Consider the following 144,179-nt stretch of genomic DNA (forward strand, 5'->3'; position numbering starts at 1 on the left):
CAACACTCAGACAGAGGTGGGGCAAAGATTTTTCTGCCAGTTACTAGGTGGAGAAATTACGTGGATGAGAGTCAACCTATGCTGCACTAGAACCTGTCTCTTGTTTTAACACCTCTTCTAGACCCAGATTGGCCACCATTTCTGTCACATGATTGCTATAGTTTTCCCCTCCCTGATCCTAGTTACCTTTGCTTGAAGGGCCTCTTGTTGGTGGTGATTCTTTGATTTCTTGCCATCAGGGAACAAGATTAACTCATAGCAAAGAAAAATACATATTACAATCTAGAGCAGGACATTCATAGACACGGTGCCATATTTTCTGAACCAAACAATTGAACACATGATCCAAAAATATGGTTTTTTTTCCTATTCTGGGTATAGATGACAATCAAGGAATGTGACTTGGGGGGTGCCTGGGTGGCTCAGGGGTTGAACCCCTGCCTTTGGCTCAGGTCATGATCCCAGCGTCCTAGGATCAAGTTCCACATCAGGCTCCCCATGGAGAGCCTGCTTCTCCCTCTGCGTATGTCTCTGCCTCTTTCTTTGTGTCTCTCATGAATAAATAAATAAATTCTTAAAAAAAGAAATGTAACTTGGGTGCTGAAAGATTGGCATCCTGGGATATTTTGGTAATTGATAGGAACAATAGGACAAGGTGTTTAATTGGAACTGATCCGAGAAACCTAAGACATGCTATTGTATTGACAATCCAATCTTCCTCCCATCTCTTTTCATGGTACAGTGATACTAATCAGATTCAGAGAAATGTTGATAAATGAAAACACAACTTACCAGAATCATCAGTGCATGAAAAACATACAAGCCAAACAGAATGCTTTGACTCAATGCAGATGTTTATTGGAACAAATGTGTAGTTACTCACAAGAACAATAGCTTCTGTTGCTAATGAAATTGGCATGATCATTATTGCTAATAACAACATTCATGTTATGGAATCACAGCTTTAGATATACAAACTATATTCCAGGCAGGTGGATTTTTATTTCATAGAATAGGCGATCTAAGAGGCAGCACATTTTGAAGTTGGGATGAGCTGCATTTGGAGGTAATGAGTTTCCTGCCTCTAGATAAGACGGTCCTAATAGACACTCCAAGCCTCTGTGATTCTATGACTCTGAGAAATCTGGGTTTCTTGAACCTTTGCAGAACTGCAAGGGCTGATATATCTAATAAATGCTTGCTGACAAGGGTGAGCTGAAGTTCCACAATGCATTTAGCCATTTCCTCAGAATAAGGATAAAATTGTAGATGAGCACTGGGTGTTATGCTATATGTTGGCAAATTGAACTCCAATAAAAAAAAATAAAAAAATTGTAGTTGGGAAAATAAACAAGATGAATTGGGTGCAACCAGAAGTCAGGATTTTTACACAAATTGAAGTCCTGTAGTTGTCTGATTTTCAGATATTGGGTCTGATCCCAGAATCAGAATAGTGGACTAGTAAACATGTCATTTTTGTGAGAGAAACTAGTGTAATCTGAGGAAAACCTGAGTGGACATTTACTCTTGTCCTCCTTCCACCTGTCTTACCTGTGGAAATGCCCACCCTTCTCAATGGTTAGCGCCAACACCATCTCCCCTGGGATATCTTCCCGATGACCCCTATTCCAATGTTTCCACACCAGAGTGGCCATTCTTTTGGCTCCATGTTGCTCCCAAGGATAGCACTTAGCAGAGTTCATTCTGTTCATGGTAGTCACTTGCATATGTGTCAGTTCTTCCTGTAGGAGATCCTGGAAGGCATGAACCATGCTTCCCTCATCTTGGTATTCTCCATATTAGTCAGCCCAGCCTATCACATGGGAGTACCTAGGCAGTGCTGTGAAATGGGGTTTTGGAGTGTCTTAGAGCAACCCCAAAATTTTGCATTGCAATTCTTTGGTGTCTGAGATAGAGCTCCAGCTTGCTTGACATATATCTGATAAAGTTGGGTACCTACTATCATCTTTACACCACAGACTGTAGGGCACCAAGAGGTTCGATGTCTTGCTCATGGAACCAGAAGCAGGATGTCAATAGCTATCCCTGAGCATTTAGACTATGCCTTAGTCCATGAGTTCTTACCCCTCAGCATTCAGACTAGGGCTTAGTCCATGAGTTCTCACCCCTCACCCCTCTTCCTCCAGCAAGAGATCCTGAATGATTCCCCTAGCTGTAGTGCAGGTAAAGGACTGAACTGTCCCATGAAGACTGATTTTGACAGAACAGAGGACAGGAACTTGGGGCTTCTGATCTCTTGAAGGGTCTAAATCTTAGAGCTCTGGAAGGGATGAGGTCTCTGGAAGCTTCTTGAGAGAGGAGGTGGCTCTAGGAGGGAAGAGGCACTCTGCCTGGGAAATGCTTATGACCCTGCAGGGCTGTGGCATTAAGGGTGAGGGACAGAAGTGAAGAATCAGTGGAGTCAGCTGTGGACATAAGGAGGAGAGTGCAGGGGCCTGGTTCCCAGGTTCCCAGAAAGGGAAGGAGCAGATGCTCTGCTAGGAATGAGGGAAGTTGCCTTGACTAACACTTTGCTGGGCTAAACTCTTGGGAACCAGGGCCTGGTGGACAGAGTGGGTGTGGGGTGAGCATTGCAGCAGATGTAGTATTGGGTCTGCAGCAAAGCCCTATCGAACCTTAAGGTAATTTTTGTCTTTTGGTTACTCATACTTTACTCATCTCATCAGGACAAAATGTCTTCGTTGGATTCTAGACTGTCTTGCATAGAGTCACATGGGAGCTGAGAGCAGAGCTAGTTCTAGAACCTGGCATCTGACTTCCTAGCCACTGTTCCTGATCCCTCCCTCATTCTCATCCTGCTTCTCTCAGGCACTCTCACAGTTTGGTGTCCAGCTCACATTCATAAGCATGTTGCTATGGCACATGCTCTAGGACAAAGAATTTTGTCTCTGCTTTTTTATGAGAACGGGGATTGGGACAGGAAAAAAAAAGTGCATCATAGCAAAGAAGCATAGGATATTTGCAGGCAGATGAAGGAGATGGTCAAGGTTGAGGGGAAGGGTGCATACTGATCAGCCCTAAGACCCAGTGGAATTTGTAAGAACTTCGTCTGCCTTGTAAACACAATGACTTTTTGTTAAGTCATGTTTATTGAGCATTAGGTTATGTCTATACTGTAAGTTCCATGTATATATTAATTAATTTGATCCTCATCAGACGTTTACGAGGTAGGTAAGATATGCCATTTCCATAATATGGAGGAAGAAAGGGGTTCAGAGGTAAAGTCACTTGCCCAGTGATGCAAAGCTAGTTAGTCACTGGGCCTGGATTCAGCCTTACGTGCTGATCACTCAACTACTGGGTGGGCTGAGATGCCCCCTTTATTGGCAGTGAAGATGGGCTAAATGAAGTGGGTCAGGGTGAGGGACGTCCTGCATCAGAGAATTATCCTGTGCTGCTGATTGACCATGGATGATGGTGGGAGGGGTGGGGAATTGAATTCAGTTCCTCATCCTGGTGACCCTCTGGATCCAGTCCTTATTGTGGTAGATGTAGGAATATACCCCGTAGCGGTCCTTCTTTCCACAGTCCTCGCCCCAGGACACTGTGCCCACCAGGTACCACTGGCCTCTCTCCTTGTCCAGGGTCACCATGGGGCCTCCAGAGTCACCGGCACAGGCGTCCTTCCCCCCTAGACGAAGAGGAGATGCGGGTTAAATTGTCCCCTTTCTTAGCCCCAAATCCAAAAGAACCTCCCTTTCCCTACACCTGACTTGTAGTTCAGAGAATCGGACGCGAGGGGGAGCAATAGACCATGTGTCCCAAACCTGGGCTGAGAGTGGTTCGGTCCAGCCTCCTCAGAGCTCAGCAATTTCAGAAAGTGCGGGAAGGTTCGGGACTTTTCTTTTAGAGGGAAAAACTCGGGCTTGGAGAAGGGAATGATGGGAATTCCTTAGCGCTCCTTTCTCTGATGCAGGGGAATTCCCGGTGGAATCCTTCCTCTCTGACCTTCCTCCTTCCTCTCCTCTGACTCCTCCTTCATTCAGACTTCCAGACTGGAGGGTCTCCAGCCCTTCCAGTGCTTGCTGGTGGTGCCCTGTTGTACGCCTTTCTCTCTCTTTTTAAAAAAATTTTATTTACTTATTTATCCATGAGAGACAGAGGGCGGGGGGTGGGAGTGGGGGGAGACACAGGCAGAGTGAGAAGCAAGCTCCCTGCATGGAGCGTGATGTGGGACTCGATCCTAGGACCCCGGGATCATGCCCTGAGCCAAAGGCAGATGCTCAACCATTGAGCCACCCAGGTACCTTCCTTCTTGACTTACCTTCCTTCTCTCCAGCACAGATCATGTCCCTGGTCACTTTCTTCCTCAGAGGGGCATAGGCCTCTTGGCAGGTGTGGTGGTCCACAATTGGGATTTCGATCTGGAAAATAAGGTTACCACTTATCTCCACCCCTGGCTGAGGAGTCCCTCTGCTCTGACACCCCTAGAACTGGCTCCTTAGACCTGGTCTCAGAAAGTACCCTATGGTGCAGGTGAAGAAACACTAAAGAGCCAGGAGATTCATGGTGGGCTACAGTCTCAGTTATGAACTTGCGGTGTGACCTTGAGCAGGTTTTTTGCCTTTTCTGGGCCTCAGTGTTCTCATTTGTAGAATGGAGGTAGTATTTGCCAAGCACATTCATGATTTCAAATGTGGGAATGTATACAAAACCTATGGTCAGTCTTCTTTCCCCACATTCCTACAAATGCTGGCTGCGGGACCTGTGGCACTTAGTGTAATTACTGCCTTTTAGACCTCTGAGACTGCTTCCTCATCTGAAGAATGGAAGTCACAATATTTGACACACTAAACACATGCAATGGTACAGAGGAGATGACTGAGAGATGCCTTGTAAACTACAAGCGCTGTAGAAATGTTAAGTACCGTAGGGGTTACTCTGCTCACCTTACAGCAGGCATTTACTTACTTTCTCCCTCACTATAGTATGAGCTTTTAGACACTTCTACTTACATAGCTTGGAATATAGTCAATACTCAGGGAAAAAGATATATTTTTTATATATAAAGACATCGTGATTATTATCGCTCTTGGGGCCTGGGGGTAAATGTCGGAGTAGAAGTCTGGAACAAAATGGGGAAACACGTGAGTCTCATTTACCCAAACCAAGAACTGAATGAATCACATGCCCCAAAAGTTTAGCTTCTGTTGAACCTCACTCTTTAGGTCCCTCCTGGGCCACGGCCTTCCCAGATAGGTGGGAGGAGAGAGTCAGGGCAGGGTGGTCATGAGCACATATTCTCAGCAAACCACCAAGTGCCGGCTTCACCTCTGTTTATCGTTCAGGAACTGATCAAGTGTCATTTCCTTTGGGGAGTCCTTCTGGACCCGAAAACGAGGTTGGATTTCCTGTTATATATTTTGGAGCTTCCCGCACTTCTTCCTCATCACATTTATCATGTTGCTGACTCCTTTTGTCCTTCTCACTTGACTATCAGCACAAGGAGGCGGGGGACCCAATGTGTCACCCCCTCTCCCAGCATACCTAGATACCTAGTGGCTAGCACAAGGTCTGGTACATGGGAGGCACCGAATAAATACCTGGGAGCTAATGAAGGGAGGGGTGAATGGTTGTCACAAATCCCAAATTTTAAAGTATGTGAAAATAACATGTTGAAGGATGCAGAAATTAGCTGTGATAGTTACCAACCCCAGTCATGTCAGAGCCAGGCAGCTCTTGGGGGACACCTAGCTAGCATCACCCTTAACTTTGCAGCTTGAGATACTATACAAGGCTCTAGAGAGACAAAGGACCTAAGATCACCCAGCAAGTTTGTAGGAGCCAGTACTTGGAGCCACGGCTCCTTACTTCCAGTGCAGTATTCCTTTATGAAATGATGTAAATGTGAACTTGTAAATGCAACCATCAAGTTCGTTACTGCGAGAACTGTAGCTCTCAGGAGGCCATTCTTTAGCTCATTCTTGGTTACTCCAGTATGTGAATCCTTATGGTATACAGATGGATCACCTTCTGGGGCAGCCAAGCCTGCTGTTTTTTGGAAGAATTTCCATCACCTGAGCCTTTAATATACTATAGAAACATTGAACAATGTTTAGAGATAGAGCCCCACGTTGAGCAGACCAAGCTTGTTGGGATTCAAAGTCCCAGTGATCTTTGGAGGTGAGTTGGGGCCCCTGGTGTCTCTCTTTCACCCACCCCCGTGCCCAAGACTCTGAATCCCTGAGAAGCAGCATGGAGCAAGAGGGTGGATGCAGGGCAGACACATCGCTCTCTATAGGACATAAATTGAACTTCACCTCCATCAGGGTCTCTGGGAACCTTTGCAAGAACTGCTTCCCCCAGCCACTGACGATGACAATGGCCCCTGGAGGAAAGAAGACAGAGTGAGAGAAGAGTGGCCATCTGTGGGGTTTTCAGAGGGTTGCATCTTGCTCCATCACTCTCTGCCTGTGAAGGAAGGACGAAATCTCACCCCCCTCCACTGAGAGAAAGGCAGCATGGTGGGAGGAGGACCGCTGGGCTGGACCTTACCTGCAACAGAGGTTTGGACTTTTGTTTCTAGGTTGATTTGTTGTCCATTACCTCGCACTCCGCTCCAGCACAGAACCTAGGCTCCACGAAGGGAGGAGTCTCAGCTATCTCACCACTGCTGTATCCCCGCGCCTACTGGTAGTGCTGGCACATAGGAGGTGCTCAGTCAGTAATTGTGAAAAATGTAAAGGTTCAGCTTAGTTCACAATGTGCTGTGCTGCTTTGGTGAGGCCCCACTCCTCCCTCCTCTGCTGAGCCTCTGCTTCCCTGTCCATAAAACAGAAAAGAAGAGGCTCGATTTGATATTCTCTAAAACCTTCTTCCAGCTAAAGAAGATATCCTTTTAGATATCCTAGAAGTCTGTGAAGTTGGCAGCTGTTGGGACAAATGTGGAATTGGGCTGAGCACTGATGGAGCAATCATTTCTTCATTTGAAAAAGAGTCTGGCTATTGAAAACAGCATTGAATGTTAAAGTAGGTAAACCTGGCTTCTAGCCCCAGCTATGCTTCTTCCAAGTTGTATCTTGGGTAAGTCACTTCATGTTGCTAGGCCTCAGTTTTCTCATCTGGAAAATGGGACTACAGTATCGTTTTTCACAAGGCTTTTATACATAGTAAATAAATTAATGAAAGCAGAGCAACAACTGGCATATGGTGGGCACATAGCACCTGATAAATTAGAACCATACCTTTGCCTTTCTTATTGGCTTGGTTCTATTGAGCCATTTTCTGTAACTTGTTTGAACACAAGAAGGTTAGCTCCAACACAGCACCACTGAATTTAGAACAAGATGAAAAGGAAGCTGATATATTTGAGTGTATTATTTTACTTAAATATCACAGCCACCCTATGGGGTGTTATCCTCAGTGTACAGGTAAAGGACTTGAGGTTTGAACACTGCCTCCACATCACCCAATTGGGAAGTGACAGTTCATGGGGTTTTGAACCTGTGCTGGTGATTTAGCTATTGTCCCTCATCTCCAGACTTACTCTTTTGCTCTGCTTTGTGATGCTGCAGATGAGACTCTGCAGTAGCAGTTCTGCTTCATCGGGGAGGGTGAGGGTTCCCCAAAATAGGAGGCGTTTCCAGGAAGGTTTGCTGTTCCTTTTGGCATTGCCGTAGCCCTGGGGCCGAGTCCCAGCTATTCCCCCAGCATATTAGCACGGGGCCCCTCTGCAGGCTTCTGAGTCCCTTTTCTAATTTCTAGATTCTGTGACTCCACCCTCTTCCCCTGTGTCCCCCTAGCTCCAGGAAAGGTGGTTCTTTCCTGCAGGTGCTATGCATTATGTTAGCATCCCCTTTATTGCCCTAGTCCTCCAATGCCCTGTATTAAATTCTCTCTCTTGCAATAACTAGTCTGGTCTCTGTTTTCTCATCTGGACCCTGACTCATTCAGTATTGACAGCACTGACCAAGCCTCGTCTCTACTGTGCACTGCCCTTAACCAGTTCTGACCTAGCTCTTTGAGGGGAGGCAGCTGGGGGATCACGCAGACACTGTCAGCTGGCTCGGTTGGCACCAGAGCCTCACCAGTGCTGGAGAAGTCCCTGTGGAGGCACCTGCTGCTCTGCAGACATGGGATGAGGGTGGTTGGGGCAGAGTACCTTCCTCTGGGGGCTCCTCAGGCAGACAGATGGGCATCACAAAGTCATTCAGCACCGGGCTCTCCAACAGCTCCACCAGAGCCACGTCATTCTCAAATGTGTTGGGGTCATACAGAGGATGGAGGAAGATGCGTTTGACCCTGAGATGCTGTTCATTCCCATCTGACCGGCGCCTCCAATGCTTGCCTGGGTAAGAGAAGGCGTATGAGGCGTGGGGATAATGCAGGCACGGAAGGTGAGATCACCCCTTGTTCCCTATTGCCCCTTGTCCCATCCAGGCTGTTTTCAGCCTTGTCCCTTTGCTGCCCCTCGCTCCCCTTTTCCTAACCATCCCACCCTACGTGCCCTTCCCCAAGTATTCTCATGGGTTCCCACCTCTGTCTTTCTTCTTAAGCTGTTCCCATTGCCTTATAATACTCATTCTGATGCTCATTGCCATGTGTTCAAACCATATCATCACATTTCAGTGCCTGGGTCATGTGTTCCCTCCTCCATGAAGTCTTTATGATTCCTGAGTCAGATTCTTCAGTTAGAAGTCTCTTTCTTGTGAATTCCCAATGGCACCTTATCTGTTCCTCTCCTATAGAACTTACTGCTTCCTATCTGATAATACTAGAGGTCTCTGTGATCATATTTTATTCCTTTATTAAGCTGTAAGTTCCTTGGGGGCAGGGACTAGGTCTTAATTATAGTATGTTCTTAGATCCTGGCCTAGTGTCAGTAGGCCGAACCAAAGGTACATGCTGAATCAAACTGAATCAGCTGATGGTCTAGAATTCATAAAAGAGAAGGTAAGCTTGGATTGTCTGGAGATGACTTACTTGAAACCATGGATTCATAGAGGCCTGATGTGTTTTTAGAATTATCTAGACTGGGCTTTTATTTTACTATTATAGAAACGGAGGCCTAGACTTCAGTGACTTGCTCGTGGTCTTGCCGCCTGAAAATCATAGCCTTGGGCTTGGACTCAGGCCCCTCAACTCCGGTTCATTCTTCATCCCAAGGGTCCTGCCCTGATAAATGAGTGAGTGGACACACCTCATGCCCAGAATCACTACTGACTTCAGGCTGCCCCTCTCTCACCCATGATGACTTTGAGGTCAGAAGGTCTGAGCAGGTCTGAGTCATGTAGGGCTGGGTATTCTGAATCGAGTGACTGGTGGAGGCAGTGAGCTGCAGTCACGATCCAGCTAGAGCCTGAGAACAGAATTAAACATATGAACTGCTGTGCATTGCCCTGTCCTGCCTCCCATTGCTTCAGACTACTGCACAGTATTCCTTTCCATTGCATTTCAGAGCCCCACATCAGACACTCATATGACCCTAATCTGAAGGTGAGGAGTTAAATCTGTGATTTCATCTGCCTATTCTAACCAAGAGGCCAAGACTGAACATCTTAAACAGGGTTTTAGGGCTCCCTTAAACCTATGGGCTTGGTGAGCTCCAGATAGCCCAAGGTGGGTCCACAGAAAACCTTGGGCTTACTTGCCACCATTCAGGACTTGTGATCCTGGACCAGCAGGAGCAGCCTCATTTGGGAACTTTTTAGAAATCCAGAGTCTCAGGCTCTACCTCAGATCTACCAAAATAGAATCTGTATTCAGTAGTAAAATCTGACGATTTTAACAAGACCCTCAAGTAATCCCTATTCACATTAAAGTTTGAAAAACACTGATCTAGCTTGGGGCTGTCCTCACCTGACTCCACTGCTGGGGAGGGCAGTCAGTGAGAGGTGAGGCTGGCAGTATGGGGGCTGCCCAGGCAGATGTGGATGCATGTGGCCTTCTTCCTCAGTGATGAAATGAGACCAAGAACTGTCCAGGGGCTCTAGGTTGCTATTAATTTTTCCTATGATGTCAGAACTGGGATGGCCCTTTGATCATCAGGGCCAAACTGTGGCAGGAAGAGCCATCAGCCATTTCTTTCCCACCCTCGCTCCCACTCCCACCCACACTCTCTCCATTGCAAAATCCTGACAATCTTATTTCCTAATGCTTTTGAATCTGCCTTACTGCCATCCCTTGTCCCCTGTCCTTATTCTGAGGTTAATGACTTCCCTCTCCACAATTGCAATAGCCACCTCACTGAAATCCTGGCTTTAGGATTTACTCTCTTTGGAACCTGTTGTTCCCCCTGGGGAGAACAGCCTTATAGATCTGCAGCAGCCTTCAGGATAGATTTAAATTCCTTAGATGGTATTCAGGGCTTTTGTAAGTGTCTCTTCCCTGACTTCTCCAGGGTGAGTTTTCTGGTTCTCTCTGGTCCCACAGCCCTGGTACACCTTGACTTTGAGCCTCATGTAAGTGCCTTGTGATCAATGTTTCAGGGTCTAATTCCTCAACTTAGTCCTTCCCAGTGCCTGAGACTGACCAGGATTTCACACATGTTTGTTGATGAAGGAGCAACTAGAGCAGAAACACATGTCTTCTAGCTCCATGTAAGGGCTCTTCCTACCACACTGTCCTTCTGGGTCTCACTACTAGTGTGGAGAGTGATTCTGGATGAAGAAATCTTGGTCAGTCTCAAAGAAGATGGTTGTATTCTTTGGGTTTCACCCTGCCCACTAATCCTGGGTTCCCCATCCTTTCCATATCTCCTTACCTAGAAGGGACCCCCCACAGAAGGGCTGCTCATTTGGGTATGACAGCATGGCAATCCAGGGGGTGATTCCTTTCTGGGCTGGGCGTCCATTGACGATCCTGGCCATCAGCTTCCGGGAGAACTTGGGGACCCCACACACTGCAGTCAAAGGACGGAGGGACAGATCACACTCTGGTTTGTCTTGCTCTTTGCCAGAGCTACCAGCTCAGTACCCTCCCTTAGGAACATCTATTATTTTTGATTTCTTCTCAGCATTCATTGCTCTTTTAAGTAACAGCACCCCAGTTTTTCTCTGGGATCCACTCTTCCTCCATTCTTAGTCCTTATGTCCTGAGGTGGAATAATCTTACCTCTGATTCTAGAGGTAGGAAAGTGACTGAGACCTGATAAATTAAATCCTCATCCTCTGGGGACAACAATTGCTCAGAGATGGGAATGTAATCCCAGGCAGCCCCTGAAGGTCTGCCTTGGGAATTTTGCTAAACATATTAGAAAAGAGAAGGTGTTTCTCTGTTGGGGTTGCTAAACTGGTGACGATAAGCCAAGATCTGTCAATGATCACTTCATGGGGAGTCTTCTGAGAATGATGCTAGTAGTGGAAAAAAGTAGGTCTCGATGATGAAGAGTGAAGCAAGAGGGAGATTGTATCCTGATATTTGAACTCCTTGATCTAACCATCCTGAAGCCTTGTGATATGGGCTTTTCAGCTATGTGAGCCTATAATCCTATAATCCTCTCTCTCTCTCTCTCTCTCCCTTCCGTAAGCTGTTTGTATTGGGTTTCTTTCACACGAATGAAAAAGTTCTAATAAAGACTTTTCATGCTCTACCCACAGAGAAGTCCTTCTTCAGGGTCTTGGGGGGTTGAAGACCCCTACAAGTGTCTTCCTGCTCCATCTTGTTTCCACTGACGCACAGCACCTTACAGCTGAACAGCCTTTGGAGACCATCTAGTTCATCCCTCTCATTGTACAGCTAAGGAAACTGAGGCCCTACGAAAGGATAAACTTGCCAAAAGTTACCCTATGAGTTAGTGGTGAAGCTCTAATTCTAGGCCTCCTGACTTCTGAGCTTTTCCTACCCTGGCCAGGACCACTAACTCTTACCTATGTGACTTCCCAGAGCACTCATACCCTAAGCTGGATCCAGGTAGCCATCTGCTTTCTTTGTAGCTATCACCAAGCTGCTGGGTAGGGCAAGGATGCATCTTTAGCATCTCCTAGTAGCTTCATTCTACATGCCCTTGGCTACTGCCTGCTAGTGTCCTGTACCCATTCTCAGTAGAATCTCAGAGCCCACTGGACTGGAACTCCCTCAAGCATCCTCTCTCCATCTGCCCCCCTGTAAACTTTTTTCTCTTCAGAAGTAATTCTGGACTCTGGTTCTCCTCAGTTTCACACTCCTGGGGACCTGGCTTGGGGGATTCTCACCCCTCTGCAGTATCTTGAATCTCTCCTTTGCCTACACCTTTAAAACATAGCCAAGTCTTCTTACCCTAAATACCATGCTTCCACTTTCCTGGCTTCTCATCCATTTTGTAGTCTTTCCCTCTCCTCCTTTCCATGTCCAAGCTTCTGGAAAGAGGAGTTGACACTCAATCTCCACATCCTTCCCTCTCCTTTGGAAGTGGATTTGGAAGAAGGAAGTGCCGGCTCTGCACACACTTGGAAATAAAGTAGCTATTTGGATATTTAATAGATCCACAATCATAGATGGAGGTAGAATGGCTCTGGGCCCATACGTGGGACATCAACAGTGATATTTACATGTGTAGGAAGATACTATTTGAATTTTTCTCTCATGTATTCTTCATCTCCAGGAATTCCCCCTTGCCCTCTGGCTCCCTATTATTAAAGCTGGAGTATCCATTGTTTTAGGTGAGGCTGGATGCAACTTTAAATTTTGAAAGAGCAAAGCAGAAACCAAAGTTGGAAGTGCACATTTTTTTTTTGAAGAGTCAGGGATTGTGGTAAAAGATTTGTATGTTTCAAGGAGCCAAAACCCAGAGAACTAAGCACATAATCACATGATTTTTATATTAAGTCATAGAGAAAAGAGGATGTAAGGATAGTTTCCTGCTTCAGGAGAGAGATAAAACCTAGGAGAAGTCTGGAGACAAAGTGGGGAAAGGAGAGAGGGAGGGAGAGAGGGAAGAGAGAGAAGAAAGTGGGAGAAGGAGTGAGAGGAGGAGAAGGAGGAGGGGAGAAGAAAGAAGAAGGGGGGAGGAGGAGGGGGAAGAAAGGGAAGAGAAGGGGAAGGGGGGAAGAAGAGGAGGGAAGAAGAAAGAAGGAGGAGGAGGGAGAGGAGGAGGAGGAGGAGAGAGGGAGGGAGAGCTGGAGACTTTAAACACAGCAGGCGGCCTGCTTCCTGGATCCTCTCAGAGTTGACAATAGAGGCTGGATTCTTGTCCCTGGGGAATGTCCTGACAGAGGACTGTTCTTCAGAGTGTCCTGGCATTGGCACTCTTGACTACTTAAGCCCTCCTGATGCTCCCTCCTTGGCTTCTGAAGCACTTCTCTTCCTGTATTTCTGACCTTTCTTTTTGGTGTCCTTCCTGGGGTTTCTCTTCTCTCCACGCCTTCCATGCTGAAATACCCTTGAGCAGTACTTGGCCCTCTCTTCTGCACACTTTTGGTAGATACTACCAGTCTCCTCCTGTGCCACCCTACCACCTCTGTATATCCTGATTTCAAATCCATGTCTCTGAACTTCCCTGTCCTCTGAGCGATTCCTTTCTTGCTTATTCCTTCCTTACATCTCCCCCTGGATTGCTCATGATCTTCTCCCCTCTGACATTCCAGATGTCTGAGAATGCCCACATAGACTGCACTCCTTTTGCCTCTGTTTTTTTTAACCTCCATATTCAATCAGCCCCTAAGCTGGTAAAAAATCACCAGAGAAGCAGAGAGTAATATATTTCCTCCATCCCATGTCATAGGGTGCTTTCCATGTAGCCATGTAGCCTCATGATACCTCAGTGTCTCCATACATCTTTACACAAAATCCTAATATCTAGAAAGGAAAAATCTGAAACATAGTAGAACTCAAGACATAAGACAGGCTAATCCTCAAGACCAGCTACATATAAAACGTCAAGCATAATTTGGGATTCTTTTAGTTTTCAATAGTGTAAAAAACATGATGTTTCAATGATAATATGAACCCCAAACAAAGGTAAACCACGAGGACATCCATGGAGAGGCCTCACTAACAGGTTAGCTGTGCACCACCAGCTCCCCTCGCCTCCCCACACCTGCACCCTTTCATATGATGTCTATACACCAAGCTCTGCTGAATGCACTACTTGGATGTTTTAAACTCCCCCTGTGCCCACTCCCCCTTAGCCCTAAGTCTGGTGGGTTCTCATCGTCTCTCTCCAGAGTGCCTGCAGCAGCTTTCCCCCACTTCTCACATCCTGCTGCCCATCTTCAGGTCTGCCCATTCAGAATTCCCTGTGGATGAGACCCAGGAATCTGCATTTCTAATGAGCATTCCAGGGGATTGTGATATACTCCCAATTAGAGAATCACTGGTTACAGGACAGAGCGTGAACATAGTATGGCCTTCAAGACTCTTTCCATTCGCCCCGATTCTCCACCGCTCCTGCTCCACTTATACACGCTTCCCTGCTTGATCTTCATCCACCCTGGCTTCTCTCCTGTCTCCTGGTACATTCTCTGCAGCCTCTCTGCAAAGCTCTTGAGATCCCCTTCAGTCCTGTGCCTCTCTCTCACCTTTAAGCCCCTGCGGTGCCACAACCTCTACTCCTCTTATGACACTTCTCTGCTTTCACCTGTGTGAGACCTAAATGCATGGGACCCTGCCTTGCATGCTTGTTTGGGCTCTTTGAAGTCAAGGTCTTGGCTGAAATGGCAGGCACTTCAGTAAGGCACGTGTAGCCTGGGGGGACACATGTCCATAATAAACTCCATTCCTCATTACCCTTTCTTGGATGATGCCCAGATGACAAAATTTGTGACTTTTCTGTAATGGGAGAGATAGTAGCTTAACAAGGGGCAGTTTCTCTTCAAAAAGTCAAAATAGGGATCCCTGGGTGGTTCAGCGGTTTGGCACCTGCCTTCGGCCCAGGGCATGGTCCTGGAGTCCCGGGATCGAGTCCCACATTGGGCTCCCTGCATGGAACCTGCTTCTCCTCTGTCTGTGTCTCTGCCTCTCTGTGTCTTTCATGAATGAATAAATAAAAATTTTTTTAAAAAAAAGTCAAAATAAACAAACACCAACAACAATCAAACCCCAGAATGAAGGCTATTGGCTATCCACAGAGAGTTTATTTCCACTTAAATCCCTGACAAGAGAAACAGAGCATAGACGCGCCTTGCAGAGTAGTGAAGCTTATGTTATAAAGTATGCAAAATACAGTATCCTCTACATGCACTGTTCATAGACAAAGGAGTGTGCTTTCATGAACCGAAAAGTGGACACCTTCCAATCATTCTCTTGGAATCCCTCTCAGGGGCTGCCTTTCTCTGATGGAGAGTCCCCAGAAGAGCAAGCTCTGGGGAGGAGGAACACAATCAGCCTGTGAGGGCTAGAGAGAGGCTGCTGGCAATCAGAAGACTGAATGCTAGAGATAGAAGGACCCTGAAGGAGATCTAATGTCTTCTTTTTAGAGATGGGGAAACAGGCCTACACAAAGGGAGTGTGATTTGTGAGAGGTTATACAGCCAGCTCGGGGCATTGCTGAGGCTAGAACCCAGCACTCTGGGCTGTGTCTCTTTTCATTGCCTTTCATGGGCAAGTCTCTGTTTCCCTTGTCTCGCTTCTGGAAACATGAGGAGTGGGTCACTCTGAACATCCATGCCAGGTGGGTTCTCTGAAGAGCTCAGACTACAAGTATGCTGGGCAGTCTGGTGGGGTCAGGTTACTTCCAATGTCTTGAACCCACTCCTTCTTCCATTTTCCTGCCTAGAAACACAGTGGGGCATGGTGTGGGCCTTCTCTTTTTCCAAGGATCCAGTTGAGTCTCTGTGTCTGAGGCTGGGGTTCAGGTTGTCTTTTCAGATGATACACTTCAAAGTTGGAAGCTTGCTTCCTATTGTCTGGAGTGGCAGCTGTAGACACCCATGTTGTCAGCTGGTATTGGAGAGTGACATATGAGTCTAAATGATGTGTTCAGAATTGACAATAGGAATTTATCAGGGATGAGGAACCTCCCACTGATAGTCTCTTCCCCCTAGTCACCATAAACCTTCCCAGCTTTCTCTTTTTCCTTTAATAGAGAGATTTCCTTTACTAGAGAACACAGGGATGAGGCTTGGACTACAAGAAGCTTTTGGGAGAGAAATCCAAGGGACAAAAGTATCCCAAGACATTCCGCTGGGAAACTAGATCCCAGGCTTTGGGGGGTCTGATCCCTGTCTCCTAAAGCCTAAGCACTTTCCCCCAAGAAGGGACTAGACTTGTCTGTGCCAAGGGCCAATCTGGGAAAATATATGGACTTAGCTTTCAGCTCAACATAAGGAAAGATTGTCTAACAATCAGGTCCATGTACGGCACACTAACAGTGGGACGGAAAGGTTTGATAAGTGAGTAGGAGTGCATAAGGCCACCAAGGTCAAGCACTCCTGGAGAGGAGTGCTGGGATTGGCCAGAGGTCTAGCCCCCTCATTGTACTGTTGGGGAGAGTGAGGCCTATAGAGGGGAAGGGGCTTGCTCAGGGCCATGGACTTAGGCCTCTTGCGTGCAGCCTTTCCCTGTACCACACCGCTGCCTCTCAGAGCCCTAGGGGCTGTCTAGTGAGGATGGGAACAGTGTGTTCCATTCCATTTGGTCTGGTAAGTAACATGGAGTGTGCCATCGGAAGTGTGTGTATAGCCTCACTCAGGCTAGGGGAGGGCAGGTAGGCCCTGAGGAAGTCAGTCGGCTCACCGTTCCACTTGGAGGTCCCCCAGACCTTGTGGGGAGCCCATCTGTTCCCACAGCCAGTCCACATAGTTGGAGACCTTCGTGTAGACCCCATAGACCTGCTTGCTGCCACATTCTTCAGGGCCCCCCCAGGACACCAGGCCTTGGGCCACCCAGCGCTGGCTCAAGTCATCCAGAATGACAAAGGCCCCGCCACTGTCTCCGAGGCACGTGTCCTTGCCGCCCTCGTAGTAGCCAGCACAGAACATGTTCTCTGTGACGCTGTAGTTCCCTGACCGGGACTCGTAGCTGGTTTTACATTCAGCATATGGTACCACAGGTAACTTGACATACTGCAGGACATCTGACAAGGTCCGTGTGCCACTGCTGATGATCTCGTCCACTGTCACATTGGGATTGGAGATACCCCAGCCAGCTACCAAGCCCAGCATATGGGGCTCTGGGCCTTCAGGCTCAGGACTTGGCAGGCAAATGGGCATGACGTGGGGTCCGAGGGGCACAGGCTCCCGTAGCTGCACCAGAGCTATGTCATGGTTGTAGTTCTGGATATTGAAGTCCGGGTGGAGCACCACTTGTGCAGCTGAGCTGTTGACAGCCCCCGATTTGTCCCGCACATCATGCAGGCCCAGGTAGACGGTGACATGCTCCTTGGAGACCGGTGTCACTGTGTTGTCTCTTCGCTGGGAGCGCAGCACGTGGGCTGCTGTGAGGATCCAGGACTCAGAGAGCAGGGCCCCACTCCCAAACCACTTGTCATTTGGCACCCTCGAGGTGTCCTCCACCACTATCAGGGCCTGCCATGGAAAGAGGCCGGGCTCAGCATTCCGGCCCCCGATGATTCTCTTGACCAGGTTTGGCAGAGAGCGGGAGGGCTGACCGCACACTAAGGAGGAGGGAATGGGAAGAAGAGACAGAGACTGGTCAGATCAGCCACATGAAAAGAGCCACTGAAAGAAATTCACATATCAGCCACTGTAGATTATGCCACCATGAGACCCTACCCTACATCACAATGCCATGGAAGCCCGGGAGAGTTCCACACAGGTGTTACCTTTGACCTAAGTCTTTCTGGTTGGCTTATGTGTGGTCTGGCCCTTCTGTAGCCAGTGCCATCTATGGACCAGACCACTTCATGCATGGGCCGTCACCATCCTGCATCATTTCCAGTCAAGGACACTTTGGCCTGGATGATCTCATATTCCAGAATTGGCTCATGCAGGGGATACTTAGAAAAACCATAGATCATGGGCTTTGGGAGATGGAAGGAAACTAAAAGACTATCTAACATGTCACAGCAAACACTGGACTGGGCGGGGAGATACCTGGGACCTTGATCTGGCTTTTCTCTCCTAGGTCCCATATGACTCTGGGTAAGTAAATTTGGACTTAAATTTTTGATCTGCTAAATGAGACAGTTGGTCAGTATGATCTCTGTGGATCTTTCAAATTCCAAATTCCCTCAATTTTTATTTCATTTCCCCTGGCCACCTCCATTTTATGGTGAGTAAAACTTTCCATAGGTTAAATAATTAGCCCAAGGTCACGTGGTTATGAAGTTAACAGGGGCATTAGAAGAGGGCTTAACTAGATTCTAAGATCAATGTCTTATCCTGTATCTCACAGTTCCTCATTACATATACAAATCATGGTCATGGACTCTGTAACTTTTTCTTCTTTGGCCTAAAGGACTCATGCTGTGAGTGCATGCCCAGGCCATCCAGGTTTAGGAAAAGGTGGCATGATCTACAAGCAATGATGCAAAGGCCCAGCTCTGAGGCACCCATCATTGCACCCAGGAACCCTGTAGTACCTTCAGGGGAAGAAGAAAGGTCTGATCAAGCTTCATTCCACTGAGTTGCACCCCGAGCATGCACATGCATCACCAGCCTCCTGCAGCCAAATGCCTTTGGCCCATGAGCAGGGGGTCTTCAGTACCACTCCTCTGCTGGCTAAGAACAAGCTTACATGAGCCTTCCCAGCAAGGTTCTTAGGCCTAGGAGGTAAGCGTGGTGTGAGTGTGGGCTTCCTTTTGGTTGCAAGTGGCCAGGCTATAATCTTTGGTCCCGGACACTTTCAGTGATCCTTTAAAGACTAAGGAACATTTGACTTTTCTTGGCAACTTTGAGAGGTCAGGCTTTCAGCAACCTAATGCTTTTCAGATGCTCTTCTTCCTGATGCCAAAGGCTTCTTACATGATTCTTAAGCACTCTGTCATTCACACCAGGCCAGATGTGAGCTGGCCTTTGCTAACTTTTTGGGGCCTGGTCTTTCAGAGTTGAAGGCCAGACTCTCAGCTACAAGCCACAGACTATGGAGTGACATCTCAAAGTGATCTGTGACTGGCCCTGCACAATAGTTCATTTAGTGCTGAAAGGCCCTCATCTGGTTAAAGCCGGGCCTGTGGCTGAGTCCATGCTTACAACAAAGCCAGCGCTGAGAGGTGTTTTTCTCCACTGTCAGAGCTGGGGAAGCTTGGAGAACCACTAATTTACAGATGCAGAAATCGAGGTTCAGAGAAGGCAAGTGACATACTCAAAGACATTAGTGACAGAGCCAGAAGTAGAGCCCATTTCTTCTAGCTCTTGCTGCATTTTCTCCACTAAAGTCTGTTTTTCTTCTTGATATGCTTTTGTCCTTTCAAGAGGTTGAATGATGCAACAGGCCTTGAGAGAGCTCATCGAAATGAGGCCATTCTTTTTTGGCTGCTACCATTCTCCATCCAGTCTTTCCTGGAACAAAGGAATCTTCTTGAAAGAAGCCAGATTTGGCCTCTTGAGCACTGGAGGTACTAAGAAGGGCCCTTAAAACAAAATGTGATATTCTAGAATTCTGGGTCCATGAGGATGGCATGAAACATAATCAGAGTCAGGAATGGCTTAGCTTGTGTTGATTAAAAAAAAAAAAAAAGTCTTGGCTTCAGCTTCCAGCTCTGCCCCTAACTTTGTGGATAATCTTTGACAAATCATTACACCTCACTGAGCCTCTGTTTTTCTCACATGTAAAATGAAGGGCAAATATGGCTAATAAGGTTCCTTGGAAGGTGTATATTATGATGCTAGATAAAATCGCTTTCTCCATTCCAGCTTGCTTCTGTGTTCAATTTTGGTGTTTTAGGAGGAAAGAATTTAGAAATCTCTGGCATGGTCCAATGGTAAACCATGGTTCTTTCCAATACCAGGTATTAAAAGAATTTCATGACTCCCTGTATCTAAGATGCTTTGTATAAATATAGAGGGTAATGACCACCATGGGTCATAGAACGTTATGGATCACCTGGTCCTGCTCTGTCACTTCTGAGGTATGGGATCCTAGCCTCAGAGAGGTGAGATTACTTGCTAAAGATCACAGTAAGAAAATGGACTAGGACCCAAGCCCCTGACTCCCAGCTCAATACCTCTTCCCCTTCCAGAGGTTGTAGCATGGCTGCCTAGGATGGAATCCAGCTGAAATGCTGTTTCCTTTGGCCCACATGGTACCTAACTCTTCTTATCTTAACTCCCTAAGTGGGAGTTAGGTTTTTCAGTTCACCGCATTCCATCTTCTCTGAGGGTTCACCAACTATGCTCTAGGGTGTGCTCTGGGCTAAGAGTAAATGAGATGATGGGGATCAGCAGAGTTTGAGTGGGCTGACCTTTCTTCTGCTCCACCTCCTTCAAGTTCTTTATTAGGCTTCATAAAGCCCTCCCAAGTGAAGTCTTCCTAACCAGTCCTCACCCCTCCATTCCCAGATTATCACACACAGTAAATGCCTCCTTCTCTAGGATCTCATAGCAATTGTGATGGCCAACATGGAATGCTAACATTTTCTTTGGTTCTTAAGGGTAATGGTAGACAACACCACAGTCTTTCCATTTTGACATCTAAATCTAACCTCTAGAAGCTTACTGAGGGGATATTGAGGGTTACTAAAATGTACCATTCAAATAATACACTATCTTAGTTTACCCAACACTCTAATTCAGTAAAATACAAATGCCACCCAACATAGAACTACACTGCAGAGCTCCTGCTGTTCTGCTGAATGTGCAGACAGGACCTACATCACTCCTCAGTGCTGTCCTAAATGGTTATATCTTTCAGTGAATTCTGTTTGATTAATTAAATCAATTCCACTATTCTTGCTTTTATTAAAAGTGTAAATTACTATGCCATGACTCTTAAATTTTTTGGTGTGGATTATTTGTTTCATCCTACAGTGTGCATTTGAGGCTATAATTTTCTAGTTAAGTTGATTTGAATGTAAGTGTGTACTATGATTGCAATACAAATCACCCATGCTTTTAATGCTAAAGCAAATATCCACAAAATGTCTCCCAAATCTCTACTCACAGTGACACTTTCTATTCACAGAATTCTTTTTTCATTTTAAAGTAGGGTCAGTAGGTGAACCATGGGGTTGTAGCAGTCAGTAAGACTTGAACACGTTGCTCTTTGGAAGAACTTCTTACTCTGTCCTATAGTTATTTGTTGTCTTAAGTTGCTCATCTCCCCTACAGCACAGTGAGTGTTTGAGGACGAGGTGCCCACTTTCCTGATTTCCCTGGTGCACAGCAGGTGTACACACAAACTGTTGGAGGGAAAACCTGGTGGGAAGGGAGCAGAACTGCAGAGACAGGAGACAGGAAGGCTCTTGATGTGATAGCACAGGCTGAGTGTAGAGGCTGGTTGGTTTGCAAAGGCTAGAGGCTGGGCTTCTCTATTTTTGGCTCTCTGAGGTATCTCTTAACAAAGAACCAAAGCATCATGCTCCCCATCCCCACCCCATCAACAGCCAGAGAACCTTGGGTGGGAGACTAGGAGGCAGAGGACTGGAGGGTCAGGTACCTGGCAGGCAGGTGGGCTGGCTTCTCCCCAGTACTTCATTCATCCAGACTCCTTGGGCAGAACAGGTATATATGCCTGGGAGAGTGAAAAAAGGTGGGAGAAGAGGGAGAAAAGTGTTGATTTGTAGCACATGGAATATAGATCTGGGTTCTTAATTCTTCTATGGACTGCTGCAAGACTTCCACATCGTCTCTCTGATGCCATTCTCTTTAAGCCAGTTCTCCCTGCAACCTGAAGAATCTTTCCAAAATGGGAATCTATGCTTCCCTTCTGCTCAGAATCATCAGTGGCTCCCCATTGCCCTCAAAAACAAACAGCATGCTCTTCAGCATGGTGCCTGCAGGTCTGCATAATTGGACTCCTGCCTACCTGGGGGCTGCTTCCTCCCCTGGGCCGGCCCAGCCCCTGGCAGGCACTTCCTCCCTCTCAGGCACCAGGCTCCCACAGTTCTCTGTGGCACACTTACCTTCCTTCCTTTCCCCACTTCATAAACTCTTTAATAAACCATGCTTATGTCCACTATCTCATCTGAGTCTTATATTAGCCCTGTGAATTATATTGCTGTTGCTCTTGTGAAAAGCAAGGACTTGGAAACTTAGAGAAATTGGAAGAATTTTCTTAGGAGCAGTCTGTGGCAGACGCAGAACTGATGGGCCTTACCATCTCCCTGAGGGCTCCTTCTCTGCCAGGGGCTCTGGGTGTACATGTGAAGGTGCTGGGATGCCATGTGGCTTAATCCCTGGGATGGCAGCCTGAGGCAGGGGGAGGTGAGGTATGGCCCCAAATGTTTCTCCTCCCAGTTTCTCTCAAACTTCAGCCAGTGGCCTGACTGCTGCAGCCCCCAGTCCAACCCTGAGACCCAAATGGTGTGAGGTGGGAGAGGGCTCACCTGTGATATTGTGGAGCATCTTATAGTAGGGCTGCTGGCAGGAGTATTGGATCTCAGATTTATATGTGGTAAGGTTGTTGCTGGTGGAGAAGGTGATCAGCCCATGTTTCAGCTCTGCTGGGGCTCCACAGTCCGCAACTGAGAGAAGAGAGTTAACACCTCTCAATTAACCTTTGGTCTTCTTCTTGGGGCCATATGGTAGGTCTGTCTCATACAGATGTGCAGGTTGTGTATTGTGCACAACTGCAGAGAGCAATGCTATAGTTCATGAGAGTGGTACCCTAGAGATTGTGTAGGGCCTGTGTAGCCATGGGTGGCACTGCTTTGGGGGTCTCTTCCATCTACTGTGGCACTACCGTGTGGCCAACTAACTGGACCTGGTATCGATTCCAGGGCAGGGGCAGGGTTACTGAGATTGAAGCAGACCCTGGTCTTTTCCCCACGTAGCCCTCTTCTTGACTTCCAGTTCTATTGTGCAACCCTGTTAGTCTCTCCTGCTTAAGCATGAATCTCTAGCTCAGCAAAAAAACTCTGGCTGACACAAACTGAAGAATCTTCAGTCCTTCCTGACTCAATCACATGCTGAGTAAGAGCAGTTAATGTGCTCACATTAGTGCTTCACATAAAAAACACAAAAGCAAACAAATAGAAAGCAGCTCCTGCATGAGTACACGACCCCATCCTTCTGTCTCTCTCTGTAAGCATCTTGCTTGATCACAGAAGGTGGGAGGTGGGGTCTGGGGTAGACTAAGTTTTAATCATTCATCTGCTTATGTTCTCCAATTGTTGGGGCCTGGATGTTGGGCTTGGCTATAGGATGGCTGCTCCTCAGAGGTGATCTCAGGGCCGTTGCCAGCACAGAGTCCAGCATGAGTCTGTCAGAAGCCAAGTCACAGGCTGAGGACCCAATTTGTTTGGGTCTCTTCAGGGGCTTCCTTCAGGGGGGTGGTGCTCATTTCTAAGGAAATCTTCATCTTAGGTCTAACAGCCTATGCCAGAGTTGAAGAATCATACAAAAATCATAGAACTTTGTGGCTGACAAGGAACCCGAAGGCAGACAATCTAGAGTATCTACTTTACAAACTGAGCCCATAGAGGAGACCTGACTGGCCTAAGGTCACACAGCGAGTTATAATCAGAAAAGTAGACCCGACTTTAAACTCAGTGTTCTTTTAAGAAAACCATCTGACAGTTCTTACGGATCTGCTTTCTAATTAAAATGGTTTAAAATCAATATTAACCAGGTAATGATGGACATTAGCTATTAATCTTCTGATAATTTCAGAGGACAACATTCCAAAACCAAGAATTTCCAGTTTCCCCTCACCTTGGGAAACAGAGAGAGGGCAATTTACCCCTGAGATGCTACCCTGAACTTGTAGCTTTTGAGTTTAGAACTCTAAATTCATCATTTTGATTGAATAAAGAGTTATCTAATATAAAGCATGGATGACACCAAGGCCCTCCATTGTGGAGGAGAGGGATGAAGGCTGAGAGTAAAAGCAGGTGCCTTCTAGCCACAAGGAAGGCAAAAACCAAGAGGACTGGATAATGTTTTGTCTTGTCCTCTAATCCCCTTAGAGAAATTGTTCCCATTCGTTTTGATGACCCAAAAGTAGAAACATGCATCCACTCTGTGAGTGAGGGTCAGCACTAGGATCACAAGAGGCAAAAATGTCTATTATTTAAAGTCACAAAATAGTTTTAAATGTATTTTCCTGCTGAGTCTCAAAGCAGAATTTTCTTCCTTTTCCCAGAAATGGCATTGACTGATGCCTGAATCTTGACTTTGGTCTAGCAGTTCATTTTGCCTAAAGTAGTCTCTGGACCTAATACCTAGTTCCAAGGGGAGGAATGGCAGGGTTGGCCTTGGACATGGCTAGACGGTCAGGCTGTTGAAAGCCTGTTACTTGGCCAGCAATAGTAGGGAGCTATTTCCTGAGTAGAGGGCCTGCTTTCATATCACTCCAGAGAAGTAGCTTTGCTGGCCCTACAGCCAAATAGAGGTGATAAGTAGTATAAAATAGAGGGTTGCTTCAGCTTGGGTATGGTAAGTGGGGTGGTATGCTTCTACTCCCAAGTCTACAGTGGCAGATGAAGGGCCATGTGTCTCTGGGACCTGGAGATGACTTCCTTTTCTGAGGAGCCTGGAGCTCTGTTCGTTCTGCTACACCCAGAACCTGCTTCCTCAGCTGGTCTAGCTTCTTCGCTTTAGGAAGGGTCTCATCCTTTCTCTAATGCTCTCTCTGGCTACTTCCACACCCTGAAACCAAAATGCCCTTCCTTTTTCCATTCCATTGGCCTCACTTTCTCATCATCCTCTGGGATGGGACGCACCACCCCACCCTCTGTCTCTGCTGTCACCTCTGGCTGCCATGTATTTTCCTTCAGATATGTCTTTCTTGACTTGCTGACCTGAGTGTGCTTTGCCACAATCTGGGGCTTCCTGGAGAACTATGCACCACGGACTCCCCCTGGCACTCAGGCCTCAGGGGTGGCTCCTACCCCAGCATCCCTTCATCTCTGCCCTCCATGCACCTATGCTCCAGCATCACAGACGCTGCTCCCTTGCCAGCTTTCCCCACACAGGAACCACTGTGGTCCATGCTCTGGCCACCCTCGAGGCCTTGATCAAATACTGCTTCTTCTTGAAAGTCTTTTCTCAGTATTCTAATTGGACAGGGCACCTCCTCCTTTCTCCTTACAGAGGCCTCTATTCATCTCTCTGGTGCATTTGTCTTCTGTTGCTCCGTATTGCCATTATTGGGGTCCATATCGAATCTTCTGCCTAAATTAGGATTCCTTTCATCTCACTGAGTACAATATCTGTTACACTTTGTGGGCTCAGGCATATTGATTGAACCGGTGCTCATCTTTACTGCCCACCTCATCTATGCTCTCGGAGGCACCCCTGCCCTAGGCTGGCACCACAATCTATGCACCTGCCACTGTCCACCCTTGCAGGAATCTGCCTCATTAAAGCCCATTTAATCACCACATGGACTGAGTAGACACAGTGTAATGCAGGGATTCTCTGATACTAATTCAGGGATTCTCTGATACATCGATTCTGGTTTTGTTCAAGCCGAAGCAGAGGTTCCTGTTGCCACTACAGAGCCCTTTATCGCATTACCCACTGATGTCCCATGGCACCAAAGCAGAAGACTGCTGCTTTCATGTGTGATATCTATCTTTCAAAATCTTTAATCAGGGAATTTTCAGAAATGCAAAATTTATAAGTCCCAGCCCAGAGGAAAGAACCTCTGATAGTGGATTTTCAGCCCCGAGTTAGGTATAGGTGGAATAGAAACTTTTGTGGTTGAGGATATGCCTATATTTCCTAAAAACCCATGCTCTCGGAGTTATCGTTAGTTTCACCTACTCATGGTTATTAGAAAGTAACAACAGATAAAAATATTACAGTCATAAAGTCACAGGCCTTCTGGCCCATTTTATCTTGAAGTGTGGAGTGGATTAGGAACCAGAGGCCACTTTGACCTTGTCAGCCTGGGGCCATGTGGTTTTATATGATATCTTGGGTCTCTAGGACCAAAGTGATTTTTTTCTTCGAGAAGAGTACCAGTCTACTTGGAGTTGCTAAAAAAAAAAAAAAAAAAAAAAAAAAGAATGCCTCTTGTCTTTACATTATTTTCCAGAGTACTGTTTGAATGATGGATGAGCCCTCCAGTGGAGAAATGTTCTCTTTTACGCAGCAGTTTCAACTGCTCGACACTGTGTTGCTTTGTTCAGCATCCACACTAATCCGCAAAGAAATTGGAAATGGAGCGTTGGCGGGGTGGGGAGGGGTGCAGTAGCTCTGGGGCCCCAGGGTCTTGTGAGTGGTCCATTCCTAGACGTCTGCACTTTTGTGGGGTCCCGTCATTCATTCTGTCTCTTGCTCTGACCCGGGTTCGTTCTCCTCATCCATTTCAGTTTCTGCCACCAGGGTGAAGATCAAAGAAGGGTCAGGAGGTGCAGAGAAAGGAAGCAGAGAGAGGAAGGGAGAGAGAAAAAGAAGAGAAAGAGAAAAATTAGCAAGCAAAGCAGAAACAGTTTAGGCAGGAAATACAGAAATCGCTCCACCAGATTGATTAAGAATGCGGTGTAGGTACAGCTGGTGTGGATGACAGTTGGGGATGGTGGAATTTGTACCATTCTGAGAATCTGCACAGTCATAAATCCTGGCTCACGAGGATTACAGCACTCTGCCCCTGGAGCAAGCTTTGTATTCATCTGGTCCAAACCTTCGTTTGACATACAGCATTTAGGGTGGAGCAGTACTTGTCTCGGGTCACCATGGCAAGGTGGAGGCGGTACAACAATGCATAATTTCCACTTCCTGTTCCAATACAAGTTTCTTCACTACACGTGTACACTTCCTGTCTGTTCCTAACCTCTTTTCTCACAATCCCTAGGGACTTGAATTTCTCAGTCTTGCTCATCTTTGCACATCCTGAGGACCCAGCACATGCCTGGGGCAGAGAGATGCTTAGTTAAAAACCTGCTCAGTGAATGAGCAGAGACACCAGGAATGTCTGAATGAGGATCCTAATAATTCAAATCTGGGCTATCCTGGGAGAACCAGGTCATATTCAGGAGGGAAACAAAACAAAACAGAACAAAAAAATTCCTCTTTTCTTTAGTACAAAATGGCAGGCGTTCTTTTGTATACTAACAAAAGTCACATAAAATGCTACCATCAAATACAGCTGTGCGTGACACTTATCAGCGCTTCTGTTACAATAAAAAGTGTGCATGCTTTATTAGGGAAAATATTACTATTAAAATTTTCTACCTTCCAAAAGCATGAACGAGAGAAACGAAACCTCTGCCTAGTGAGGAGGTTTGGTGTAGGTGGGGGGGGAGGGAAGAAATAAGCTTTTATTAGACTCTCACTTATTCCTGGTGGCCCACAGGTATAATTCAGTTAATTGATCCTTAGAAGAATCAGGAATGCAGGAAGCTGAGGCCAAAAATCTGAGTAAATTGCTTACAGACATTTGACTGGATGAGTCTGGATTTGATCTAGAACTTCCTGCTATTAAATATCCTGTCCTCTCTACACCAAATTCTCTTTTCCTTCCTCCTGCAGAATGTCCCCTTGCTTTGTCCCACACAGTGCTTCCCACAGAACTCAGTGACAGCACTACTGAGTCGGAGAAGGTGGTGGCTGCGTTTACTGACACTTGAATTCCTCAATTTCTCAACCTGTGTTTTCTATCTAAACTCCCTAGAGGCATCCAGTCAATGTTTGTTGAAACCAGTACTTGCCCCCTCTCTTCCCACAATGGGTTCTGGCTCCAGCCACATCATTATATTAAAAAAGAAAAATTAAAAAGCAAGAATATTCTCTAAAATTCTGTCTGGGATTTGCCATAAGAGAGTTCACCCTGAAAGTGTTCTCCTGGGACTGAGGGAGTGGATCTGCCTGCCTAAAGAATCTGAACCATTTAGAAGAAGGGATGAGGACACCACTTCACAGTTTACACGCAGTCATGAAATGAGGATGGACGGGATCAACCCTAGTGCTTGACTTCTTACCTCTCCATCCTAAAGCCAACCCTCCCCTTGCTCCTTCTCTTCTTTCTCTTCTCATCATCATCACACTTTCCTTCCTCACTGCTACCATTATGAGTTTCCTAAAAATGCGGTCTTTACAAGTCTTGACCTAGAACTACCTGGATAGGGGGACAGGGTGGTGACTGGTAGTCTATATTTTTACAGTGTTCACTAAGTGATTTATATGGATTACATTATTTGGAAAACACCCCAATATATTCTAGAGTATTAAAGCTAGTTCAACTTTTTATTTTAAATTTAAGGTGAAGGATCTTATCCATGGTCGCAGGGTGGATTAGGAGCAGAGCCAATGTAAGAACTCTGCGCTGACCTCACAGCCTTTCCTGACAGGTCCTAAATCATGACCTGTTCCAGAAACCTTAGTGGGTATGGCTGATGACCACATAGAGACTGGCAAGGTCATTGAGCTCTGGGCGCTGGTGCTGAAATAGTTTCCTGAATTAGCAATTGCCAGAGCTAGTTTCAAACCTGGGGACAAACTACTCCTTTAGCAAATTTGGCAACCTGTCTATAGGCAGAGGTAAAATTAGTATTTAGGAAGTAAACTGGAACCGACAAGAAGTTTCTCTTGGAATTCTAATGTCTTAATGCCAAAAGAAAAATTAATAGCCTTTTGGTCCAGCCCTCCTGTGCTTGCTGCATTCCTGCCCCCACCCCTCTTTGAGCCCATCTGTCAGGTTTTCACCCTTGTATGGTCTCTGGTTGGAACCAACCAGTGCTGGGGAGCTCACTATCCTTGTCACAGACCAATATGGCTTTCTTACTTTTACAAGTGGGAATCCTGTTACTCCATGTCCCATCCTTCAGACACTCGATCTGGAATGTATCCATCTCCACATTATCCTAGGAAGAAACATGAAGAAGATGCAGCAAGAAGGAGGAGGGGTAGGGTCGGTGGTTGTTTCCCACTACAATCAGCTCAAATTCCAAACCCGGTTGTCCTTGACTGAGATTTTCCAACCATGGGCCTCCAAGGGCAAGCTTGATGATAAGGAAAAGAGAGATGCTGAATTCATAGTCCCTATTCCTACTCTGGAGAGGGGCAAGGACTATGTGGAAGAAAGGGCTTGGACAACGTCTGGGAGGGGAAAGAAATTCCCTGACTCCCTTTCCAGAGCAGTGGCTCTCAAACATAAGTAAGCACTAGTATCCTTGAGGATTTGCACAGACTGCTGGGCCTCACCCCCAGAGCTTCTGATTCAGTGGGTCTGGCCTGGAGAACAGTTTGAATTTCTAATAAGTGATGAGATGCTCTGGAGACCCCACATGAAAACCCATTCCTTAAGAGTGTTCCTCCAGCTTGGCTCACATCAGACTCAACTGGGTAACATAACAGAAAAACCAATCACCCATCCTGCCCCAGAGATTCTGTTTTAATTCATCTTAGGTGAGGCCTGGCAAGTAATTTTGTATCTTTAAAAAACTATCCAGGTGATTCCTAGAAGAGTGAGCAGCGTCTGTCTGCCACCTCTAAAATCTCTGCTTCCTGTCCCAGTTTCCCCCAGTAAGCCTGATCCATGAACTTTATTAAGGTTGTGTGTCCTGATAGTAGGGTTGAATGAGTCTTAATTTGTGTTTGAAATTCAAATCAGCCCGAGCTCTGAAAGAAGACTTCTGTGCCATTTCCAGAAGTGAAAATCTGGGATGCATGCTTTGGATTTTCAGAGGACTGGAATTTCTGAAGCATGTTGGAGATTTATGGGAAAGTTAGCAAATACTGTGGTGGGATCATGCAAGCTCTGGAAGCCCATCTGCCTTGGGTGGGGGGGCACTGGACCATTTCTCTGACCTGGTGGCTCTTCTTCGCCCCGCAGGACCCTGTACCTTCAGAACTTTGTAGCCTGTGTCACAGCTGATGAGCACCTGGTCTTTGAAGGAATACGTGGCTTGCAGGGGCTCGATTTTCCCGTGGACAGGAAGCTCTGGATCTGGACAGTCATTCCCTGGTGGGAGCAATGAAAGATTGGTGGGTGAGAAAACAAGGAAAAGTCTGCAGCAGGCAGTCAGCCCCCATGGTCCAAGCAATGGTGCAGGAGAAACCCACAAAATGAGTTGTTGGGGGCCTCGTACCTACTAGGCCCTGATAACTTATTCTGGAACCTTGAGCAGGTCACTTTTCAACTTAGACCTCTAGTTCCTCAACTGTAAAATGAGGTGGTTGGCCAAATGATTTCATCACAACTCAGGGTTTAATATCCACGGCAGGATATTAAATGCCATTGAGTGTAACCCTTATCTGAGGCTGCGGTTACAACATGTTCAATAGTAGTCATCAGACATCTATTTGCATTCCTACAGTGACAGAGAGCTTAATACCTCTCAAACCTATGCATTTCTTACTGGACTTCTTTGATCAAAGGAACAGTGTTTTCCTATTCAACCATAATCTATATCCTTGTAATTTGCTCTCACAGGGCAGAGGTTGTCCTCTTGGGCAGCTCAGGATGACTCTAATCGCTCTTTCTCCCCAAGACCATTCTTCAAAGTGTTAGAGAGAGAGACTGTGACCATATGCCTCTGAGTTCTCCCTTCCAAAGGCCACATTGGACAGGATTCCCAGGTCTGAGTCTATCCCTGACATTTTTTCCTGGACAAACTCTCTTTTAATATCCTCTTTACATCCTTCTCCAGAACTGGACACCAATGTGATAATGCAGGCAAGGCCAGGATATCAGATCTATAAGCTGGATTACCCACACCCAGCACCCTCTTCTTTCTTGGCTAACTATAGACCCCTGAGGCAATGGCTCTATCAGGGTTTGGGCCAGGACTGGCTGCCTTGGAGTACTGGGAAATGAGACCTGTGGGCGCTGCCAGTTTGGGGCTACAGGAGGCAAACTGCCACGACAAAACATTTTAAGCTATGGGCCCAAACTCAAATTCCTGCCCAAAACTTGGAAAGGGCTGAGTGGGAGGTTTCTCTCCAGGCCCAATGAATCAGTGTAAAAGAGTTGAGTTTAGGAAATAAGCAGTTTTCTTTATTTATTTGTTTTTGTTTTTTAAATCTCCTTATGTGATTCTGAAGCGCAGCAAGTTTGAAAATTATGTCTAGTCTAAATCCACCATATCGCTGCCCTTGCTCCCATTTTATGGATGGGAAACTAAGGGGAAGAGAAGGTACTTGGTCCCACACTCTTCTGTAGCAGAGCTGGGTGTCCTACCAAATCCGCAGAGGAGTCTCAGGCCTGAACTGCTCATCCCTGAGCCACCCCTCATCCCTCAGCTCATGAGGGCTGAGCATGGTGACCAAGCATGATCCATGGAGGGAGAGGCTGTGTTACCTGTCGCCCTGTATGAGAGCCTCCAGCCCCGGTTCTCCCCTGAGTTGTCGCTGCGGAATAGAATCTGGACGCTGTGGCTCTCGGTGTTGATGGGTTCTGGGGCTTTCTCTCCACAGAAGGGCCCCAAAAGTTTTGGGCCAGCTTTAATCTGTGATTGGCAAGATAGAGTAAAAAGGTCACATCTGAGTAGTGGTGGCAGCTGCTGGGACCACCTCTATGGTGCATCCTGGTTTTCTGGAGGCCTTCATGTGAACTCGTAGTATTCACTCATGTTTTAGTGGGCATTGCCATTCACCAAACAGTTCCATTTCCACTCTCTCATTTACAGATTACAACGGCCTTGGAAATGGATGAAGCTGGCTAATAACCCTCTGCTCAAAATGAACATATGGCTCAGAAAGGGACAGAGCTCTGTCCAGGTGCATGGGATAGAGAAGGCCTCTGCTCTTAAAGAACCTACAGTCTAGTCGAGGATGGCTGGGATGGGGTAGCAGATGGGACTAATAATAAAGATTAAGCAAAAAATAAATAAATAAATAAATATTAAGCAAAAAATTACATGCTGTGGCAAGAATTATAAAAAATAATCAAGGTGATATACACACATCATATAAATATATGTTATATATTTATAATTATGTAGTAAAAGCTATGTAACCTAACTCATTACTCATATAATAAATAAAACTTTATTTTTTATTTTTATTTATTTATATATTTTTAATTTTTGTTGTTTATTTAAATTCCATTTAGTTAACATATAGTATAATATTTGTTATATCTTAATAATTCATCACTTACATATAACACCCAGTGCTCGTCATAGCAAGTGCCCTCCTTAATACCCATCACCCATTTAGCACATTCCACTGCCCACCGCCCCTCCAGCAGCCCTCAGTTTGTTTTCTCTGGTTAAGAGTCTCTTATGGTTTGTCTCCCTATTTTTTTTCTCCCCTATGTTTGTCAGTTTTATTTCCTAAATTCCACATGAGTAAGATCATATGGTTAAAATGCTATTTTTAAAAAATTTAAAGTTCTTTGTCAAAGAAATGAAAAAATTTTTTAAGATCCATTTTTTCTATTTACCTACATAGTTAGCATTTTTTGGTGCTCATCCTTTTTTCCTACAGATCAGAGTTTCTATCCGGTGTCAACTCTTTAATAGTGCAATCAAAAAACTTTATTTTTTAATAGATAAAACTTTAAATAGGTGGTCAGGGAGGGCTTCTTTGAGGAGGTGACATTGGATTTGAAACATGTAGGATGAGTAGAAACTTGTTATTTAAGGAAGAGGGGAAAATATTTCCCAAGCGGAGAAAGTAGCATATGTAAAGGTCAAGGTCAAAGGTGGCAAAGGGCTCAGCAAGTATTAAGAACAGGAAGGAAGCCAGAGTGGCTGAAACAGGGGAATACCATAGCTTGAGGTAGGAAAGGCAGGCAAGTGCCATATTGTGTTGAGGAATTTATGTTGATTTCCAAGAGTAATCCTGATTTAATCTGGCTTTTATAAAGATTAGCCTTGATACCATGGTGAGCGGACTACATAGGGCAAGGATGGAAGCAAGAAAACCAGCTAGAAGCTTTGCATCGGACCAGGAGATAATGGGCATTGGCCTGGGATGGAGTCAGTGGGATGGAGAGAAGGAAGTAGGTACTATTAGCTGATCTAGATTTCCTGACTCCCAGACTCAGTTCCTTTCTGTGCCTCTAACTCTTTTTCTTCCATCTCCAAGGACCAGAACTCCTGAACCCTCATGTGGTGACTTCTACAATCCTGGATGATATCTCCGTCTTGTCGCCCTTATTGTGAATGGGGGGGAAGTGAAGCCTCATGAGATTAAGTGTCTGGAGAAGGCTCACAGCATAGCTCCTGGGATACTTTGTGTTATAAGCAGAATTTTAAGATGGTCCCTATGACCTTCACCTCTGGTGTTACTTCATGATGATATCATGTAACATGGCAAAAGGGATTTTACAGGTGGCTGAGGAGCTAGTGTTCAATCAGGGAAGGTCCCTAGGCTGGATCTGATTAAGCTGGTAGATGCTATTTTAACTAATTACCTTTTGGGAAGCAAGAGGCTTGGTCCCCTATCCCGGGAGAAGGCAAAGGGCCAAGAATATCAATTTTCCCAATTCAGCCAAGATTTCCCAGTATCCCCAAGGCTAACATCCATTGTAGGCTTACCTTGATGTAATCATAGGGGCAGGGCACCTCAGGATGATCCTCAATGTCGAAAATGTCCTCGAACTGCAGGCTGACCATGAAACCCTCCTCTAGCTCTATCGTGTAGAAGCATTCTGAGCTCTTAGGGTAAGGGTTGGGGAAGTCAGGGCTGGTGATCACGCCTGTCCTCTGGGTATAGACATTGTCACTGCACTCCACTGTGGAACACATACCAGAGCAAAGTGACACACCACAACCATGGCTAGGGCAACCCGTTTCTTATCTGTTACTGTACAATTTTCTCACTAGTCCTGAGCAGCAAGCAGGGAACACATCACTATCTCCATTTTATTGATGGGTAGAAGCCCTCATGGAAAATGGCCAAAGCCTTCCATTTCTCCATTTCTCCATCCCTGCTCCACCTGGAGAGGACATCAGGGTGGGCATAAGGATGAGACATGAAACAAAGAAGGAATAGGGCATTTTCTTGCTGTCTCTCTTTGCCTCTCTCCTCCCTCATCTTTCCTTTGGACTGAGGTTCTCTTGATCACAGAGGAACTTGGGAGGCCATAGGAGTGAAAAGAAAAAGAAACTGCTGGGTGAGGCCAAGCTTATGGCTCAGAGCGATGGGACTGGTAAACCGTGTTTTCCCATAACTTGGCCAGCCTGGGTACCTACAGTAACCAGGAGAGCAGAAGTTGCTGCTATCCAGGAAGAAAGATGGCCTAGAGCCTAGGGATTCTGAAATGTGGTCCTTTGAAAACCTGAACCCGGACTTCCTGGCTGCTAGGCATTTCAGCATCTTCATCCATGTGGTATCTGAGGCAGAGCTCTCTGGCTTCATTTTTAGTTATTCCTATTCCATAAGTACCCCTCCTGTGAGACTCCCCTAATCTTTTGGGAAACTCAGCACAAAATGGTGATATATATACAGCGTCATCTCTGGGCCCCACCTCGGCAAGTCCTGTTGTCTGTGTGGAGGAGGTAGCCAAAGCGGCAGGAGCAGTAGTAGCCGCCAATGTAGTTATGGCAGTAGTGGTCACAGGACAGCTCCTCATCCTCTCGTTCAGTGCACTCGTCCACATCTGCAGGGCAATCAATCCACGCGTGATGATGAAGACAACAGCCAACATTTACAGAGCGTGTAGTATGGGCCACTCCCTGTGTTAGCCTCACACAAAGCCCAGAAGTAGCCATTACTTCCATTTACAAATGAGGAGACTGGAAATCAGAGCAGCGAGGCAACTTCCCAAGATGACAGAAAGCCAGGTTCAAGGCCAGGCAAGCTGACCCCCAGTGGTGCTAGTGCCCTCTAACAGTTGTGACAATAGCAAGCAGGACTCTTACCATCCCCATTCCACAGATGATGAAACAGAGACTTGGGGCCTTTAAAGAACTTACTCCAACTCACAGAGATGGTATGTGGTGGAGTCAGCATTCACACCCAGGTAGGCTGGCTCCAGAACCCACTCTTTGCTTCTAGTCCATGCTACCCCTTTCTTTCTATGTCCCGCTTCCCTGGGCAGTGGCAATGTAAACATTAAAAAAAACTATGTTCGCAACCCAATTTAAAGATTTCATGGTACGTTTCCCCCCAGCAAATACAGGAATGGCCAAAAAGCACATGAAAAAGATGCATGACATCACTAGTCACCAGGGAAATATAAATTAAAACCATATGAGGTACCACTACATACCCCACCAGAATTCTAAATTTAAAAAAACTTAAAAATTGACATCAAACTGTCATTTGTTGGTGAAGGAATATAAAATGGTGCAAAAAAACTTTGTAAAAGGTCTAGCAATTTCTTATAAAACCAAATATACACCTGTCCTATGATCCAACGATTCTGTTCTTAGATATTTACCCAATAGAAGTGAAAATATATTTTCACAAAAAGTCTTCTACAAGAAAGTTCATAGAAACTTTATTAATGGGAGCCAAAAAAAATGGATACAGTGCAGGTGTCCATCAATGGAAGAATGGATAAACAGACTGTAGTATAGTCATTCAATGGAAAATTACTCTGCCAGGAAAGGAGCAAATTTCCAATGCATTGCAACATGACTGAACCTCAAAAACTTTACATTAAGTAAAAGAATCCTAACTTCCAAAATATATTCTGTGTATGTTCATCTACATGAAATTTAAGAAGACGCAAAACTAATCTCTAATCTATGGTGGAAAAAAATTGGAACAATTGTTGCCTCTAAGGGAGATAAGAGCAGAGTGTGATTGGGAAGGAGCATAAGGGAACTTTCTGGGTTTAACAGTAAAGTTCAATATCTTGTTAGGGGTTTGCGTCCATGCAAATATAAATTTTTCAAAACTCAACAAGTGTGCCTAAGGTTTGTACCTTTCATTGAATGTAAATTTTACATTAAAATAAAAAAAATTGAGGGTAGATATTGAACTTTAGCAAAATGATATGCATGCTGAAATATTTAGGAAAAAGTGTACTGTTGTCTGCAATGCATCTTGAAATGCATCAAAAAAGGATGGACTGATGGATAGATGGAGGATAGACAGATGGGTAGATCTGTGATAGAGCAAATGCAGTAGGGCAGTAAGAGAACATAAGGTACTTTTAGTCTTTAGAGAGAAAAGGAGATCTCGGGATGAGGCACCCTCTCCTCCAACATACCCACAGCCATGTAGTGGGCATCAAAGCCCGTGAATCGCTCCTCATTGGAGAAATCTGACCGGAAAGTGATGGACATGAAAGAGCCGGGGGAGAACACGACTTCCTGGCCGGGGGTCTGCTCTGTGTCTGTAGTCTCCCTGCCACAGAAGGTTGCCAGCACCTGCTCTTCAGTTTCTACCTTTGGGATCAAAGAGAGAGGGAACAAGATGAGTGGCTTCCCAAATTAGCTTCCCTGATGGTCTCCAGGAGAAAAGAGGGAGAGTCTGCTTATGAGTAGATCAGGGATAGAGATAGGGAATTCGGGATTCTGGGCCTTGAGGAAAGATACCATACAGGTTAAGTCTTTGGGGCTGTTCAGTCACCGTTTCATTCACTTGTTTAGGCCCATCAGGAGTAGCTTGGCATTTATCATTCCTATTACTGGCTTATTTGTTGAAAATAACTCAATATTAGAATTCAGAAAGAGTTAGATCACCCCACTGATAGATTCCACATGCAACAGAAACTGACCACATTCCCAAAGAAGAGAGATAAACTTCAGGTCATTCATTGAGCATTCAGTGTGTGCTGCCCGTGAGCAGAGCATGGGAGCTGTGCATGGGGAGGCAGTGTTCAGAGGGACGCAAACACAGACAGGGCTATTATGCAGTGTGACAAGTGCTTTAATGGGAACACAAGGGCTGGGACTGCACTCCGAAGGAGATGAAAGATCCCATCAGAATGGAAACTGCAGGAGAGCGAGACTGTGTTTTCTTTACAGATGTGTTTTCAGTGAGCAGAGCAGGATCTGGCGCATAGCAGTTACCCAACAAATGTTTGTTGTCAAGAACTAAAATGCAAGGCTTGTTCTGAGAACAATGAGAAGCCAGGGAGTCTGTGGGGATTATAGCAGGAGAGGTTGAAGAATAGGTTGAAATGACATTATACTGTCTTCGAATGCTATCATAACACTACGTGACTCTTAATTCTGTGAGCAAAGACACTGAAAACTTTTGAACAGGGAAATTGTGTATTTAGAACTATATTTAATAAATAGTTTTAATAATTCAGAAATGACTGGGTTCATCCCTGAAACAATTGTGTTTGTGTTAAGACTCAGAGGCAAAAATGACCTATTTGCTAAATGAATTCCCTACTTTGGAAAAGCTAGAGGCCCTGTGTAAATTCAGAGACCCAAGTAGAGATCCTAAACTGCCTGCCTAAAGCTGATTTTGTGTGAATTTGGTTTGGGAAACAGTGTGATAGCTGGCTGATCTATTTATTTGACTATGAACACTTGGCCTACCTACTGCTCTTACCATTTACACTAACTGGGTTCTTTTAAGGTTGTATTTGTGTTTGCAAGCTCTAGATTGACATTTTAGCCAAGATGCATGAGAAAATCTTTTAGCAAGAATGATTCTGCTGCCTTTCAAAGTCATTAAAGGAAAAGTTCTCAAAGCCTCTGCCTATCTCTAGTAGCTTCTAATGCATTCATTGTTTTGTTCATTAGCTTAGTATGTCAGAAGTATCTTGACATTTGACACTTCTGTTTTGAAACTAATGATTTATTTATTTAAGATAAGTGGGAGTTTTAAAGAAAAACAATTTGCCCTGGCAACAAAACACAAGGACAATTAATGACTAACTTTGGGAATTGAAGTGTAAACAGAAGATGAGATCATGGCTTTGCTGTTTATTCCTCTTCTCTGCAGATACTAGCCAAACTCACACCAGCCTTTTTAAAGTAGAATGTACCTATCTGCACACAGTCACTTCCTTGACCACCATGGCTGATTTGTTCTTTTGCTTACCTGAGTTTCCTAGATAGCTGAAGTTTTACCTGACTATAATTAATTTATCATCATCATCATCATCATATTTGGTGTAATGCTTTATAAGGTGCTTTATACAAATCCCTGCTTTCTTAGGTGAAACATGCTAACCCTCTTTGGTGATCCGGGGACCTTTTTAGGAATGTCAACCATCTTGGGGATATTGTGTTGTGTGATGTTACTTGCTCTGCATTGAACATCCCCAGACTATAATGCCTTTGCAATTCTTATGTCTCCTTTATGTAATGTTTTATTTTGTGTCTTTTTAGAATCAGTTAGCTGATATATGTTATAAAATAGAATCTCGTTGAGCTGTTCTTATTAGAACTTAATAAAAATAAGACTAAATAGTTTTAGTGTGAAGGCCTAGGAAAGGCATGAAATTGGGTACAGGTCTTGGTGACTTCTGCTTTGGAGTAATATAAGGTAGATGGACCTGGCAGTTAGAGGTCATGAGCTTATTCTTGACTACCATAAACAGTTATATGGCCACCTCCTCTCTAGCTCTCAGTTATCCACCTGATAGAACAGAGTTTTGAACTAGCTGAGGTATATGTTCTCTTCCAATTCCGACCTACTAGTATTCTAACAAGTCACCATACCCACACACTCGATAGGCCAACTAGAAGATGATGAGCAGGAGTTTCAACACAGTGATTGCTTTCTGTTGAAGAACTTGATGAACTCGAACTTCTTCGTGACCTATAACCATGTAATACCAGGTCAGTTATTTAATGAATAGTGACACCTTGAGCATTAACACCTCCAGACTCACAGTTCCCTTTCTGTACTTTGATATCCCCAAAGTCTTTGTAGCATGGACACGTTCCATGTAGCTACTCTTTGTGGCTTGGACACTTTCATGTGAAGGCAACCAGGGAGGGGTGCCTGGGTGGCTCAGTGGTTGAATGTCTGTCTACGGCTCAGGGTGTGATCCCAGGATCCTGGGATCGAGTCCTGCATCGGGCTCCCCCACAGGAAGCCTGCTTCTCCCTCTGTCTCTGCTTCTCTCTGTGTGTCTCTCATAAATTAATAAGTAAAAGCTTTTTTTTTTAAAAAAGAAACCAACCAGGGATAACTTAGATCAGGGGAGACCTAATGAAAGTCTGTGATAATAAACTCTCTTATAAATTCCTGGATAAAGGACATTTTCATGATGGCAGATAAACAGTCATCCCATGCAGAGCCACACTATTGCAGAGAACAGGTAAGCATGTTTTGCCTGAAGCCCATGGGAACATCTGAGACATCTACACCTTTAGGAGCAGGGAAGAGAAGGCCCTGGAATCCTGGGAATTCAGCCTACAGCTCAGAATAGAGTCTTGGAATATCAGAACTGAGGAAACTGAGGTCCAAAGAGGGCCAGTGACTTGCTCAGGAGTAGAGAGATAACCACAAGCATTTCCTGATACAGTTTTACTTTTGGAACTATTCTGACCCTGAAGAAAGGAACCCACCAACCCAGAGAATACATGACCAAAGACATAGGCACTTTGCCAAACAAATTTTCTGGCTCAAGGGCCTCTTCAAACTTTATCTTGGGTTCATGGACTGTCTCCCAGAGAGGATGTGGCTCAGTGACAGCTCCAGCCATAACCCAAACAGAGGGGTCACTGACCTTGGTTAATATTTGCAGCCCCTGCTATGAATTAAAAAATTCTACAAAAATCATTTACCTCTGAGTATAGGCAGAAGATTGAGTCCTGGCTTCTGTTTGGACTGTCCCATTTCTAGGGTCATCATATTAACATGATGGAGGGAAGTACCTTATCAAATGAAGACACAAAATTCATAATAGAGAACTATCTGGCCAGGGATCACAGACTCCTCATTTTTCTATTTTTTATTATGGCAACCATATCCTTTCTGGCTATTGTTATTTAGGGCAGCAACACATGGATGCATGTCCTCAATTTGTTTTCTTTCAACTCAATTCAAAAAATATTTATATACCAAATTCTGTCTGGACTACAATGTGGAGGATGCCAAAAATTACTTATTTGTTGCATGAGCTTAAAGAGCAAGTCCCCTGCCTCTGGGAATGTGAAATTTAATAGGAGAGTAAGATAAGTACTCAAATGGGTATGTGTCAGGGCATAGTTATTGCAGTGAAAGATAGGAATCTCCAGGGGTTAAAGGAGGAAAAAAAAATTACATCCAGCTGAGGGAAATCATAAAACATTTAGGAAGAAGAACATTCTTTGAGCTGAGGCCTGAAAGATGAGTAGGACTTAGGGAGATGGAAATAGTAGGTGGAGGGTAGGGGGTAGCAGGAAGAGCTTCCAGGCCGAAGGAATAGTGATGTCTCAGAGATATTCAGAGTCTCAACTGTCCCTTCCTTCCCACTACCACCTGCCATAGGAAGGGGGTTCTATTGAGGACAGGGAGCTGGGGAGAGAGATCTAAGGAGGAGAAGCCAGAGTCTGTTTTCTATGAATTTTCACCTTAGTAGAAACAACAAATTTGGCAAACAACAAACTTTGGCAAAACTAAGGCAGGGCTGAGACACTTTGGCCCAGTTTCTGTGGGAGGACCATGGTGGCTGCTCTCCATGTGTCTATAAAGTCATCTCATCAGAGATTAATACTGACAGCTCTCCACCAGTCCCTGGAGCAATGTATGGAGGAGGTAGCTCAGGAATGAGTGTTCTCATTTTATAGAGGAAAATCTTGAAGCCCAGCTAATTTAAATGAATTAGGCCAGGTTATTATCTATCAAGTGGTGGTTTCAGGCCCAGGATTGTAGCCTCCTAATTTCCTGGCCAATAGCCTCCTGCTCCTTTAAGGCTTGAGGCAAACAAACAGACTGTCATACAGATCTAAATACCTCAAGGCTTTGCTTGTCAGTGTTCCCAAGCTAAATCTTGGAGCTTCTCCGATCTTCTCTGGGCCTTTGAAGTGCTTTTCAGAATTAATTTAGTCAGATATTCAGGGAGTGTGCTGGATTGTCCTGCTGTTGATTTAGTTAATCTGGGAACTACATTCCCCAGAATCTCCCTTCTTGTGTACTTCAGGCCGGAAGAGAAACTTGTGTGAGTTTAGAACACAACAATCCTTACTCTCTGCAGGGCGTTTTGTGATCAGATACCAAGATGGACAGATGTAGATGTGCCCATTAGGTTCTAACCTGTCTCACTTTCCTCCACTCTACATCCAGTGCCTCTTTCCAACAACTGGCTCTAATGACCAACAGTGGCCTAAACATACCACCAGATGCTTGTAGATGGACCCACAGATGTGGGAGTTGCTCAATGCCAACAGCTTCTCACAGAACTCCTCATGGGCCCCCTTCACAGGCCCACTTTGGCTCCTTAGATGCTCTTGAATTCTCACATTCCACTGCCGATGTCAACATCTGCACCCATGCTAGGGCTTCAGGAACACTGATTAGTGACTGATCCTCTTTTAATTCCAAGCCCTGCCCTTCACAGCCCCAGCTCCTCTCTAGTCATGTGATTTCGGATACCCAAAATAGCCATTACCTCCCAATCCTCACAGAAGATCTGCTTTCCTCACTGAACTCTGGCTGATAGAGTTACTAGAGCCAGAAGTCCAGTGCTGTAATAACAATTAGGACCTGTGGCTTGGGTTTTGGGATTGTCAGCAAGTAGAGGGTAAAAAAGCAGTGAGCTATAGGAAGCTTGCAAAGGCAACTGGAGTCACTTAGTGGTGAAACGTTTGGCATAATTTCCCATGGCCACATAGAAGGTAGAAAAACATACACAATAAACTTGTGGATCTGCTAAGGAGATCTCTAGGCAATGTTGAAAGTGTCAGTATGTATTTCTAGCTGTATATGGCAAGGTACTTCAGGAAGAAGTAGGTCTTCAGTGTGTAAGCCTGTGACTTGCTTTGACAAAAGGCATGTGATATGCAGAGATATGCCACTTCCAAGGGGCCCTGTAGCTCTTTCAGGCATCAGGGGGTCTTGTAGCTCTTTTCCATGTGAAATATTGCCCTGAAGCCTCCATGTGAGGAAGCCCTGCCAGGCCTACTGGAGATGAATCACCCCAGTTGAGGTCTCTAGACCAACCAGCTGACAGCTACCACCAACTGCCAGACAAGTGAGTGAGGCCATCTTGGACTTTCCAGATTCTCAAGCCTCTACTGGAATGGCCTTGGGCATATCCAGCAAAAGCACCATCCTGCTGAGCCTATCCCAAACTTCTGATCACAAGATCTAGGCAAACATAATGGATGTTGTTTTAGCTACTAAGTTTTAAAGTGGTTTGTTGTACAGCAAGAGGTATGCTATGGGGTATAGGAAGCAACTTGCGACAAAGGGAAAGATGGACATTTATGAACTGACACTTGGAGAATTTCAATCTCATGGGTTCTTGAGGCCTCGAAAGTTACTTAATCTAATTTCTTATCTTTGTACCACACCCTATAGCAGTCATGTATAATGGTAGAAAACCAGAAACAATATACGTATTCAATTTTAAGAGAGCAGTTAAATTAGCCTTTACCTAGTAAACATTAGGCACCCATTACTTATCACATTAATGGAGAATTTGCAATGATCTGAAAAAACTTTCCTAGTAGGTTATATTAAGCAAAAAAAGGGGGGAAAACACATGTACATGGCGAAATTACAATTATGTTAAAGGAATACATTGAAAATAAAAAGGAGAAGGAATTAGAGCTAACTGTTAACAGTGGCTAGTTGAACTACAGGTAATATTTTTTTCTCTGTTTTTATATTTTAAAAGTATTTTGAAAAGAAACCTGACCCCCCCCCAAAAAAAAAAAACCTGGACCCACAACTACTTCCCTCTATGGCATAAACTCAGTTAGTTGGGCTGTAAATGGATGGATGAGAGGAGACAGAAGAGTCCCTGTTGTGGAGTTCATGAAGACTTTGTGAGAAAGAAGAGGAGGGGGAGAGAGACAGAGAGAAAGAGAGAGAGAATGTGTGTATATGAGAGGTGGGAGGGATTGGGCATTTAAGACTGTGGTAAGAACATCGCTGCTCTGTTTTGGTTTCTCAAGAGAGGGAGTTGAATTGTGAATTGCTTTGAATTTTAAAGTTTTTTTTTTTTTAATGTAACCCCTTGCTGAGACTGGATCATGAGAGACCTCATCTTTATGAGTCATACATGAGTCTTCACCAATTATTACATGCTGGGAAAATCACTTAAATTCTCTGTGTTGTAGGTTGAATTGTGTCCCCGCTGAAGTATATACAGTTAAATCTTAACCCTTGGATTTGACTTGACCTTATCTGGAAACAGTTCCTTGCAGATGTAATCAAGATAAGATGACGTCATGCTGGCTTGGGGGGGACCCTAATCCAGTGATTGATGTCCTTATAACAGGGACATTTGTTCACAGAGACACACACAGAGCAAAGTGTGAAGGCAGAGGGAGAGATTGAAGACACTGCTGCCACATAACAGGGTTATGCCAAGGATTGGAAACAACCACCAGAAAGCTAGAAGGGGCAAGGAAGGATTCTTCCCTAGAGCCTTCAGAGGAAGCATGGCCCTGCTGACACTTTGATATGAGACTTCGGGCCTCCAGAACTGTGACGTAATATATTCTTGTTATAGGCCATCTAGTTTGTGGTACTTTGTGATGGCAGCCCTAGGATATGCAAATACTCTGGATGTAGGTTTTGTCATCCGTGACACAGTGACAGCAATAGTGGTAATATCACAGGACTCTTGTGAACATGACATGAACTAATACACATAAAACACTTAGAAGGGCCCCTGGGATCTAGTCAGCACTCAGTACCTCGGTGAGAAGAACAGGACTGCTGAGGTTCCATCATCCAAACAGAGCTGCTTCTGGACTCCTTGCTAGGTGGGCATGGGTATTTTCACAATTTGAAGAAGAATGAGAGTCTGGAACTGTCCTTGGATCCCCTCTGGTTTCTAATTCCTAATCTCACTGAAGCCATCAGCATAGACTCCTTTTCCTGCGAGGACTCCAGAGCCCTCATAGTCCGGCCACTTCATTTGACAGGTGGTGTCTGTCTTAGGTTCCTTTAGTCCTCAGAGGAGCCTCCTGGCAATGCTGGGAGGTGGGTGACAGGCAGAGGACAAGCAAATGATACTGATCTCCCAGAGGAATGTGAGGGATCTCTAAAAGCTTCCATCCCACAAGAGAATGTAAGTCCAGGAATCTCCTCACTTCTCTGTGTTTCAAAGGATTGCTCTAGATGTGTGAATTTAGGCCAGTGATTCACTCACAGCCCCGCCCAGGACTTCTGACTCAAAAAGGAGTGCTCTGCGCTTCTGGGGTTGTGCTCTCAGTAAGTTTGTCACCTCCAGGGACTGGGCCAGGGCTCCACAGCCCAGTCTTGCTATTTTACCCACTTGCTTACATTTCAGTTAAAGATCATGAGAAAGAGCAAATTAAAGTTACCGGATTCCAGACAAGAGCCTGGGACCAGGGGAAAAAGGAGATGTATGTGTGCACGCATGTTGTGTATTGCACTCCGGAAGCTCTTGAAAGCAAAGCCATGGAAGTAAAAACAGCACAGCTGGTGGGTTTAAGACTCATGATGGCCCCATCTGAGAGGAGCTGGAGGTTGATGCTTTGATTTTGGCTGAGTCATTTGGCCATCAAGCTAATAATAATAATAATAGTAATACTAGTAGTAGCCATCTCTCTCCTCTGTGTGGAACTTTCCAGCAGACAGGTACATTCACCTTCTTTATTGAATATATTTGCTTCTTTTTAATTTTTTTAATTTTTTATTTTTTAAAGATTTTATTTATTTATTCATGAGAGACAGAGAGAAAGAGAGAGAGAGGCAGAGACACAGGCAGAAGGAGAAGCAGGCTCCATGCAGGGAGCCTGACGCGGGACTTGATTCTGGGACTCCGGGATCATGCCCCTGGACGAAGGCAGGCGCTAAACCGCTGAGCCACCCAGGGATCCCCAATATATTTGCTTCTGATGGAGCCTTGCAATGAATGCACTTCAGGCTGATATTATGCTTCTGGGCCTGAAGAGGTGACATGAGTCCCCAAGGGAACACAGCCTAGGAGTGACAGACCTGAGACAAAACCCTGATGTCCAGACTTCCAGGCCTGGTCCAGTAATTGGAATCAGAGAACCAGAAGGTTAGAGATAGAAAGGATATGAAAGGCTATCAAGGTGATCTCTTTTCTTTCTTTCTTTTTTTTTTTAACTTTTTTAAAAAAAATTTTTTTTAATTATTATTTATTTATGATAGTCACAGAGAGAGAGAGAGGCAGAGACACAGGCAGAGGGAGAAGCGGGCTCCATGCACCGGAAGCCCGATGTGGGACTCGATCCCGGGTCTCCAGGATCGCGCCCTGGGCCAAAGGCAGGCGCCAAACCGCTGCGCCACCCAGGGATCCCTTTTTTTTTTTAACTTTTATTCATTCATGATAGTCACACACACACACACACAGAGAGAGGCAGAGAGAGAAGCAGGCGCCATGCACCGGGAGCCCGACGTGGGATTCGATCCCAGGTCTCCAGGATCGCGCCCCGGGCCAAAGACAGGCGCCAAACCACTGCGCCACCCAGGGATCCCCCGATCTCTTTTCTTTGTTAGATGGGTGCAATGAGACTCAGAGAAAGGAAGTAATCGGCTCAGAGTTGCATGGCCAGATAATGGCAGATCCAGTCTCAGAGCCCAAGCGTATGATGGTCCCAGGACAATGTTCTTACTGACATGTGAACCAGAGTAAAAAGCTCCTAACAGAGCTGGGTGAGCCCCAAGAAGGTATTGTGTCCATGCAAATGCTAGACACCATTAGCAGCGGGGCCTGAGCTGTGCCTGGCAGGTCTTTGGAGTCCAAGATTCCATTGCTCCAGGGAAGGATTGCCATTTTGCAAGGAGGGCTCTGGACAGAAAAGGGGATGGTCTCTAGGCAGCATGAACACGGGGAGAAAAGGAGGGCTGGCAGGAGGGGTCTCCGAGAGCCTGGGAAGCGGGCGTCCTGCAGGTGGGAAGCTGGCAGCGCCCACCGTCCCAGCAGGAGCAGGGTTGAGAGGGGGTAGGCCAGACAGTCTGGGAACTGGGGCCAGTTGGAGAGCCAGGAAGGATTCACTCTTTGGCCCTGAAAGACTCCCCACCCCGTGCCTTCTGGGACTCCAGAGCCAAGCTCATTCACATGCAAATCTCCCCAGGGACTGGGAGGCTGGGCCTCAGACCTTGAGAGCTGGAAAACAGTCCGAGGACAAGAAAACACAGCAGTGTTGTGTTCTTCTGTGGCAGAGGCAGCCTGGTTCAAGGTATGTCATGGGACAGGGGTGAAAGCAGTGATTGAGTAAGAGCTGGGTACAGCGAGGGGACCCGCCGCAGGCCAGTGTCTCCAGGCAGAGTTCCCAGGAATGTGTGAGCTGGCGTGGTCCCCCGCCACTGCCCTGGACCCTGTCTCGCCCCATCCTCCCATCTTCATGTGGAAGCCCCTGTAGAGCACTAGAATAAGTACTGAACGACCTGGGTTCTGGTTTGCGCTCTGCTACTCATATGTCATGTGTCACCTTAACCCCTGCAGGCAGAAGTATGCCCACGCTGGCTGGTACCAGTGTATAAGCCCAAATTGTGAACTTTACAGAGATTCTGCGAACCCTGTTGTTAAATGCAGTCATCATTCGGAATTAGGTTTCATAAAGTTACAATTCATCAAATTATATTAAAGACAAATTACACAAAACCGCGCCCTCTCCTATTTTTAGTATCTGACGACTTGCTCTGCTCTCAAGGTCATTAAGGTCTAGCATATCTGAATGGTGAATGGTGTGCTACTATGCCTCCCTTCTCCCTGCCAGTCCAGATCCACCTGTTAATCATTCACAAGCACACCACTGTCTTCCGGTCTTGGTGTTCACAGACATCAAGTTGGGGACAGTGCATTAATACTGTCCTCTAAGAGTCAAGAGGTCGTGAAACACTGCCATGGGAACAATGTGTAAAGTCTATCATTCATGGCCTGTTGGCACCCAGCAGGGGCCTTATCTCCCAGCCCCCAGGTGACCTGGCCCTCCTTCCTTGCTCCCTACCTGCACCTCTATCTCCATTTCTCATCCCTGTCCTTCCTACTCCAGTCACACTGCTGTCCTTGCTGCTCATCAGAAGCACCAGCTACTTGCCTACCTCAGGGACTTTGTGCTGACTATTCCCTCCAGTTGGAAGGGTTTTCCCCAGAAAGCCACATGGCTAACTTCTTCAACTTCTTCAAGTCTCTGCTCAAGTGTCACTCTGTCAATGAGGCCTATGCTGACCAACATATTTAAGTCACAGCCCTCACCCCTCCTCATGTAGGCCCTCTTTGTCTTGCTGTATTGCATTTCTCTGCCTATCACCTTGCAACTCACTGTATAAGTTAGTTGTGGATTATGCTTAGTGTTTATCTCCTGTTTCCCCCGATGCAACATAAGCATCTTGCTGGCAGGGATTTCTGTATGTTTTAATTACTGCTACACTCCAAGCTCTAGCAAATAATAGGCCTTCAATAAATATCTCCTGAATTAATGAATAACTCTCATTTCCTACCTTTTACCTTTATGAACACACCAAAGGAAATTCAAGCTCTGCTTTTTAGCAAGGTATATCAGAGAGAGGCCCATGTCCACACAAGCATGTAGATTTGCACCCCAGGTGCAATGCCTCCCCAGAGCACTGCACTTCACACTCCTCTGAGCTCTCCTGTGTGCTCTGCCCCACCACTGGAACCTTCCTTCTGTTTTCCATCACCCAGAGTCTGTGCTGTTTGCACTTCCTGCATAAAATGAGCCTTTGTCACACTTTTCTGGAGCTCATTCCCCCTTCCTGATTTCCATGTGCCTAGAATCAAAAACCGCTATCTCGGGAGTAGAAGAATCCCCCTGGGGACTACAACCAAACTTCATGAGAAACGTCTCTCCTTTTCTTCTTTCCTTTGGGGACCAAGGCTGCCTGCCTGTCTACTCGTAGAGAATTAGCAGAGCTCCTGCAGTAGCTGGGGTCAGCCACAGCATGAAGGTCGAGGGCATGTTCTGAGTAAACACAGAGCATTGCACAGAAATTAGGAGCCTGGGGGTCAGGGGAGTCAGTCTTGGAGCAGGGCCATGGGAGGGACTTATCTCTCAATAACATAGCAGGATACAGACTGACCCAATGAGGCCTGGGGAAGGGAGCACTGGACTAGGAGTTGTAGGCCATCAGAACCGGAAGGGCTTGGAGAGGCTTGCAGGTCCACTTTCCCCATTGGGCAGATGGGGAAACTGAGGCCTGAGCAGGTTGCTCACGTGTCCAGCATCTCAGCAGGAGTCAGTGGCTGACTTCTAGACCAGAGCCCCTTCCTTATGCTCTCTGCTGGGAGACGTATGCCTTTTCCTGCTTTGCCCCAAGACTGTGCTTGCTGCTGGAAACAAACCTTGACGTGGACCGTGAGGGGCTGATGGTCTAGTAGAACGACCTGGAGTTCACCGTTGGGGCTTGTCTGCCACAAACAGATAAATCAAGCATACTCATCCCTCATAGCTCACTCTCCATTTCTTGTTGTGTTTGTAAAATATATTTCTTCTCAATGTGAGGATAAAAGAGAAAGTTCTTTAACAAAATCTAGACAACACAAGGACCCTCAAGGGGCTTCTGTGTTATTAATTTTACTAAATTACCCGACAGCAGAGTTGCCTTAGGAATAACACATAGCCAGGGAGCATATCCAGGTCTCTTCCAGGACAAGACCCATTCTAACAGAGAAGGACTAAGGAGAGACAAAATTATGACAGGGGTAAGCTGATCAGGGGCTGAGAACTGGCTTTCTATAGAGACCAGACAAATTCCCTCAGGTTCTTTGTGCTGTTTCTTTTTCCTCTTTATCTCTTTTTTTAAAAATAGACTCCATGCCCCACACAGGACTTGAACTCACCATCCTGAGATCAAGACCTCAGTTGAGATGGAGAGTTAGCTACTTAACCTACTGAGCCACCCAGGTGCCCCTGTGCTGTTCCTTTGGCTGTAAATGAGATGTAATCATCCCTGCTCTTCCTATTCCACGAGAATCAAGCATGGCGATAAATTAGGAGCTACCATAAATGTGTGTTACTACAAGGGAAATACACAGGAAAATAAGCTTTTGCATCTGATCAGTCCTTTTAAAGTACTTTTCCATAAATTGCCTGAAAATACTGAGTGACGTGAGCAGGGTCATAGACAGTCAGTTAGTAGTACAGTCAGAGCAGATGAGAAAAATGACGTTCATTAAGCACCTAGTGACCCCAGCAGGCACTTTATTACTCACACTGCTGCCATCGTTGCCACTCTAACAGTATTGTCGAGTGAGTTACACATGTCCTGGACATACGTCATGAAAACATTTGCCTCATTTGGCAATATGCCCACAAGATAGGCATTATTATTATTATTATTATTATTATTATCATCATCCCCATTTTATAGTAAGAGATGGAGGCAGGACCTACGCCAGGTCTGACTGTCCCTAAAGCCTGATCCTGGAACCTTTGGGCATGCTTGCCTCTTGTAGTAGGAATTCCACTTACAGTCAGCATTTCATTTGAATCCTCCCACAACCTGTGAGGAAGGTACTATGTCATTATGAAATTCTTCTTCTTCTTCTTCTTCTTCTTCTTCTTCTTCTTCTTCTTCTTCTTCTTCTTCTTCTTCTTTTTGTTTTTTGTTTTGTACTAATGACAAAACCAATGCTTAGGGAGATAGAGAGGCTTAGGGAATTGCACTGTGATCTCCTATTTACCCTTCAAGACCTGTCTTAAACATCCAAAGCCTTTCCTAAAACCCAGAAATGACTACTCCCCGTCTTATGTAGTGCCTCACATCCTTTGTGATACTTTATACAGCTTTAATTTATTAATAAGATATTTGTCTCGTGATGCACAGTGAAATCACAAATTCCTTGAGGGCAGGTGCTGTCTCACTCATGCTTGTGGGCCCTGTCTTTGGTGTAGTGTCCAGTTTCCAGTGGGTTTTTACTGGGATTCTTGGACGTCATTCCACAGACAGTGGGGAACCATTGAAGGATTTAAGAGTGTTGCAATCAAAGACATGTTTTAAGATCTCTCTGGACACATGCCTCTAGAGGGTGGACTGGTTGAGGGATTATGGCTCGTAGAAACTTAGGAGATGATTGCAGTAGATTAAGTGAGAGGAATAGGAATTGGAATGAAGGCAAGAACAGTGGAAAGAATGGAGGAAATGTTGAGTAGGTCAAGGGTAGACGGTTGATAGGAGAAGTTGTATGACATTACAAGAGCATCCAACAGATGCCAGTGGAGCTGTGTGCACTCAGAAAAAGAGAGAGAATAAAAGTGAAATGCAGCTTCCTATTATCTCTTTTTCCAGTGAACAGGTGCTATGACGTGAACTTGAAGATGGTGTATGTGTGGCTCTGGTGTTCCCTCAGTGATTCTGGTTTCTCAGTACATCTTTTCAGTGACTATGACTCTGGGGCCCCTTTCTAGGCACGAGTCCCCACTTCATCTGATACCCAACCAAAGGAACTAATTTGTTATATTCCTGGGGAAAAAGGCCCTTCTGGACATACAAAAAGACTATTATACTGTCTATACAGTCTATTATACTGAAGAGATTCAGTAAGTTTGACTATTGGCAATTTTTGCCTTATGTTACACTGATTTACATGTACATTATAAGATGCAGCTTCACTGTCATTTAGTTATTTTTTTTTTTTTTAAAGAAAAGGGGAACTCACAAGATGGGATTTCACTGTCATTTGGTCGTTGTTGTTGTTGTTGTTGTTGTTTTTTAAAGAAAATGGGGCACTTGGATGGCTCTGTGGTTGAGTGTCTGCCTTTGGCCCAGGTTGTGATCCTGGGGTCCTGGGATGGAGTTCCGCATGAAGGTCTCCACAGGGAGCCTGCTTCTCCCTCTGTCTCTGTCTCTGCCTCTCTCTCTGTGTCTCTCATGAATAAATAAAACCTTAAAAATAATTAAAAAAAAACATTTAAAAAGAAGAAGAAAAGACTGAGAGTCTTGAGATATAAATTCTGGTCCCAGTGTGGCCCTGGCCAATGAATTGTCTTTCCCTAGGTTTTGGTCATGATGGCCATAGAGTTGAACAGTGATTTCTGAGGTCTTAGACACACAGACTATTGGGGCTGGGGCAACTTCGGAGACCGTCTGCTTCGACTTCCTATATTTAAGAGAGGAGGAAGTAGAGTTCCATCTAGAAATATTCACTCGCCCAAGGTTCACTAATGGAGAATGACCCCAAGGAACCAGCTCTTCCTACTGCACAGCCAGCATCTGTGCTCTGCCCCTGCAGTGTCAACCGGCTGTGACTCATATGCTGCATCTGTGCACTGCAGGAATCCACACATTGCAGCCACATTCCAAGGAAGCAGATGCTGTCGTGCAGATGTGCACATGCCTCGAAGACCAAGGACTGCGGGGAATCAGGCTGGAGAGGAATTTTCATAAAATGAGAGCATCCGGACCACAGCCTTGAGGTCCTGCTCTTCTTCAAGCTACTGACGTACAGAGTCAGCAGTTCCATTATGGTCACCCTGAAGAGCCGGGGTAGGGAGGGCAGTTGTGAGCTTAGGCGGGGCCAGAAGGGGATCCCTGGGAACTGGAGGGGGCTTTAAATCTCTTCCTTGGCCTGTCAGGGGAATTCAGCCACAGAGTGTAAAAGCTTCAAAATAGGTGATAGGATCCCATCAAATGGAAATCAGTGGTATTTAAAGTTGCTTGGAAAAGGACAGTGGTGGCATAGTGTGGTTACAAGTTTTCTTGAGATGACATGTTGCCAAGGCATCCCCAGTGGACGGTAGGCTCTTTTTGGAATGCTTATGGCCACAGAACTTAGAGGAGTTCATGTTCTAACATATTATTACCATTTTCTGGCATTATCCTAGCAAGAATAATGAGGGTTTATTGGGGTCATCTGGACTGTTCGGGCAGGAGGATTAGGATTAGAGTCCAGGAATCTGAGGGACTGCAGGGATCATCTCATGTCACCCCCTCATGGAACAGATGAGAAAACAGAATTTTGGAGAGGGAAGTTGACTTATCCGGGAATGACATGGTGTGCTCCTGCTTTATTGCTGCTCTCATTCACAGCCAGGAAAGGCACATATTTTGGTGGCAGAGGGAGTGAGTCAGTTAGAAAAAAGTGAATGGGTTTCAACTGTATGTGGAAGGCTTCTGGATTCAGGAGTTCAGAGGCCAGAGGACTAGTCGTGTGCTTGAATTCTGAGTTTCAGGCCCCTCTTCTGTCCATTGGGGACAAAAGCAATATTTGTTGTAAATCCCCTAAGGTAGGACCTTTTTGGGGGATTGAGGAGGATGAGTGAGCTGAATAAGCTTCAGAGCCAACTTTAACCTGCCAGCTGCTCTTCTGTCTTCTATATTGGGCCTACCAGAAGATTTGCTAGCAGAAAACCAGGAGAAAATGTTTGAAAAACAATACTAACAACAATGTGGGATTAGATGACTCTCTAGAGGGCTGCTGCAACTTGACCTTCTGTGAGAGTTCATGACTCCAGGACAGGAACCCTACCAGGTGCTTGTGGACAGGGGCATGGGGCCTGTCTCCACATTAGCGCCAGTTGCCAGCCAACCAAGGTGCGGCGTCTTGCAAAGGGGGGCCTGCTCAGGCCCCATGGCCATTGGAACCTCTTCAGGGAGGCTGATGCTGATGCTGGGACGGCATCCTGGAAGGGAGTCAGCACCAGCAGAGAGATACATCTTGCCTGCCCTGCCCAATACATTAATCCCTTTTCCCAAAGGAATTAGGAAAAGGTGTCTGAATCAGAGAGGCTAGACTATTGGGCACTTCAGGTAGCAGACGGCTTCTTTGCTATGCCCAGGGTCACAATCTTATTGGGAGTGGAGAGGCTACTCCAAGATTTTATTCATTCATGAGTTAGTGGCAGATCGGAGACTAGCCCAGGCATTTCCTGAATGTCTGGCAAGAATCCAGGACCATGCTACCCTTCCAGGGGACCTACCTGCCTGAGCTTTCATGAAGGTGTCTCACTGTTCCTGATAGAAACCATCAATCAGTTTCTAAAAAATTCTCCAGCCAGAAAGGCCAAGTTTTGGGTAGAATGTATGCCAGGGTCCTTAATTCAGTGTCAGAAGAGGTCTTCAGTTTCTTTCATTGCCCTTGAAAAGCACCTGTTTGTTTTTATTTTTATTTTTCTGTTACAAAATGCAGCTGATATCAGCTTCTTAATCTGCTTTGCCAGGAGGTTCAGTTTATTTGGGACAAAGGAATGAGTCAAACCCTCTGTTGTGTGTTCATTGTCTCTAGAAGGGAGTCCTAACAAGGTCAAGCTTGGCATCTGTCTGAACAAGAGGAAAACTTGTGAGAAATGATTGCTTAGTGTATTATGAATTGAGAGTTAATTCCTTGGGTAGAGGAAGGACAGGGTGGATAATGAAAATAAGTTGTTACGGCTAAAGAAAAAAAATTTCTGTAATATCCATAGTCTTAAGACCTCAACTACTAGTAAAAGCAAGTGTTTTCACTAAAAAAAAATCTAGGTGGTTTGACATGTTTGAAAATAGAGAAGAAAGCAGTTAGGAAGTTCACATCTAGCCTTGTCTAAACCTGTGGAACTTACTGTGGTATTAAGCCAATGTTTGATCATCTTCCTTCTGGTTAAGTCCACTCTCTAATCCAAATATTTGAGAATGCCACAGTTTTATGACCAGCATTGGTTGGGGGGAATGGGCTGGAGGAGTCAGCTAACCTAATGCTCCCTACCCACAATGCATCTGCTCCTGGAGTCTGGCTCTAATAGAGGCTAGATTATATCCTGGAAGACATAACTAACATGTTTGTCAGGAATTTCACTTTATGATGATGAACACATAGGGTCTTAGTGAATACTCCTTGCTGGATCCTTGTGACTCAGAGAAGTTGGCTCCATTTTTAATGAATTCACAGAAACTTTATGTCAATCTAGACTGCCAACCTCCATCATCTCCTAGAGCAATGACTCCCCCTCTTCTCATTCTTTATCATCAGTCTTTAATTGTCATTACTTTTCCATCTTATGCAGTGGCTACTTTTCTAGGCTCACTTCTCTTTGTAAGGGATCAGATCTTTTGTATCTTTAAATTCTCATAGTCCCTCAGCCCAGTACATTCACAGGGGTGCAGCATCCCACTGAACGGTGGTTCTCAAATTAAGAGATTCTGTCCCTCTGGGGATAGGGCCAGCTTCTAGGGATATTTTTATAGTCGCAACTGGAGGTAGAGTGATATTGGTGTCTAGTGAGTAGAAGCCAGGGATGCTCCTAAAAATCCTATAATTCTCAAAACAGCTTTCTTTCCTCAGCAAAGAATTATCTGTAGGTCAAAATATCAATAGTGCTGAAGCTAAGAAACTGTCATAGAGCACCAATTTGAGGGAGTTTTTCATCACAGAAACCTTGTTGTAAATGAGATATTTGATGCATGCCCAACATATAAAATAAGCAATACCCAACATTTAAAATGAGTTTAAGCAGGATGGGGGTTCATATTCCCACTTACCCCCTCCTTCCTCCCAACAGTAGTCTTACAAGTTCCTGCAGTATCCTGGGGCTCAGTGGAGACAAACTTGAGAGCAGTTCAGTGTAGACAAAAGAGTATGGGATTGAAAGTCAGAAGACATGGGTTTGGAAATTGACCCATCACTTACTAGCTGTAGCTTCACCTTCTTAGGTTTGTTCCTTTGCCTGTGAAGCAGGACAGTAGTAGTACCTGTCTTATAGAATTATTTTAAAGATTGGATGGGATTGCAAGTATAAAAGTACATTGTAAACTCACTACTTTGCTGTTGATCCAATATTCTGGTTAATACAAGGTCAACTCCTGTTGAATTACTGGCTGTGGAGAACAGAGATCACATTAATACTAACAATGTATGAAGTCTACTCTAGAGTAATTTGATGAGATCTTTTCCAGAAAGCCAGAGAGAGCTTAGAAAGTAGGTTCTTAGACCTCCAGATCTTTTTGAGCCAGATACAGCCTAGTAAACTTGATCTCTCAGAAGTACTCCAAACTTTCTCAGTCCCACTTTCAAAGAACAGCTTTCCCATCTATGGCATTGTTTGTGGGTTCTCTCTAAATTCCAGAGAAGAGCACTTTGATGTTGTAATCATTTCCTGTTTCTCTTCCACATGGTTTTTACATCCAGCTCTGATGGCCCCTCAATCCTGCCAATACCCTTTGCAGAGAAAATCCAAACTTCTTAGCATCGCATTCAAGACCCTTCAGAATCTCACCTCAATCCAACCTTCTGACTTCATCTCCTACTGTCTACTACTGCATATCCAACCTTTCCCAAATACTTGGGAACTACATACTCAACCTTTCCCAAATACTTCCCCTTTACTTAGGGAAGTGGGCAATGCTTTTTAATGCCTCAGCTTTGGACATAATTATGGCTGTGTTTCAGTCTGGTTATCCTTTTCTGGGGTCTCTGCCCTTTTCTTTCTGCTGGTAAAGGATTAGTGGAAACATTAAGGACTTTGAGAACAGAAAGAAAAAGTAGAAGTTATGTTTGGCTGAGTTATACTTCACCAGCCCCAATTTCCCTTGTGGTCCTTTCTACATCTACCACTCAGTCTGCACCTAGCATACCACCCCCAAACTTCATCATGTAACTTTGTGCATATTCCTCACTGGACTGCTACCCTGGGTGGGGGGTAAGCACAGTATCTAGTTCATCTGGGCTTCTCTAACTCTCAGCAGATTCTCTAGTAGAGAAACTGCCTCAGTTAGGGAACATCAGAGGTCTCACCTTCACATAGTCATATTCACAAAGGTAGGAGGACTCCAAGTTGAAGTGCATGAAGTAAAGCTTGATCCGAAATCCCTCTGGGACAGTGATATTCCAAGTCACCTCTGAATCACTCGGATAGGAGTCTGGATAGCCAGGTGACTGAATCTGGCCAAACATATTGTTAAGCTCCACGGTATGGGCCGAAGCTTTCAACAAGGAGAGGCACAGAACATGATAGAGAAGGAGCCACCTGAAAGACATGAATGGATTCACTTACATTCATGGACATAGGTCCCCACCCTTTCACTAAGTCAGCAGCCAGGAGACTGTGCTATCAGCATATCTCTGCCACTGACCTGCTGCATTTACTTTTCCCCACTCAGGGCCTTGCTTACCCTGTCCTTTTTACAGGGAGATGGTGACTCCATGATTTCTAAGCTTTCTTCCAGCTGTGCTCTTCTTTTTATTATTATTTTTTCAAGATTTTGTTTATTTATTTGAGAGAGAGAAAACATGTGTGCGCATGTGCATGAGTGGGAGGAGGGGTGGTACGAGGCAGAGGGAGAGGGAGAAGCTGATTCCCCACTGAGTGGGGAACCTGAATTGGGCCTCTATCCCAGGAGCCTGGGATCATGACTTGAGCTAAGAGTAGATGCTTAACTGATTGAGCCACCCAGATGCCCCCAGCTGTGCTCTTCTGAAGATTTGATAATAAAGATTCAATTCTCCTAGACAGTGCCCTATTTGGGACTCTGACATACATTATTTTATTGTTGAGAATATCAGTTTCACAATTAGGTAAAAGTTGTGTCCTTTCTTCAACTCAGCTTCATTTAAGAATCATAAACTCTTGGTTCAGTTTTGTAAGAAGTAACTAATAGTAACATGGTAATGGCGAGATAAGACTTCTACTCAGAGATGGGATCTTGCGTTACTTAAAACAGATTTAACAAAACCATTCAAAGTATTATGCAAAGTTTTGAATTAAGAAAGAATAAGCAAAACAAGTTTTTTCCCCTCTTGGTAAATATTCTTACGAAAGGATCAGAAACCTACAATTTATTTCCAGCTGTAGGCATCAGAGATAATGGAGGGTTAAGAGAATTGCCTAAGGAAGGGGCAAGGAAAACCCAATAAAACTTAGGGAACACACCCAAAGTGGTGCAATAATGAGGCAGGATGTCCAAGGCTAATCAGAACCCTAATGGTCAATATGCGCAACATCAGGCATCTAATAGACTGCTCCCCCTGCAAGACCCAATAATCTTGAACTCAAACCCACCAAACCTGGCTCATCGACTTCTTCCCTCATTCCTGTTTATTCTGCTTCCTATCTTTTGGAAATCCATCTGCTTCTCTCCAAGTCATTTAATTTAAATGTTCTTATCTGGCCTATCGCTACTGCATCCTAAGTAATCTCCCCTTACTCCATTTCATACCATTCAGCACTTTTCTGCTAAAGTTGATTTTCTAAAACACACGTGTGACCATACTGCTTCACTGTGCCTGCAGCATAAAGCATCTGCTCCCAGGATGGCAGATGAACCCTTTTTGATCTAGGGCTGATCTGCCTGTCTGGCCTCATCTCAGTGTCAGCTATGCCCCGGCATGCCATTCTGAAAGTCTGTCATGCCTGTCCATGCTTGGGCCCCCTTGCACAGATCCTACCCATTCTTCATCTGCTTGCCTTATCCTCCGATATCCAGCTCAAAGCTTCCCAGGCTATGGAGTACCCTTCACACCTCCAGATTCCATTCTGCACATCTCATATTGCACTGCTTTTAGACACAGCTCCTGAAGTTAGATATATTGGGTTCGAATCCCCATTCTTCTACTCACTGGTGGTGAAATCTTGGATAATAGTCTCTCTGAGACCTAGTTTCCTCGCATGTTAAGTGGGGATTATAATTTCTAATTATTGGACTCCCATGAGCATTAGAGATGATGTATATAAAGGACCTAGTATACAGCCTGGTGTATAGTAGATGATGAATGAATAAAATGAATGGATGAATGAATGAATGAGTGAATGGATGAATGAATGAATGAAAGAAAGAAAGTGGTGCCAGTGCCTTCTATAATCTAAATTCATGCTGGGAAATTATATCAGCATCCTCAGATTACAGTATTTCTCCTTATCCACTATTTCCTTTTCTGTGGTTTCAGTTACCCATGGCCAGTCCTGGTCCACAAGCAAGATGATCCTCCTTCTGACATACGGTCCAAAGGTCAGTAATAGCCTAATGCTACATCATAGTGCTTATGTCACTCACCTCGCTTCATCTCATCACATAGACATTTTATCATCTCAGTATCATCAGAAGAAGGGTGAGTACAGTATAATTAAGATTTTTTTTCAAAATTTTACATATTTATTCATGAGAGACACAGAGAGAGAGGCAGAGACACAGGCAGATGGAGAAGCAGGCTCCATGTGTGGAGCCCGATGTGGGACTCATTCCCCAGGCCAGGATCATGCCCTGAGCCAAAGGCAGACGCTTAACCACTGAACCACCCAGGCGCCTCACAATTAAGATATTTTGAAAGAGATCCCATTCACATCATTTTGTTGCAGTATATTGCTACAATTGTTCTATTTTATTATTAGTTACTATCATTAATCTCTTATGCCTAATTAATCAATTAAATTCGAGCATAGGTAGGTATGCATAGGAAATACATTGTGTCTAAAGGGCTCCCTGCTCTCTGTGGTTTCAGGAATTCTCTGAGGATCTTGGAACCTGTCCACTGGGGATAAGCAGGCATTACTGTAATGCTCATACTTTACTAATCGGAAAGTTGTTTCTCCCTACCCAGACCCATGTATGTGTATATATGGATACGCATGAAGTTTTGAATATGTAACACAACAAGATAACTGTAAACGTAGATTATCTAGCTGTCTCATATGATATTTACATGAAAGGTAAATAGTAAATGCAAAAAGGCCTAGAAGGATATCACCAGTGTATTGACAGTGGTTATCTCTGAAATGGGAATATGAAAGTTTTAAGTTTAATTTTTGTGTATATGTGATGTTCATATTTGCCAAGAAGGACCTTCTACTGTTTTTTCAATAAAAAGAAAATAAGAAAGTCATTTAAAATTTTCCAGTGTCCCTACAATAGTAACTTGTGAGATTTCAACTGAGGAAACAAAATGTTTTAATCCAATTGCCAGGGTCAATATGTTTTTTAAAACCAATCTTGGGGGGTAGGGCCTCCAAGGGAGAGAGAAGGGAAGGCATAGGTCCAAGCTCTCCAGTGAACTCACAGGAAAGCAGAGTCTAGAAACCCCGTCTTTCAGGGCCCACGCAGCTCCAATTTCAAGCGAGGAAAGGTGTGGATGTTACCGGGAGCTGGGAATTCTGGTTCAATTCTGCCTGGGGGAGGGGAGAGCCCTGGACTTGGATCAGAAGATCCATCCTTTGACTTTATTTATCTGACCCATCTTGGGGAAGGCATATAAGCTCTCAGTGTCCTCGTCCAGTAAGCGGTGATAATAATAAGTTGCCATCAGCCTGCTATCAGAGTAAAGGAGGATTGGAAAGTCCTTTGTTAACTGTCCAGCCCTCAGCAAACATTGGTTATAATTACTCCATCGTGCTGCTTCCCGAAAAGCAGAGGTTAGGAAAGAACTTTGGCTCCCAGGCTGGACTTCACTGCAATAGCGACACCCAGATTATGCAAGGCTGAAAGGTCAACTTTCTCCATGCCTGCTTTTTCCAGACCACATGGAGGAGACTCTGAGCCTCCTAATGCTGGGCCTGTCAAGGGCTGGCTGCTGACAGCCCCATTCAGCTCCAAAGGCCCACATGTGGTAGGTAACTGGCCAGTGTGGGAAGAAGCTTTCTGTTCTATTTTGTTTGCATCTCAAAACAGTTTCAAACATATGAAACAAATATCTCCTTGCACATAATGGGCTTGAGCATATGCTTGCTTGCTTCAGGGGCTGCCAATCGAAGAACGAAGAACGTAAGTGGCGGTTTTTGTTTCCCATCACACTCTCTGAATGCTTTTTGCTTCCCATACACCAGGCACTGGCTGTACAATTCCTGACACCTGCTACCTATTCTCGAGTGCATCAAAAAGTTTCACTACATTTGCTTGAAATGTCAAATAATATAGAAAGCTGGGATTTGATAGGTCCTCCTGCTGGAGCAGGCTATGGGGAGTAGACAAAAAGCCTCCGTGTGTCAAAGATTGTGGAAGAAGTAGCACTTTGTATCCTCTTCATTCCCTCCCCTCACTTCAACCTACACTACACCAAGACTGTTTTTGAGTAGAAGAGTTGAAAGCGACTGTGTAGATCCCTCGGACAATGCGCTTATTTGACAGATGATGAAAAGGATACCCCAAGTAGTGACATGTCATGCCCAACACCATATGGTGAATTAGTTCAACAGAAGAAGGGAATAACAAAAGCTAACAGAGGAAGCCGCTGGGTCCATGCCCATATCATGCCTAGGCATTTGGCCAAAGCAATTAATCCTGTGAAAAATAATTAAAAAACTCATGGCTTTATGTAGAAATAATAATAATAAAAAGATACTAATAACAAAGCCCCTCCCCAACAAATTCTAGTTTAATTGGTTTGGAGTAAGGTCTGGTCATTGGCATCTTTGAAAGCATCACAGATGATCTTAATGTACGACTAGAATTGAGAGCTATTGGTATAGGAAAATACACTTAGATGAGAGTCTGGCAGAATGTAGCAGAAAAAATATTGGACTTGGAGTCCAGAGACCCAAGTTTGAGTCAGAACCTTTTCGAGATCATCTGTATGGCTTTGGGCAAGTTACTTAATGGCTTTTATCCTCACTTCTCCATAAATCTTCGCCTCATCTAAAATCTAAAGACCAGATGAGAGAGGCCTATAAAAAGTGCTTTGCAAACTCTGAAGTGCTGTGTCCCTGCAAGGCAAGACCCCTTGGAGACTTCTAGTGGAGCACTTCTCTACTGGTTGGTTTGCTAGTCAACTGAATTCCATTCAGCTAGTATTTATTGAATGCTTCATAGGAAACATACATTATGCTAGGTGCTGGGGATACTAAGAAGAACAAGACACAGATCCTATACTTAAGGAGCATTCAATCTTGGAAAATCAGATAGACATTTGAACAGTGAAATATTAAGAAGATGAAGAGAGATGTAGCTCCCCAGAACAGAGATAGCACGAAGGAGAAGATGCTCATTCTGGGGATGCTGGCCAGAGAAGAGGAGATGATGTTTGAGCTGTGGTTTGAACAATCTGGTCCTTTAGGTGGAAAAAAAGGAGGAGAGGGGGAGAGCTGTTCTGCGCTAAGGGGGAATTGAACACAAAGATACAGGACTGGTAATCAGCCTGTATGTTGTTATGGATGGGGCCTGGGTGGTAGGGTAGGATTCTGATCTCAACAGACCAGCCAAATTATCCCTCCACGTAGATGGACATAAATCCTATCTCTTTCAGGAGAAAGGAAAATGAAGTTAGATGGCACGCTTAATGTTACAATGGATTTTAAAAGAACAGATCAAATTAACCTTAGAGGCCCGATTATTTCTCTGAACCACAGGTAATCTGAGCTCAAAGAGTTAACACAGTCTGAAGCCCCCCATTGGCCCCAGACCCAGAAAAGTTGCTAGGTGACTTTGCAGAAGAGAAACAAATAGAAATCCTTTTCCAATTGAGAAGAAAATCAATGAGAAAAGAGGTGCTTAGGGACTTAACACATCTGCAGAGTGTTTTTCTTCTCCTTTCTCTTTTTTGGTATTTTTAACGGCATTAACACTTATAAATAGCAAAAATAATTACAGTGGTTACGTTTTGAGACTTGCAGAGGAAAACTTAGAAGGAATGCCTGGTAAGAAGGATCAAGTAACTCTAAGTATAGGCTGAGGAATAGGAAATGTTGAAGAGTTTAAAAACAATTAGAATTTAAAGTCCTGGATTTAGAACGCCAGAGACTCCTTTTTAATTTTTTTTTTTTTTTAATTTGTGGTATCCCTTTAAGAGCCATTCAGTGCAATTCATAGTCTGATTCATGCCACCAGCTGCCTCCGATTTCAGGGAAAAATGCAGAAATTTATAGGGAACTGTAAAATGGGAACAGGTTTTTACTTTTCTAAATTGAGGTTTTAACGGGCAAACTTCTGAAGGTTTAAGAAACGGCAGAGCCGAGCTGTGGGAAGCTGGTTTCTTTTCCGGTCAGGACAAATAAACACACAAACACATACCTAACTCACAAAGTGTTGGAAGAGATAAACCCATGCTCTTTGCAGAGAGGGAAAACCTAAAGTCGGCCTTGTGGGCAACAGGAGGAAAGTCACATTTGCCAGCAGACAGCACCCTACGCTGGCAGAGGGAGAAACTGAGCTTCAGCAGGAAGCTGGGGCAGGATTTGCACAAAGTCTCCCATCTCAAGCTGTGTGTCTCCGCAGTCCCAGGGGAGCGCCCAGCCCACATCTCCTTTCTCAAAGCCCCAAGGATTGATGAGAAGCCCCTGCAACACCCGCAGGACGCGCAGGTGAGTCTGCCCAGAGGCAAGGTCAAATGCTCCAGGGCTACTTGACACCTGGTTCCCAAAGGGCACCCGTGCCCCCTCCTGCCCTGGCACTCACCTCATTTTCCTGCCTGGGGTGCTCCTGGCTGCCTGGCTTTGGTCCCCTCGGCCTGACTTTCCTGTGAGCTTGTCCCCGGTGTGGTGTCAGCGATGCCTTATCTTTGTTCTGAGGTCCCTGTGTGTCTCTGGAATTGGCTGGCATTCTTCATTCAGGTCACGCCTTCCCCTGCCTGCAACAGATCCCCTCTCCCCCTCTCTCCCTCTGCCTCTTCCTCTCTCTCTCTCTCTCTCTCTCTCTCTCTCCCTCCCTCCCTCCTCTCTCTCCTCTCTCCCTCTCTCTCTCCCTCCTCTTTCTTCCCCCCTCTCTCTCTCTCTCCTCTGACTCGCTCTTACACACACTCATAGGAACCTGACAGAACAGAATCTGTCTTCTTCCTTAAAAGATCTGCTCCTCTAGTTCCTTCCTTTATCCTGTGTGGCTAGCTCCAGCTCTTGAGAGGAAACTGAGAGGCTCAAAAGGTATTTGTATCTGTGTGTCTGTGTGTGTCTGTGTGCGTGAGTGTGTAAGTGTATGTGTATGTGTGTGTGGATGTGTATGAGTGATTTGTATGAGTGAGTGTGTGTGTGTATGAATGTATTGAGTGTGTGAGTGTGTGTGTGTGTGTGTGTGTGTGGAGGGTGGAGAGAGACAAAGTCTAATTTCTCTTTAGTCTCCCTTGCCAGATGGCCGTAGTTTTCTGCTCTTCTTCAGGACACCAGCAAAAAGACACCAGTGAAGCAGAAACAACCAACTAAGAAGGAAATTCTGACATCTACACTAGGAAAGGAAAAAGGTCCAAATCCTAAAGCCTCAGTCAGCCTGCAAACAGCGAGACAGATTTTCCTGTGCACAGAGCCGTTGGCCAGGAATGTGAGGGAGCCCCAAGTCCTGCAGTTGGCTAGTGGCTCTTCTCCACTTAAAAAGCAATACTCATGCTGTTTTACCAACTCAGGGTGTTGGTAATCCAGCCAATCCAGCCCGGTGAGGATCCCTCACTGCAGGAAAGCCCGCAACCCATGGGTGTAGAAAGCCCTAGGTCTGTACACATGTCTACACTCTGAGATCGTGGAGAAATGCAGGACCAGATCTAAGCCGAGCTGAATAATAGAGGTAGTTACTCCCCCCACAACAATGACAACCAATACTGAATAGGGAGAGAGATGTCTGGGTGCAAAAAATGGATTTTACAGAGAACCTTTTCTGTGTTAGGCACAATGCTAAGCCTAAGCATCATCTCAAGCACTCCCACAAACTTGTAAGGGGCACACAATTGTACTCATTTTACAAATGAGAAAACTGAGGCTCAGAGAGTTTCGGCACCTCGCCAGGATCATCCAGCTCTCTCCTCTTTTTACTCCTTACTGCTACTACCGCTAATAGTCAACATTTATTGAGCACGGTGGGTCAGGGACTGTTATAGAGATGTGTTAATTCCTTTCAATCATCTTTATACCTTGGATAGTTGAGTAGTTGACAGATGAGGAAACTGCCCAGAGAGATTAAGTAACATGCCCAAGGTCACACAGTTGGAAAGTGCTAGGGGAAGAATCTGAGATCCTACCCACTCTGTTGCACTGCATCTCCCTCATATAGTCTAATGCATTTGGTATTTCAAATACAACACTCATGGAGAAACTCAAGTTGAGGCATCCTGAAAAGAGCAGTAGACGTAGAGTCAGACTTTAATCTTTCCTTTCTGTCCAAGCCAACTGTGCACTCTGGGTCCAATCTTTAACACCTCTGCTCCTGCTTTGCCTCTGGGGAATGAGGGTTGCTATGAGGCTGCAAGGAGATTATGGCTGTGGAAGTGCCATGTTAGCTGTCTGGCGGTGCACCTGACGTTAGGCCCCGCGTCCAGTCTGACCAACGTAGCAAAAGCATGTGCTACCCACGCTCTGACACTGCTGCTTTGGTACATTTGGGGGAACACTGGTTTGAATCTTGCTAGCATTCCCTCTGCTCCCTTTTCTCTCCAGTTTCTCTATTTTAACACTTTCAAATGTCAGTCTTGCCAGGCCTGGCATTAGTAAGAGGCTGTGGTCGATAATGTGGGTGCAAATATATGAGATGAGAGAATATGTTTGAACTCAGGCACTGTTTTAGCAAAATGTTGCTTTCTGTTTCAGGCAGAGTGAAAAAAAAAACATTTAAAAGTCCCATTAAGAAGCCTCACAGGCTCCTCAGACATCAAATGACTCTCACAAAACAACATTTTAATGATTTAAGTGTAAATGAATCTGAAACACATGGACTACATTTCTCTTGGAGTACCCAAGGGTTTCAAAACTGAAGGAGAAAGAACTTGGCTCGAAGCACAGTGCGCTGTGCAGAGGGCTTTGCCCGTCACAGACATTCCCTCTATTCATGCGGCAGCAGAGCTGGCCCTCTCCTCATTTAGGGCACATACAGGAATATGCAGTCATTTGTTCTGGGCACAGAGGGAAGAGCTTGGGAGGGAAAGCCATCAGCTTCTCCTTGTAAAGTGTCATAGAGCAATCGAGCTTCCCAGAATAATTTCCTGGCCATATTTTTTCAAGGCTGCCAATGTTCAATGGGAGGGATTTGAAATACGTTCTAAGCCAAAGTTCTGCCAATATACAGCAGATCTGATATGTGCTTCCCTGGGAGTTAGCCAAGGCTCAGATGGAATCTGCACGAAAACAGGAACTACATGGCTCAGTGAATGATCTGGGTGAGATTCAGGGCAGTTTCCCACTAGCCTAGAAGACATTGGTGAATTGTCCGGACCTTTTGATAAAGACTCTGAAGGATCATGAATAGATTATGGGAAGTAGGACGAATGTGAGAGACACTGATCTGGGAGTAGGCTCAGTGTCAGTAGGCTGACTTGTATGTGACCTTGGGCAAGTCATCTACTTTCTTGGTTGGAGGGAGGGAGAGGAGGGGCATCCATCTGCTACTATACAGTCAGGGGATTGGACCCTGTTGAGATGATGGAGCACATATAAATGAGGGTATGAAAACTGGGGAATGGTATTGCAGTGAAGGTAGTCATGTGGGTTACTCTCATGACCTGTGAAGACAGTGGAGTCCAGAGTGGCACTCTCATCTTGACACTTATTTTTATCTGTGGTCATAGCAGCATACTCAGGATTCAATCATAGGCATTCATAAAAATAATTTTTAAGAAGATTCAACTAGTTTTCAAAAAGCCTGACAGAAAGGTTAAGATATGCCCACAATGAACTAACAATATGTCACATAGAATCATAAAATGTAGAATGACAGATGTGGGCATCATACCCCTAGGTTATTGTTAGGGACAGGGATCAGAAATGTAGTTCTAAGAGAGTACATGTTATAGCATTCCTACCACTAGAACCGGGTTTGGTTTACATGCTCTACCGAAGTATTTATTATATGCAGCTCCTGAACTGAGACTTTCTGGAATCCCATGAATGTGTTAGAAAATGTAAAGTATTTGGGCAATGGGATTTTGTTGGCAAAGTCTGAAATCCAGGCTTCCTATAGAATATCTAAGAAACTGATAAATAGCCCCAAAGATGGCATATTAGAATTAAATTTTGGGTTCTACAACACATGACAATGCTAAAAGCCATTGCTTTGGATCCTGGATATCATATTATCAGAATAATACAGGGAATTAAAAAAATACCAATCCTTAAGCTTCATCCTAAGAGATTCAGATTCAGTGAATTTGGGATGGTGCTCCTGAATCTCTAATTTTAAATGCTCTCGTGGCACGATTTTGCCAACTTGGGTACAGAGATCATAATGGTGCATCTTGTAATTGATGTCATTTTAGATTTGATGAAATATCCTTAGCATGTGCCAGATACTTCCATATACATTATTACATGTAATATTCATATATTTTTACAGATGAAGACAGGAAGTTTCAGAGAGACTATGTCAACAAGAAGATGGTTGATCTGTAGAGCTCAGGCCTTCTGACCCCGGATCCAGGACTCTTTCCCCTCATCTATAGGCTCAGGATCCTGCCTATGGATTTTGAACATCCATGAGCCATGCTATCTTGTGTCTGCAAGATTGCAGGGAAGGAAAAATAATTTCTATTAGAAAATAAACTACTAGGCTCTATTATAGGCTGTACTGTGTCTTTTCAGAATTCATATGTTGAAGCTCTAACCTTACCCAGGACCTCAGAATGTGACAATTTGGAGATAGAGCCTTTGAGAGGTGATTAAGTTAAAATGGGGCCCTGATCTGATGTAATTTGTGTCCTTATAGTAAGAGGAGATTAGGACACAGACAACACAGAAAAAAAGACCACGTGAGAAAACAGTGAGAAAATGGCTATCTGCAAGCCAAGGAGAGAAACCTCAAAAGAGCATCTTGACCTTGAACTTTAAAACACATGCCAACGTCTTGATTTTGAAGTGCTAATCTCCAAAACTATAAGAAAATAAATTTCTGCTGTTTTACTACCCAGTCTGTGGTACTTTGCCATAGCCTAGCAAAGCCCTAGCAAACTGACACAAGCTCTCTTACGCAAAGTTCCTGAAAAGCATGAAACACATGTCCCCCAGGGGTGTCAGGCTGATGTCAAGTGCCACACACATGGAATTAAAAAATACTGAGTTAATTAATATTCTGATAAATAATATTTGGTAAATAATAAAAGAGACCTTCACTAATGCTTGAATAGAATTTATTTTCCTCACATAGCAGGAAGTGAGGAGGAACATAGGTCTGGGGTAGCTGCTTGACATTGTTTTCTTGTTTTCTGCTCCGCCAGCCATAGTATATGGGTTTCATCCTCATGCTTGCCACCTCATGGTCACCAAAAGGCTGCCGTAACTCCAGATGTCAAGTCCACATTCAAAACATAAAAAAATGAGGAAGAAAAAAAGGGGACTGGGGGACTTCTCCTAATGTCTCACAGACCAGAGCTGGGTCACATGGCCACCACTAACTGGAAAGGAGACTGTGAAGTCTGTTTCTTACTTTTACAGCTTTATAGAGCAGAGCCAGGTGGCAAGGAAGACAGGGATTAGAAATGGAAATTGCATGAGTCAACCTTCAATATCTGTCACGACCATATGCCAAGAAAGTCCTGCCTTTTTCATTTCTCTTTCACTCCTGATATTGTTGAGAAGAAAATCTCAAGGTGATGCCATTATGCCACTGATGCTCATTCTCATTTAATAAGGAAATACTGGTCTCAAATTCAGAGTCTTGAAGAGGCAATATTATTCTGCTAGAATTTAACAATTTTTACTCATTATTTTTATTTTTATATTTAGAGTAGCAACATACTTTCAAATATATGGATTTCAGTTAAAAAAACAAATCCAGAGTAAAATAAAAATATGAAATAAATAATAACACAGATGATATTCATGGATACAAAAAATTTATAAATGTAAGTGACTAAATATTGGAAACATTGTTCTAGAGGGTGGACACGATAAAAGCAGCTCAGCACTTTGGAATAGGACTGGCCTATGAGTCAGTATGCTGGGGTTGGGGGTCACGTTCTGCCGCAATCTCCTGTGAAGCTTTGTTTCCAGGAAGAATGTTTTCATCCTGAAAACAACTGACGAAAGCCATGCATTATTATCTGTATTTTACATATATGATTAATAATATTGAAATGAGGTCGTTGAGTCCTAGCAGAGAGAAATGTGTTGCCCAAGGTCTCTTTGAAATTAGATGGTGGGCTGAGACCATGAATCAGAGTTCCCTACTCCCATGTTATTTCCTGTTAGGTTGTTGTCACTCTATTTGAGAATGAGTATTTTGAAAAGAAAACTTACTTGTTTTTCTGAAGGCACCAAATGATCCTTGCCTGGCCAACACAGCTGGCTCTCCATGACACATTTTTATCGAACAAGGAGGTTGATGAGGTGTTTTGACCTCTCTTGAAGAGCAAAATCTTCAAGCTTCCTCAGCTGCCAGTAGGCTTATAGCTTCTAGAATCTACTTTGGTAGCTGTGTAAGAGAGGACATCTCTCTCCTTTTCCCACTTTTCAGCCTATCCTGATTCCCACCTCTTTCCTTATGCTTCAGGCCATAATCTAAGCTTATTAGTGGGCAGTGGAAGTAAATCAACTGGCCATACACATCAGCTTCTCTTGCTTTTTTGCTTTATTTCATTCAATGAAAAAAATATCTGGGAACTAGCCTTCTTTGGGTCTTCTGGCTCTCTCTTTGCTCTACTTTCTCCATGTACCTGGCCAAAGAGTGATAGGGGAGGATATTAGGATTTAAGCTCTGGCAGGCAGTGGGCATGCTCTTTTTAAACTTCTGATCAAAGGAGGCCTTGTCATGGAGCCATTGAGCTCCAGCTTTATTGGAGACCCCAAGTCTGTGGAGCCAGGTACTAGCCTAGCTGGTAACACAGGGTACCTGGTTTTCTGTTTGGTTATTGGTCCTCATGGTGATCTTGCAGAAGGAGGGGTGATGTGTAAGGAATGATCCTGGGATTCTTAAATACTTGAGACATATACCATCTGTTTCGGTTGAACTGTGTCCTTCCCAAACTCATATGTTGATGTTCTAGAATATGATTCAAGGAGAGGGATCTCAAGAGAACCCAAATCTCAGAATATGATTATAAGGAGAGAGGTCTCAAAAGAACCCGAACCTGCCAACGCCTTGATCTTAGACTTCTAGCCTCCAGAACTGTGAGAAAATAGATTTCTGCTGTGCAAGTAACCCAGTCTGGTATTTTGTTATGGCAGTCCTCGGAAACTAATACACCTTCCATATTTCCCTTACCTTTGCTCACCTAAATCCATTTTATAGCAACTATAGTTGCTATTTACTCACATTATGTCTCCTCTCTCCCAGAGGTTCCCAGATACTAAGGCCACATGGACCAAGCAGATCCAGCCATAGGACAGTATTGATTATGCCATAAGAAGCAAATGGACATTTGGGGTAAGACCATGGGGTAGGTGGGGTGGGTTCAGATCTTGGAGGAGTCACGGTCCTTATTTCCTTAACTCCCTACTGCTATTTCATGACCACTATTTTTCAGATCTATTTCCAAATTCCCTTGCTCTTCTATCACTCTAGCAAACTCTACTTATCCCTGCTACTTCTACCTTCTGACTTCTTGGTCCTATTTTTTGTTCTTTTTTAAAAGAATTTAGGCATGTGGCACCAATGCTTACCTTTCCTTCCAAGTTCCTCTTGATGTTCTGAGTGACACTAGGCTCTTGTCCTTTGACCTCCTCATCTTAAGTGATGACTTCTTCCACTTTACCCTAGCTTTACCCATACCGCATCCACCTCTGAAAGCTTCAGCTCATAACACCCCATTATCTCCTGTCTTTCTAGGTCTTTTACTCCTTCAATAACCATATAGACTCCAATCTCCAACCATATAGACTCCAATCTCCAACCATATAGACTTAAATCTCATCAAGACATCCAGTCCTTTGACGCCATTCCATTTTAAGATTAACCAATTCTCTTACCTTCACATCTTTTCTGAATCGCACAATCACCAGCACTCCTTTGCAGACTATTTTTTCCCCACTTGCTTTCTCAGCTTGGTTCTTGCTTCAGAGGAATTATTCTTTATCTTTCTAGTGAATCACTGAGAATCTAATGGAAGGTAGATTCCCTGTCTGGAATACCCCCAATAAAGCCACATAGCACACTCTCTCAATTCCTTTGACTCTTTCTAAAAGTGTTACCTTCAGGGGATCCCTGGGTGGCGCAGTGGTTTAGCTCCTGCCTTTGGCCCAGGGCACGATCCTGGAGACCCAGGATCGAATCCCACATTGGGCTCCCAGTGTATGGAGCTTGCTTCTCCCTCTGCCTGTGTCTCTGCCTCTATCTCTCTCTCTCTCTCTGTGTGACTATCATTAAAAAAAAAAAGTGTTACCTTAAAAAAAAAAGAAAAACAAAAATAAATAAAAGTGTTACCTTCTCTGTGAGATCCTTCCTGACCATTCTATGCCACTACTACTTCTATTCCTACCCACACTCACAATCTCCATATCTGGTTTCAGTCTTTTTCATGGCACTAACCACCAGCTAATATACTACTTATTTTAATTATTTATTTGTTCGTTGCTGACTTTCCATCCCATTAGAATAACAAAATCTTGAAGTGGACAGTTTTGCATTTTTTATTTAATGCTTTATTTCTAGTACCAGGCCAGTGCCTTTGACTTGTACATAGCAGGACCTTCATAAACATAAACTCAACAACAAAGAAACAATCCAATCATGAAATGGACAAAAGACATGAACAGAAATCTCATAGAGGAAGACATAGACATGGCCAACAAGCACATGAGAAAATGCTCCGCATCACTTGCCATCAGGGAAATACAAATCAAAACCACAATGAGGTACCACCTCACACCAGTGAGAATGGGGAGAATTAACAAGGCAGGAAACAGCAAATGTTGGAGAGGATAAGGAGAAAGGGGAACCCTCTTGCATTGTTGGTGGGAATGTGAACTGGTGCAGCCACTCTGGAAAACTGTGTGGAAGTTCCTCAAAGAGTTAAAAATAGACGTGCCCTATGACCCAGCAATTGCACCGCTGGGGATTTACCCCAAAGACACAGATGCAGTGAAACGCCGGGACACCTACACCCAGATGTTTCTAGCAGCAATGTCCACAATAGCCAAACTGTGGAAGGACCCTCGGTGTCATCGACAGATGAATGGATAAAGAAACTGTGGTTTATGTATACGATGGAATATTACTCAGCCATTAGAAACGACAAATACCCACCATTTGCTTCGATGTGGATGGAACTGGAGGGTATTATGCTGAGTGAAATAAGTCAATCGGAGAAGGACAAACATTGTATGTTCTCATTCATTTGGGGAATATAAAAAATAGTGAAAGGGAATAAAGAGAAAAGGAGAAAAAATGAGTGGGAAATATCAGAAAGGGAGACAGAACATGAGAGACTCCTAACTCTGGGATACGAACAAGGGGTGGTGAAAAGGGAGGTGGGTGGGGGGTGAGGGTGACTGAGTGACAGGCACTGAGGGGGGCACTTGATGGGATGAGCACTGGGTGTTATGCTATATGTTGGCAAATTGAACTCCAATAAAATGAAATTAAAAAAAATAAAAAATAAAAAAATAAAAAAAATTGTGGAATGGGCTTTCTTTGGAGAAAAATTTAAATATGCACATATTCTTAAAACTTGCTGGTAGTTAGTGCCATGAAAAAGACTGTTTTTTTTTTTGAAAAAGACTGTTGTATACTGATTACTTACAAATCTATTTCTTTAGCCTACATGTCTTTTTTTTTAAGATTTTATTTATTTTTTCATGAGAGACACAGAAAGAGAGAGAGGCAGAGACACAGGCAGAGGGAGAAGCAAGCTCCATGCAGGGAGCCTGATGGGGACTCAGTCAGGGTCTTCAGGGTCACACCCTGGGCTGAAAGGGGCACTAAACCGCTGGGCCACCCTGGCTGCCCTAGCCTACATGTCTTGCCACAGTTCCTCACTCACCAATCAAATGTCTGTCCCCACCTCCATCTGAAGTGTCCATTGGGTAGAGATTGTTATCTTTCCATCCAACCTGCTCATCCTCCTGAACCAACTATGTCCATGAACCAACATCAGCTCAGAAACTCAAGCCAGATATTTGAGTGTTGTCCCTGATTTATTTTTTCGTCCCTTCTCATATGCCATCAGTCAATCAGTTCCATTGTTTACATGTAAGTATCTTTCAAATCCAACATCAAGCATAGCTTCCATTCCCTCCTGCCCTTGCATTACTGGAAGATTATCTTAACAGCTTCCTAATTGGTTTTTCTGTCTATAGTACCATTCTTTTTTTTTTTAATTTTTTTTTATTTTATGATAGTCACACACACACACACACACACACAGAGAGAGAGAGAGAGAGAGAGAGAGAGAGAGAGAGGCAGAGACACAGGCAGAGGGAGAATCAGGCTCCATGCACCGAGATCCCGACGTGGGATTCGATCCCGAGTCTCCAGAATCGCGCCCTGGGCCAAAGGCAGGCGCCAAACCGCTGCGCCACCCAGGGATCCCTATAGTACCATTCTTATAAAAATATAAGTCTCATTAATTCTGTCCCTTTGTCAAAACTTCTTCTAAAGGCCCTCTTTGCTTAAAGAGTAAAATAAAAATGTCTTAAAATAACATTTGAACTCTGAAGCCTCATGTTGACGTGAGGTGCCATGAGATTGAAGTAGCCTGCAGTATTGAGCCAACATGTGGAGGGCAGCTGCCTTGGAAAGTCAACTGGGCCCACAGCACACTTTTCACGAGTGAGAAAAAACCCTGCTGTATGAAGCCACTGAGCTTTTGGTATTGTTTGTTTCTGTGGATGATCTGGCCTATCCTGACTTACATAGTACTTTTAAGAGAGATTGCTCTTTCACTTCTTTATTTTTCCCCACATTTAGGCACACACACTTTAATGTCTAGAACTGGTTCCAAACTAGTTGCTTAATCCAGATTCCATCATGCTCTTTCACACTTACATGCACTTACATACTTGGTTCTCATGGTCTTTAGTGCTATTCCCTTCCTTATTTGCTTATGGAATTTCCTCTAATTTATCCTTTGAAATCTTGCTTAAATGTCAGTTTTCTTTGAAATCTTGCTTAAATGTCAGTTTTCCTGGAAAATCTTCTCTGATCATCCAAAAGGGAATTAAATACTACCTTGTTCCTTACACATGCTTTAAATTATTGCATGTGTCAAATTACAAAACAAATATTTGTCTACTCATACCCTTCTTTCATTATAGTAATTCAAGAGCCTGAACAATTTCTTGGTACCTTGGGATCAGTAGTGCTTTTTGAATTGATAGATGTTCAAATACTCTTTAAAAAGGCATCAAGATAGGTAAGCACACAAATTAATTTATAATTACAAATTGTGATCATCACTATGTAGGAAGAGGACAGAATTCTATGGGAGAGACCAATAGAAGGACCTAATTTATAGTAAGTGGTCAGCAAAGTCACAATGACACGGTGGCTAAATAGAATGGGCGTAAGTTAGCTAGTGAAGGTTTGGTGGGTTCAAATGATGGATTATATTACTTGGACTTCAAGACACATATAAATTCCCTATTTCTGTATCTAATCCATAGAAATAAAAAGAAAGACTAGAAATGAGATAAATAAATGAATAGCTGCACTCAGAATCAAGATAAGGAATTATCTATGGATGAGAAAATAGGAAGGTCTGTACAAGGAGGTCTGTAGATGAGAAATTGACCATATGGAAAGCTGTCAAGGTCCCATAGGGAAGCTGGAAGCTGACAAGGCTGTAGCATGAAGTTACTTGGGAAGAAATAGAAACCGCCACTACTGAAACATTGACAAGAATCAATAAATTCTTTTTTTAATTTTAATTTTATTTTTTAAGATTTCATTTGTTTATTTATGAGAGACACAGCAAGATAGAGGCAGAGACCTAGGCAGAAAGAGAAGCAGGCTCCATGCAGAGAGCCTGATGTGGGACTCGATCCCGGGACTCTAGGCCGAAGGCAGGGACTCAGCTGCTGAGCCACCCAGGTGTCCCAAAAGATTCTTTTTAAAGATTGTATCTGGAAAAGGGATAATAAATTCAATAGGAGAATCTCATGTAAAGAAGTAAAGTTAACAGAAACATAGGAACACGATTTTAAAATAAGCTATATCCAGACATATAAAGGAGGGTGTATCATCTATGAAACAAGAAGAAGAGAAAAATTTGAAATAAGAACAGATTAAAATACAAAAAGAAGCAATTGGATGATTAATGAAATTAAAACAATAATTCTGAATTTATTAAATATAATTATGTTAAGCATAATTATTGAAATTAAAAATCAAATGCAATCATAAGTATGATAGATGAATGGTCACAAGTGAAGAATTATTTTTTTAATATTTTATTTCTTTTTTTTAATTAATTTAAAAAAATTTTTTTTATTTTTATTTATGATAATTACACACACACACACACAGAGAGAGAGAGAGAGAGAGAGAGAGAGAGAGAGAGAGGCAGAGACATAGGCAGAGGGAGAAGCAGGCTCCATGCACCGGGAGCCCAATGTGGGATTCGATCCTGGCTCTCCAGGATCGCGCCCTGGGCCAAAGGCAGGCACCAAACCGCTGCGCCACCCAGGGATCCCTATTTTATTTCTTTATTTGAGAGAGAGAGTGAGCACCAGCAGGGGTGGGGCAGAGGGAGAAGAAGGGAGTTGGATGCAGGACTCAATCTCAGGACCCTGGGATCATGAGCCAAAGGCAGATGCTTAACCGATGGAACCATCCAAGTGCCCCTCACAAGTAAAGAATTAATTAATGATCTGAAAAATCAAGCTAAGGAATTTTCCCAGATAAAGAGAACAGAAGTATGAAAGAGTAAATAGAGTATAGATTCAGAAGATCCTACATGGGTCTAATAGAATTTTCATTAAAAAAGGAATAAAGAGAAATCTTTGAAGAAATATTGGCCTCAGTTTTCCCAGAATTGAGAAAACCCATGAATTCTCAGACTGAAAGGATTTCCTTGCCTCACATAGGATACACGTGTAAAATTATACATAGATTCCTTGTAGTGAAATTTCAGCGTATCAAGGATAAAGTCAAAATTTTAAAAAATTACCAAGGAGAAGGAATGAAAACTATATTAATATCTAGATTTCCTGCCATCTACCTGGAAACAAGAGGGAAATAAAAAATGTCTTAAAGTGCAAAATACCTTTAAGCCTATCATTCTACACTAGCCAGAGGATTATGTCAGCATAGTTGAAATAAAGACATAATCAGGTTCTGAGAGCTTAGGATGTGCAGGCCCTTTCAGAAAGAATGATTGGATGATGTTGGAGATGGCTAGTGTTGGTGAAAGTGGGAAAGAGTAAACTGATACAATGCTTGTAGGAATGTATATTGGCATGGTCACTGGGAGGGTGAGCCAGAGCTATTAGTAAAATAGAAACATGCATATCTTATAAATAAGGAATCTTTTTTTTCCCTTTTTCCCCCCGTCTTCCTACCTTGATAGAAGCGCAAACTCTTCTCACTGTAGCATTCCAGCTGTTCTCTCTTTAAATCTCAGACCGAATTTGTAGGTTTTCAGGATGTTTTGAAAGTTATCTAGGTAAGTTGGGGGGGACAGGTGACTTGGGGACCCTACTCGTCTGCCATCTTGCCCCACGTCCACATAAATCAGGAATCTTACTTCAAGAACTGCCTTAGAGAAATGCTCACATGGGTGAGTATGTTCCTTTTAGCATTGTCTGTCAAGGTGAAAAGTGGGCCTCAGTAAATGTAGTATAGTCATACTATGGAATATGGAGCACCAGTAAGAGAAAAATGGGAAAGATCTATGTACAGCAACAGGGACTTATCTATAAGACTTATCACTGAGTGAAAAGGGAAGGTTGAAGAATGATATGCATGTTAGGATACCATTTATTGAGTGAAAAAACAATAGGCTCACCAAACAACACATATGTATTTTGTACATATCATAGACATTTTGTATGTATTTTCCCTGTTATAAAAGTAAGTGTGGAAGGAGGTATATCAAACATAAGCAGTTACTCATGTGGAGGATGTAGTCAAAAGGCTTCATTCCTATTTATAATAATGCAAAGCCTTTGGCGGCACCTGGATGGCTCAACTGGTTAAGCATCTGCCTTTGGCTCAGATCATGATCCCAGGGTCCTGAGATGGAGCATGACATTGGGCTCATTGCTCAGCACGGACTCTGCTTCTCTCTTTGTCCCTCCTCCACTGCTTGTGCTCTCTCTCTCTCAAATAAATAAATAGAAATCTTTTTAAGAAGCCTTTAGTGCCTGGTAGGGGTGCTTAGGCAGGGGAGTGGCACGATCCAATTTATAGTGATAAAAAGTCCCTCTGGGTATTGTCAGGATAATGGATTTGGAAAAGGGGAGGCAAGGAGGCCAGGTAGAAAGCTGCCCTAGTAGTTAGGACTTGGACTCATTCATCCATTTGGCATAGTGGGTTCAGAGCCTGGGGCCCATGAAAATGTTTTAATTAAAAAAAAAAAACAAACCTAAAACAAATATATAACAATAAACTCAGCCTGGATTATGTTTGCCTTTATACCAATGTAGTGTTAAAATATAATTTTTTATTTATATTTTAGATGGATGAAGGAGCTCATAAAGGCAAAAGTGCCTAGAACCCATAAAGTCATAAAGCAGCCCTGATTAGGAGAGACAATGGTTGGATGGATCAGTGTGGAGTCAAGTGAACAAAGGCAAAATGTGTTTTGTAATAAGAAGAGCCTGAACCTGGCCCTAAATTGAGTGAGAAGTCTGGGAAGGGAGAAAGAAAAGATAGGTCCCAGAATGCTGACTTTAGGGGGTGCTGGGGCCATTTACTGGGATGGGGAAGAGAGGAGGAAGGTCACAGGGCCCATAGGATCACAAGCCCTGCACGCCAGGCCAGCTGTGGACAAGTCACCACTGATCCAGGATCTTGAAAGGGCTGAGGACTGCCACTGAATCTTTACACAACAGGAAGACAGAAAAGATTTCTTAGCGAAGACTGACATGATCATACGTTTTTAGAAAATGAGTGTTTGATGAGCCCACGGGACACTGAAATGCATTGATGAGAGATTGGAGGATAAACCAGGAGCTAACAATACCTAAGTAGCCAGGCACCCAGATTCTCCTGCCACTCCCAGGCTCAGGAAAATGTAATGAAACTAAAGCAGTTTGGAAAAGAGCTGGAAAGACCTCCCAGCTAGACCCAGCCCAGAGCGCAGCTTGGCTGGAGCTCAGGCTCATGGGGAGCACATGGCCCTTGTGGCTGGCTGCATTCACCGGCCAAACCACAGGGCAAATTTAAACACTTCAGTTGTCACAACACAGCAAACCTGAATGACAACAGCTTTTTTAAAGCAGGACTTAAAAAACAAAAAATACTTCTTCACAAAAAACCCAAAACAAACCAGAACAAAAAAACCATCTCAGGAAAGCTGACTATCTCTCAGGCAATTGTTTTAAACGGTGGGGCCCCTAAATATTTTCAACCCTGGCCCACATGGAAGGGGCACAAAGCCCTGTGGACCTTGTTTTCACCATATCTGACCAAGAAAAAGAATGACTCTTCTGAAGACAAGGCAGTAGACCCTGATAGTTAAGTGTCTACACGTGATGTTCACCGCTGGATTATTAGGATGGTGGGGCTATGTGGGTAAGTCAGGATGACTCTTTGGGCCTGAGCTGTTTTGAGTTTTCTCTCCATAAATGGGTGGAATGATAACATTTTCCTTACATATTCTTTCAAGGACGTAGTTCTTCTTTCTTTAAGATGTATTTATTTATTTTTTTGAGAGAGATAAAGAAAGAGAGGAGCGAGACAGAGAATGGCATGGGGCAAAGGGAGAGGGAGAGAGAGAATCTCCAACAGACTCTCCACTGAGCTCAGAACCCAATGCAGGGCTCATTTCATGACCCTGAGATCATGACCTGAGCCTAAATCAAGAGTTGACACTTAACCTGCTGAGCCACCCAGATACTCCTCAAGGACATCATTATTCTTAAAGTCCTTTCAATAACAAATACCTTTGAGAATCTAACGAAGGCTGTTTATCCCAGAGAAAATTGTGTATTTAAATAAAAATTTTCCTATACCTGGGTATTTATAGGAACAGCGATTAAAAACTTGGTAATATCTTTAAACCACCTGCAAAATGCTGTCCCTTTACAGGACTCAACCTATAGTAACAATTATTAGTATCCATGGGAAGTAAGAGTAGAAGGATCATGAGCAGGATATCAACAGGCTGAAGGAAGAGCAAGGGCTATAGAAACGGCAAACCGTGAAGTGGGAAAACCAGTGATGGAGGGATTGTGCGCAACCAGTAATTGATTGATACTGACCATTTGTTGAGCATGCACTATGTGCCAGGCATCATATGCATTCTCATATTCAATCTTCACAAGTTTGTTAATGCTAGCTCCATTTTAGAGATGAGGAAACAGAAAATTAGGGTGTAAATAGTGAGGCAATAGTAGAGATAGGGGCTTACTTTTTAGTCTCTATTTCAATTCTTCATGTAGTTCTCTTTAATTTTAGGTATACGTGGAAATTTTCTTAATAAAACATTTTTGAAGTCTACTCCTTGCAATTTCTCTACCACAAGATGGCTTAATGGGAAGAGCACTATCACCAAATACCTGTTATCTGTGCAACTCTGGACATGTTGCTGTCTTCTGAGTTTCATATTTGTTCTCATCTGCAAAAGCAGAGGATTCATCTAGAATGAACTCAAAGTACTCTTCCAACCTTAGAGTCTGATTTTTTTAAAGGAGAAATTATTCATCGTTCAATAAATAATTGTCTTTGACATGTTCATGCTCCTACTTTCTCAGTAGCTTATTTTATTTTTTAAGAGAGAGAGAAAGAGAGAGAGAGAGGTGGGGAAGGGGTGGAGGGAGAGGGATAGAATCCCAAGCAGACTCTATGCTGAGTGTGAAGCCTGATGTGGGCCTCAGCCTCAAAACCCTGAGATCGTGACCTGAGCTGAAATCGTAAGTCGGACACTTAACTGACTGAACCACCCAGGCGCCCCATGTTATTTTATTTTTAAGACAGTTTTATTGAGGTATGATTGACATCCAGTAAACTATACAAATTGAATGTGTGCAATCTGATAAGCTTTGACATATGTATCTCTGAAATCATCGCTATAATCAAGATAATGAACATTTCCATCATCCTCAAAAGTTCCTTGTGTCCCTTTGCAATCTCTCCTTCCCTTCTATCTTGTCCCTGCCTCCCTAGGGAAAAATTGAGCTACTCTCTGTCAGTACATCTGAGCTTGCATTTTCTACAATTTTATGCAAATGAAATTGTATATTATGTACTCATAGTTGTCTGGCTTCTTTCACTCAGTGTAATTATTTTGTCATTCACCCAGGTTGCATGTATCATTCGTTCATAAGCCATAGTTTGTTTATCCATTCACTCATTATGGATATATGTATTGTTTCCAGGTTTTAGCTATTAAAAATAAAGCTGCTATGAGCATTCACATACTTGTGTTTGGCAACATGCTTTCATTTCTCTGGGTACATTTCTAGGAGTGGAATGGCTGGGTCATATGGAAGGTATAAGTCTACTGTTTTAAGACCCTGATGGTTTTCCAAAGTGAACATTCTAGTTGTGCCACATGCTTGCTAAAACTTGGTAAGGTCAGTCTTTTTAACTTTACCTATTCTCATGTATTTTTAGAGGCGTCTCACTGGATTTTAATTTGCATTTCTAATAGTGATTTTGAGGATCTTTATTTGTTAGTTATATATATATCTACTTTGGTAAAGTGTCTGTTCAAAAGTTTTGTCTGTTTTTTCAATCATATACTTTGTTTTTTGATTACTGAGTTATTTATATGCACCAAGCCCATTATATACACAAGTCCATTATCAGATACAGGATCTGCAAAAATTTTCCCTAGTTTGTGACTTGTCTTTTCAATATCTTAGTGTCTTACAGAAAAAAGCTCTTAATTTTGATAAGTACAATTTATAAATCTTTCTCCCTCTGAATCATGCTCTTGGTGTCATGTCAAGGAAGTCTTTGCTTAACCCAAGTGTTGGCATACTGAAGTACCATATGCTGGGTTGTAAATAATACACATTTATTTTTCATAATTCTAGAAGCTGTAAAGTCCAAAATCAAGGTGACAGCAGATTTGGTTCCTGGTGAGGGCCCTCTTCCTGGCTTGCAGACTAGGTTTGTTTGTTTGTTTTTGTTTTTGCTATGCCCTCACATGGGGGAAAGAGAAGGGATGCAAGCTTTATGGTGTTTTTTCTTATAAGAGCACTGATCCCATCATGAGGGTCCTACTCTCATGATCTCATCTGATCCTAATTATCTCCCAAAGGCCCCTTCTCCAAGCACCATCACACTAGAGGTAGTACTTTAACATGAATTTGGGAGTGGAACACAATCATTCGGTCCATCAGTCACAATGATTTTTTTCTCCGTTTTCTTCTAGAGTTTTTACAGGTTAAGGTTTATAGTTAGGTCTATGACTCATATTGAATGGATTGTTGCTATATATGGCATGAGAGATAGGTTGAAATTAATTTTTAAAAATATTCAGATATCCAATTTTTTTTTTTTTAGGATTTTATCTATTTATTCACGAGAGACACAGAGAGGGAGGCAGAGACATAGGCAGGAAAAGCAGGCACCTCACAGGGAACCCTATGTGGGACTTGATCCCAGGACCCAGAGATCATGCCTTGAGCCAAAGGCTCTGAATATTGCTCTGAAGATTTCTTATAACCACTGAGCCACCCAGGTGTCCCTAGATATCCAATGTTCTAGCATGTTTTGTTAAAAGGAATTCTTTCTCTGCTGATTTGTCTTTGCATCTTTGTCAGTTGTCCTGTATGAGTGGATCTGTTTCTGCCCTCTCAATTGTTTCATTTCTCTATTTTTTGGTCTTCACGCCAATACCACAGTGTCTTGATTTCTGTAGCTGTAGAAAAAGACTGGACATCATGTAGTATTACTTCTCAAACCTTGTTCTTTTTCAAAATTGTTTTAGAAAGAGCTTGTCAATTTCTACCAACAAACTTGCTGGGATTTTGACTGGGATTGTGTTGTATCTGTAAATGAATTTGAGGAGAATTGACATCTTAAGTATATTGAGTATTCTGACCCACAAATATATCTTTTTCATTTATATAGTTCTTTAATTTCTCACAATGACGTTTTATTGTTTTCAATAAATAGTTCCTTTCTATGTATTGTCATATTTATCTCTAAGTATTTCATAAATTTTGATTTTATTGTAAGTGATTTTTATTATAATTTCTGATTGCTTATTGTTAATATTCTAAAAATACGATTCATTTTGTATATATTGATCTTGTACCCTGCAACCTTGCTGAATTCACATGTTAATTCTAGTAGCTTTTTAAAATTTAAGATTCCTCAGGTTTTCTACATAGATGATCATATCATCAAGAGAATAAAGAGAGTTTTGCTTCTTTTCTAATCTGGATGCCTTCTATTTCTTTTCCTTGCTTTGTTACACTGGCTGGAACCAGAAGTGTAATAACATATACATATAATAGAAGTGTGAAAATAAATGTCTCACTCTTGATCTTAGGGAGAAGACACCTGACCTTTCACCATAGAATAAGATATTTACTGTAAGTTTTTTATAATCGTCCCCTTATCCGGCTGAGGAAGTTTTCTTCTATTCCTACTGTGCTAAGAGTTTCTTTCAGGAAATGGCAGTTGGACTTCATCAATTGTTTTTATTTTCCATTTATTGAGATGATCATATGATGTTTCATTTGTAATTTCTTAACTTGGTAAATTCCATTGGTTTATTTTCTTGATTTTTCCAGAAAATTAGTTTTGCATTCCTGAGAGAAATTCTACATCATGATATATTATTCTTTTTTTCCATATTTTTTCATATTTTTGCTAAAAGTCTATTGAAAATTTTTGTGTCCATGGTTATGAAGGATATTGCTCTGAAGATTTCTTATAACATTTTTGTCTGGTTTTCTTGTAACATCAGCAAAACATGGCCTCACAGTGACTTGAAAAGTATTCCCTCTTCTTCAATTTTCTGGAAGAGTTTATGTAGAATTGATAATATTTCTTCCTTAAGTCTTTAGTAGAATTGGCCAGTGAGGTGATCAAAGCCTGCTACCCCCCCTTCTCCTTTGTGAGAAGATTTTTAACCACAAATTCAATTTTTAAAAATAGATATAAGGCTATTTAGATTACCTATTTCATCTTGAGTAAACTTTGGTAGTTTGTGTTTTTCAACACAAATATTTTGTCTATATTGACAAACTCGTTGACATAGCATTGTTCACAATATTCTGCTATTATGCTGTTAATATTTTTAAAATTTAAGTAATATCATCTCTTTCATTCCTGAATTTGGTAATTTATAATTTTCCTCTTTTTGTCCTGATCAGTCTATATTAAAATTTGTCAATTTTATTACCTCCTCAAAGAAACTACTTTTGGTTTCATTGATATTTTTCCATTATATTTCTGTTTTAGATTTCACTGATTTCTTCTCTGATCTTTGCTATTTCCTTTGTTCTGTCTACTTTGAGTTTGATTTTGGTTTGATCTTTAGTGTTATAAATTTCCCCCTAAGTACTGCTTTAGTACCATACCACAAATTTCTATGTGTTATGTTTTCATTTCATTCAACATTTTATTTTTTGAATCCTGGCTATAGAGAAATGTATTATTTAGATTCAAAATATTTGATGACTTTCTAGAAATCATTCTGTTATTAATTTTAAATTTAATTCCATTTTGATCAAATAATCTAGTTTGTATGACTTGAAACATTTTTAAATATATGGAGATTATTATAGGCCTGAAATATAGTTTATCTTGGAAAATGTTCCATGTATACTTGAAAGGAATGTATATTCTGCTGTGCTTGAGTGAAATTGTCTTTAAATGTCAAATTGCCTAATTATCTTATTTGAGTGTTCCATATCTTTACTGATTTCCTGTGTGCCTGTTCTCATCAACTATTTAGGGAGGAGTATTGATATCACTAACTATAGTTGCCATTTTTTGTATTTCTCCTTGTAGTTCCATTAATTTTTGCTTCATGTATTTTAAAACTCCTTTATTAGGTATATAACACTAGGATTGCCACAGCCTCTTTATCAATTAATACTTTCATTTACCATTATGACTTTCTTTATTCCTGGTTATATTCTTGGCTCTGAAATCTACTTTGTCTCATATTAATATAGCCATTCCAGCTTTCTTTTATTTATTGATTGATTTTTATTTTTTTAAGCTCTACACCCAACATGAAACTTGAACTCATGACCCTGAGATCAAGAGTCACACATTCCATCCACAGAGCCAGCCCAAAATTGAAAGACTGAAATGTAAGTTAAATAAAAAACAAGAACTAAAGTTATACTGCTTATAAGAAACATTTTAAATACAAAGATAGAAGTAGGTTAAAAATAAAAAGTAAAAAGATATACCACAGGAAAAGATATATATATACATATATATACACACATATGTACACACATATATACATATGTGTGTATATATATCTTTTATATTTAGATAATTTACATTTTCTAAAATCTTTTTTAAAAAGATAGCATTTATTTATTTGAGAGAGAGAGTGAGAGAGAGCATGAGTCGGGGGAAGGAGAGGGAGAAGCAGATTCCTCTGGTGAGGAGGGAGCCTGACACAGGGCTCCATCCCAGGACTCTGGGATCATATCTTGAGCCAAATGCAGATGCTTAACCCACTGAGTCACCCAGGTGCCCTAGATCATTTATGTTGAATGTGATTATCAACATGGGTGAGTTTGAGTGTATCATATCACTCTGTATTCTGTTTATCCCACCTGTTCTTTGTTTTTCTTGCTTTTAGATTAATTTATATTAGAATTAGTGTATGTGCTATAACTTAATTTTATCTCTTTTGTTATTAGCTTATAAGATATAATTTTTTGTTTTGCTATTTTACTGGTTGGTTTAAGATTTCACTTATCACAGTTTACCTTCCAGTGATATCATACAAATTCAAGTATTAGAACCTTATGATAATACACTTTCATTTTCCTCTTTTTGTCAATAATGTTCCTTATACATATGTTATAAATATACATTGGTATTACTTTATTATTTTATTTTTAAAAGATGATTACATTTTAAATAGATTTAAATAATAAAAGAACTCACTCCCTCTTTTTTAACTGTTTCCAATACTCTTCATTCCTTTGTGTAGATCCCTATTTCCATTTGGTATAACTTTCATTCTGTATGATGGAGTTCCTGTAACATTTCATTTAGTGTGAATCTGCTGGTAATCAAGTCTTTCAAATTTTGTTATCTATAAGTCTTTATCTTGCCTTTATTTTCATTTATTTATTTATTTAGAGCAGCAGGGGAGGGCCAGAGGGAGAGAGAGAATCCCAAGTAGACTCCCCAGTCAGTGCAGAGCCAAACCTCAGGCTTGATCCCATGACCTCAGGATTATGACCTGAGCCAAAATCAAGAGTTGGACACCCGACCAACTGAACCACCCTGGCACCTCTATTTTGCCCTTGTTTTTAAAATATACTTTCACTTGAAGTAGAAAGCATTATTTTGAAGGTGAAGAGAGGCACAATTAAAATGACAAGTCACATATATTAGACACTTACTATATGTCACCCTCTGAATTAAGTATTATTATTATTTGCATTGTACACATTTGGAGACTGAAGCTCAGAGACATTAGGTAAGTTATTCAATGTCATATGCCTGTCAAGTGGAAGAGTGACGTTATTCATGTGACTTTAGAATTTCTAATATTAACCTTAATATTCCACTGTCTATCAAGAAAAATAGAAGACATGTGGGTACACACTCCTGGAAATGCCTCATGCTTGTATTTCTGAGAAAAGATCAAGTCATTTAAGAGTCATTCCAGATTCTTTCCAGGACAATAGTCTCAACAGGAAACTCCCGGAGCCCTGTGAATCTGAACAACTCCCCAGAGACAAACTTATAGAGAGTATGATCAACAAAGCTCCACAACACAGCTGGTTGGTTAAGTCCAGCCCAAAGTAATTCCTAGAGCCTGGGAAATGGTCTATAAAACCAGCTATTCAGGGATTTGGGATGGGGACTTACAATGTATAAAGGAGCCTTTCCCACATATCCTCAGGGACATGGCCAAACCAGTTAGTGGGATGGGGAGCAGATCAGGGTTTTAGTCCTGTCTTTATTACTTTTTCTGGTGGTGTGAACTTGAGAAATAAGCTTACTGCAACTCAGTCCCCTCTCTATAATATGACAATAGTAGTAAGATGGTAATAATAATAATTTTAGTCCACTCTTTTGGGTTTTCCTGGAGAATCTGGGAGATACAGAGTGAACATACTTGAGAATCCTCTAAATCATTCTCTTATTAGTCATCTTTCCAAGAAGCCTTTCTGACTGCCCCTTTACTCATACCTCTTCAGCTAGAAGTGTCTTTCTTTCAACTTTCAGAGCCATTTTGCATACCCTCTGAAGTCATGTAGCTCTATCTTGTGTTTCAGTTATTTATATCTAAAAAGTATATTTTATACTTTCTTTTTTTTAGATTTATTTATTCATTTTAGAGAGAGAGAGAGATATTGAGAGAGAGAGAGAGAGAGAGAGAGAGAGAGCACAAGTGGGAGGGGCAAGGAATGGAGAGAGAATCCCAAGAAGACCTGAGCTAAGGATGGAACTGGACTTGGCTTTATCTCAGGACACTGGGATCATGACATGAGCTGAAATCAAGAGTCAGATGCTTAACGAACTGCACCACCCAGTCACCCCTGAATTTATACTTTTTACTATACATATAGCTTCTTGAGTAAAATACTTATAACTGTATTATTGCTGTATCCCCTGGTGACTTGTACAGCGCTTCACATATTTAGGAGTGCTTCACACTCCTAAATAGATTTAAATAATCTATTTAAATCTAAACACATGGTAAACATGTGTTTAATCAATAAAAGACTGTCAGAATGAATATTAGAAATAGTACTGGAATGGACATTTCAGAAAGACCCCATTGGATCCAGGTGAAGATGTCCACAAGAATGTCCCTGATGGGTTTATATTATTTTCATCCTCCTTGGTTTGAGGAATTTAAAAAATCGATTCATCTATATTAGTGTGTTTCACTAAGCCCTGGCTCAAAGCTGTATCTGAAATGTACTCCAGGTCCATGCTATGATGTTTAGAGAAAGGTCATGAATACCCTTAACCAACCTGGTCACAGCTCATATCTCTTTCCAAGAACAAAGACTGTGGGCTATAGGGATTTCTCTGTGGATGGTAGCATTTATCTTCATGTTAACATTCATGCCAGGTCTCACCAGAGAATAGGGCAGATGCCCCAACACATCATTCCTCTTCTGCTGTCTGGTTCAAGCCCTCACTATGTCACTGGGAAATTTGTGAGCATCTTTGAACTGGATTTCATTTTTCCAGACTTGCAATTTCCAATTTATACTCCACAATGCCCATCAGTGATTCTTATTGAACACAGATTGAGAAGTAATTTGGGTTCCTATACCCAATTCTGAAGTGTGGAGAAGGGGCTTCCCCCTATGCCACCAAGCAACTCAATTCAACTCAATTTTTTTTAAGAATTTTATTCATTTATTTGAGAGAGAAAGAAGAGGAGAGAGAGAGCATGAGCAGGAGGGGGGCAGGGGTGAAGCAGACTCCTTGCTGAGCAGGGAGCGCAAAATGAGGCTCAATCTCAGGACCCTGGGATCATGACCTGAGCCAAAGGCAGACACTTAATGGACTGAACCACCCTGGCACCCAATTCAACTCAATTTTGACAGAATATACCTATAAGACTGCACCTCTATCCTCACACTTCAGATGCCGATCACAAGTCCAGGTTGTCACCTGTGGTTATGTTCAACCAGCTATAGATTGGAGGTTCCAACAACCTCCTTCAGCCAAGGGTACCAATTACTAGTCTAGGTTTTTACTTATACTTCTGACCAATTGGCTATAAATCAAAAGTTCCCATGACTCCCTCCTCTGGTTTGATTAATTTGCTATAGGAGCTCAGAAGTCAGAGAAATAGTTTATTTACTAGGGTATCAGCTTATTATAAAACGTTGTAACTCAGGAACAACTGGATAGAAGAGATACATAGAACAAGATAGGGGGAAAGGGCATGAAATTCTCATGCCCTCTCTGAGCACACTGTTTTCTCCAAATCTCATCAACCTGGAAGTTTTCTAAATCCTTTTGGGTTCTTTATGAAGGCCTCATTACATAGACATGGTTGATTGAATTATTGGCCATTGACAATTGATTCAACATTAAGCCCCTATCTCCTCCCTGAGGTCAGGAGATGGGACCAAGTTCCAACCCTCTGGGGCAACTGGGTGGCTCAGTTGGTTGAATGAATGACTCTTGGCTTTGGCTCAGGTTGTGATCTCATGGGTCAGGGATTGAGCCTCACATGGGACCCCATGCTCAGCAGAGAGTCTGCTTGAGGATCCTCTCCCTCTGCCCCTTCCCCCTCATTCTCTCTCTCTCTCCAACAAATTTTAGTAAATAAATAAGTAAATAAATAAAATCTTTTTAAAAAGATTTATTTATCTATTAGAGAGAGAGAGAGAGAGCATGACCACAAGATGGGGGAGTCAGAGGGAAAAGCAGATCCCCACTGAGCAAGAACTCTGATCCAGGGCTTGATTCCAGGTCCCTGGAATCATGACCAAGGCTAAAGACAGATGCTTAACGAACTGAGTCACCCAAGTGTTCTTAAATAAATAAATATTAAAAAAAGTCTCAACCCTCTAATCACCCAGTTGGTTTCCCTGAAAACCAGCCCCCATCCTTATGTGGGGTTCAAAAGTCTTCTCAGTAGCATAACAAAAGACATCTGTATAATTTATCACCTGGAAGATTCCAAAGATCTTGGGAGCTCTGTGCCAGAAATGTGCATGAAAACCAAATATGTATTTCTTATTATAAATCAGAATATCATGAGAGGCAGTAGTGCATGGAGTTGGAGACAGGAGCTTGTAGCCTGACAGACCTGGCTGTGAATCCAGACTATGCCACTTCCTAGGTGTTTGACCATGGGGAAGAACCATCCTCTCCCTCCATTCTTCATTTCTTGTAAGCATTATACGGTATGCTGCATGGGCATCTCTTAGCCCCGTGCCTGGTGCATAGTTTTAAATTTGAGTAGTTGTTACTAATTCCTATCTTTGTCACAGTGAAATATATGTGGCTTTGAACAAGTCACATTTGGTCTTTGAACTTTAGTACTCCCATTTGAAAAATAGATTATTTGGGATCTCATTCAGCTGCATCAATTGATAATTCTATAAATGGACTATTAATTCAATGACGTTTGAAAATTTAGAGCTCTCCAGAATAACTGTATAGGTTTTACATTCTGATGTTCTAGAAGCCCCCTTCAGTGCTTGACAGCTGCAAACTGAGAATTCATGGTTTGATGGGCAGGAATGAGTGTGTCCTGACTCAGCACCCCTTCCTACCAGGGTTCTGGGACTGGTGGGGTAAACACCTCCTCTTCAGATCTCTGTGGCCTGAGGATGGTGGAGGAGGCTCCTAACCCCTTCTGGCAGTGTGAACTTAGGCTGTTCTGACTTCTCAGAAATTTATACCTTATGTTAATCCTTACAACAATCTTCAAGCCCCTTCCAACTCTGACATTGTCTTGGTTCTGATGGCTAATCCACATGTATGAAAGGAGAGCTTGTTGTGTGGAAGGATGGGTTATTGGTATAGGGTGGCGCAGCATGTTCTTTTCTCAAGTATTTTGTGAAAGTAGCATGGGGTGAAACGAGGAGTTCTGTGTCTGTACCCACACTACCTGGAGGGGTAGACACAGCTCTAAGAACTTGAGCATCCCATGTATCTTGCCTGAGCCTATTTCCTTGTGGGATAGGAGTCATCATTCAGCCTATCATTAAGCACTATTAAAAATGGGAAAAACTATTATGGCTGTTATTATTTTCTGAGTACTCAGGATTTTGCACAGAAATATGAAAACATTGTATACCACACACTGAAAAAATTGAAATATACACAAAAAACTTTTATACGAAGTTAGAATTTGGAGCAGAAATTATTTATAAAACAGGCACTGCTACTGGGCATGTTTTGGTCTTCAATTAAATTCTTTTTAAACTCTGGCTCCGTGGCGTAATGGTTTTGGAATTAGTAATAATGAAACATTAGTTACACTGGTGAGTAATAGTTTTGCTTACAACAGGATGAAAATGTTAACCCAGTGGTGTCCAGAACCAAACATAAGACCTCTAAGTGGTTACCGTCCTGCATATCAGAGGTCATGGTCATTACTATTGGCCTTTAGTTGGGTGGTGGAGACACACAACAACCTGCATTTCACTTTGCAGTTTTACTTGACTGTTCTCTCTGTCCTTCAAAGCCTTTTATTTTTTTTTTAATTTTTATTTATTTATGATAGTCACACACACAGAGAGAGAGAGACAGAGGCACAGGCAGAGGGAGAAGCAGGCTCTGTGCACCGGGAGCCCGACGTGGGATTCGATCCCGGGTCTCCAGGATCGCGCCCTGGGCCAAAGGCAGGCGCTAAACCGCTGCGCCACCCAGGGATCCCCTTCAAAGCCTTTTAGACAGTACTTGATGTCAAATTTTTTTTTTTGTTTTTTTTTTTTTTTATCTAGCAAAGAAACTGGGTCTCAGAAATATTGATTTGGCCAAATTCACACAGGTTGTACGGGCTGATAAAGGATGTCATGAGGCAGTAAACCAGTGGAGAGAGCAGTCTAAAGTCAGGCATCAGCTGGTGTGGGTACCTGCGTAACCTGGGAATAGTTACCCTGTGTGAAGGGGAGTAATGGCTACTTCATGGAGTCAAAATGTGTACAGTGCTCAGCCCAGGGCTGGGCACTTACTTAAGTACTTAAAAACAGTTACATGCTTCTTTTTTTTTTCTTTTTCTTTTTCTTTTCTTTTCCTTCTTCCTCCTCTTCTCCTTCTCCATCATCTTCTACCTCACTTGCCGCTAGAGCACACGAGTGTTGACAAACACAGCCACAGGCAACCTTCTACTTACGCAGTTCCCCCAAAACCACCCAGGAATGTTCCCCTATAAACCAGTCTGGAATTGACTACATTTCCACTTTCCTTTCAGCTTGTGTGTCCCCGGCTTTGGAGATTTTCGTCCCCTCAGTCTCTTCCTCCCTCTGCTTTCGCAGTCAGCCCTTCAGCTTGAGTCCTGACCTTACTTGGCTCTGGAGTGTGGGGTGTTGGGGACAGTGCTTTATTTTGGGTGGAAAGAGGGGGGAAGGAAAAACTGGAGCAATTTTTCTCCCTAGCCTTCCTCAGGAAAAGCCCCTGCTCTGATGTCCCAGAGCCCATCCCAGCTGTCACCTTCCCTAAAACTGCATTTCTTTCTCCTTGGCTTAACTTCCTTGTTCCATCCCTTAGGGCCAAGATCCCTCTGATTTCCTCTGCACCATGGGGTGTGGAGCCATCCTCTGTGTTTGCAAGGAAACTCATGTCAGCAGCAGCATCACCTGAGAACTTTCTGGAGTCCCACATTCTCTGAAGTCCTGCACCAGACCTACTGAAAGAGAACTCCCGAGAGAGAGAGAGAGAGAGGCCAGCCATCTGCATTTTAACAAGCTCCCCCAGGTAATTTGGATGCACTCAAAGTGTGAAAACAACTGTTCTAAGGAAGCTAAGAACCTGTGTGTTCAACCTTGCTTCTTGCTTTGCACAGTGAGACTATCACAGGGGCGGGGCATGGGGATGGGGGCAGAGGGTGGAGCAACTCAGGGTGAGTTCTTCTCTATGGGAAGGGAAGGGACAAAGGGGCAGGAATCAAATATTTTCTGAGTATTTACTATGAGTCAGGCACTTGGCATGTACTGCTTCCTTTTATCTTTAATTTAACAATTAAAAAGAATAAGTGCTATTTATTCCTACATCGAAGGTGGGAAATCTGAGCAGCCAGGGCAGGAAAAGGATGAAGAGAGGGACAAGACTGACATAGACCTGTGACCTGAGGCCACAAACTGGACCACAGATGGGGAGGGCGTTATATAAGAAGAGCATAGTAGCACAGTATGGGGTACCTTCATATTACTGGTGGAGAAACTGAGGACCAGAGAGAAGAGAGGACCTGCCCAAGGTCACATAGAAAGGCAATGTCTACTTTTTTTCTAAAAAGATTTTATTTATTTATTCATGAGAGACACACAGAGAGACAAAGACATAGGCAGAGGGAAAAGCAGGCTCCCTGCGGGGAACCTGATGCGAGACTTGTTCCCAGGACCTTGGGATCACGACTTGAGCCAAAGGCAGATGCTCAACCGCTGAGCCACCCAGGTGCCCCGGCAATGTCTAATTCCTCATCTGGTGCTCTGTTCTCCTCCCTATCAATAAGCTGTTTCTTGCATTTTTATAAACTGTTTCTAAACTTTTTATTTTGAAGTAATTTCAGATTGTCAGAAAAGTTGGAGAAACAGTATAGATTTCCATTACATCCCTCACTCTGCTTCTAAAGGTAACATCTTACATATTCATTAAGTGTAGTTAACAAGAACTCTCAGTTTTACTTAAACCTTTTATTGTGAGGTCATTACATTCAGTTCAAAGAAATAATACAGAGATCCTGTGTAACCTTCATGCAGTTTTCCCCGATGGGGAATGATTTACCCAGAACTTCAATGTTTGTTGATATGTTTTTGTTTTATTTTTCAAGTTCATCCTCACTCGGGAGAAAGTGTTCAGATTTCTTTTGAGGGGCCAGAGAAGACAGAAAATAAAAAGAAATAAGAGTGGTAGCGGTTTTCTCAGCAAGAAAGACGGGCGGTCTGCTTTTTCTGGACCCACTGTTGTTCCTCCAGGGACCTCTGGTGCCTTCCAGCACAACCCTCTGGGGCCGCGGTCCTGCAGGTGCCTTCGGTGCCTTCCAGCGCAACCCTCTGGGGCTACGGTCCTGCAGGTGCCTTCGGAAGAGAGCCCCGCGGGCAGGAGGCAGGAAGGCAGCAGGGCAGTGCTCCAAGAACTCAAACCTCAGGAAGCTCGCTCGCCCTCGGGAGCGACCTCGGAGGTCAGCCACCGGATCCTGCATCTGCCACTTGCGTCTCTATCCACCTCTGCTCCAACACTGCCAGTGCTGGGAACTCGCCCTTATTCCAAAGCTTTGCTAACTCGGGCTACTAGGAAGTTCCTTCACTCGACGTGACAGCAGGACCGCGTTTTCTCCTTCCTTGCCATATTCTTATCCCCCAGGCCCAGTGCCCAGGAAATACCAGGTGCATGAGTGGCTGGATGAATGAAGCAGCGACAGACATCCTGCCCAGTTTGCGAGACTGGAGGCAGGACGGTGGTGAGGAGCTGCTGGGGACGCTGGACCAGGTGCCTGTGTCTTGTCCCGGGAAGGAGCCCTGGGCCTTGCGAGGGATGGCGAGCCCCGGGCTCCGGGCAAGGCGTCTCCGGGTGGGGAGAGCATCTTGCAAGTTTTCCGAGCGCCCCGCCGAGTGGCTGCCTCCCTCCACAGCCCTGACTTCTTAAATTCCTGGGTAAGTTGAGGGAAATTCAATCCATATGCTCCCGGGGCTATTTACACGATTCTCAGCAAGATGCTGTCATTGTGTAAGAGCCGTTTGACGTCGATGGTGCTGCTGTCTTTTCCATTCTGGAAGGAAAGTCAACTCCGCAGTCCCTGGGGAGGGCGGGGCAGGAGGCCAGGGAGCCCTCATCTGGGGCTGGACCCACTGGGCCATGCAGTGTCCGGGGAGGCTGAAGAGAGAAGGGGGGATGGGCATTGGCAAGTTGCTGCCCCAGGACTCCTGCCCAGCACGCACCCATGTGGGCTGTGCCAGCTGCTGCCAGCAGGGTCTCAGCCCAGGGAATGGAGGTGGGAGCTCCTCGAGGACTTACAGAAGAGCGGGAGGGCCAGCAGGGAGATGGGGGCTTCCAGGAAAGGCACTTGGCTTTGCGCTCTGGCATAACTGTGGCCAAGTTACTTCTTCCCCTTGGGCCTCAGTTTCCCCTTCTGCAAAGCGTGCAGCCATAGTCCGTCCCACAATCATTGTAGGTACCAATAGTGTATTCTAGAACCCCCCCTTTTTTGTCAAACTGTGAGCATTATCTGGCACCGCTTGGATAAATGATTTTCAAGAAGATATTTTTACCACAGTCCTCAGTAAGAAATACATTTTACACATGAATGTGGTGTATATAATCAAAACGTTTTCACAAATCAATGCTTATCCTTCCTACAAGCATGGACATGTAGATCAATGGAACAGAAGAGTCCAGAAATCAACCTACATATTTATGATCAATGGATTTCCAATAAAGATGCCAAGGAATTCAGTGGGGAAAGATCGCCACTTTAAATGGTGGTGGCATTGGGACACCTGGTGGCTCAGTGGTTGGGCATCCGCCTTCCACCCAGGGTGCGATCCTGGGATCTGGGATCGAGTCCAGCGTCTGGTTCCCTGCATGGAGCCTGCTTCTCTGTCTGCCTGTGTCTCTGCCTCTCTCTCTCTCTTTCATGAATAAATAAACAGAATCTTAAATAAATAAATAAATGAATGAATGAATGAATGAATTGAATAAATAAATAAATAAATAAATAAATAAATGGTGGTGGCACAATTGGATATCCATATGCAAAAATACATGCATGTATACATACATACACTTAGGCCCTTCTCATGATACAAAAGTATGAATTAAAATTGGATTGTAGGGACGCCTGGGTGGCTCAGGGGTTGAGCGTCTGCCTTTGGCCCTAGGGCATGATCCCGAGAGTCCCGGGATCGGGTCCCACCTCAGGCTCCCTGCATGGAGCCTGCCTGTGTCTCTGTCTCTCTCTCTCTCTGTGTCTCTCATGAATAAATAAATAAATAAATTTTAAAAATGGATTGTAAACTGAAATGTAAGAGCTGAAATTAAGGTGCAAACTGTGTGTTCACGGAACAAGAATGATCCTCACAAATGTTATGCTAAGTGAGAGAAGCCAAACCTGAAACACTAAACATTTTGTGTTTCCCTTTATATGAAGTTTCTAGAAAAGGCAAAAAATCAGAGACAGAAAGGAGATCCGAGGAATACATAGGCTGTCAGGCTGCTAATAGGTGTGAGGGAACTTTCTGGAGGTGGCGGCATTCAAAACCATGGTAATGGTTGCACAGCTGTTTAAATTTACTGGAAATTGGACACTTACTGGGGATGAATTTTATGGTATATAAATTATAACTCAATGACACAAGTCAGCTAATAGAAATAAACTTAAATGATAAAAATGATAAGGGATTTGTTCGCTTGTGTGCTTTGGGCGTGATGAGGTCATTCCAAACTACCTCTTACTACTTGATCAGTCTCTCTCTTTCTTACACCCATGGCAGCATTACACATGGATATGTTACTTATAAATGATTAACCATTTGAAAAGATTATAATATATATATGGTGATTTATATTGAAAACTAAACCCATATAACAAAAGGAGTTTAGGGGTGTCTGGGTGGCTTGGTCTGTTAAACATCTGACTTGATTTAGGTTTAGGTCATGATCTCATGGGTTGTGGGATCGAGCTCCATGTTGGGCTCTGTGCTTAGCAGGGTTTCTGTTTGAAGATTCTCTTCTTCTGCCCCATCCCTCCTCTCAAATAAGTAAATAAATCTCAAAAAAAAAAAACAAGGAAAAGAAAAGGAATTTATAAATCTAAGCAAGTCTTCCAACACTTGTATAGGCGATACCAACCCCTGGCATTGGTATACCACAATTAGCCATAGTTTCAAGCATGTAAGTGTGTCAAACTCACTAAAGGCACAGTGTGTTGGTTCTGAATACTTGTGAAGCACAAGGGAGAATGTTCTGTGTCTCCTTAGTGGCTTAGGATGGGAACCAGATACATCCAAAGATTTCCTTGCCACTTTAGTGGCTTCCAAACCTCTCACTGTGGTTCATTGACAGTTCCCCACCCTCAAGAGCTACACAGTCAGAATCTCTTGGAGGCCAGAAGGTCTTGGGGATCTTGCAAAGCTCCCTGGGTGGTCAGGGAGATTTGTGAGGTTTGTTTGATGGAATCAGCACAATCAGTTTTGAGATCCATCACAAAAAAACTGGCTTCCAATTATGGTTAAAATATCAAGGTTTGCAAATGAGTTACTTTATTTTTTATTTTTATTTTTAAAGATTTTATTTATTTATTTGAGACAGAGAGAGCAGGGGGGAGGGGGAGAGGCAGAGAGAGAGGGAGAAGCAGGCTTGAACCCAGGACCCTGGGATCATGACCTAAGCTGAAGGCAGATGCTTAACCGACTGAGCCATCCAGGTGCCCCTAATAAGTTATTAAAAGACATTTATAAACCAGAGTATAGACTGGGGTGTCTCAACATTCACAGCACCCACTCTTTCTCACCCTCACATCTTTAGAAAAAGGTGGAGTAACAGTTGGTGGGCTAGAATTTTGCAAGTCCGGGGATCTCACGTTGGTAACCTCAGATCCTTAGCTTTTAAAGCCTCATAATCCTTTTCGGTAAAATAGAGACTATCTTCAATTAATTTTTTAAACTGTTGGCTGCTATGAGGTCAAGTCACCCTCCTGTGCTTGCAGAAGCTAATTTTTAACCAGGTGCAGAGTTTATGTTTGCCTGATTAAAACAGGGTTTTGGTTCTTTACTCTAGACTCTTAACATCTTTTTGAATCTTTGTTCCGTTACTTAATGAACTTAGCTATTTCTCCCAGATTTTTATCAACTCAGATTTTGGCCAAGTGAGTTGATGTATTTATGGTTTTCTCTTCTTTGCACCTAATTTGAATCAACCTGTGAACCAGTTTTGGAGCACACCTTTCCCCTCCCTCTCCCCACTGGCCTCAGGGGAGGAGAGGCTCGACCTCTCCCCTGCTCCAGCTCCTCCCCAGGACGATCCCTTCTTGGGTCATCCCTCCCTCCCACATCCTCTGCTGGGATCTCCACCCACTCTGCCTCCATAGGAGAGAGATAGTCAAGTGCCTCCACCTGAACACCCAAATCCTTATCTGGCACCTATTTCCTTCCTCATCCAGCACCATGTCTTTCTTCATTTCCTTTCCAGGCCAAGCTTCTGGAGGGAGGAAGAGCCCCTGACTGTCAGTACTCCTCCAGTTACTTCTGAGCCTCTGTTGTCTGGCGCTGTCCCCACTATTCCAGCAAAACCTCCTGCTGGATAGTCATTAAGGACTTCCTCATTGCCCAAAGCCAATCAACCCATTTTCTGTTCATACCTAATTTAACTTTCTTGGGAAGTTTGCTTTGGGGGACCGTTCTCTCCTTAAAACAGCTTTCCTGTGGTCTTACAGGCACTGCTTATTCTCTTGTCCTTTGCCAGCCCTCCATTGTTCCTCCTCGGCTGCCACCACAAGGCATCTTTTTCACAGCCCATCCCTTACCGTGTGGCCTTCTGTCCTTAGCCTTTGTTTCCTCTCATTCTTTTCCAGAGCTCCCTCAAAGGTGGCCCTTGACCGTTTGTACCAGAAGCACCCAAAGAGCTTAATTCTTGCTGAAAGTGCCAAATCCTGGGACTGCAAACCCAGATTTACTGAATCAGAATCTGTGGAGGGGCCCTGGGACTCTGCATTGTAAGACCTCCATCTCACTGTTGTCCTTAAAATCCTTTGCAGGCACCTCACCTCTGGAAACCGAGGCAAAGCTCCCACATGCTGGCGTTAGAAGTCCGTGTGACCTGGCCTCTTTGGGGCTTCTGGGTTTGCCTTTGCGACCCACAACTATAGGGTGCATTCTGTACTCCAGGTGTGCTCTTAACACACTTACTTGTTCACACCTCTAGGCCTGGCTGTTTCTGCTGCCAGATGTCTTCCACCAAGATTCACCTGAGTTCACCTTGAGCATCACAGCATCACCCCAATGTCTCTTTGCCCTTAGGGCACCTGTGTGTAGGACTCTCTGCACAGTATTGTGATCCGTGATTGACCTTGCTGGGCCTCCTCTCTGACTCTCCAGTCCCACCACATGATAAGACACCACATGTCTTTTCTCTCCAGGACCCTGAAGTATAGGGGGTGCACAGCACAGAACAGGAAGACAGTGGTCCTGACGACAGGTGCAGTGACGGTGCTCCTGGCCCACATGCATGCTGCACTGCTCACCTGTGTGATGGGGGACTTCACGCACTTGTTCACGCATCCCAGGCTCCAGCTGGGTCCTGGGTCACAAGAGTCCGAACAGTTTCTGCTCTCAAAGATCTCTTGTTGAGTGAGAAAAGTCAGCAGGACAGCCTGGGTAGCAAAGGCTGTTGCAGAGGGAAACTTCAGGAACTGTAGGAGCACAGAGGAGGACAGTTAGCCCAGACATTGGCTCCAGATGGAAAATTCCTGTTCCAGATAAAGAGTGAAGTGGTGGGAACAGTTAGCGTTGCTCGGGGTGGGAAAGTGCTCTGGAAGGAGAGTGTGGAGGCCTAGGCTTCAAGGTCGGCTCTGCCACTGATCTGCCACCTATCACATCCCTGAGCCTCAACCTCCATGCAGGTGAAGGGAGGAGTTTAAACTGAATTCAGTTTTGAATTAGGTAAAAAAGAAAAGAAATACAAACAATGCCAGTATGTGTTGTAAAAGGTGGGTTCGTGAGTGGTGACCACCAGATGGCACCAGAGGATCACTTTTAGCACAAACTGGCTTTTGCCTGGTAACTGAACCCTCACGGGGGTGGGCTGGGTCCTGCAGGATTTGAGGTAATAGATGCCACAGGCTCGAGGTTTGGCCTCTATGTAAAGCTCTTTTGAGACATATGAGCGGAAATTCTCACTTAAAACACCTCACTTTGGGGGAACTAGGCATTAGTTGTCTGTAAATAAAGTTTAAATGCAGCTCCTTCGATGCCTGCAGACGTCCTTCGGAGCCGGTTCCAGCATCCGCAGGCCGCAGCTCTGGTTCTGAGCCCGCGTGCTGGACACATGCTGGACACACGGAGGGAGAGGTGTGGCTCGGCTCCCAGTGGGACGACCTGCCCACCCCTCGCTCTGTGGGGGGCAGGCACTGACCACAGGAAACAGCATTTGCAAAGGACAATGTCCTATCCCTGGGGCTTCGAGCAAAGCTTAGCAGGTGGGAAGCTGACCCATCTATTCTAGACGCTGATGTGGCTGGATTTGGATCAGAGATCCCTGTCAGGATCTGGTGAAAACCACGGACCCTCTCCTGGAGAACATTCACGAAATGCATGTTATTTCAATTGCTTCCAGCCCTTGGCTTAGGGACTCGGGCCATGGCCCATTCAGGGTTCCCCGTGACCTTAAGGACCCAATGTTGCGTGGTCATTCTCGACGATCTGCTGTGCACATTAGCTTCCTAATTTCCAGGAAGACTCTCTCCTCCTGAGATGGTTATTTCCTCCAGAGAACAAGCAGTGGCAACGACGGGGCCTGAGTCTTAGGGAGGCGAATATCTAACCCGTGGACCGGGCGCAGGTCAGTTAGAACTCTGATGTGTCTGGATCTGGGTTTTCGTGGGAGCACTTCAGCTGCCCAGAGGGCTGCCAATATTCCCAGCTGAGCCCTGCCTGCTGGGAACCGACCTCTGCTGCAGAAGGAGGACTCGGGGCTTCTTGCCGGTTGCTCGTCCACATCTCCATCTTGAGCTTTCTTTGTAAAGCTTTCTCTGTGCTAGAAAGCTCTATGGGTTCCATATGCTTTTCTGCGCACTGTTCAGCTGCCCACACATTAACGTCTTTGGGATTCTTTGCTTCCTGAAGCTAACGACCTAGAAGCATCATAGGACAAAGTAACTAGCAATGACCTTGGGACGAGAGTCTCTGTCTGGTCCTGGCTCTGCCATTCATTAACTGTGAGACTCTAGACCTCAACTATAAAATGAGGATAATGGCTTATTTTTCTTGCTTCATAGGGTTCATTTATTCAACAAATACGCATTGAATGTCTGCTTTGTGCCTCTCACTGCTCCAAGCACTGCGGATACAATGGGTGAGACAGACAGGATTTCTCTGTCTCAATGAAGCTGACAGGGCAGGACAGTTTGAGAATCAAATCTGAAAACATATCTGAATACCGTTTGACTCTGTAGTGCTCTGCTGCCATATACTCTTCCTACTCCTTTTATTTGAGTGGTTTTGTGGCCCATTGTGGCAGGAGACACACACAGACTCAGAGTCACAAGCATGGGGAAGTTATCTCCAAACAAAGTTGATGGCTCTCAACCCAGGTCAGTGGGAAGTTGTAAAAGGGGCTGGCCACTCCGGCCCTCTTTCCTCCCTCATACTCTCTCTCCTGGAAGATACACTGGTGGGACTGAGACCTCATTATTTAAACAAGCCACAAAGTCCTCCACTGAGGCCAGGGCAGGCAAAGGAAATCTTGTGGAGAATAGAGGCAGGACATTGCCACCACCCCAGCACCCTAGGGCATCCTGAGTTACAAGTCTCTTGAGGGTTTCTCTCTCTGATCCCACTACCCACTGTAGTTGATGCTGGGTGCCCAGCTTTATACCCTCCCCCACTCTGCGTCCTCATCTTTGCTTCTTTCTTTCTTTCTTTCTTTCTTTCTTTCTTTCTTTCTTTCTTTCTTTCTTTCTTTCTCTTACCACAAACTGATTTAGTACGGTGTGGGGAAGAAATACTGTTAAAAACTAAAAGGAAATAAAAAAGAAAATGCTGAGCTGTGCCAAATGAGACATATTTATAGAGAACAGGGTTTTGAGCAGAAGAATCTGTAGCAGAGAGCTTTCAATTCCTTCTTCGGGAATATCTGCTCCCCAGTATCCACCCTCACCTATGGACCCCCAGCTGGCCTAGCATCTTCCACGACAATGTCCTTATAGACTCAGACCCATCTTGTTTCCTGGTCATTCAGGCCTCTTCAATGATGGACTCCAAATAACATGAAACTAAGCCCTTCTCTCACTCCCAACTCCCTCACTAGTCCAAGTTTTTTAAATGTGTTGAGGTCACAGCTGAGTTGAAGCCATCTTCTGCTTTTCTCCCCAGTTTTTCTTGTACCCATCCTCTCTCCTTAGCCCACGTCTGCAGAGCATTGATTTTCATGTTTCCTTGGGTCCCTCACATGGAATTTTGGTTCAGGACACTTACTTTGGAAAATAGAACAGTAGCAAACTCGATGCACACAGAGGCTTCAAAAACATTCCTGATTTCTCACTTGGACCTCTGACTGGCCATGAGAGCACGCTTGGGCTGAACTGCTGGACAGATGTGACAGACACGTGATACAGAGCTGACCAGAGAATCCCCAGCCAACCTGCCAGCTGAGCAACCACAGACATGTGCATTAGCCCAGTTGAGACTGGCCAGTTGGGCCAGGTCAGTGAGACCTGTAAATTACCTGTAGATTTTGAAAAATAATAGACCGGAAGTTTTAGGGTGACTTGTTACTCAGGAGTTCCTAGCTGATACAAATGTTTCTCAGACCATTACCGTGCCTTTCCTAACAGAGCATGAGAAAGGTATTGGCAATTTAATGGTAGCTCATATCCTGGCCTCCAGGCAATTTTCTTGCAATCCAGCCTCCACTCTGATGTCAGAGTGATTCACTTGTGGTATATAGGACTGAACTGAATTGCTACCTGAAGAGGTCGTGAGGATCATCTTATCCATTTCACAGATGAGAAAACGGAGGCCTAGAGATGGAAAATGACTTTATCATGTCAGAGCCCCAGTCAGCCCCAAAACTGAATCTCTGAATCTGAATCTGAATCTCTGGGTCCCTGTTTGAGGCTGTGTCCCTGCCTTGAAAATCTGCTACTTGCTCAGAGTAGCCCATTGCCATCTCCCACTCAAATGTGTCCACTCCTGGTAGCAGAGGTCTTTCTCTTTTCACTAAAGGAAAAGCCCAAATGTCTCTCCTCCAACGTCAATGGTGACAGATGTGTGATGGCCCAGTTCCAGTGACACCTCCAGAGGACGATCAGTTCCCTCATCACATCCCACCTATCCTCTGCTCAGAGGTAGGCCCTGTCCCTGCTCAGACTGGGAGGTGGGACCTCTGTTCTGGGACAGCTGTCCCTAACCTTTTTAATGATTCCATACACATGATCTGTGAGGTCTCTTTGCCAGATATGCATTGTTCTGCCCAAGTTTACAAACATGGCCAGTTTGAAACTTTAATTCTATTTCATTTGCTCCTTTAAGAAAGCAAATGGGATGGGATGAGGATGACATTATTCAAGGAACAACTTTGATGACACTTGGATTTAGAGAGCAGGGAATCACTGGAAAACTGTAACACAGCACCTCTGAGCCAGGCGATGGCACTGCCCTTGACCCTGGGGCTATGTGCAGGCTCTCACCTGCCGGTAACTGAACCCACTTTTGGGCATCCTGGGCACTGCAGGAGCCATGGTGATGCTTTTACATCATGTGTGTCCTTCCCTGCAGTGCCCAAGCCTCCCAGGCAAAATGATTCCAAAAACAATCAGTCCAAGGCTTCCACTTGATCTTACTGCTTCATGTGGTTCTAAACTACAGGTAACATATATAAAATATATATGTATAGTATATTAGTATATTAGTGGTGGGGAGCTGGGAGACCCTGGATCCCCACTTCTCACTCTTATTCCCTTTTCACTTCCAGCAAGGCTTTCCTCTGGGCCAGGCTCATCTTGGGCGAGGTGCTGTCAGTGGACAGGCTAACACTGAGTGGCAGCAGAAAGCCAACAGCTCAGGGGACTCAGGACCAGAAAGCCGGGCACCTCACCCCAAGTGTTTAGAAATGTAAAATATAATCCCTTCCCCTTCTCCAGGACCCTTTCAATCATTTGAATACCCACCCCTCTTACTTGGCAGGGTTGGGGAATGGGGGGTGCTTGGGAAAGGGACCTTTATGTAGAGTGTGAGTTCACTGGGGAAGGGGGTGCAGGGAGGTGTCCATCACAAAAATCACATTTTTATTGAAGAATAAGAGACTGGGGCTATTCTATTTTGTGGAAATTATTCAGGAAGCTCATTCTCCTGGGCAGAGCAAAAAAAGCAGGAAATACAGCAAAAAAATGATTAGGGGTTCTGAGGATGAACCTTTCTCTCTTGTTTCTGAGGAAGTTGAGAAACTTTTGCCTGTCCTGCTTTGAGGAAGATATATGTGCTCTATGTGTGTACAAAGCAGTTGACTTAACGCAACCTTGCCTCTGCCCCCAGCCCCATGCACACACATATCCTCAGCGCACCAAGAGTGTCCCGTGTGTCCTGTGAGCTGCTGTGAGGCCCCCATCCTTCCAGGCACTCAGCCCCACATTGTGGTACTTCTCTACCCTGGCTCCTGACACTCTCTTTTCAAAATTACAGCCAGGGTGGTCCTGCAAAAACATAAGCCACATTAAATCAATTCCCTTGCAAGCCCTTTCATCAAAACAAAAACAAATTAAAACCCATTTGTATTCTCTACTGATGGCTGAAATGTCTTGACAGGCTTTGCAGAATCTATCTGTGCTTTGTTCACAGCATTAAATACTATATCAGCTCTTGGGTTTGGGCCTAATTCTCCGATTTCCTCTAAAAGACCAAAAAAATCCTGAAAATGAGGGAACCGCAGAAATAGGCTAAGAATTCTTTGAGGTTATTAATTTTTATCTCCCACTAGCTAAATTGGGCCTGAGGTTCTCCTGAGAAGTACAGAGCAGTGATTTCAGCAGAGCCCTGCCAGGGTTAAGTCCAAGAGATCCATCTAAGGTTGGCACAAGAGAGCGATTGGAAGAAAACCAAAAAAGCCCATGCAAGTCAACTGGAAGTAAATGAGGCTTGGATAAGCTTCATTACCCAGCAAGCTTTTCCCCCCACCCAATGTCTTCCCTTTAGGGGGCACTCTGCCAGCCACGTTCCTGGAGCTGCATGCTGTGAAATCTGATCTGAATAATGGGAGGCAATATTGATGATGGTTAATAATTTTTTGTGCCATATACTATTCTTCTAAACCCTTTCTGATCATCCATTCATTTACTCATTCATTCAACAAATACTTATTGGGCATTTAATACATATATAAATAAACAAAAGAGAAGAATCAATCCCTGCCCTCCAGAGCTTACATTCTGGAACAAGGAGAGGAAGCATATATCATAACTCTAAGGAACAGGTGAATTGCATTGTATAGTAGAAAGTGATAGACTAAGGAGAGGAAAGGGAGTATGTGAAAGTGGGGATAACTTGTATATAGTTGGTCCAGGTAGGGTCTTACTGAGGAAGTGACATCTGACTGGGGACGGATGTGGTAAGGAAGGTATCTATGTGGTTATCCAAGGCACCAATGTTCCAGGTAGAGGGAACAGCCAGTGCAAAGAGTCTGCAGTGAGAATAACCTGGATCCTCTAGGACCAAGAAGGAGCCCCGTGGCTGGAATTGGAGGCCACAGAGGAGGGAGGGGATAAGGTCAGAGATGTAAGGGTTGGCATATGCCATGGAAGTCTTAGAGGGCTGTAAGGGCTTGGCTTTCTCTCTAACCAGCTGGGAGGCACTTGAGGATTTGACCAGCTGTGACTGATGTTCTACAGAATTTCTCGGACTGCTGTGTTGAGAATCGAGTGTAGGTGCAAGGAAGACACAGGGAGACTGGTCAGGTGTCTACTGCAATAATCTTGGTGAGAGATGATGATAGATCAGGAGAAGGGGTGAGAAAGGCTTAAATTCCAGATATATTTTAAATGTAGGGTCAATAGGGTTTCTTGGACCTGTGGAATTAAAAATGAATACCAAGGTTTGGGTCTGAGCACCTGGAAGAATGGAGGTTCCCTTAGCTGAGCTGAGATGGAGAATGTTGGCGAGCAAGCTTTTGGAGGAAGAACTGGAGTTCAGTTTGGGACATGTGGTATTTACTGGATTAGGCAGTTGGATATGTGAGCCTGGACTTCAGGGGAGAAGGCCAGCTGGAGGTATAAATGTAGGGATTGTTGGCACATAGGTGGTAATTAAAACCTTGAGCTTGGATAAGCTTACCCAGGGAATGTGCATAGACAGAGGGTGGACTGAGGACAGAGCCCTGCGGTCTCTCATATCCCGGGTCTGAGAGAAGATGAGGACCTCCCCAAGAAGAATGAGAAGGAACAGTCAGACAGGAAGGACAAAGCCAGGAACGTGTCATCTCAGAAGCCAAGGGAAGGGACTGTGTCAAGGAGGCAGCAAGGATCCGCCGTGTCAAATGTCACTGGTGGCTCGGATAGGAAGAAGGTCGAGAATTGGCACATGGATTTAGCAACGTGGAAGTCATTTATGGCCTTGACAAGAACCTCTTTAGGTGAAGAAAAGGGGATGCAAGCCTAGTTCCAGTGTGTTTAAGAGAAAGTAGGAGAGGAATTGGACATAATAAGCACATCAACATGGGAATAAGCGAGGTGGGAGAGGTAGCGGAATGAAGGCTATTGGAGAAAAGAGGAGTACTGTTGGAACAATGCCTTTGGGTAGCCTAAATGGGGTAAGAATCCAGTCACTTTAGGTCACTGGAGGGCTGGCTTTTGTCATAAGTTTCTAGGGCTGCCATAACAAAGCACCACAAACTGGATGACTTAAACAATGGAAATTTACTGCCTCACAGTCCCGGAGGCTAGAAATCCAAGGTCAAGGTGTTGGCAGAGTTGGTTCTCTCTGAGGTCTGTGAAGGAGAATCTGTTCCCAACCTAGTGGTTTGCTGGAAATCTTTGTCATTTCTTGGCTTCCAGGCACATCATCTTGTGCTTGCCTTCTTGTTCATATGGTGCTCTTCCTGTGTGCACGGCCGTGAACAAATTTTTCCTTTGTATAAGGACACCAGTTGTATTGAATTGGGGGCTCACTCTACTTCAGTATGACCTCATCTCAACTAATTACATTTACAACGGCCCTATTTCTATATCAGGGCACATCCTGAAGTGCAAATCTTTAGATTTGAAGCCCAGGTTGCTCTTAACTGGCTGTTGGGTTTATCTCTTTACTATTCTAAGCCTTATTTCCTTAAGACTTCAACATACACATTTTTAGAGGGTGTAATTCAACACACAATCCCTTTAGACAGGGGATGGACAATGTATCTTTAGTAAGAGGACAGAAAGTAGAGTACTCGTTTGAAAATGCTGGCAGGTTTATAGATACATCTGTGAAAGTCTGTGAACACGCTCTTCTGACTGCTTCAATTTTTTCAGAGATGGGGAAAGCACAGTCATTAGCTGAGAGTGCTGGCAAAGGCAGATTGAGGAGAGGGGGTGTTGTGACATTTTTTCCAGCAGGATGAAAGTGAGTGGTCTAAGGAAATACAGCCTGACAGTTGGGCAGCTTTACTGGCACACCTGTGGTCCTCTGTTCTGTATCTGAAGCAGGGCAGTCGGTATGGTGTTGAATTTTCTCCACTCAGCTGCATGGGGGCAGCAGGGTTTGTGGGGAGGGTTGTGATTTACTAGGGCTGGGGTTTTCCACTGGGAGGAGGAAGGGGAGAAGGGAGTTGAGAGTAAACTCAAGGAAGTTGTACTGATAAACTATGGAAGTAAAAGTGGGTAAGAGGGAAGAGAGGACCCTATGTGGAGAGACTCTGATTAATCCAATTTTATAGATGGCTAGAGAAGTGAAGTACTTTTTGGGGTTCAATTAGTGGCAGAATCAGGATCCAAACCCAGCTAAGCGACTCAGAGCCCATGTTCCTAGAGGCAGGACCAGAAAGGTGGGAGGAAGGAGGCAGGACAGAGGAGACATCAGATTAGTTTGGGGACTGTTCTTTCCACTGACTCAGCTCATAACCATTCATAACCAAAATAAGCAAGGCATTCCTGATTCCTGTAACTCGACATCTGTGATTCCTGTGATTTCTTTCTTTTGGAGAAGGATCCTTTCTCCTTTATTCTGACAGATATTCTCTTTTATTGAGGATAGATATCTGCTTCCCTACTAACCTCCCATCCTTACTTCCTTTCTTACCTTAAATATATATAGTGACTTATTTCACTCAGCATAATACCCTCCAGCTCCATCCACGTCGAAGCAAATGGTAGGTATTTGTCGTTTCTAATGGCTGAGGAATATTCCATTGTAAGTCAATAGGAGAAGGACAAATATTATATGGTCTCATTCATTTGGGGAATATAAAAAATAGTGAAAGGGAATAAAGGGGAAAGGAGAAAAATGAGTGGGAAATATCAGAAAGGGAGACAGAACATGAGAGACTCCTAACTCTGGGAAATGAACTAGGGGTGGTGGAAGGGGAGGTGGGTGGGGCTGGGGGTGACTGGGTGACGGGCACTGAGAGGGGCACTTGATGGGATGAGCACTGGGTGTTATTCTGTATGTTGGCAAATTGAACACCAATAAAAAATAAATTTATTAAAAAATATATAGTGTTTTCATTGTTCCCAGATATTTTATATCCATTTTCACAGTTTGTCCATGGCCATCCTACTATGGCAGTTATTGTTATTCCTATTTTCAAGATAAGGAAATGAGGCTTAGAATAGTAAAGAGATAAACCCAACAGTCATTTAAGAGCAATGTGGGCTTAAAATCTAAAACTTTAATTTTAAAAATTATTTATTTATTTACTTTATTAAAGCATGCCCAGCAGGGCCTGGAGAGCCAGACTCTTGAGCTGAGATCAAGAGTCAGATACTTAACAGACTGAGGCACCCAGGTTCTCCTCTGAATCTTTAATTTTATATTCAATTCTCTTCCTATCTCCTAAGATACTTTCTCTAGAAATTGCGTTTGCTGATTTTGAAGTAGGGTGAATTAGAGAACAGGTGTGTTGCTGACAATGGAGAAGTTCAGGAGCCAAGATTAGCACTCATCTGGGATTCTGTAGAGTACATTCAAGCAATAATCATGGTTAGACTAAATGACCACTGGCTTGCCTTCCATCCTTGACTCTGGGGTAAATCAGAGAATAAATATCTACCTAGAAGACAAGCTGTTTGGGCAGCCTGGGTGGCTCAGCAGTTTAGCACCGCCTGCAGCCCAGGGCGTGATCCTGGAGACCTGGGATCGAGTCCCACGTCAGGCTCCCTGCATGAAGCCTGCTTCTCCCTCTGCCTCTCTCTCTCTGTCTCTCATTAGTAAATAAAATCTTTTTTTTTAAAAGAAGACAAGCTGTTTAAATGGTTTAATTATGAAGTACAACTATTGTTTACATCATTTGTAGTATGGTAGGTGAAGCTGTTTTATTTGTTCTTGGGGCATTCTTTCTGTATCAACAAAAATGTTTATGAAATATTTGGTAAAGGTCCTCAGTAAAGTTTATTCATTCAAATATTCAGTCATCTGTTCATCAAATGTTTATAGAGCCCTTGCTATGCAACTAGAATTATGCTAGGTTTTGGATCCTTGCCTTAGGAGGTTTGTAATCCAGCAGGTAATACAGACTTGTAAACAAACAAATACTCTATCAGTGCAGTGGGGTGAAAGGTAATAACTGCTAAGGAGCATGAACTGGGCTTCACTGTCTGAGGAAGGGAAGGAGGGCTTCAAGTTGGAGGTGACTGCAGCTTCTAGAGGAGTTCTCTAGACCATGCAGGGGAATGATTGCACAACTCCCACAGCTCCCTCCATTGCCCTCCGTGAGACTGGTCCTAGCATGGAATCCACACCTGTAATGACAGGACACCTGCCACACTAATACTTTCAGACCAGCAAAGAGCAGAATGATTTCTTCAGCTCTGAACAGCCATGGAATTCAAGAGATAGACATTGCTGTGACCAACATGATTATGGGCAGAAATGTGGGCATAAGCGGGCAGCACTGAGGGCTCAGCTGAGCTTCTTGAAAGACACAGTAACTCCACCTAGGCTTGTGGCCAATCTTGTGTTCCTCTAACCAAAGAGACAAAAACCAAAGTCTTCCTGTTTCAGAGGGAAGTGCAGAAGACTGGTGTGGAAGAGACCGGGCCCATGACCTGCTGACCTACCACTTCTCTCTGGACCACGCTTCATAAATTACAGAGCTGGTATTGCTAATTGTAATTGGTTTATGAGTCAATTCTTTTCTTTATATCATTTTACATTTTCTGTATTTTCCTTATTTTCTACAATGAGAATGTCTTAACCAACTTTAAAATGTTAATATATTCATTAACCTTAAAAAAAGTGAAAATGAAGGAATTGAAGTAAATGGCTTCTGAGACTCATTCAAATTCAAAATATGATTTTCAAGAAAGAGTAGAGACAGAAAAAATAAGCAGAAAGTTATGGTTTTTGGTGACAGTAATATTCTGTTAACAATATTTTTTCATAGTAGCACTCATTTGAGTGCCAAGTCTTGTGTAAAACACTTTAAATACATCTTTACTATGTCCTAGATATTTGTGTATATAGAGATACAGCATATATCTATGTAAATGTCTACATGAATGTCTCTATATAGACAGTACAGATACAGATCTATAGATAGATACTGGGTATATCCCCAGAATAAGGAAAAGCAAAATAGTGAAGTACTTAAGGTCCTTTTGACTGTGAATTAAGTTCAGTCAATATAAGTTCTGTCTCATCTGTCTCTGAGATGAGTGTTAATAAAATTCAGAGAGGCATATTTACTCTTCATGTGAGCATCAGCAATATAATTCTCCAGGTCTAGATGGTCTCAAGACCCACTGCTAGTGTTGTCTGTCTTCACCTTCTCCTTTCACTGAGTCAAGCGGTAAGCTGCATGGGGGAGTACCCTTAGCGTAGGCAGTGCCTCTGCGTGCTAGGGCTGCAAGGCAGGGCCCCTGTGACATCCAGGAGTGGCTGGCAGCCCCCACACCCAGAAGTCTGGCCACATGCATGGCTCATTGCCTAGAGCACATCCCACCCTTCCATCACAGGGCTAGATTAGATTTTGTTAAGGAAGAAGCACTCAGGTGGCCTTAAAAGCAATCTCTAATAGAAACTGAGCATGTTACCAAGAATTGCTGAAGATTTAAGGAAAACAAACACTGTATAAGAAAGGAACAAAACAACAGAAAAATTAGCACCCTGGGAAAGAGAAAACAGAACAAATAAAAATGGGGAAATGTAATTAATACTTACACTTATGAAACAAGAATGGAATGTTCTGGAGAAGTTCCGTTAGAGAACTTAGAAGTGAAAAAAAAAAAGCTTTTTGAAGAAAAAGTCAATAAATGAAGTAGCAGAGCACGTTTCTCTTTGCATCAGTGAAGAGCACATGTGTGTGTGGTGAGCAGTCCCTGAGCAATCCCACAGAAGGATCAAGGGATAAAACATCCAGAGAAAGTTCAGATTACTTGGAGGAAAGAATCTGAGGTCCAATATCTCTGTGATAAAAGTTCAAGATGGAAGGGGTAGACCAAATGACCAGGAGAAAATCAGAAATTTCATAGAAAATATCCCAGTGCCGGAGAAAGATACACATTTAGATTGAAAGGACATGCCAGGCTTCTGAAGAGAGTGAAAAAAAAATCAACCCTAGGCACATCTTAGTGAAATTTTGGAAAATGAAAGGGAAAAAGCCAAATAATCTAATAGCTTTCAGAAAGAAAACAGATGATCTACAAAGAAAAAAGAATCAGATCAACAACAAGCTTCCGGTTGTCAATAATGGCTGCAAGAGATAATGGAATAATATCTTAGGAAAGAAAATGATTTTGAGCCTGGGATTCTATATTGACCTGGATGATCATTAAAATGTAAGGTCAAAATTAAAGCATTATAGACATACAAATCTGTACAGCAACTCTCACTATAAGAATTTCTGAAAGCTCTAGTCCAGCAAAAGGAAAAAAGAACACAAGAGAAAACTATCGCAGGGAGGAACATTCTCGAGTAAAGAAACAGAGACAATTTAAAAATAAATCTTAGTAATTGTTGACTATTAAGAAAATTAACATCATACTAGAACTCAAATCCAAAATGGTCCCTATGTATAATGTGGGGGAAGAGGAGGTTAACATTTTTGTTATAAACAGGGGGAAATACAGATACAGTTCAATTTTAAATTATAGAAAAATTGATTCTTAAAAATATTTTATTTATTTATTCATGAGAGACACACAGAGAGAGGCAGAGACACAGGCAGAGGGAGAAGCAGGCTCCATGCAGGGAGCCCGACGTGGGACTCGATCCCAGGACTCCAGGATCACACCCTGGGCCGAAGGCAGGTGCTAAACCACTGAACCACCTACGTGTTCCTAGAAAAATAGATTTATTGTATTATTTGGACTGCAGCATTAAGTGTGAGTTGCTTTCAGAGTTTTAAAGGAAAGCCAACGAGTTATATATAAAAGAAAAAAAATACTCTGCCATCGAAATGGAAATAGTCTTAGCTAACACCTCAATCACTGAGTATAATTTTCCTCTAACACCTACTGGTTGTCTAACTGTTTAACTAAAAAAAACCCAAAAAACAAAAAACAAACAAACCAACAAAAAAAACCCTGTTTAAGAGTAAGAATGGAGCTGTGACTCTCAAACTTTGGTGCATATTAGGATCAGCTGGGTAGTGTTTATGACTCAATAGCAGGTTCCACTCCATATTAATAAGGTCAGAATCTCTGGGGTGGGACTTAGGCACCAATAGTTTTTAAAACCCCCCAGGTGATCGAGTGCCTGGGTGGCTCAGTTGGTAAGCGTCTGCCTTTAGTTCAGGTCAGGATCCCAGGGTCCTGTGATGGAGCTCCACGTTGGGCTCCCTGCGCAAGTGGGGCATCTGCTTCTCCTCTCTCTGCTGCTCCCTTCCCCTGGCTCATGTGTGTTCTCTCTCACTCTACACACTCTCTCTTAAATAAATAAAATATTTTTTTAAAAAATAAAACTTCCCAGCTGATTTCAGCATGAGTTTCCTGAAAGGAAACGGTCCCATTTCATGTGGGATTAGGCAGCAGAGTGATGGTGGAGAGGTCCTCGCACCCTCTGATAATTCATCTTGTCCATCTCCGTGTTTAGGAGTTGATATGGATGAGCTTTATGGGTTCTTTCAGAGCTGAGAAACCCTGATTCTAAAGGCCAGAAAGAAAAGAATGCATTAGCTTCCTTCTAAAACGTGTCACATGGGACCCATATGAATATAGACCTCACCCCTTTCTGGTCGTCAGAGCTGGCACCTACGTTGTTACTCTCTCTGCGTTATTGTTAGCCAAATCTCACCCTTTCTCATTAGGAGCTTGTTAGGTGGCAGCCCATAGCCACAGGGCAAAAAGCCTGTGAAGGTCTTCTTGACCTGTAATAATGGTTAGCACCCTTGCTGAGCACTGCTACTGGTCCCAATGCCAGGCCTTGCCAAGCCTAAAATATCCTCTCCTCTCCTCAGTATGTACTATTCAGGGCATACCCAGCCTAGCTAAGAAGATATCGCTTCTTTCTCTCAACTCACTGTCTTGGCTCCTAGGTAGACGTCAACTTTCTATTTGCCATTTCTTTTTAACATCCTCCAAATGCTTGATTGTAAGTCCAATATAATGAAGAGACATTTAAGCCTGCAGTCTTTGATTTTTGTTTGTTTTGTTTTGTTTTAAAGAAATAATCTCTGTGCCCAATATGGGGCTTTAACTCATGATTTAAAGCTGCATGTTCTATTGACTGAGCCAGGCAGGCACCCCAAGCCTGCAGTCTTTGAGTGCATTCCCATCATAACCCATCAGAGTGTATGGTAGTCTTCTGGACGGTTTTTTCCTCTTGGACATGGGGAAAGCCAAATGCCTTTGCATAACATCCATACACTCATCAATTAGCCCTCATCAACCTCATGAAACACCACTCTCTCGGGATACCTGGGTGGCTCAGTGGTTGAGTGTTTGCCTTCATCTCAGGGCATGATCTCAGGGTCCATTCCGCACTGGGCTCCCTGTGGGGAGCCTGCTTCTTCCTCTGCCTATGTCCCTACCTCTCTCTATATTTGTCTCTCATGAATAAATAAATAAAATCTTTAAAGCCCACTATTTGCTTCGATGTGGAGGGTATTGTGCTGAGTGAAATAAGTCAATCGGAAAAGGACAAACGTTATATGGTCTCATTCATTTGGGGAATATAAAAATTAGTGAAAGGGAATAAAGGGAAAGGAGAGAAAATGAGTGAAAATATCAGTGAGAGTGACAGCACATGAGAGACACCTAACTCTGGGAAATGAAGTGATAGCAGAAGGGGAAGTGGGCAGAGGGTTGGGGTGACTGGGTGATGGGCATTGAGGGGGGCACTTGGTGGGATGAGCACTGGGTGTTATGCTATATGTTGGCAAGTTGAACTCCAATAAAAAAAAGAAGAAATTATTCTTAAAACAAAACAAAACACCACTTTTTTCTATCTTCTGGTTAAATTCACTTTCCAGTCATGTCTCAAAAGCTCCATGCCTTCAGTGCTAGGAGAGCATGCTGTAAACGCAGGGTGTCCACTAACCTTCTCTGTGAAACACTCTTGGATGCTGCGGTCAGAACTGAGTACACCTGCCTCTGTGCCCCCATACTACTGTTTTCCTCTCTTTATGATGGAAGTCATCACTGCGTATTTTAATTACTTTTCTCATGTGCCAGTTTCTCTTGGTAGACCACAAGGAACTAGAAAACACTACTGTTCTCTACCTTCACCCATAACAACCACAGTGCCTAACGTGTAATAAATATTTATCAGATGAATGAATGAATCCAGTGAATGAAAATGATTCAAGACCCTAACAGACCTGGCAAAACAAGGATCTGGAACTTGGTCAAAGCAGGATTCACATGAGCATTTGTTGAAATGCTCATTCCCAGGCTTCAGTCCTTAAAGCTTTTGGTTTGAACCAAGATAAGATTTGGCAATCTGTATTTTCAAATGCCTCCATGAATGAGTCTGAGTTGTCAGATCTGGGGATTTTCCTTGGGAAATGATGTGCTTTTGCCATTTTCCCAGGGCACGCAGTCCAGAACAATAGGGCTGGTTGTGGGTCTGTTTGGCCTCTCACTTTCCAGGAGGGCCCAAGAGGCCAGCTGCTTCTCCACCTTGTTCATCCCGAATAAAGAAGAGTCTTTACAAATTAAAACTTCCTATGGGCTATGCCCTGAACAAGGCAGACCTGTGTCCATGCAGATGAGCATGGTCATGAATCCTACCCTGACAACAGATTTGCATTTTGGCTGACTTCTAATCCAAGTGGATCTGAGGAAAATAGAGCGATATTTTGCTATCAGCGTCCTGCCATCCTTTTACTTTCTAATGTGATTGACAGCCCGGGTGTGAGCAGTCTGCTTTTCAGCCTCCATCCTCCTCTAAATGAATATTGATGCTGTGTTTACCTTTAATTAATATTCATTGCGATAAAGGAATTACACTCATTCACTTTTAATTATATCCTTCTTGCATAAACAGGCTTTTAATAACAGATTTTCCAGGGTGGAAAAAACAAGCTGTCTGCCCCCAGCCTTGCCTGGTGCCAAGAAAGCCGCCTCTGTGATTGATAAAGGGGATTTCAATTTGTAACTTGGTGCAGTGGGAGGAGCTGTGGGTGGAAAGTTAGCTCCTCAAAGTTCTAGCTCTAGCTTTGCTACTGTGGGTTCTTGAGCTAATTCCTTCTCCCCTTGTGCTTCCCCTTCATATCTGAAATGTGGTTGGACCAGATCAATTGTTCTCATCTATGGCTGCATATTGGGATCACCTGGGGGAATTACTGCACAATGCCAACGCCTAGACTGTACTCCAGATGAATTAAAACAAAGTCTCCATGGGCTGGCCCAGCTGGTGCCGGTATTCTTTTAGAAAATTCTCAGATGGAATTCTTTTGATGTTGATAACTGCTGCTGTAGGAATCATTCTCACCAGACTTCTAGTTGCTTGTGGCTCCCTCACAGAGTCCAGAAGGAAGCTCAGCAGTGCCCTGGTGCTCGCTTGCACTGAGGGGCTCATATCTTGGGATTGGCTTAGCGGTGCTCCCTAAGAGCAGAGAGGAGGGAATAATATTCACCAGGCACATCTAACAGCTCACCATTCTGTCATCAGACACGTCTCATGTCTACTATGTGCTAGGCATGGGGGATTTACTGTTGGTAAGCAAGGCAGTTTCTTCCCTTATGGACCTTGTGATCTAGTAGGGGAGAGAGACTTTAAGCTGATAATTAATGATTAATTAGATGTGTTTAAGCAATCGAGGAAAAGTACAAGTTATCAGAGCACATAACAGTGATGCTGAGGAATGTTGATTAAAGGAAACCTGCTTTATGAAGGAATGTCCAAGATCTAAGGCCTGAGGACAAGTAGGACTTAGTTCACTTAATAGGTGGGGAGAAGCACTTAAGTCAGAGATGATGCTCCTACAAGGCAGGTGTTGGCATTCCTGTTTTACAGATAAGCCTACCAAGGCCCAGCACTTTTCCTGTGGTCAAATCAACCACTCTGGTCCTAACCTTTTCATTAAGAGAGATATTGGAAACCACTGAAATCACATGGTTGGGTAGAACTGGTCAAGATGAACTTGGCAGCAGTTGGACAGAGAGTAGGAATCAGGTTGGAGTGGGATAGGAATGAAACCATAGCCTAAGGTGGGCTGCAGGCAGAAAACGACCCCTGTCAGGTTGTGTGGCAGGTGGTGTGTAGTCCTGGGAAGGAAGCCACATCACAGTGTTTATACCAATCTTGGGTGGAGTAGCATTCTCCGTGAGGCAGACAGGGATGTGTGGCATGATGAAAGGAGAGGCCTGACAGCCGGGGGTATTTGGATGATGCCAGTAATAGGTCCCCTCCCCTTAGCCTGGAGTTCAGGAATGGGGTCCCAGACTCTGAGAAAAGCAAGACAGTGCCCTGCCAGTCAGGGCTGGACAAGCCCAGCAACGCAGCTTTCTTAGGGAACAAGGTAACATCACATCTGGACAGTCGGTCGGGGCTCAGAGGGGAGAGTAAAACAGGAGATCAAAGCCAGTGTAGGACCACAACACTTGATGCTGGGGTCCAGAGGTTTGGCCTGAGGACAGGATTGGTGTTGGAGCCTATGGGAGGCTTACCTGAGGATGGGAAACAAGTAGTTACAGGTGTGGAGGGAACAGGCATGCAGAGGTGGAAAGCAGGGGGGCTTGACTGTCCATTCCAATGGTCCTCAGTGGTTACGAGATTCTCATATCCCCTGAGAATTTACTCCACTATGTCTGGGGTAGAGTGTGGAAACCTGCATTTTTAAGAAGCTCCATAGGCAACTCTGGTGTTCATTTCTGGTTAAGAATCACTGCTTTAGATCAATCCCTTCAGTTTTTCAGATGAAGAAACTAAGGCCTAGATAGAAGAAGTGACTTGCCCAAGGTCATACAACATAGTAGCAGAAATAGGACTTAAACCATGCTTTCTTTATCCCCAGTCCCATGTATCTTAATGTTCAGGTGAGCATTTAACATCACCAGCAGTCACAACAGCTCCTTACATGCGTACTCCTAAACCTCTGATCTCATCTGATGTTCACTGTCAGGGATTATTTATGCCCCAGATTACAGATAAGCAAACAGAGGCTGTGTGACATGAAAATTTGCTTGCTCATGGCCATAGGGAAGGGCTGGGACAAGAACATATTCTTTCTGAGTCCTAAGATCTTTCTCCTGCTTCAGATTATGAAAGTCGACTTTTCTCCCACGAGGCAAGACCTGACCCTTCTCAACCTGGACAGTCTAATGGCCTCCAATCCATTTCCTGTACATGTTGCCAACAAGCCCCTAATGGAGTGACGCAATAAGGTTAAAGGGGAGCCCGGTAATTAGTGGCCTAGAGGCATAAGTGACATTTGGACAACTGGACAGCTGGCTGCAGTGCATTTGGCACCCCAAGGGTTCCAGCAACCGGAACTAAAGTGCCAAGTACATCAAACTCAAGTGTCACCAAGGTCTGAGCTCAGCTGCTCCCTTAGCATTTGCAAAATGTCCTGCCCACAAGTCTGTCCCTCGCATCCTCCCTTGGCCATTTTCAGGCGCAGATGAGCTGAGGTTACATGCAGCTGATCCCAGACCTACTGGTTAATTATCTTGGCCTGTAATTAGTATTTCTTATTCCTCACTCCTTGCCAACTTCCGCAGTTAATGTATCATTCTCTCTCTGCAGATTCTCCTTTGGGAGGGCTCCAAGGCCATGACATGAACATTTCCGGTAGTGGCAGCCTTTTGGAGATGCTCTGTCTGCTGACTCTGCCATCACCCCTGGCATCTTCCCTGGTCTCTTTCTCTTCCTCACAGTCTCTACCACTCACCAACTCTTCTGGGTCCCTCCTGAACATTTCTAGTCCATGTCTTTGTCTCCCCATCTTCATGTACTTTGATTTGCTCTGGCCCCATAATCTCTCATTTGCACTCCTGCAGCATGCTCTTAATAGGCTTCCTGTCTGGTCCTGCAAATATTTCTTGTATCATGTAGGCAGAATAATCTTTCTAAATCATCCATCAGGCTGCATTACTCTCCTAGCTAAAGCGTAATATTTTAGTTTGGCATATAATGCCCTGTGCAATATGGTCTGCCTATTTTTCAATTCCCTCACTCACATGGCTTTTATGCCTCACTAATTTAGAACTGCTGTAATTCTTTCTCTCCTCCATTCCCTGCACATCTCAACACATTTGTACATGTGTGCACATGCACACACATGCGGGCGCCATCCACCCATGTTGCTTCATGACCAGGAGGACATAAGATGGGGTAGGGAGGGGGTCTGATGGACGTGGGTGTATCCTAAGAACCATCACAAGAAAAGGAAAAGAGACTCATTCTATGTGGCTTTGGGAGATGGGATTAGAAGCTGAAAGTTCATTTTATTTTATTATTTTTTTTATTGGAGTTCGATTTGGCAACATATAGCATATCACCCAGTGCTCATCCTGTCAAGTGCCCCACTCAGTGCCTGTCACCCAGTCACCCCAACCCCCTCCCCGCCTCCCTTTCCACTAACCCTTGTTCATTTCCCTGAGTTAGGAGTCTCTCATGTTCAGTCACCCTCACTGATATTTTCACTCATTTTCTCTCCTTTCCCCTTTATTCCCTTTCACTATTTTTTATAATCCCCAAATGAATGAGACCATATAATGTATATATACATATGTGTGTGTGTGTGTGTGTGTGTGTGTGTGTGTGTGTATATATATATATATATATATATAAAATCTTTGTCCTTCTCTGATTGACTTACTTCACTCAGCCACAATACCCTCCAGTTCCATCCATGTCGAAGCAAATGGTGGGTATTCATTGTTTCTAATGGCTGAGGAATATTCCATTGTATACATAGACCACAGCTTCTTTATCCATTCATCTTTTGATGGACACCGAGGCTCCTTCCACAGTTTGGCTATTGTGGACATTGCTGCTATAAACATTGGGGTGCAGGTGTCCCAGCATTTCACTGTATCTGTGTCTTTGGGGTAAATCCCCAGCAATGCAATTGCTGGGTCGTAGGGCAGGTCTATTTTTAACTCTTTGAGGAACATCCACACAGTTCTCCAGAGTGGCTGCACCAGTTCACATTCCCACCAACAGTGTAAGAGGGTTCCCTTTTCTCCGCATCCTCTCCAACATTTGTTGTTTCCTGCCTTGTTAGTTTTCCCCATTCTCACTGGTGTGAGGTGGTATCTCATTGTGGTTTTGATTTGTATTTCCCTGATGGCAAGTGATGCAGAGCATTTTCTCATGTGCATGTTGGCCATGTCTATGTCTTCCTCTGTGAGATTTCTCTTCATGTCTTTTGCCCATTTCATGATTGGATTGTTTGTTTCTTTGGTGTTGAGTTTAATAAGTTCTTTATAGATCTTGGCTACTAGCCCTTTATCTGATAGGTCATTTGCAAATATCTTCTCCCATTCTGTAGGTTGTCTTTTAGTTTTGTTGACTCTTTCTTTTGCTGTGCCAAAGCTTTTTATCTTGATTAAGTCCCAATAATTCATTTTTGCTTTTGTTTCCCTTGCCTTCCTAGATGTATCTTGCAAGAAGTTGCTGTGGCCAAGTTCAAAAAGGGTGTTGCCTGTGTTCTCCTCTAGGATTTTGATGGATTCTTGTCTCACATTTAGATCTGAAAGAAAGTTCATTTTAATGTGCAGAATAATTATCCAACAGTTGATATTGTTTGAACACAGTATGGGATCCCTGGGAAATAGTGAGCATGCCATCTGGATGACACAGGTAGAGGCTGTCTGTCCAAGACGCTGCACATACAGTGCAGTTCCTGCTCTGGGAGTCTTTAGCCCTCAAATGGCCTCATTAGATGGCATTCTAATTCCAAGATTTTGTTAACCTCTGATACAAAATCTACATCAAGTTTTGCTGCTTCCACAAAGACTTTCCTGTTTGGGAAAATCTCTCACCTCTCTGCACATTTGTGTCTGACTTCCTACATGCACACTCACATAAGCTCTGCATATATCCCCAAGTGGACAATCTCTACAGTGCAAAAGGAACTTACCCATAGTGCCTCAAATTGCTTTTAATATGTGGTGGAGGCACATCCTACAGCTATGCAAGCTTGAGGGGGAAGAAGAGCAGGAAAAATCATTTGAATAATGTGGGGAAGCCACCTGGACTTCCAGTTGATACACAGGGGCTCCATGCCAGGCTGAGAATGGTGGGAGGTGAGAGTCTTCATTCCCTTACCTCATCTCATTCCCCAAGCACTGTTTAGGGGCTTAGGGCATCCTCAGTGATATGGCTGCCAACACAAATTACTTCATCTGAGGCATCACCAGAAAGCAGACGTCAGTTCTAGCCTTGAAAAGGCCAACTGATGGTGTTGGACTCCATGAGAAACATTAAGTTGGGTCCTGTTGTGGGCCTTTCTGAAAGAGTTTGGAAGGAAATTTGGGTATGGTTCGATTTTTCTTCAGATGTCAACCTCTATTGAGGACCAAGCGATGGGAAGGCACCAGGACTTCTACTCTCATCCTCCACTGAACCCTGAGGAAGCATGGTGCTGGTCACCCGCATCTCAGGAATTAGCTACTGCATAATTGTTTAGAAAACAAGCTACTTTTGGGGTACCTGGGGGCTGAGTCTGTTAACCAGCTGACTCTTGGTTTCTGCTCAGGTTAAGATCCCAGGGTTGTGGGATGGAGCCCTACCTCGGACTCTGGGCTCAGCACAGAGTCTGCTTATTTCTCCCCCTCATCCTCTCCCCACCCACTTCTAAACAAACAAACAAACAAATAAATAAATAAAATTTTAAAAAAAGAAAACAAGCTACTTTAGTCTTTCAGGATTGGTGTAGTAGAAAGAACGCTAGTCTGGGAGTTAGTGACTCCACTTATAGTCCTTTACCAGTTTTGTGATTTTAGGTAAACCTCTTCCTCTCCAGAGCTCAATCTCTTTATCTATGTGTTGGGGGTGGGGAGGGGAGAAGGAAATAAATGATCTCCATTCTTCCTTCCAATGTAAATATACTAGAATGCTCTGATTTTTCTATTTCAGAGGACAGTGAACTTCGTCTGCAAAGGGCCTGATATTTTGGGGTCTGCACACCACATGGTCTGTGTAGCACTACTCAGCATCCCCATTATCTTGTGAAAGTGGCAACGAATTAATGAGCTCAGTTTTGTTTCAATAAGACATTATTCACAAAAACACATGGCAAGCTAAATTTGGTTTGTTGACCCCTGGTTTGTTTACTCTTGTTCTAATCTATTCTGTTTTCCACACAATAGGATTGATGTTCTTCGGTCTGAAGTGAGTGGTGGGATTCTGTCCTATTCCACTAAGCTGACTCACGAAGGGACTTTCTCAAGGCTCCTTCCTTCAACTCTCCCAGAGACAAGAGGTTTCAGCTTATAGTATACTTCCCTTAAATCACCTCAGAGTTCTCTTGAAGTCAGAACCAAGAAACATGTGGTAAAGAAAGTAATGGGAGTTGGCCATTTTCACTCTGTCAAATATGTCAAGGTTTTCAAGACTTCCCAAACCACTATGATGAATGGAAAATTTTGTAAATAACAGAGTTATTGGATCTTTTCAGTAAGAAGATCTAGAGAGACTATCTCAAAAGCTAGACACATTTGTCTCCTCAACTTCACATGTAATATCCTCTTAATCTATCATGAATGGCTTTTACATCCTCCTATAACCATCACCGCTATTGTATCAATTTTATAGCTTCTAAGCTGTATGACTTTGAAGGACTTACTCAATCTTGCTGTGCCTTAGTTCTCTCAATCTAATGAAAGAATTTGTTTAAAGAGCTTTGCACAGCACCCGGCACACAGTAAGCACTTGATAAATATCATGTATTAGCTTCTGGACCTGTGAATATTCTCCATACTTACCTGTCTCTAGGCCTTCGTTGTCTTCATCCTCACACATCTATATTCTTCCCATTCCTCAAGACTGAGCTCATATACTGATTGGCAAGGAAATGTTTCCTAATCTTCCTGGTGAGAAATAACCTTCCCATGTCCCACTAACCCCCTCAACTGAGCCTCCTACTTCTACATCTCATGGTTATTCTTGACTTTGTCATAGTTTGTTGGTACTTGTTACCATAAACGTGACCTCACCGGTTCTTTTATGGATTCTCCATGGTACTGAGCCCTGTGCCTCAGCACACAAAGGATTCTTTGTTAGTGTTGGTTGAATTAATAAATTAAGTAAGTCACAAAAGGCCTCATTAGCCAGATTTGATTTTCCCTTTCATTTTGCATTGTGTACTTGGTTTCATGAGGATGGGGTCTCTTGTCAGTTTCTGGTAGAAATTTAACAAGGCTCATTAGTTTTCAGAATATATTGGATATGACAACTGACAGAGATATGATTCTTGCTTAGGTTTGTTTGAATACGGGTGGATGGTTTTTCTTGATAGCTTGCAGATATGAACTCATCCATTTATTCCACATCTAGGTATAGACTGGAGACTTGGAATATGGGCCTAGGAGACAGCAGGAGCAGGTGGGCTTGAAGCCTAAGGCTCAAGAGAAAATTTGTCAGATTTTGCTAATTAAGTCGGGGGTCTCTTTCTCCCTCAGCCTGTCAGGATGATGGCAATGGGCTACAGCTAGCTATTTTACTAGAGAATTCCCATTGTAATATTTTTCCCTGTCATTAGTGAAAGAGAAGTCTGTGTGCATTAGCCACATATTGAGGCCATACTTTACCCCAATTTAGAATATATATTTGCTCCTATTTGACTTCCAATTTATGGAGCTGAGTTTAACTTCAGGGAAATTTTGGTTCCCAGGCCTGTGACACTTCCAAGTGCTGGATGAATCACAGACTTTCAGAAAATTGAAAAGGGACTTGGAGATTAATGATTCTAATGTCCAATGCATCCATCTCCCCAAATATCTCTAAGAGAGGGCTGTGCTACTTGCTCACGAATGTACCCAGTGACAGGGAGTTTTATTACTATGTGAGACAGTCCATTTCTTTTTTATTATAACTCCAGTTCTTATAGATATTAATAGTAACATCAGATTGTATTTTCATAATGATTTACTTTTAAGAAAGTATCTTCACATTCTTAATGTTGGATTTTCACAAGATTGTTGGGAAGAGATTTGGGTCCCTTCTATCAGTAATCTTCACCAATGAGAAACACAGGCCTGGCTCACTGTGAGCTGTGAACCTTGTGTGGGCCTCTGACTTCACGCATGAGGTGATTGCCACCATTCCATGAATTCCCTTTTAGAAAATAACAGTTATTTTTACCTTCCAAACTGTAAATAGTGGAATATATTTTCTCCAAGTGTAAAGGAGAAAGGAAATACTCTAACTTTATGTTTTGAGCTCAGATATCTGTCTTAGTACTTCTTTGAGATGGCTTAACCAAGTGGCCAGAGTTCAGGGAAGAAAGGAAGTCTGGAAGAAGTCCCATTTGCCTGACTGGTACCTCAGTTACCATGGAGATGATTCAGGCAACCACTTGAGATCTGCTGGCAGCAGGTGATGGCTTGCATCTCAGACAGCCCAGAGCAAAGCCGAGAAGCAACCAGCCTTGCAGTCAGTGTGGAGTTTACAGGCCCAGGACAGGCTCAGTCCTACTGACACGAGTTGTTCTGGGTGGACTAGGCCTGCATAGGACCGCAGCTCTTTTCCAGTGCTCTCTTTTTCCTCTCATGAACCAGGATAGGTTCATGAACCCAGTGGCCTTCCCTTCCTTAATTCAGGAATCCAGGCCTGACTACCTGTTTCTGTAGACCTACCTGGAGAGGGTCTAACACCTCCAAGGCCCAAACAGTTCAGCCTGAATAGTGTTAACGGAACTTACACTGGCTGATGGTGCTGACAGGTCTAGGCTGCATTCATAAGACTGAAAATACATGATCATCATCATCATCATCATCCTCTTAATGCTGAGAATTTGAGAAAATGAGAAGCCTAATGGAAAAGTTAGAACATTGACACATAAAAATAAAACAGGGCCCATTTATGTAGAATGGAGGGAAGAGAGAACAAGAAAGAGAACTCATTGATACAATTTTTCAATGAGATTCAAGATGTTACAAAAGAGAAATAATGAGAAATAACAATAATAATAAAAAAGAACCCTCAAAAATTAGGAAAAATAATTTAACATTGAAATTCTACAGAAGGAATGAAAATGTATGGAAGGCTGAAAACTGGATTATTAATCTAAGAAATAGACCTAAAAACATAGTACAGAATATGGACCAATAAAAAAAAATCAATGAAAAATATTAATGCAAATTAAAGAGAAATGGAGGATGGACTCAGGAAGTATAGTTGACAAAGACAAATGGCTCCAGAAGAGAAAAAGGAAAGAATGGAGAAATAATAATTGTTTTAAAAGTAATTTCTTGGAGCTGAATAAAGAGAAGTACTTTTGGATTAAAAGTCATAGGATTATATACATAACTAATAAAAATAATACAAGGAAATATTTTGTGGTAAAGTTTTAATTTCTAGAAATAGAAAGTACATTTTAAAAGTTTTTGAAAAGAGAGAACAGGTTACTTACAAGGGGGAAAAGAATGATTTTGACATTCACGTTTGTATCTGCAACTTGGGAAACTGGTAGACTTGAGAAATATTTAAAGAATAGCAGTGGCAAAGCAAAAATGGTGATGCCTTTTGTCCTCCAACCAAGGGCTGCAGGGCTCAAAAGAGTATGCACTGTGAACATTTTAGGAAGGACTTGAAGAAATATGCCCTCTACATTAAAATTTAATCAGGAATAAGAGATCAGATTGGGGGAAATAATACATATAAGAAAAAATACTGAGTTTCACTGAATCCAGCAAATCTCTTTTTTTCCCAAATATTTTATTTATTTATGAGAGAGAGAGAGAGAGAGAATAAGCAAGGGGAAGGGCAGAGGGAGAGGAACAAGTAGACTCTCTGCTGAGCAGATAGCCCGAGGAGGGGCTTGATCCCAGGACCTTGGGATCATGACCTGAGCTGAAGGCAGATGCTTAACTGACGAAGCCACCCAGGTGCCCCCGCAAATCTCATTTTTAAGTGTAAATTAAGTTTCTTAAAAGAGAAGAAACAAATATTTTAATAACTCAGAGTAAAAATCACAATCATGTTAACAGGCAGATGGAGGATAGAGTAAGAGAAAGCACACTAATAGTCTCTTCTTGAGGGAATATGAGCACAATCAGGATCTAACTTTTAAAGATTTGTAGTGGAATAGGTTAAAATAAGCAATCCCGGGGAACTTGGCTTTGAATAAATGGAGAAAATAAAAACATAAAGCATTAGGAATGAGAAAAAGCAGAACTAAATGAAAAATCTAAGTGAAATACATAATTCTTCAGGAAAGTTGAAAAACCAAAACTAACTCAAGGCAGGTCTCTCTTGCCCTCCGCACATTGTATGTATGGGCATGGGGCATTAGTGGGAGAAACCCTTGTTCCAGTACCTTCCAGTGCCTGGGAAATTCAGTTCAGGAGGACCCCATTTTGACTGCAGAGCTCATCATGTTCTTCAGGCCAGCTTTACCAGTACTATAAGGTCTACTATATTTTCTTTTTCCTTTCTTTTTTCTTTTTTGAAAGATTTTACTTTTTATTCATGAGAGACACACAGAGAGAGGCAGAGACACAGGCAAAGGGATAAGCAAGCTCCCTGCAGGAAGCCTGATGCAGAACTCTATCCTAGGACCCCAGAATCACGACCTGAGCCAAAGGTAGATGCTCCACCACTGAGCTACCCAAGGACCCAGGGTCTACTATATTTTCATTCTCCCCTAGGTCCAGTGTCTATTTTTCCAATGTGTTCTGAATATGAGTGGAAGGAGGTGTGGGTAATTGGATTTCCAACATGTTCCAGAACAACAGAACAAGTATTTTCCCAAATATTTTTATGAGGTTGGCATAGACTCGACACCAAAACTTAATCGAGCAAACACACACACACACACACACACACACACACACACACACACACACACAAATATGGGCAATGCTAATTTACGAATGTTATATTCATTATGCCAAATGGACTTTTGGAAAAATGCAGCTTATTTGTTCACGTTACTAACAGATATGAGAGTATGGCTTTGGCATGCTGAAAATAAGCATGTAAAATTTCCTTTCTACTGCTTTCATTCCTAGCGCACTTTTTCACCTGCCTGTGGCAAGGTGTACCCCGGCAGGTGCAAGCCGACATTCCATCAGCGGAGAGCTACAGCAGAATAATAGCATCTCTCTACTGACAATTCCAGTACAAGTTCTGAGAAGGTATCTCATTGGTCCCACCTCGCTTCCATTCCCATTATTGAAGCACTCCCTGTGGCAGATCTGGTGCTCCAGCAGGCTCGGAGCGGATGATGTGTCCATTCCCAAACAGCGGTAGAATTAGTCCAACCTGAACCTTATGGGCTTAGAATGAGGAAGTGGTAATAGTCCGCATGAAAATAGGGCCGTCTATGAAGAGAAAGGAGAATGGATTCTAGGTAGACTAAACAAAAAGAAGTCCGACACACACAGACAACATACAAATAGAAAAACCAAAACAGTAGCATCTAATGTAAGGTTAGTTATAAAAATATTATCAAATCAAATGCAGCTATATATTCAAGGAATAGTATATTACTAGTATGAAGAGTATTCTAGGTGTGCAAGGATGGTTCTGTATTAGGAAGTCTGTGAATGCAAATCAGAACAGTATTTACCTAAAAAGAAAAAAAATACCTAGGGAAAAGGCATTGGATCTGATTTACCATCTATTTCCTGTTGACTCATTCCTCCAATAAATATTTCTTGAGCACCAACTATTTGCTAAGCATTTTTCTAGTCACTGGATATAGGATGAACAAAATGGGCAAAACCCTCTGTCTCATGGAGGTTGCATATTAATGATTAAAATTCTATGTAAAATAGTAAGAATGTGAACTATCCTAAATATGGTAAAAATTATCTTTCAGATGTTAAATATTAAAAGACTAAAGATCTTCAAATCCCAGAGTTCTCATTTTATTTGTCTTTTGGGCACAATTTTAACAAGGCTTCTGAGAAATGTAGATATATGTATTGAGTTCTTGCTTGTTAAGAATATCTTTTTACCCCCTTGCAAATGAAAATAACTTGATATATTTTTCTGGCCTTGAATATTTTCCCTTTAAACTCTCAAAATGTGGCTTCTTTTCCTTCTGACATTTAATATTAATAAGAAATGATGTGAAGCCAATCTGATTTCTGTTTCTTTGTAGGTAAGCCATTTCTTCCCAGTCTTGCTCAGTCTTGCTTTTTTTTTTTTAATTTCTCTGATATGAAAAAAAAAACTTACTGGAGTATGTGTATGTGTAGGAATCTTGACTAATGATGCTCTTTATGACATCCTCTCAAATTGAAATATGTCTTTTTTTTTTTTGACTCAAGCAATGTTTCTTCTTCCTTTTCTTGTTTCTCCTCAATTTGCAATTTTCTCTTTCCAGGCTTTATATTTTATACCTACATGGGACCTTCTGGATTTGTCCCCTACATCTTTATTTTTCTTTAATTGTTCACCTCCTTCTGCCTTTTGTCTGATTGCAGGGGCACTCTTGAGCATGCCCTCTCCTGCTTTGGTTCCCCTTGATATCTAGTGCCTTCTGTTTGTACTTTGCTGTCAGTTTTCTTTGTTGTCAGACAGTCTTTCCTTTACAAAATTGCATGATGTTGCTAGAAGAAATATCTATTTGAACATTCTCAGAATATAAATTAAACATCCCCTCTTTACCCTAGCAACCTTATTTACTAGAAAGATGTTGCTCTGATCTCCAAGTCTGTGCTTTTCCAGTGTCAGATGTTGAGCCTGAATCTCTCAAGAATTATTTGTTGACCTTTTAGACATTTAGGTGTAAACAAGGAGAGATTGAAGAAGTTTAGGCTTAGGGTAGTTTTTCTTTGCTAGTTCTGCATTCCGAAAGCCTGCTAAAGAGACAATTGCCAGAGGCAATGATGATGATCTGGAGCTCTGCATTCTTTGCCACAGCTCTTTTTCCCGTGTTTGTGTGATCTGGAAGCTAGCTGGGGTAGTGGCCTCATTTGCCCACCTGGCACCAGGGTCATATGTCCTTGGACAAGCTCCAATGTACCAATGTAGCCTTTATGTAGCAAGGACTGGGAAACTTAATTCAAACAGGTTCAGACAATAAAGGGGAACATGGGTGGTTAACTGAAAGAAGGTGAACTCTTGAAATGTTATGCCACTACCTGGTGATGTTGTCAAGAACCCAGTTTCTTTTGATCTCCCTTCTCTACCTCTGAAGTGTCAACTTCACTCTGAGGCAGAACTTCCTCACAGAGACAGAGGGGCTGCCATAAGACCCAAAAGTCCTCTCTGCACCCCACATGATGCTGTAGGAGAAGGAACTCACTGACTCAGAATGGGCAACTGGACTTCATGTAATTATTGAAGGGAAATGCACTTTCACTGATAGGTTTAGATCAGTCTTGGCCCTCCTCCTGCCCCTAGAGCTGGGATGGAATCCATTCACTACTATTCCCTGCCCCACCACACCACAGCATTAAATGGGTGATGGGGAGTCACCCATAATATATTCAGAATTTTAATGTCCTTTTACTGCGTTCTCAGAGTTGGAGACAAGTTCTGGAAGTGGTCTGAATACTGCAGAGATACATTTACTTAGCTATGTGAGTCTATTTTTTTAAAAGATTTTATTTATTTATTCATGAGAGATACACAGAGGCAGAGACACAGGCAGAGGGAGAAGCAGAGGGAGGAGCAGGCTCCCTGCAGGGATATCAATGCGGGACTTGATCCCAGGACCCCAGGATCACGACCTGAGCCAAAGGCAGATGCTCAACCACTGAGCCACCCAGGTGTGCCCCAGCTATGTGAATTTATTATATTAATCACTCAGTTTAAGAAAATTGTGTGTGGGAGCGATTATTATTACCCATTATTTTGGTTTTATTCCACTTCTATATTTCATCAATCCAAAAATAGATAAGAGGGGAGCAAAGCTACTAGACCAGAAGAATTTCATGGAATAATGCTAAATTTTGATATTAAAATATGGAGGTTTGGATTCATTCACTTATGTAACAATTTTTTTGAGCACCTGCTACTTTCCAGGTATTTCGTTCTTTCCAGGTATTTCATTCTTCGATGTGAGGATACAATGTTGAACCAGGTAGAAAATGCTCTTGCTCTTGAAAAGTTTAAGTCATAGAAGAGATTAGAACAAAGTTAATAGATCTCTAAGCGTGAAAGTGTTATAAAAGAAAGAATATCAGCTACTCTGGGAGCACATGGGGTAGGCACAAAATCTGGGCTTAGGGAAGTAGTAAATGCTTATGTGTTAGAGAAAAAAGATATCTAAGATAAGAGTTCAGGGTTGAGCAGTAGTTGGCCAGGTGAAGGATGATGAAGGAATCTTATAGCAAGGGGGAACACCATGTGGAAAGACCCAGAAGTGAGAGGCAGCAGAGCAAGATTCAAAAGCCAGAGCACCTGGATTCAAATTCTGGCTTGGCCACTTGGCAGCTGTGTGATGGTGAATGAACTAATTTCTTTGTGCTCCCATCTGTGAAACAGGGATAAGTATGGGAGCTACCTCATAATGTTGTTATGAAGATTGAGCAAGTTAGAACAATGCTTTGTTTGTTAAATAAGAAATGAAATACATCTTACATAAAAAATAAAACATCTTTCCACACTGCATCAGCCAACAGTGAGTAAGAATTTACTTTCTGGTGTCTCTCACTCAAGATAGCCATGCTTATTCTCTAACCTCCAGAACAATGGGTCCAGCTGCCTAAACATAAGACTTCCTGCTGGTTCCTTCCCTGGACTAAGCCAGCTCACTCAGGACACAGGCTAAAGTACAAAACCAGATGAGGAGTGAGTGTAAAACACAGTTCAGTCAATGAGTCAATGCAAAGGGCATCAACGAGTATCCTAGAGAGATGGTTATGTGACATCTAGGATGAAGGCAGGCAGTGAACCATGCCAGTATGTTTCTGACCATCTGTTGTCTCTGACAACAAACAGATCTTTGTCAAAGCTTCTTTACCCTGTGCAAAGGCAAGACTCCATCTCTGGGAAGCCTGACCAGGACCAAGTCAGGCCCAGATCCAAAGAAACCACAATACAAGGCAAATTACAAAGCATTCAACAAAAAATTCATTTGTTCAACTCATTCATTCAACAAAAAATTTATTAAGTGTTTAACATGTGCCAGGCAACATGTTAGGTGCTAGAAGTATTAACAATAATATGCTGTCTTTGTTTCTAGTTGTCTAAACTATTCACAATAGTAAGTAGGATAGGTAACATATAGTACAGTGCTTTGGTAAAAATATGCACAGGGCAGTATGGTAGCAAGCTCAAAGTTCTGATCACACCAAGCCCAGTTGCAAGGACGAGGGGAGAGGCAAAGAAAAAGGGCAGGATTAAGTAGTCTTCACAAAGGAGAAATCCAATTATTAATATAAGATCAGGGTTAGCTGGCTTCTAGAGTGGCCTGTTGAAGCCACTGTAAAACATGATTCTTTCTAGAACCTAGGTTAGAGACTGCAGGTTGCAACATGCGAAGACAGAATCATATAACAAAGGTAAGGAGAATATATAAATAACAGAAAATTGCACAGTGTCCATAAAATATGAACAAATGTCAAAAATATAATGGGTTAGAATACTATTCAACAATAAAAATGAAAGAGGTCAGGAATGCTGCTAAATATCTTGCAATGCACAGGATAGCCTCCTACAACAAGTTATTTAGCCCAAAATATCAATGGCTGAGGTGAGAGGCTGGTCTTAAGAGGTAAGCAGAGGCCCAAAGGGTTAAGGGGTCAAGCCAAGGAATTTGTCCTTCCACTTAAGAATAGCATGGAAACATGGGATTCAGTGTGGGATTGGCATGATGAGATCTGAATTTTAGATAGATTGCTTTCAGTGTAGCACATTGAAAGTCCTATAGAAATCAAAGTGGTGATGTTCAAGAGGCAACTGAAGATAAGATTATGACACTCAGAAGAGACTGGAATTGTAGGCAGGCAGCAGGGTGCATAAGGCAGTGTACATGGGAAGGCCTAGCCTAAGAGGAGTAGAGCATCAGACAAGAAGGCAGAGCTCAAGAGACACTAACAAGTCCAGGAAATAGAACTTATGAAGGAGGCTAAGACAGTGACTAGAAAGTTGAGGAGAAAACCAAAACAGAACAAGACTGTGTGGTATTACCGAAGTCAAAGTAGATTGTTTCACAGAGGCCAAAGTTCTGCACAGAGTTCGAGTAATATGAAGACCGGGAGTTATCCAATGAATTTAGCAACAAGGAGGTTAAGGGAAATGATGGTAAGACCAGGTTCAGTGGTGTGTTGGGGACAGAAGTCAGGTGTAGTGGGGATGGAAGTCAGAGGAAATGGGAGGTAAGAAAGTTTTGAGGCTGTGACGTGGGAGGCTGTGAGGTTAAGAGACTCATTTGAGACATGTGGCTGTGACAGGGAGGGAGGAGATCAGTGACAGCTGAAAGGCGATGTGGGGTCCACACATTTAAATGCTGAGTGGAAGCATCAGTAGGCAAAGCTTATCAGAAGTATAAAAGAGGGAAATGAAAATGTCAAGATTTTCAGGAAGGACAGAAGTTATCACTCAACCTAGGTTGAAGGACACTTCTGCAAAAAAGCAGGAGTGAAGGACAAAGGGATGGGTACAGGCAAAGGAGTTTGTGGGTTTGGTGGCAGAACATTGAGGAGATCCCCAATCTGAAGCTTTCAGCTTTCCCAGTGAACGAGGTAAGGCCATCTCCCTCGAGCAAGCTGGTAAAATGGCAGGGTTGGGACGTGGGGGAGAATGTACACAGTTCAAAATAGCTACAACAGTGGAAGAGAAGGAAGCAGAGAGAGTATGGACAAGGTAGAGGCTCTATTGAGACTGGGGACGTAAATATACAATGACACCAGCGTGTGTGTTTTCCCAGCAGCAGCCAGCAGGCTACTTACATATTTGACTAAAGTAGGAAGTAGATTCATCCCTGATTGAGATTTTTAGCAGTCAGATGGGACAAGTCTCAGTGAAAGACCACATTATCCAGACTGGAGAGGGCTGGAGAGCTGAGGATAAAGGCGGCAGGGTGCTGATGGACAGACAGACAGAGCAGAGAGGTCAGGGGCTGGCAAGGTCTAGAACAGCTTTGGTGGGAGTAGCCGGAGGAGAGAGCTGGTTGTGGTTAGACAGATGGATGATCTAGAACATGACACGATCAAGGGTGATTCTGTGGGCCAGGATAACAAACAGTGTGGAGGTGAAAGGCATTGTATAGGAATAGATTCAGGAGTAAAGATGGATTTTCTTTCTTTCTTTCTTTCTTTCTTTCTTTCTTTCTTTCTTTCTTCCTTCCTTCCTTCCTTCCTTCCTTCTTTCTTTCTTTCTTTCTTTCTTTGTTTCTTTCTTTCTTTCTTCTTTCGTTCTTTCTTTTCTTTATAGAGACACACAGAGATGGGGTGGGGGGTGGGGACAGGCAGAGACACAGGCAGAGGGAGAAGCAGGCTCCATGCAAGGAGGAACTCGATCCCGGGTCTCCAGGATCAGGCCCTGGGCTGCAGGCGGCGCTAAACCGCTGCACCACCGGGGCTGCCCAAAGATGGATTTTCTTCACCAAAGCTGATTTGTCTTGGCCGACTGGAGGTCTAGCACACCTCTCAAAATGAGCTCAGATCATAAGTAGTGTTTTGTTTTCACTTCTCAGTTGCATTCTATCCATAAATCTAGACCCGCTAGTACTTGCTACACTCGAATCTACCTAGCAGTCACACTTGAGGAAATCATGCAGAAAAGAATGGAAACATTTCTGAAGGCTACAAATGGATATGGACCATTGTGTGCTCATTGACTTGAGGGTAGAGCTACGGAAAATGTGGCAGCCTAGACTTTATAATAGTCCTTTTGTAAACAAACACCCACTTGGCCCATTTACACCGATACTTTGACTTGCACCAAACAGGGCCATATCAATTTCTCCTGTATTTTATTTTCAGTTCCAGGGAAGGAGGAGATACTCCCCGGGGGATTTTAAACAAATCTAGGAAGAGGCCTGAAAGTCATCTCCTCCAGCTGACCTTTGGTGTGGAACTGTTTGGTATCCTCTCTGTGTGGTTGGTTGCCTTGTCCATTCCTGGAAAAGTATAGCTTTCAATCCCAGTCTTTAATTCTTAATCCGGCCCTCTGTGTGTTACTCAAAATTCCTGGGATGCCACTAGAGAGAGGGGCTGGGGTGGGGGGAAACCCACCCCACCTCTGTCCAACTTGGAATGACAGTCATGTTCCGCTGTCCCTTACATTGAATAAAAGCTCTCCTTTCATCCCCTGCCTGCAGTTTGGCCCTTTCGGTTTTCAGGGATGAGCTTGCATCCTTTTGCATGCAGAAACATCTTTGGGAATTCCAGCGAGACCTCTTCTAGTGCATTTTCCCTTCCTCAAGCTACATAGTCCCCTTTACTTCAGCACTCTTCCCTCTTCTTACCCACTGACGCCTACACGCTGTCCCCCTTCTCTTCTAGCAGGTACGTCTAGATAGCCTTCTCAGCTTTGCCAACCCACCCCCCTTCAGTTTTCTCTGAAAGTGGGAAGAGGGAAGTGTAAGCTCTACCAGGAGGTAGGCTTTCGGCCTCTGGAGGACTGCGCTCAGGTTCCCTCTACTACCCACCTGGGACAATCTCACACTGTCGACCATATCAATGCGGGATATAGGAGGATCCTTTTGCAACCTCTAATGTATATCCAGAGCCCCAAACCACCCGCAGAATGCCAGAAGTGGGACTGAACCCGACACAATCTAAGCCAATGCTTGCTATGCAGAAAAGAAGTTGAGGTAGAGCAGTATTATACTTGTCCAGATCATGGCAATCGGCAGGGGATTCAAATCTAGGTCCTCTCTCCCGAATCTGATCCTCTTTGTTTATCAAATTCCCTGGGGACAGTATCTCGTTTTCTTCTCCCTAAATTTCCGTGCCAGAATAATCTTTCAGCTCAGTTCCACGTATTAGTGCTGCGAATCTTCATTTCCCAAACTGCAGGAGCTTCACAAGAACACAAAGTGGATGCAAAAATTAATCTGTTATTGGGTGACATGGATCATAGCAAATACAAAGTGGGTGAAAACACACAAAAAGTAAAGCCTTGGAGTGTTTACAGCCTTATGACATTCATCAGGCTGCGGCCAAAATTGGACAGGACAGAGCGTCATAAATCCCGGGGCTGGAAGGGGCGAGCAGGGAGAGAAGCAGTGAGGCGGCACTGATGCCTCCAGCCACATTCATCACCTGCACCTCCCAGCGGCTCTGGCGACAGCACCGTGTGTTCAGAAGCAGTAGGTCTCCCTGAGCTCTCTGCAGGCCTGACATACGCTACTGATACTCAATAATTAAAGGTGCTCGCAGGGCCAGCTAAGCCCCTCCTCACTGAAACAAGGTTATAATGAATCTGGATTTTCAAAGATGCAATGGAAAAAAAATCCCTGAAGAGCTGGCAGGGAGAGAGATAGAATTGACCTCTTTTCCTCCAACGACAATGGAAAACCTAATCCTCCATCTCCTGGCTGAGAATGAAGAGTGCTCCCACAGAGAGGTACACGAAACAGGCCGTGAAAATGATCTGGGGAACGAACTGGGAAAATCAATAACTTCGTGGAAGACTCTAGGTCAGATTCTGAGACGGCTCCAGCACCAACCTCCTGAGCTGTCCTTGAGGAACAAAACAATATTGTTTTGCAATATTGCAAAACATCGGCCTAGAGGTCAAGATGTCCTCATCTTTTAATATACTCACAAACCACCCCTGGGGGTCTGTGGCTTTGGGCCTGCTGGTCTTCTGCTGCTGGCCTGGGGTCTTGGCTGCTCTCTGTGCAGGTTTAAAATTCTCAGTGATACCAGGAGGGCTTCATGGATCTCCCTGAGGGCCGAGCTGCACTCTCATGGCCAGGCCAGCCTCAGCCTGCAGGGGTAAAAAGCCAAGCTCTTGCTGACTGGAGTGATACCAGCAGGCTATGCAGTGTCCCTGCAGCTTCACATCGTGGTGGCCCTTGCTGACCTGCCTCCATTGCTCTTATCTCTCTTCCATTCTGAAACATTTCTTATTAAGAGTCCCAAGCCATCGGGTTACCAGATGGGCAGCATGGATCTGGGGATAAAGGTACATTCTAGCACATGAAATGCTCTAAAATTTAAAAAATTAAATTAAATTTAAAAATAGTTAAAATTTATTCATTTTAATCTTCTGTTTTTCCTTTGCCCAACATACAGACACAGACACTTTCTAAGTTCTTGGCCTAAATGTCTCTTTTTTCCATAAGGGAGTCCTTGTTTCTTCTTTGCTCTTGAGTTATTATGTTCAAATGCTCTAATCCATCCAAGTGCAACCATTTCAAGCCTCTATAGAGTCATCTTTTTTGAAATAATACTATCAGATATAGTTATATTATGTCATGTATACAGTGGTTATAGTTCATATTTATGTCATATTAGTGCATACCTTATTAAATATAGTGCGCTGAGTATTACTCCCATTTCACAGATGAGGACATTGAGGTTCAAAGAGGTTAAGTAACTCAGTAAGGGTTGGAGGGGGAACATACACCCTGGTCTAATCTGAAGCACAAGCTTTTCCCCCTGAATCACTCCAAGAATTGTATCTAAACTTTCACTTATAAATCAAATGTTGGGGCACCTAGTGGCTCAGCGGTTGAGCATCTGCCTTTGGCTCAGGGTGTGATCCCGGGGTCCTGGGATCGAGTCCCGCCTCGGGCTCCCTGCATGGAGCCTGCTTCTCCCTCTGCCTGTGTCTCTGCCTCTCTCTCTGTGTGTCTGTCATAAATAAATAAATAAATAAATAAATAAATAAATAAATAAATAAATAAATAATAAAATCTTAAAAAAAAAATCAAATGTCAACCATGACAAAGTGAGCCAGTAAAGAATGGGACTTAGAGGACCTTTAAAATCTCTTCCATGGCATGGTGGGGTGAATGATTCCAGTGGATGTTTGGAAATCTTTGACAGCTGACTGAATTCTTTATTTCTCCCCCAGATACTGTGGGCTGAGAAGAGAATGAGTCTGCCCCGTGTAGGACCTGGCTCTGCTCCCAGAGAACAGCACAGGGGCAGCTCTGCCCCGTTAAGCTTATGCCTGGCTCTCCTCTCTCATCACTGCAAGCTTGGTAGGTCTTGTCCTTATACCAGCGGAAAGGTCACACACGGAAAGGAGTGGGGTCATTTCCCCTGTGCACGGTGGAGGCCAGCAGCAGTTGGCATTGGGTATTTATAAACCCAGGTGTGTTACGCTCTGGTGAAATAGTTTTCCTTGAAGGAAGTTGTAAAGAACAGAGAGTTCTGGGTATCTTAAAAAAAAAAAAAAAAGTTACTTTCCTGCTCCCATTGCTGGAAGCACAAGAATTTTCTCTGTCTTCATAACAAGAACCTGGTAGGGTTCCTGGAGGTAGAACTCACGAAAGCATGGGGATCTCCCCTAGGATAGGGCCTCCAGGATTTTCAGTTCTTCGGCTATTCACTGAGCCTCCAGCCATTGGCAACGACAGTTTCAAGTGTTCCTGCCTGTACTGGTTCCAGCAACAGTGGCTTCAGCTCCTGGGCATTTGGCTCTGAGAAGCTGTGATTCTCTGTCTCTACCCCTCTGTCTCTCCAGTTTTCAGGGCAGCAGCTTGCCCTGTGACCCCATTTCTCTAATGGATCTAAGAAGAGTTGTTAGTTTTCAGTTTGTTCAGTTTTTTTCTTGTGAGAATGGCAGTTCAGCAACTTTTGTGTCAGATCAGAAAATGCCTTTGTGGGTCACGTGAGTAGCTCCATGGTTGAGCATCTGCCTTTGGCTTAGGTTGTGACCTGGGGGTCCTGGGATGGAGTCCCACGTCAGGTTCCCCACAGAGAGCCTACTTCTCCCTCTGCCTATATCTCTACCTCTCTCTCTGTGTGTCTCTCATGAATAAATAAATAAAATTTTTAAAAAATATGCCTTTGTGCACAGAGGAAGGAAGTGGAAAAAAATTAATGAAACTGCTCTTTGCCTTGGTTGGGGTTCAGAAAGCACAGACTGAGACAAGACCTTGGTGTGGGCGGTTAATGTGATCCCTGGGGCTGGAACAGTTGGGTAAGGTGAGTCAGAGAGATGAGAAAAGCCAGTGAATGGTGTGGCTCTAGCCTTCTGGTTTCCTGGCACTGGTCTGCAGTGGGAGTGGCAGGGTAAGGTGCTTTAGGGACCTTGCTTTAACACATCTTCACCACAGTCTTGGAACAGAGCCTGAATAGTTCTGACTCTGGTTTTAAGGCTGCCTGTATTGAAAAAGAGGAAGTACTGTCGAGAATGGGAGTCGGGGTTCTATCTGTAGGGGCTTCGGGATGGTCTGAGTTGGTCACTCTCCTTTCTGGGGCTCAGCCTCCTTCACGCTCATGGAAGGTCTTTCTACTGCAACTATCCAAATGGTTGTCTATGGAGGCAAACCCCAGCATTCCATGGGGACCATATAGGGCCTGAAGCCAAACAGGTTTTCAGGGAGAATGTGAAACAAGCCGCACCTTTGAAAACTTATGAGTTTTTGTTCAAGTTCTTTTGATTTTACACAGCTCTTCTGATTCTCTTTAAGAAGCCTATTTATTTATCTATTTATTTGTTTGTTTGTTTTTGCCCTTTTGGTGCCATCCTTGCTCTCTGGAATGGAGTCCTCAGTGGGCCTAGCCCTGAGCCTGAGCAGCAGCTGGCTCTGGGCTGCTGTCCTACTTCTTAGCTCACTTTTCACATGTAGCTGGCTATCGAGATGGTTGCTAGATGTGAGTCCTGGGGGAGCAGTGGCCTTGCCCAGGAAGGTCCACCGTGTGGGGACAGGGGTTATGTAACAGGAGGATGATAGGAATGAATGTGTATCTGGAATAGCTTGGAATATATCTGCGTATCTAGGAATGTGTGGTGATAGGAATGTACATCTCTGCCCAGTCTGAATTCTAAAGCGACGACTGTGCTCTCCAAGCCCTTATATGCACACTTATTTGTAGGTTTTTTTTTCCCTGTACTACCGTCTCTATGTATTTTCATTTTGTCATATTCCCAACATGTTTAAGAAAGGTTTTATGGTAACATAACAGAGAAACATGCAATGCTGTGACAGCAACAAGTAGCAAACCCTTCTATTTGCTTGCCAAGTGCTGATAGCTATTTTAAAACTCATTCAATACTCAGAACAACCCTGAGAGATAGGTGGTATTATTATAGCCACTTTTTAGATGGAGAAACCGAGGTATGGAGTAGTGGAGGGGCTTCCCCAGGCCGCCACGGTAGGGGGTGGAGGAACTGGGATGCACCCCCGGGCAGGCTGGCTCTGTGCTATGCTCTGTACTAAAAGGATAAGCCAAGAAAAGTGAGACAGGGAAGGTAAAGGTAGATGCTCCTTCACTGATCTGTCTTTCTTGATATCCTGAGAAGGATGAACAGATTATAGGTATTTAATGATGTGTCATCTGCTATTTTAAAGACAACTGTCTAATTCTGCTTTCCCTGTTGTAAGTAGTTGTGAGTAGTCATAATGTGCAGTATAGGGGCGGGGTGAGGAGAACCTGCTCCTTCTATTACATTCTGGGACAACGTGGTCTTAACGCCTTCCTTCTTCCCCTCCAGGTGACCCTTTGCTGAGAAGTAGTCATAAGTGGAGAAGTAGTCCTTCCTAGGATATACCCAGGAGCGCCAGCCTAGAGGGTGCAACCCTTAGAGGAGCAGCATGAAGACCCTCACTCAGGTTCCTCGAAATTTTTCCTTCTGTCTTCTGCTTGTTCTTCTACCATTAGTAACCCATTCCTTCTTTAGACAAGCCCACACTTTCAGGAGATTTAGTGTAGCCTCAGAGAAGTTTAAGGCCTGGCTCTGTCACTTATTAGGTCATCCTGGAGTCTGGGAGGTGAAGATGTCTGGTATCCCCAGCACAGCAGGCACTCAAATTGTAGTATTAATTTCTCCTTATTCTGAACCCCCAAGGCACGGTAAATGGACTTAGCTTAGGGGTCATCCAGTCTCATCGTTTCCCAGATCAACCACGTCCAAAAATTTCTGTATCTGTTCTGCATGTGCCTATAGAGTTTCTGCTAGTTGAAGAGATGTTTAAAAATATAAGTAAAATTATTGCTATTCTAGGGACTACATTTCTTTCTCCCTCTCTGTCTCTTTTTAATGTGAGGCTTGAACTCAAAACCTGGAGATCAAGACCTGAGCTGAGATCAAGACTCGGATGCTTAACTGAGCTGAGCCACCCAGGGGCCCTGGTACTACACTTCCTGTTTATTGTTTCCCTCCTTTAACCAAACCAAATCCCTCCAGCCCCTTCCACCCCTGAACTAGAGCAACTACAGAAATAAATTATCAAGTGGATGACTGCCATAAAGAGAAAAAATTAATTCCTAAGGGCTTTCCAGGCTTCTCTCAAATCCTGTGGGTCCAATTCCAAGCTCCTAAAATTATCTGGGTACACAAGAGTCTTCTACATCATCTGTGTAGACATAGGAGCCCTCAATGTGTAAAGTTAGAAAAGCAGAGAGTTTGTATAAAACAGAATATCCGGGGAGGGAGGGAAGAAGAGGAGCACGTGAAAGTCTAGAAAGCCAGAGAAGGTTTAGGCTGATCCTGTCTGGGACATGCTAACCCTAGTGGGGCTTCCAAGGACATAAGGTCCTGCTTGTTGTTCTCTCTCCTATTTGAGTTTAAAATCCAGAGGGACAGAGCTCACTTTCTAGAAGTGACTTGAAGGTCACCTGGTTCCGATCTCTCACCCTCTGAGTGGGAATTCTCTCTATCCTGTCTCTGAAAGAGGGCTCCCACACCTGCTTGCATCCTGCCCTGCAAGATAATTTACAAGGCAAGTGGCAGAGTTAAATAGCTTAATGTCCTGCCCCAGGACCCAGGAGATCTCACTAGACCTAACCACTGGGTCACGTTTCAAGATGGCCTTCCCACCCTGGCTCCAGAATGACAGCCTAGAACCTGAAATACCATCCTCAGCTTCTTCTCAGGGACGGAGGTGGAGAGAGACATCACAGGTTTTAGAGACATCACAGGTTTTAGAGCCCCACAGGCCTGGGTTCAAGTCTCACGAGCCTACACTGCGCAATGGCTGTGTGGCTTTGGGCAAGGCGACCCACTCCTCTGTGCTTTCACTTGCAGAAGACGAGGAATAATCCCCCCATGGGATGTGGTGAGGAGTCACGGGTGCCCGAGACAGCGTCGGACACAGGCTCCCCCAGCTGCCTTCACGTGTCTGCACAAGAGTGTGAGCATCTATGTGGGTGGAAACCACTGCTCAGGGGCATCTATCCCAGCGCTGAGCGTAGTGCTTTGCCTGGTGTAAACATAAGAGAAAAATAAAATCCCCAGGGCACTTCCAGGTGCCTCCAGAATCTAGAACAGAGAGCTCTGCTCTCAGATGCCTCTCGGCAAGGCCTGTGCACAAACTGGCAAAACTCTGCTGCCCTCTGTCTTCGAAACGAAAACCTGTTCTCTGGGCTCCAACACTGGAAAACGAAACTTAAGAGGACAGCGACGCATTTCAGGCTGAGAAACCGAAACTGATGTGGTTTTTGCTTTTTTTTTTCTTTCTTCCTTCCCCTCTTGCCGCTTGCTTGCCGAGTACAACCGAGCTCCCCACTAGGCATGGCTTCCCCGCCTCAAGGGAAGCAAACGGTGTCAGACGTCCGGACATGGGAGCAGACATTTCAAGAACTGATGCAGCAGGAGAAACCTCGGGCCAGGTGGACTCTGAAGCTGGATGGGAAACTCGAGCCAGATTGCCTTGCAGAAGGGTGGAAGCAGTACCAGCAAAAAGGATTTGGCAGGTGAGCCAGGGTTTGCCTCTTGGCAGGCCTTGTTGGGCACAGGGGGTCAAGCTCAGCAGCCATTGACTGCTTTTTTGGAGAGCTCCTTCTAGGAACAAATGTCACCAGGACCTCCATCCTTTCATGGTCACAGTGATCTTGTGGTTGGCAATGCCCTCCAACTTGCTTAGCTGGAGGGAGTTTCCTCTTTTGCTAGTTTTCCTCCCTAAATGTTTCTGGAAGTCCCCAAGGCTTGCTTCCATATTTCATAAATCTGCCCTCCCCATTCCCCACCACCTCCTGTTCCAGAGTGCCTCCATCCAGAGACTTCTGCTATTTCCACCCCCAGTCCAGACCGACAGCAGCCCTCCTGGTCCAGCCCCAGCCTGGGACCAGGCCCTTCCTTGAAAGCACCAAGACTTGGAGGGAGGCTACACAATCACTTTGACCCTGGCTTTGCTCAAAGCCTGGGGATAAGAGAGGGAATGATGCAACAAGCAAGACATCTAAAACCTAGATCCTGGAGTCCCTAAGTCACACCCTCCCCTCATGAGCGATCTTCCTCTTGAGCCTCCAGAGTCTGTATCTGCAGAGCCTGTGCTGGGGGTAAGGGTGGGGCGGTGGTGAGAAATGCTGACCTAGGCAACCGGGTCTCCTTTTAGGGGGCACACAGGGACCTTCACTCTACTTTCCACCTTACTTGTCCTGTTTTCCTCTCTGCCGCACCCTGACTCCATCTGTCCTCTGCTCCATCTTTTGGATTATGAACCGTGCTGGTGCGTTTTCAGACTTCTATTTCCTTATCATGACACTCTGCCTGTTTGGCAGGCCCTTTCCTCCCTCCCCTGTGCTCATCCTTCAAGGACCAGCTCAAGGGCCGCCTCCTCCTTAAAGCGTTCCCCGGTCTTCCGAGGCAGAGTAAGTGTTCGTTCTTCTACATTCCCATAGATAATGGGAATAAATATATGTATTTAAAAACAGTCTGCTTATCCCTTTATGACTCAGTTTCCTTATCTGGATATTGGGCTCAATAATGCCTACCTCGGAGGGGACCTTTAAAGATGAAGGGGGATAACACTGCAGCCCTTATTACAAGGCCTGCCTCAAAGTAGTTATTTTATATTTTTTTGTGTGATTATTAGGAGGTCCAAATTTGGCTGGCAGATGGCAAAAACACTTTTCCCTCTGAGACATCAGAGATATCTTACTAGCAAAGAGGTAAACTTCAGACCATGTAGGGTGGAAGCTCAGCAGATCACACAGGAAAAAGCTTTATCAGAAACACAATCCCCAGGTGCCAGGGTGGCTCAGTTGGTTAAGTGTCTGCCTTCAGCTCAGGTCATGATCCCAGAATCCTGGGATCAAACCCCACAACGGACCCCCTGCTTGACGGGGAGTCTGCTTCTCCCTCTATCCCTCCCCCACTGCTTGTCCTCTCTCTTTCTCAAATAAATAAATAAAAATTTTAAAACAAAAAACAAAACAAAACCCTCAAGCCTCCCAATCCCTCTCAGTCTTATTTGTCAATTTGTTAACATCATCTACACTTTTTTTAATTGGAAGAGATCTTAGAGATTGAAGCCAGACCCACCTCCTTCAGGTCCATGATCACCTGAAGGCACAACAGCCTCCTTCCTTCTGTCTGCAGGTTTCAGTGTTCCTCATGCCAGCGAAGTTGGGCTTCTGCTCAAGTGCTTATCTTATGTCACATGTACCTGGAGCACCAGAAGTCCCAGGGCCAGGTGATTATGCGGCTTTTTGCTCAGAGGTGCAAGAAGTGTTCCTGGTCTCGATTTGAGGATCCTGAGTTCTCCCCAGAGAGTACCATGAGGATTCTGAAAAATGTGGTGCGGCGTATTCTGGAGAAATTCTACGGGAATGGCTTTAGGAAGTTTCCAGAGCTACCCATCATCAAGGAGGTGCCTTTGGATGGGTCCCATGACACAATCAATTGTGAAGCATGTACTCTGGGCTACTGTTTACTGAGGTCACGAAACAACACAACAGAGCCATCAATACCGCCATTCTCCTGTACAGATAATAGGAGTTCCTCTTGTCACATCGGTGACGTGTCCAGCCAAAACCAGGAGTGTGGGAATTACTATGGCTCTAAGGGGTCAGGGCCCAGCCATACCACTACTGAGACCCAAGCACCTGGGGCAGGCACTCAGCCCAAAGGGGAGACTAGCAGACCACCCACCCCAATGGCAGACAGGCAGACCACCCAGGGTGATTCACAAACCACACAGGGAAATTCACAATTCACACAAGGGACAGCACAGTGGCAGACCACCCCAATGGCAGACAGGCAGACCACACAGGGTGATTCACAAGCCACACAGGTCCCCTGGAGGACATACTCTGAGGTTCTAAAGATGGCCCGCCAACAGTCTGCACAGCAGTCATGCTCACAAGCCACATGGAGGACAGACCCAAAGACCACGTCAGGGGCAATCCTAAGGTTTACATCAAGGTCACACACTCAGACTATACACAGAACAGCCCCCTCTACCCTAGGGTCAAACCTAAAGCTCACACAGAGGACAGCCAGGTTTGTGACCATCAGGGGAGCTCAAGCTGTCTGGGAAAGTTCATCCGGATTTTCTGTTCCAAACACCTGTCCCATACATTCTCGTTCAGTGCGACAAGAGGTTTTCTCTGACCCGGATGTGTTTTTCTACTTCTGTGTTATCTGTATTATTTTTTTCTTTACCTTTGCAAGCAAATACTTGGAAGCAGAAAGATCAAAATAAGCTTGTCTTCTTTTCTTTTGTCTTAATTACATGGTAAGCAATAAATTGGTTGCCATCTTGATATGACATAGAATGTGCTTTGAGACCAAGCAGGGTCAGGTTTGCTTGGTATTAAATGTTCTGTAACTAGAATAAACACTAGTTTACTAGTTTCCTAGATCTCCTTAGTGGATAGTCTAAAGCATAACCTAGCAAATAATTGACTTAATAATAAATATTTGTTGAATAACTAAAAGCTCTTCATTCATTCATGTACTCCTTCATTTCTATTATCTATCATCTATCTATCTATCTATCTATCTATCTATCTATCTATCTATGATATCTTGACATATGTTCACAAGAACTGAGGGTCATGAATGATATCAGGAAGTTATTGTGGTAGGTAAAATAATGGCCACCCCAAGATATCCATGTTCTAATTCCCAGAACCTGTGCATATGTTATTTTACATGGCAAAAAGGACTTTGTAGATGTGATTAATGTAAGGATCTTGAGATGAGGAGCCTATCCTGCTTTATCTGGATAGACCCAATGTAATCACAATAGTCCTTATAGGAGGGAGGCAAGAGTGTCAAAGTGGGCAAAAGGAAATTTAATGACGACAGCAGAGTTTGGAGTGATGGGCTTGGAAGATGGAGGAAGTGGCCATGAGTCAAGGAACGCAGACACCTCTTAGAAGCTCATAAAGACAAAGAAATAGATTTTCCTCCAGAGCCTTTGGAAGAAACTAGCTCTGCTGACACATGACCTCAGCCCAGTGAGACTGCTTTTAAAACTTTGGACTTCCAGAACTGTAAGATAATAAATTTGTGTTGTTTTAAGGCACTATATTTGTGGTAACTTGTTACAGCTAAAATGGGAAAGTAATACAGCTATCAATGTTACCCCAAGGATCAGGCAATTATGTTTTAGGTATGCTGCAGTTTTAACCAAAAAAGAGAGTATTTTATGGATTAGAAATACTGATATCCTGATGCCCTCTTGTTCTTCCTTCTCCCCTACTTAAATCTACCCAAATGCCCCCATCCAGAAGAGACTCCCTTTGATTTGGTGACCCCTGGAGCTATCCTATTCTTTCGCCTCCTCCAGCCCTGGATGAGGAGATCTGGAATAGAAATTAGGTAAGGGAAAACTGAGATGCAAAGCAATTCATGTGGCACAATCTCAGAAAGTTCAAAAATTATAGGCAAGAGTAGCTCTGAAGGTGGGTGCTGGGGTGCTGAAGCAGGAGGATTGGCTGAAAGCCTTATGGCAAGTTTCTTTGCTTCACTCCTCTGCAGCCTGGTAACCACTCTCAACTAGCTCCAGGGGAGCTAGAAGAATGGAGGTTTATTCTCTGAAGACATTGACTTAGAGGGACTCTGGATTCAGAGACTTGGGTGATGCGAAGCAAGTGAGTGCCACCCAGCAACAGAAAGACAGTCAAAGTCTACACACTGACTCTGGGACTCCCTTACCTCACCATGAAACCCAGCAGCCATGCCAGCCTTATGCCTTACCTACCCACTCCTCAAATACATAGGAGAGTGGATGGGCCCTCTTTGGGAAAACTTATGAGCTCAAGAGAAAAAACAATATATATCTACTAAAAAGGGTGGTGGTGGTGGAGGGGGACAGTTTCCAATGGAATCCAGTGGAATGACTAGCTAAAGTAGCTCCAGAGTGAATCTACATATACAAAAATCCTACAGAGCTTCCAGTGAGCTCTACGGTGTCAGACACCTAATTTGGCTAGACTGTCAAGGGGTATTAAATATGTGATTTATCTCCAAATGCGAAGGCAAAGAAAAAGAAAAAAAATGGCTAAAAAAAGTGGTGAGTCAAAGAAAACAGAGATAATTCAAGGATAAGAAAACAAACCAAAAACATATTTCAAAAGTCAAACTATGATTTATGCCTCAGAGAGATAAGAGGAGGTATAATATCACGAAACAGTAATTAGACCTCAGGTGAGGCAGCTATCTTTGGTTGGAGGGGAGTCCTAGGGGAGATCTCAGCTTAGCTTTAGTCTTTAGCAGGCAATGCTCCCCAGAGCTGGGGCAATGAGTGCCCTAATCCCAAAGGCAAGGATCAGGGCAGGGGACAACAGCCTCCACTACAGTCAATATTTTGTACCACTTTAACCAACTTGCTTGGTATAAAATGTTCAGCAGGCAAATGGAGCCCCATCACTGAATCTGTCTTGGGATGGCAACTAGATATTCACTATCTCCCTTTACTGCCCATTCTCCATCCCCCTCACCCAGGCACCTCTGTTGGTCAGGTGGCTTACCTGATGGGGTTATCCAGACTTTCACCCCTGAGGGGTGTAGGCCCTTGGTCACAAGGCCATTCTCAGTCTGTGGCATCTGCACTGGTCCACCCACTGTCAAAAGTAGACAGGACAGTTCCAAGAGGGGCTCTGGTGGATCACTTGGGTGCCAAATATATTCTTCCTGGCTCCACAATGTAGCAGGAGTCCTATTTCCCTCTGAGGATCAAGGGAATGTCACTTTCTTGCTTGCTGTTCTCTTGGCAAAAAAAATGTTATTACTGTGTTACTCAGTGAGAGCAAGTCCCTACCTAGGCTGGCCTGACCTGCGGAACCTTGGGTTATGGTTGATGGGACATTCGAAAATGGCACCAAATTTAATGTGAGTGATGGTAAACTGCCGCCTCTTGATTTTCAGACCCATACACACTACCTACTGGGATTGCACACATAGTGGTCATTGATTCAGGATGTATACTATAGCCTGGTGGATGGTGACTCATCTTTGCAAGGCAGCATCACCAAGGGGCATCCCAGCTGCCTCTTTAAGAGGCTGTGTCATTGATCTA

General features: G+C 43.7%; 2 protein-coding genes across 5 annotated transcripts; one reads left to right on the top strand and one right to left on the bottom strand.

Annotated features, from left to right (window-relative positions):
• Nucleotides 1-932: 932 nt before the first annotated feature.
• MASP1 (MBL associated serine protease 1) lies at nt 933-62,290 on the bottom strand. Of its 4 annotated transcripts, XM_055308374.1 has the most exons (15): nt 55,513-55,755; nt 35,992-36,169; nt 34,300-34,431; nt 33,368-33,564; nt 31,183-31,330; nt 29,726-29,844; nt 28,666-28,744; nt 22,322-22,459; nt 21,433-21,507; nt 10,724-10,861; nt 9,206-9,319; nt 8,123-8,308; nt 6,282-6,349; nt 4,286-4,385; nt 933-3,652 (listed from the first exon to the last, which is right to left on the bottom strand). In XM_055308374.1, exons 1-15 carry the CDS (start codon nt 55,753-55,755, stop codon nt 3,462-3,464), a joined length of 2,106 nt encoding a protein of 701 aa, XP_055164349.1. In that variant the 3' UTR covers nt 933-3,461. The 4 variants fall into 4 exon arrangements, with proteins under 4 accessions (XP_055164349.1, XP_055164348.1, XP_055164347.1 ...); XM_055308373.1 differs by lacking the exons at nt 933-3,652; nt 4,286-4,385; nt 6,282-6,349; ... (1 more) ...; nt 9,206-9,319; nt 10,724-10,861 and adding exons at nt 14,992-15,816; nt 16,612-17,491; nt 62,094-62,290 and having other exon boundaries at nt 55,513-55,744; XM_055308372.1 differs by lacking the exons at nt 933-3,652; nt 4,286-4,385; nt 6,282-6,349; ... (1 more) ...; nt 9,206-9,319; nt 10,724-10,861 and adding exons at nt 14,992-17,491; nt 62,094-62,290 and having other exon boundaries at nt 55,513-55,744.
• Nucleotides 62,291-134,868: 72,578 nt separating this feature from the next.
• Nucleotides 134,869-142,184, top strand: RTP4 (receptor transporter protein 4). Its single transcript, XM_055307664.1, has 4 exons — nt 134,869-134,910; nt 136,424-136,541; nt 137,957-138,624; nt 140,252-142,184. The coding sequence occupies exons 3-4, from the start codon at nt 138,443-138,445 to the stop codon at nt 141,354-141,356; spliced, it is 1,287 nt and encodes a 428-aa protein (XP_055163639.1). The 5' UTR covers nt 134,869-134,910; nt 136,424-136,541; nt 137,957-138,442; the 3' UTR covers nt 141,357-142,184.
• The last annotated feature ends 1,995 nt before the right edge of the window (nt 142,185-144,179 follow it).

The sequence above is a fragment of the Nyctereutes procyonoides genome, unplaced genomic scaffold (assembly GCF_905146905.1).
Source record: "Nyctereutes procyonoides isolate TBG_1078 unplaced genomic scaffold, NYPRO_anot_genome, whole genome shotgun sequence".
NCBI lineage: Eukaryota > Metazoa > Chordata > Mammalia > Carnivora > Canidae > Nyctereutes > Nyctereutes procyonoides.

Coding starts and splice junctions, on each gene's coding strand:
- MASP1 (XM_055308373.1), bottom strand. Junction 34,432..35,991: donor TGCCCACTACATGGCTGTGG/GTATGTTGGAGG, acceptor ATTGCCCTGCAG/ATGTGGACGAGTGCACTGAA. Junction 29,845..31,182: donor GCTCTCATACAGGGCGACAG/GTAACACAGCCT, acceptor TGCTCCCACCAG/GGAATGACTGTCCAGATCCA.
- RTP4 (XM_055307664.1), top strand. CDS start 138,443: ATGGCTTCCCCGCCTCAAGGGAAGCAAACGGTGTCAGACGTCCGGACA. Junction 138,625..140,251: donor CAGCAAAAAGGATTTGGCAG/GTGAGCCAGGGT, acceptor TTCTGTCTGCAG/GTTTCAGTGTTCCTCATGCC.